The 135,274-nt window shown below is 41.2% G+C and overlaps 14 protein-coding genes across 27 annotated transcripts; 5 read left to right on the forward strand and 9 right to left on the reverse strand.

Moving 5' to 3' along the window:
- The first annotated feature begins 5,551 nt into the window (after window positions 1-5,551).
- On the forward strand, window positions 5,552-12,469 carry LOC129581366 (zinc finger protein 22-like). 2 transcript variants are annotated; one of them, XM_055472382.1, is made up of 5 exons: window positions 5,552-5,931; window positions 6,012-6,155; window positions 6,230-6,432; window positions 8,095-8,552; window positions 11,978-12,469. In XM_055472382.1, exons 2-5 carry the CDS (start codon window positions 6,022-6,024, stop codon window positions 12,239-12,241), a joined length of 1,059 nt encoding a protein of 352 aa, XP_055328357.1. In that variant the 5' UTR covers window positions 5,552-5,931; window positions 6,012-6,021; the 3' UTR covers window positions 12,242-12,469. The 2 variants fall into 2 exon arrangements, with proteins under 2 accessions (XP_055328357.1, XP_055328356.1); XM_055472381.1 differs by having other exon boundaries at window positions 5,553-5,916.
- A 2,056-nt stretch (window positions 12,470-14,525) lies between these two features.
- On the reverse strand, window positions 14,526-19,530 carry LOC129581369 (zinc finger protein rotund-like). 3 transcript variants are annotated; one of them, XM_055472384.1, is made up of 7 exons: window positions 18,986-19,530; window positions 18,798-18,834; window positions 17,438-17,662; window positions 17,178-17,367; window positions 16,316-16,524; window positions 15,881-16,203; window positions 14,526-15,647 (listed from the first exon to the last, which is right to left on the reverse strand). In XM_055472384.1, the coding sequence occupies exons 4-7, from the start codon at window positions 17,352-17,354 to the stop codon at window positions 15,373-15,375; spliced, it is 984 nt and encodes a 327-aa protein (XP_055328359.1). In that variant the 5' UTR covers window positions 17,355-17,367; window positions 17,438-17,662; window positions 18,798-18,834; window positions 18,986-19,530; the 3' UTR covers window positions 14,526-15,372. The 3 variants fall into 3 exon arrangements, with proteins under 3 accessions (XP_055328359.1, XP_055328360.1, XP_055328361.1); XM_055472385.1 differs by having other exon boundaries at window positions 18,798-18,847; XM_055472386.1 differs by lacking the exons at window positions 18,798-18,834; window positions 18,986-19,530 and adding an exon at window positions 17,977-18,085.
- A 3,965-nt stretch (window positions 19,531-23,495) lies between these two features.
- Window positions 23,496-28,142, reverse strand: LOC129581367 (zinc finger protein 112-like). The gene is made up of 4 exons (XM_055472383.1): window positions 27,906-28,142; window positions 27,715-27,839; window positions 27,438-27,640; window positions 23,496-24,422 (listed from the first exon to the last, which is right to left on the reverse strand). The coding sequence occupies exons 1-4, from the start codon at window positions 27,999-28,001 to the stop codon at window positions 23,821-23,823; spliced, it is 1,026 nt and encodes a 341-aa protein (XP_055328358.1). The 5' UTR covers window positions 28,002-28,142; the 3' UTR covers window positions 23,496-23,820.
- A 5,269-nt stretch (window positions 28,143-33,411) lies between these two features.
- On the reverse strand, window positions 33,412-38,706 carry LOC129581370 (zinc finger protein 431-like). Its single transcript, XM_055472387.1, has 5 exons — window positions 38,469-38,706; window positions 38,043-38,220; window positions 34,840-35,042; window positions 33,941-34,329; window positions 33,412-33,871 (listed from the first exon to the last, which is right to left on the reverse strand). The coding sequence occupies exons 2-5, from the start codon at window positions 38,168-38,170 to the stop codon at window positions 33,752-33,754; spliced, it is 840 nt and encodes a 279-aa protein (XP_055328362.1). The 5' UTR covers window positions 38,171-38,220; window positions 38,469-38,706; the 3' UTR covers window positions 33,412-33,751.
- A 3,867-nt stretch (window positions 38,707-42,573) lies between these two features.
- Window positions 42,574-49,692, reverse strand: LOC129581364 (calcium/calmodulin-dependent protein kinase type 1B-like). 3 transcript variants are annotated; one of them, XM_055472378.1, is made up of 5 exons: window positions 48,527-49,692; window positions 48,315-48,388; window positions 44,231-44,686; window positions 43,731-44,101; window positions 42,574-43,523 (listed from the first exon to the last, which is right to left on the reverse strand). In XM_055472378.1, exons 3-5 carry the CDS (start codon window positions 44,597-44,599, stop codon window positions 42,977-42,979), a joined length of 1,287 nt encoding a protein of 428 aa, XP_055328353.1. In that variant the 5' UTR covers window positions 44,600-44,686; window positions 48,315-48,388; window positions 48,527-49,692; the 3' UTR covers window positions 42,574-42,976. The 3 variants fall into 3 exon arrangements, with proteins under 3 accessions (XP_055328353.1, XP_055328351.1, XP_055328352.1); XM_055472376.1 differs by having other exon boundaries at window positions 48,520-49,692; XM_055472377.1 differs by having other exon boundaries at window positions 48,315-48,399; window positions 48,520-49,692.
- Window positions 49,693-51,545: 1,853 nt separating this feature from the next.
- LOC129581361 (arfGAP with SH3 domain, ANK repeat and PH domain-containing protein-like) lies at window positions 51,546-65,895 on the forward strand. 6 transcript variants are annotated; one of them, XM_055472370.1, is made up of 25 exons: window positions 51,546-52,054; window positions 52,515-52,618; window positions 52,703-52,892; window positions 58,350-58,422; window positions 58,668-58,760; window positions 59,072-59,133; window positions 59,224-59,298; window positions 59,357-59,406; window positions 59,773-59,851; window positions 59,957-60,010; window positions 60,129-60,214; window positions 60,706-60,781; window positions 60,901-60,996; window positions 61,462-61,680; window positions 61,763-61,810; window positions 61,919-61,958; window positions 62,119-62,346; window positions 62,409-62,631; window positions 63,252-63,432; window positions 63,696-63,784; window positions 63,870-64,053; window positions 64,165-64,233; window positions 64,397-65,159; window positions 65,344-65,414; window positions 65,497-65,895. In XM_055472370.1, the coding sequence occupies exons 3-25, from the start codon at window positions 52,704-52,706 to the stop codon at window positions 65,575-65,577; spliced, it is 3,129 nt and encodes a 1,042-aa protein (XP_055328345.1). In that variant the 5' UTR covers window positions 51,546-52,054; window positions 52,515-52,618; window position 52,703; the 3' UTR covers window positions 65,578-65,895. The 6 variants fall into 6 exon arrangements, with proteins under 6 accessions (XP_055328345.1, XP_055328344.1, XP_055328346.1 ...); XM_055472369.1 differs by having other exon boundaries at window positions 52,515-52,892; XM_055472371.1 differs by lacking the exons at window positions 51,546-52,054; window positions 52,515-52,618; window positions 52,703-52,892 and adding exons at window positions 54,299-54,639; window positions 55,981-56,146.
- A 3,902-nt stretch (window positions 65,896-69,797) lies between these two features.
- LOC129581497 (polyadenylate-binding protein 4-like) lies at window positions 69,798-74,953 on the reverse strand. 2 transcript variants are annotated; one of them, XM_055472618.1, is made up of 10 exons: window positions 74,801-74,953; window positions 73,524-73,757; window positions 72,941-73,134; window positions 72,718-72,836; window positions 72,406-72,640; window positions 72,094-72,330; window positions 71,370-71,913; window positions 70,791-70,951; window positions 70,500-70,700; window positions 69,798-70,142 (listed from the first exon to the last, which is right to left on the reverse strand). In XM_055472618.1, the coding sequence occupies exons 2-10, from the start codon at window positions 73,714-73,716 to the stop codon at window positions 70,056-70,058; spliced, it is 1,971 nt and encodes a 656-aa protein (XP_055328593.1). In that variant the 5' UTR covers window positions 73,717-73,757; window positions 74,801-74,953; the 3' UTR covers window positions 69,798-70,055. The 2 variants fall into 2 exon arrangements, with proteins under 2 accessions (XP_055328593.1, XP_055328594.1); XM_055472619.1 differs by lacking the exon at window positions 74,801-74,953 and adding an exon at window positions 74,517-74,672.
- A 641-nt stretch (window positions 74,954-75,594) lies between these two features.
- LOC129581498 (60S ribosomal protein L6-like) lies at window positions 75,595-76,675 on the forward strand. Its single transcript, XM_055472621.1, has 2 exons — window positions 75,595-75,759; window positions 75,819-76,675. Exon 2 carries the CDS (start codon window positions 75,827-75,829, stop codon window positions 76,604-76,606), a length of 780 nt encoding a protein of 259 aa, XP_055328596.1. The 5' UTR covers window positions 75,595-75,759; window positions 75,819-75,826; the 3' UTR covers window positions 76,607-76,675.
- An 864-nt stretch (window positions 76,676-77,539) lies between these two features.
- LOC129580822 (kinesin-like protein KIF13A) lies at window positions 77,540-102,950 on the reverse strand. Of its 3 annotated transcripts, XM_055471512.1 has the most exons (32): window positions 102,463-102,950; window positions 101,233-101,335; window positions 91,866-91,936; window positions 91,683-91,775; window positions 91,423-91,603; window positions 91,220-91,307; window positions 90,623-90,766; window positions 90,085-90,215; window positions 89,862-89,973; window positions 88,239-88,451; window positions 87,715-87,816; window positions 85,993-86,127; window positions 85,348-85,484; window positions 85,172-85,281; window positions 84,981-85,115; window positions 84,706-84,919; window positions 84,401-84,563; window positions 84,164-84,319; window positions 83,944-84,096; window positions 83,468-83,662; window positions 83,227-83,394; window positions 83,008-83,156; window positions 80,973-81,358; window positions 80,778-80,904; window positions 80,501-80,684; window positions 80,127-80,411; window positions 79,808-80,047; window positions 79,426-79,543; window positions 79,319-79,363; window positions 78,644-79,222; window positions 78,204-78,368; window positions 77,540-78,126 (listed from the first exon to the last, which is right to left on the reverse strand). In XM_055471512.1, exons 1-32 carry the CDS (start codon window positions 102,515-102,517, stop codon window positions 77,822-77,824), a joined length of 5,442 nt encoding a protein of 1,813 aa, XP_055327487.1. In that variant the 5' UTR covers window positions 102,518-102,950; the 3' UTR covers window positions 77,540-77,821. The 3 variants fall into 3 exon arrangements, with proteins under 3 accessions (XP_055327487.1, XP_055327484.1, XP_055327486.1); XM_055471509.1 differs by lacking the exons at window positions 91,423-91,603; window positions 91,683-91,775; window positions 91,866-91,936; window positions 101,233-101,335; window positions 102,463-102,950 and having other exon boundaries at window positions 90,085-90,198; window positions 90,632-90,766; XM_055471511.1 differs by lacking the exons at window positions 79,319-79,363; window positions 91,423-91,603; window positions 91,683-91,775; ... (1 more) ...; window positions 101,233-101,335; window positions 102,463-102,950 and having other exon boundaries at window positions 90,085-90,198; window positions 90,632-90,766.
- Window positions 102,951-103,238: 288 nt separating this feature from the next.
- LOC129581503 (DNA mismatch repair protein Msh6-like) lies at window positions 103,239-110,843 on the forward strand. Its single transcript, XM_055472631.1, is given in 32 exon segments — window positions 103,239-103,281; window positions 103,534-103,875; window positions 104,244-104,342; window positions 104,532-104,683; window positions 104,882-105,071; window positions 105,687-105,780; window positions 105,851-105,950; window positions 106,019-106,078; window positions 106,135-106,209; window positions 106,303-106,432; window positions 106,504-106,628; window positions 106,726-106,803; window positions 106,924-106,995; window positions 107,056-107,330; window positions 107,389-107,506; window positions 107,569-107,674; window positions 107,751-107,925; window positions 108,011-108,104; window positions 108,106-108,188; window positions 108,259-108,355; window positions 108,433-108,588; window positions 108,667-108,843; window positions 108,845-108,888; window positions 108,964-109,195; window positions 109,277-109,387; window positions 109,579-109,666; window positions 109,736-109,924; window positions 109,994-110,049; window positions 110,128-110,166; window positions 110,168-110,263; window positions 110,392-110,446; window positions 110,513-110,843. Coding segments are annotated over 31 exon segments (3,639 nt in total). The 5' UTR covers window positions 103,239-103,281; window positions 103,534-103,625; the 3' UTR covers window positions 110,536-110,843.
- A 106-nt stretch (window positions 110,844-110,949) lies between these two features.
- On the reverse strand, window positions 110,950-113,855 carry LOC129581171 (glycine N-acyltransferase-like protein 3). Its single transcript, XM_055472096.1, has 6 exons — window positions 113,624-113,855; window positions 113,455-113,524; window positions 112,996-113,048; window positions 112,519-112,639; window positions 111,795-111,924; window positions 110,950-111,617 (listed from the first exon to the last, which is right to left on the reverse strand). The coding sequence occupies exons 1-6, from the start codon at window positions 113,696-113,698 to the stop codon at window positions 111,116-111,118; spliced, it is 951 nt and encodes a 316-aa protein (XP_055328071.1). The 5' UTR covers window positions 113,699-113,855; the 3' UTR covers window positions 110,950-111,115.
- Window positions 113,856-116,420: 2,565 nt separating this feature from the next.
- Window positions 116,421-120,163, reverse strand: LOC129580885 (homeobox protein unc-4 homolog). The gene is made up of 5 exons (XM_055471632.1): window positions 119,432-120,163; window positions 118,875-119,032; window positions 117,226-117,290; window positions 116,904-117,163; window positions 116,421-116,488 (listed from the first exon to the last, which is right to left on the reverse strand). Exons 1-5 carry the CDS (start codon window positions 119,781-119,783, stop codon window positions 116,421-116,423), a joined length of 903 nt encoding a protein of 300 aa, XP_055327607.1. The 5' UTR covers window positions 119,784-120,163.
- A 4,387-nt stretch (window positions 120,164-124,550) lies between these two features.
- LOC129581248 (uncharacterized) lies at window positions 124,551-126,824 on the reverse strand. The gene is made up of 3 exons (XM_055472215.1): window positions 126,291-126,824; window positions 125,205-125,397; window positions 124,551-125,146 (listed from the first exon to the last, which is right to left on the reverse strand). Exons 1-3 carry the CDS (start codon window positions 126,453-126,455, stop codon window positions 124,866-124,868), a joined length of 639 nt encoding a protein of 212 aa, XP_055328190.1. The 5' UTR covers window positions 126,456-126,824; the 3' UTR covers window positions 124,551-124,865.
- A 2,702-nt stretch (window positions 126,825-129,526) lies between these two features.
- LOC129581197 (uncharacterized) lies at window positions 129,527-131,869 on the forward strand. The gene is given in 6 exon segments (XM_055472139.1): window positions 129,527-129,719; window positions 129,806-129,944; window positions 129,947-130,108; window positions 130,518-130,792; window positions 130,882-131,044; window positions 131,128-131,869. Coding segments are annotated over 5 exon segments (1,236 nt in total). The 5' UTR covers window positions 129,527-129,719; window positions 129,806-129,808; the 3' UTR covers window positions 131,628-131,869.
- Window positions 131,870-135,274: the final 3,405 nt, after the last annotated feature.

Genomic DNA, 135,274 nt, shown 5'->3' on the forward strand with positions numbered 1-135,274 from the left:
ACAAACGATCAAGCGCGTGTTCAGTTCATTTGCAAGCTTCTGAGGATACTATCAGCTTCTATGTTTCTCATTTTCTAGCTTCTAGTAAATGGGTTTGCATTCTAACCTTGTCACGGAGAATATTTTGAACAGTCGTATGCCAATATTCATCCGTACTCGGCTTGTTATAGCAAGCAAGCAACTTTATTCCCCCAGATTTCTTCTGGCAGGGGCACACCATGCATTGTGCCAAGTACTGTATTTAACGATAAAACAAAAAACTGAGATAAAACACAAAAAACAAAAATATATAAAATTAAAGCATTAAGGGTAGTAGACAGAAATTTGTATTTAAAACATTTATTTTAATTGTACAGAAAGAAGGTGAGAGTTTACATTTTAATATGTCTGCACGTGTATTTTAATTATGGAGGTAACAACAAAATCTCCCCGCCATATACTTTGCGGCTGTCTTTCAGAATCTGGTTAAGAAAATTGCTTATATGAAAAAACAACGTTTCCTCGTTTTCCGTTGGTCTATCTTTTCTCCGTAGTATGCTCTGCATGATTTCCAGGAGTCCGCCATCAGGTACTGCTATGCCCAACGGAGTAAGGCGCTCCTTCAGTTTTTCTCTGTGTAGGAAATATGCCGGACACTCATTCAGGGCATGCTGCTTGTCTTCCACAACTTCGCAAAAGTTGCATAGCCGCCCCTCTTGTGGCACTCCGCTCCATCGTCCTGTCTCTACAGCAAGATGATGGTTTAAGGTCAGCATCTTCATCCACTTTTCACTGATTCTTACAGGCATGGCTTTTAGCACGTGAATTTCTTCGCTTTCCGGTAGACACTGAAACATAAATAACAACTTGGCAGCATTAGCTTGGATCGACATTAGTAAATTCGTCCGGAACTTTATCTCAATTGCGGCCTCACGCCGGTCGAATTTAATTTCGATAATTGCTCTCGAATTTCATGTTCGCTGTTCTTAAAGTTTATTTCGATCTCCTCCGGTAATTCTTTAAGCGCATTTTTTAACCAACATCGCGATCTGGTTTTACTGACTATAATACTTTCATCGAATGCCGCTCGTAGAAGAGTGCCTTGATTAGCGCGACAAAGCTTTTCAAGAAAACGCATTTGTTGTCTTATCTGTCGGAAACCAAAAGGTGTCAAGTTTAAAAGGTACAAAATCGCCTCGGTACTCGTGATACTCCTCAGATTGAAAACCCGTTTGACAAAAGTCATTTGCACATTTTCTGTCTGATAGTTTCTTCCACATAATTCTGCTCCGTATACCGCTAGGCTTCCCACAACAGCCTCGAAAATCGTCTGCGCTGTTTCCCATGTGTAACCATTTTTTAACCCAACTAACTTCTGAACCGCCATGTTATGTCCCTGTTTTACTCGCTCTTCTAAATGTTTTGCTGTCTTTCTGAGGTCACACTGTTCGTTTAGTACAAGTCCCAGATATTTAAACTCTCGAACCTGTTCCAGCTTTCGCCCATCGATTTCTATATTACAGATGATTTGTTTTCGCATAGCGCCTTTATATACAAGGTATGCCTCGCGCTCCGCGCTCGGCACTACCCTCTTGGAAGGATTCAAATATCTGACTGCTCTACGATTCTTTTACTTGCTTCCTATGACCATTTACGTCTTACGGGTTGGACGGCAAAAAAACACAGCCGTACTTTGCGATCGTTTTATTCGGCTAATTCTTTCAAAATCTTACTTACATACTTATTTACTAATAAACACATATCCATGGTTACAGTACAGTACGTACTCTTTACTTATGAATGCTTAAGTATTTTTAAGTACTCCTTACGTTTTCCTATACTTAAGAACCGTTTGAAAAATTTTCTGACCAGAACGTTTAAAAAAAAGCAAAATTCAGGATGACACCCTACGAAAAATATGGAGTTTTTCAAGACCAGGCTTGACTTAAACTGACCACGCGTTGACGAATCCATAAAAAACAAAATTAATTACGTTTTGGACGGTAAGATTGTATGAATATAAAGATATGAATACTGTAGTTATATGAACACTAAACATCTCTAGCAGGTGTTCGGCTTCTCCTCGTTGTCCCGACCATTTAAGCTCCTACTAATCCGATTTTCCTGCTTCAAAATATTTTTGAATCCTCTCAGGGCGGCGGGTGTTGTGCAACAAATAACCTTTTGCTGTCTTAAGAGTCCTGTGGCTAGTGGTCACTCAAAAACTTGTTACCATGGATGCCATAAGGCTAACATGGGCTGGTCTGTTACCACGGTCACACTGTACTTACTATACTCTCTCGTACTCTCTCGTAACAAGACACAGCTTTACTGGGGTGGTAGACTGGGAGTAAACACCAAAAACACTCAAATTTGACAGTTAAGAAATTAGAAGGGCGGAAAACAATTCCTTGAGAAAGCTGCGAAATACCATTTCCGTTTAAAATTAAACTTTTCTCCAAAATCACAAATTGATCCGGCACAGAGGCACAGATGATACTACGCAATATGCATTAAATATTGCGTAGTAATATTTAATGCATAAGAAAACGCATAATAATGCATAAGAAAGCGCAAAAGCAAACCAAATGCAATAAGTACTTCTAGTCGTAAGCCAATATTCATCCGTACTCAGCTTGTTATATGAATACTAAACATCTCTTGCAGACCTTCGGCCTCTCCTGATTGTAACGCGTGATCTCCGCTTCTACTCAATCGATTTTTTTGCTTTAAATTGCATAAAAATCCTTCCAGTGCGGGGAGTGTTCTTAGACTCTTGTCCTTTCGCCATTGCGATCGCCGTAGGCCCAGTGGTCACTGAAAAGCTTGTTACCATGGATGCCATAGGGCTAAGATGGGCAGCTCTGTTGCCACGAGCTTTACAAATTTGAACAAGAAAAATTTTCGGCTTCGCCTCTGCGTTTCTTGTGCTCCCCTGGCTGAGTGAACACTTAACCAATCACTTCGCCCACTGATAAACCACTACAACAGCTTCTCAGATTCAGTAGAATTCAGCAGAATAAGCAGAAACTTAGCAGCCGAACCATGAACCAAAAAACTTTAGGGCAAAAGGTCAACACCCACAATTCTCACCGCCGGCAATTAACCATCCTGAATAAGTAGCTGTAGCCTGTCTGGCTTTGCCATTCTGACTTTGCAACACAATCCAACACACGAAGATACGACGTAATTTTAAATAGTCGTAAGCCAATTTCATCCGTGCTCAGCTTGTTATCTACATCCGTAACCACGTATACACTATTGATAATGTAGCCAATGTTTGGGCGAACGGCTAAACCGATTTCGACGCGGCCAAGTGCGTTAAATTCGTCTTAACGGCGCGAATGTTCTTAAGCTATGGCGCCATCGATACGCCCCAAAAGGGAAGGAGTAGCCCCAAAAAACAAATTGTTGCCATGGGCCCCCATAGACATACATGGTAAATACATTGTCTGTTTGCGGATCGTTCAGAAAAACCGAGACAGACCGCGGCCTTCGGCATCGGCACGTTACAAAGTATTGAAAATTTAAGAAACATGTGCAAAAAAACATGTGCAAAAATTAATCGGAGTCAATCCCACCAGCGTGATCGGTATACCTCGTATTCTTTCATATACGACATTTCTTAGATATCTTACGTTTCTTAGGTTTTCTTAAGTTTCTTAGATTTCTTAGGTTTCTTAGGTTTCTTAGGTTTCTTAGGTTTCTAAGGTTTCTTAGGTTTCTTAAGTTTCTTAGGTTTTTTAGGTATTCTCAGGTTTCTTAGGTATTCTTAGGTATTCTTAGATTTCTTGGGTTTCTTTGTTTTCTTAGGTTTCTTAGGTTTTCTTAGGCTTTCTTAGGGTTTCTCAAGTTTTCTTAGATTTTCTCTTTTTAGTTTTCGTAGTTTTCTTAGCGGCTGGGACCAATGCAATCAACCGTTGCGAAGTGTGCATTGCGTAACAAACTTGCGCCGCAAAAGTTTGTGTACGGATGTAGATCCCGTAAGCTGGTTATATGAATACTATACATCTCTTGCAGGTTTTCTGCTTCTCCTCTTTGTTCGCTATGATCTCAGCTCCCACTCATCCAATTTTCTCGCTTTAAAATGTTCTGGGAACCGCTCGGCCTGGCGGGTGATCTAAGACTAATCGTTGTTTGCTATATGCAGAACCTCAAGCCCAGTGCCCACTTGAAAGCTTGTTACCATGGATGCCATAGGGCTAACATGGGCTAGTCTGTTACCACGGTCACAGTACACTGCATGTACTACTCAATTAGCTCAAACATGAAACAGCTTTGGCTTCGCCTCTGCGTTTCTTGCAGTATTTCACTTGATCACTGTCGCACCTTGCGGCCCAATGCACTGAGCTGTATCAACAGTTCGGTCAATCTCGCAGCCCAGTTCGCTAAACACTAAACAGTAATACTACGACGTAATTCTGCGACTACTAGTTACAACAAATCCTAACTCACTTATTTACAGTACCTAGTCGTAAGCCAATATTCATCCGTGCTCAGCTTGTAACTGTACATCTCTTGCAGGGCTTCAGCCCTTCTCCTTCCTTCCTTGCCTAATCTCAAGTTCTACTCATTCGATTTGACTGCTTCAAATTACAGCTGAATCCTCTCAGTTTGCGGGGTAATCCCCTAGACAATGAGCTGGACTTTGCGAGGTCCAGTGGTCACTCAAACCATAGGGCTAACATGGGCTGGTCTGTTACCACGGGCATATTATTCTGTACTGAAGTGCTCTAATCAGCAAGAAAAAAGCTTGGGCTTCACCTAGCAGACTCAAAATGTCATAAATTTCGAGTGGTCTGTCGGCATAGAGGCACTCGTACTGAAGTAAGACTGCCCATTAATTTATTCTGCTCTATCCTCATCATTATTACTGTGTAATCCAGTGGTGCAGCTTTAATACTACTACATCAGACTTCAGCAGATATTTTTATGCAGTAAGTACGTAAGTACTTTAATTTTATTAGAACGCTGCGTGCTTATGGTCAGTGCACGACGTGCACTACACGTGCTGGCGTCTGTCCAGTGTGCAGGTGGCTGATATTATTAGCCTGATAATAATGAAAGTTATGTTCTCGTTACTTATTCTCTTTATGTTCTTACTCCTACTTCTTTAGGTTATACGGTAAAAAGTCTTTTCAACCGGCAATCCGCCTTTTTACTTACAAGTATTGTTTGCACCGAGCGCGAAGCGCGAGGTGCTGCAACAAGTCTTCGTCAAGAGCATAAAATTTGTCTGACGCCACGAAGAGCTTACGTCACGCTTTTCCAATTCCACAATCCAATACCATTTCCCAGTGGTATTGGCGCTCGCGCTCGTGCATTAATGTGGTTCGCAACCACCGCTAGTACTGTAAATGTCAGTTTTGAGTAACAGCTCACAATTAGTGTGACGCATATATACATACGTCATGGTACGTGCAGTCTGTGGGACGCCGATGCCGGTTATGAGATCATCGAAACCTATTAAATTATTGGAGTATTTGTGTATGATGTCATTCTGCCGGTTCAACTGACATCGCTCGTCGTTAGGAGTGTTACCACGGAGCACGGATAGCCTCTCTAGTCCAGATTCGTGTCTTATTACTGTACGAGTATATAGTTTACATGCAGAAATACCAGACATATCCATCCGCCCGTCGCATGTTAGCATGGTATCAAAGCACTGCTGTCGAAATCTCGTCTCAATTTATCTGCTGTGTCTGGAGTCTGCACAGTGACTGCGACATTTAATAATTTAACGTAGCCGTTTGTCTTGCAAAAAAGGCAGCGTATTCTTTCTATATTAACAGTAAGCGTTAGTTCAAATTCACGGTAAACAGTAGTGATAAAAAAATAATTTTGCTTCGAACAACTGCACACGACCTGTTTCTCGCTGCTAGCTGTGCTGCTTGTGCACATTTCTAGGATTTGCCGTTTGTCTGCAGCGATATACAGGTATGGAGTGCATGGGTAGGTTTGTTTCCGTCGGTTCTTATGTATCTGCGTTTCCTGAAAGCTAACAATTAGCGTATCTGCCTAATTTGTTGCAGTTTAACTTTAATGAGTGGTCGGAAGTCAGCGACAGAGAAGAGCAAAGCAAAGCAGAAGCAGTGCCCCGTATGCAGCAAATGGTATGCCAGCCAGAAAACTTTTAATATTCACAACAGGATTCATACAGGATTTAAACCTCACTGGTAAGTGATCGGAGTTTACGAAATGCTTTGTTAGGGTTACCCAACCCAAATGTGAGGATGTTGTTCACTGTTAGTTGTGGACTTTGTCCAAAGAAATTCGCTCAAGGAAATGCCTTAAAAGCCCACATTGATGCTCACAAGGGCAACCGCAATTGGATCTGCGACATCTGTAGCAAAGCTTTCATCCAGTCAGCTCACTTACGAACCCATCAGCGGGTACACTCAAGGATCAGAAAACATCAGTGCGGTGTTTCCCATCCAGAGTTCTCTTCGAACGGTACGCATAAACAGACGCACATTAATATTCCGCATTATTATTTATATTATACAGTGCATCATAGTAATCTGTTCCGCCGTTTCATTGGTAAATGGCAACAGGCTCAGTACTCGATACTCTACATTCTACAGTCGATACTGGTGATTCGCCTTTATTATGTAAAATCTTATGAAGGACATTTCCGAACACGTCCGCGTTATATTAGCATACACTTGCTAACATTAGAATCCTTAAATCAGAACACCCCCAGTCTGGGGGTGTTAGAACTCAGGTTTAGAAAACTCTGAAAACCAACACAGATATGATGGCTGAATTCCATCGAAACGTCAGCAGGCGCCACACGCAATGTCCAGCATAGCTGCGCCATGAATTACGAATAGTCTGGCTGCAATCTGTAGATTCTGTATTGGTGTTTTTGACAGCTGTCTCATCTATTTTGCCCTATCGCGCGCACCAGCATTTGCGGTTGCATTGATCTCTATGTAGCCTAGCCCAGTCCGCATCCGATCATTTCGGCCGCATGCGATCACTTCGGCCAACGTTCATTTCGGCCGAGGTTCACTTCGGCCAGCACCCATTTCGGCCACCGCTCATTTCGGCAACAGCGCATTTGGCCATCTTCAATTTGCCAAGCTTTCCTAGTTTTTGTTATGTTGCTTAGGTTTTCTTTGGTTTCTTACCAGGGCACCGTTAAACCATTAAATTAGCGTTTGGCCACGCCCACTGGACCATTGCCGATGAAAGTATTTTTTTAAGTGTTCCCCATACCTATTCTGTCTTCAAACAAAAAATCAATTTTTTCTGAGGATAAAGGCGGTGACCGTGCCCTGGTTAGGTTTCTTAGATTTTATTATAGTTTATTTTGTTTTCTTAAGTTATTCTTGGGTAATTCTTAGGTTTCTTAGGTTTTTCTTGAGTTACTCTTAAGTTATTCTTAGGTTATTCGAAAGGTTATGGTACCATCGAAACACTTACATCAAAAGTATCGTTTTCTTGGCCAAATTAGTCCAAAATAAGCGTCAGCCGAAATAAACTGCAGCCGAAGTAAATGGCGGCCGAAAAAGTTGGGCCGAAATGAAAACGTCCGAAGTGATCGGTAGCCCATGTACCGGTCCACTTCCCTTAGCGCAACAGCTTCGACTGGCTGAGATCTTCATGGTAATTTGCGTTTTCATGCAAATTTTGAAGGGAATCGGTTTATAATGAGACTTTTGGTAAACCTCCGCGCGTCTAAACTTTTGGAATTTTATTTCGCCGATAAATTCCCAATCGGATGTTGCGCGCACAAACTGCTTTCTCGCCAATATATACAAATCACTTGGCTAAAGAATGTCTTAAAACAATGCGAAAACGTGTTTGGGAATGCGCGAAAGCGAAAGTTTTAGCGCATGTACCCAGATTTGATACGATGTACCATGTAAGTGTATGCTGCTCTGACGCGGACGTGTTCGGGAATGTCCCTCGTTAGTTTTTCGGAAATCAGAAAAACAATCTGACCGATGTCTGCACCTGCCGCGGCCAAGTTTATAATAGAAGGATTGCAATCTCCCAGCATTGCAATCCTTCTATTGCAATCCCAGAAGAATTGCAATCTCCCAGATACAGTAGAGTCCATGATTTTTGTGGTGCACTTTTCCCACTATTTACGGCTTCCCATTACAGATATCCACGATGGTGGTTTTAAAATACCTGATGCAAAATACGATCGCCATACTTCTGCAAGTGTTGCTAGAAGGTCGCGACGCACTGAAAAGAAATATTCATGCGCGACCTGCTTATCTGGGCGGAAGACTCTGTTAGTAAATGAACATCAGCAGCGCAGCAGAAAGGTCGCTCGTGAACGGCAGCTAAACGGCACAAACCTGTTGTGTGCGGCCGCTCCGGAGCCGATTGTCACTATCAAGCGTGAACCTGGCCGGAAAATGCGCAGTAATTACCTGCTTCCGAATGGGTTGCCAGTATATTCGGCAGATGCTGTGAAAGTGCATTTGGATGAGGTTGAGAATCCGTCTGCCGCAGTAAAGGAAGAACCGGCAGAGGATATTGCAAAGGAGGCTGCGTTGTGTGAGGAGAATAACAGTTCAACGAGTTTTGGAGAATTTGCCAAGCAGATGTTTCAGGTAATTTTCAGAATTATTATCACATGTTTCAATTATATGCGCCAGGACTTATTGGAGGGGACTTATGAAAACTTTAACTGGGAATAGCTGTTGTTGCCCCTCCATCTCTTTTGAACAACAGTAAGATTCATGAGGTATTCTGTCACCTTCTTAAATTCTTTCACTGTTAATTACGAACCGTATTTACTTTTGTATGGCTGTCCAAAGGCTGTGTATTTAGCTGATAACAATAAGCTGGCCTTTTGCATTGGGAATACGTAGTATTACTACCCATTATATAAACTGTTTTTATTGATAACGACTGCAAAAGGACTCAATCTAATGGCCAAACAGTTTGGTTTCACTGGGCATTTTCTGTGGGTTTTTTGCTTGGCCGCTCCGGCCGCCAGACCGTGCTAGTGGTGGTATCACTACAAAATTGCCTTTTTGGACAATCATCCGATTATATTAGGATATCCGAGTGTCGGATAAGGATAGGGTAAGTATAAAGAAAAAGAAAAATTTCGGATAAGGATAATTTTAAAAAGCGTCGGATAAAGAAACTTTATCCGATGCCCATCTCTAATTTATGGACAAATTTCATGTTTCGAGCGGTGCAAACGACAGCTTCGCTGCACATCCAGTATTGACAGTAATCGGGGTGTCCGACACCCGGAATATGGTTTGCACTGACAACATTAGTCATTACGTTGATCGACTGGGAACCGTAAAACAGTGGTTCCGACCGGGTGGCGGACACCTACACTACCGAACACACAGGTGAGCATCAAGCCCTTATTCCAGCGCCGTAAATTTATTACGTACATACTTACCTTACATACCGGTCAGCACATAACTTTCAAACATACAGAGGGTTATTCAGCCAAGTGTGTTCACTTTCGAAAAAAAATTCTTATAAATCGGCTTTTGGTTGGAGTGTCGCCATAAACATTTTACTAAAACGACAAAATAGTTTGACTATTTTTTGCAAATTTTGGTGAGAATCCAGCTTCATATGCATTCCTTATCGGCTGTTGACCAGAAGACTTCGACTTCAAATCCTTGACCAGTCGAAATTTCGCTTTTATTTGGCTGGATTCAAAAGGCAAGTGCGTTTCTCGAATCTACACGTTTACAACTTGAAAAAACGATGATCCGGATTATTTTATGGGGATATCGATGTAATGCTTTCCCGGTTGAGTGTGTAGGAACGGTTGGAAAAAACGCGAAAAAGGGAACAAACCCGCGGGAACCATGCCCGTTGTGCGAATCCTTACACACCTAAATGCAGCAATCCTTTTCGTCCTCCCACAAACCAGAGCTGTAGCGGAGGTTTTCATTGATCGCTTTAAGGGTCTATTGTTTGCGAAAAACGTTCCGTGACTCCAGCCAGGCGGGGAAGAAACCTTCATCCCGAACCAGGATGGTGCTCCCGGGACGCAGTGCCGACCCGACCGGGGCTGCTTCCCAATCGTAAAAAAAACTAGTTGATCGAACAGAAAAATGTTTGCTGAATACCCCTGACACGTTTTCGATCGAATCGTTTATGAACCCACATTTTAAGGGATTTTTTATTCAAAGGCACGGCAGTTGCTGTACCTGAACTGGTCGACTGTTGGCAACATGTCTGTCAAGCATTTAATTTTTTCTTGTGTCAAAGGGTAATGAAATCTAAACTTAATCATATTTTTATTACGGCTGAATGTTGTGGCTTTCCGATAAAATATCTAGAAAAGCAATATGATCATGTGGGGACTAAATATAAATTTTTCAAAAAGTGAACACACTTGGCTGAATAACCCTCTGTAATTGTACAACAAACACTAACTTAGACTACCAGGTGGCGGACACCCGCTTAATCAAACAGCCGACATTCGCCGTACTAATTCTTAGTTCTGTTCAATAAATTTAGTACGACTGCAACAATCGTAGTCGTAGTTTCCAGGATGTTGTAGCAATGTTGTTCAATTTTTACTTTCTGCAACACTTCCCGGCCATACTTCAACCGCAACAAAAATTTAAGCCGACCCAGCAGAGATACGATTGGCGGAGATAATCCCGCTGTTTACATTTATTAACAAGCGGAAGCAACATTTTTATTTATTACAAAGGACACTCCAAAAGTGGGTTTCTCTATTATGTATCTCCCGACGTCTTTAGCTCTTATGAACCATGTTTTTAGAAACGTCCTTCATTAACGAACCAAAGTAAAATACAACTCTACCTGACTACAATCAAATGGAGAAGAACTGCCGAGAAAACTGTCAAAGGTTTTACGCACTTTGCCACGTGTTTTACCCAGACAGTTTTTACTAATTTTCTTAACTTTTTTCTTTTCCTTTTCCCAGTTTTTCATTGAATCTTTTGATTCTTATTTCCCTAGTTAGTTTACATAATTACTTATACAACAAAAAATATATCACATGTTTATTACTTCAAATGGCAGCGAGGCAAAATAGGGAAACTTAGTTTTTGGAGCCTCCTTTGTAATATCACACGAAAATGTACAGAAGTACAGCATGCCAATCATGGTCGCTATCATACCCAAAAAACCAGTCCAATATATACTCAGACTTATGCAGTTGCTATAGGTCGCAGGATATCGAGTTTTCTAAAAATTTGTCGGTGCAGTTATATAATACAGAGTAAGAAACATGTATTTTATGTTACTAAACAGTTTGAACTTTGAAGTATTGTGCAGTACAATGCAGTTTCTGGTTATGGTAATCAGTTCATAGGTGACATCATAATGATAACAAGTAATTAAGGAGTAGTAATGTTTTAAATAAGTATGCATGTAGAGCTGCACACATATACACATATGGTAATTCTGACAAAACTGCCCATTGGCCAGTTTGCTACGATTGTTGTAGAAAGGAAGAAAAGCCCTCCCTCCTACAACATCAATCTACAACAAATTTTTCGTCGTGCAACTTTTTTTCTGCAACTTTCGCGTCCATACTTTCGAGAATTACAACAAAAATTGATACAACAAAAGTGGCTCGCGTACATACTTTTTCTACGATTGTTGCAAGATTTCTAATGTTTTCCGAATTACAACTGAGGTATGGACCTAGCATTACAGTACTCATATCATCGCAAGAGCTAATTTACACAGAAACAAGACCTATGAACAGAAACTCTGCACCAGAGCCGGTGATTGATGTTTTAAACCGTATACGGTACTCAACCTCAACGTACTGTAACTCAAGGTGGTCGGTCTTCGAGGTCCTTATAATATTCACACATCTGCTTTGCCGTCGGTGTTCTAACTTCGAGCAGTAGAATAGGAATTCTTATTAGATATATTTTGCACTAGTTTTATACATATAATTATGCAATGATACGATTTATTCTTTCGATGTGGATCGGAATTTGGCAATAAAGTTTTTATCAGCCCGAAAACCCTACCGTCAATAAACGTTAACAGTTTATGGTCATCACAGGGAGTTCCAGGCAGCAAATATTCCCCCAACGTTGGCATGGGTGATTGGTTGGATGACGATGCAACAACAAAGTGCGCCGATGAAACTGAGCAACAAAAATCGGATCTTGTTGAAGAATTGTCTCCGGTCACGCTTGAAGCCGGTCTTGATGTGGATTCGGAAGTGCTGGTGGAGATAATGGAAGAATGCATGACTTTGTTAGACGATAGCAATTTTTTGAGTACTGTGGAAATGGTATTGGAATATTCAATTCCGATTAACTAGGGTAGGAGTTTGGTGCTTATACACAGTAAACACGATTTTCGCTGATTGATAAGTTAAAAATGCAGTTGCAAGTTACAACTGACATCTCTGAGGGAATTACACGCTGTTATCACTTTATCGCTGTTAATTGTGAGTGCACTATTTTGTGCATGATTTGATCAGTGACAGTACTTCTATGGCAGCGAAAAGTTAAGACTGTTGAGAAAAATATTAATCGGATAAACACACTAGTGCGTGACAGCGTGCCGTTTGAATCGGTTTGATTACGACCTGGATCCTCATTCCTCACACTGATCTTCACGCTAATACCTTACCATTAACTGTACCATTGTAGTGATTGTACAGTATAGTAAGTTTACGTAAGTGCATGTTGAATAGGACAGGACCGACAGGTTTCCGTCATGGCAGTATCGAGACCTGCCCATAGGCGAATTTAACTCGCTTGGGCGGGAGGGGCACTGAGAACCCAAGAACCCAAAGACTGCAAGATAACTCACTGCAAAACTTATAAAAAATTTTATATAAAGTACGAATCGAATCAAAATTGTTGGTACAGCAAGATCTGAATTCTCAAGTAAACAATTATATGATAACGGCCATTTTCGCGCGGAGCGCGAAGCCGACGAACGTTTTCACTGCAGAAATTACTAGAAATTTTATAAAAAAAAAGCAGAAATAATTTGAATTATTTTCAGCGGAATTCAAAAGGCAAAAAGCATTGCAATATTTTATGTACAGAGTCAGAAAACCAGTGAACCTTCGCGCGAAGCGCGAAGCCGGCGCACGATTTCATCGCAGAAACTGCCAGAAATTATATAAAAATTTGTAAAAATAAGTAAGATACAGATACGTCATTGAATTTTTCTGCAGCGGATGTTAAACGGAACAACAGCAATGCGGTATGATGTACAGAGTTGAGAAAAACAGTAAATTTTCGCGCGAAGCGTGAAGCCGATGCACGCTTTTAAACCTGAGATTGCTAGAAATTCGATAAAAAATTGTAAAATATTACGAGTTTCTGATAAAACTCCTTTAGGAACATGGTTTATTTCCAAAGCCGGTAAATTTTTTCAAGCAATAGTCCCCCTTTGCTTTTTTGAAGTACCCACTTTTCCAAAAATTTCGGAGGGGGCACGTGCCCCCGTGCCCCCTTCCTAAATTCGCCCCTGGACCTGCCTTGATAACATCAATTTTTTGTCATAGCTCATAAGGTCATATCAAACACCGCTGTCGGGTTCCGTTGCTTCCGTATTGCGGAAAAGAGAAAATTAATAAGGATGCGTAATTAAAAACAAAACTTCAATTTAAATCTGAAATTTCTGAGCGTAAAACAAAACGGTATTGTAGTTCCAGCGTAACTGCAATTTAATGAATTAAGATTAGTGACACCTATTTATACTGACATTAGCTTTGAACCTATTTGCATGCTATGATTCGTCTGCATTAATTTGAGACAATTCAAGTAGATCGGATCGTGAGTCTTGTGACTGATGACTGATACATTGATAGCAATCTCCACAATGTTTATAATGTTGGTAATCAACTTTTGCATTGATTGCAGAAATCCGAGCAATTGATATTCTACTGGTTCTTCCCTTAATGATGGAAAAAGCGGCACTTTAGTGTGGCGCTTTGTAAGCACTTTGTACGTTCGTATATATGTATGGTAAGGCACCGATCGCGACTGCCGGAAAAATACTTACTGCTTTCGTGGTCCTGCCTTCCAGGTACCTTATCACGCAGCAGGAGTGCCGGTACCGCTGGACTGTACTCACTTTGTTAAATGGAACAATGTACCGTATAATCGTAAGCATGCAACGATTTGTTGTTTTCGCAAAACTATCTCGACCTTGCGCTACGGACAGAGTATTGCTCCGAACGTGTGCGGAACTTAAAAGCGGATTTAATAATAAACGAATAAGCTTTTGGAGAAGTTATCCAAATAAGTAAAAAGGCACACCCTTTTTCAGTTTCGTCGTCATAGCTTCCTGTGTAAATGTAATCGCATGAAATCCATCCAGGCACTTTTACCGGGTAATTGTTTTACGGCAGTTTTTGCCGTTTACCGCACATATGGACTCGGATTGTATGCAGTTCCAGGATCGCAAATATTGACACTACTTTTTGATGGGATACCTACTTTCTCAAGTTCACTGTAGCAGATAATGTTTACGTATATACCTTCAAGTGGTATGTACTGTAAAATATTGAACTACCTTAGTCAGTAAAGGTAACCAGTTGTCCTTATTGAAGTCTCGACAACTGCCGACGGAACCACTCGACAAGGTTATGTTTTATTGCTAGGCTGGATGACTCAGACCGCCAGACAAACTAAAACAGCAGAAAAAATCAGACTATATGCATGAAAGCTGCTATTGATTATTGCACGTTCAACTATTTCCACACATCCGCGTACAAAATATCCTTCCACGCCTTACATTCCATCCGGCATTTTCCGTACATTCCGGAAGGCTTCCAAACCACGGAAAGACGCCGTTCCCACCATAAGGCCACCCTTCTAATCATTGGTTCATGCAGCGCACGTTCCCTTCCGTTCCCTCGGATCCGATCCATCAAACGTTACAAAAATCACGGTACAAATTGCGCACATGCTGGCTTTTCGATCGCCTCAAACAGGACGTACAAAGCATCACAACAGACAATTAATGGAAGCAACTCGCTAATCAACACGCGGAACACGGACAGCCGACTGCACTAACCATCCTGTTAGCGCGTCGAGCCAATCCATCACCATTCGGAGCATCACACCTTCGCTTTCCACAACAAACACTAACCTCGATCCAGTAAGCAAGCGTTAAATCAGCTAAATATACAATACGACATACAAGTTAGCGTAATATTAAGCGGGACAAATGTTACATGCGGATGCGGCTGTAAAGACAACTAAACAACTGACTTTCAACAGTATCCAGCAATTTGTAGCCGACAGGAAAGATTTGTCAACGGCTGATATCATGTGAAAAGCAGGAGACAAATTCAAATGGCAGTGAAGATATTCGAGACTGAATCGAAGTGGAAAAAACTGAATGCTCAGGACGGGAGAAATGACACCGATGTACTGTTAGTCTGTAAGGGATAACCACAACAACCATAGTAAAGCAGATGCGCGTTCAATATTTCACGTTGTAACCATGGCCGGGCATTCCGTAGCCATAGTTTGGCAGATGACTTTGCATGTTGTTGCAGTCCAGCCCGTTAAACCCATAGGGATCGTTAAAGGCGCCGAAACCGTTACGACAATTGGCATCGACATTAAACATCATGCAGGAATTGCCGTAGTACGGTCCTTGTAGCCAATTTTCTTGTTGACTGGAAGTCGGGAAAACCGGAAACGAAAAGTCTGGTTCGAATTTGGCCTCCAGCTTCGCCAAACTGAAGTCGTCACCTGCAGTTTAAGTGTCTCTTCAGCATTTGTGAGATCCAGCAGGCTCGTAATAGATCAATGTTGATAATATGAACATGGCGTAGCCTCATAATTTAGTAGTAGTTAAACCACCTAAGAACTTCGTTAATATTTTAGATATTAAAAGCTTATTAAAAGAACTGCACTGTATGCATTTGCAGCACAAAAGCTGTCGTGAAGTTGTTACTTATGGTAACGTTTTGCAGTGACGTTACCGGAGGTGCTGTGTTTGTAGTATTCGTATCGTTGCATAGCTTCCTCCGCATGCTTGGACATATGTTTCTCCAAGTAACTGGACTGTGTATACGATTTTCCACAAAAGCGACAAATATGCGTCTTCAGGTGTTTGGAATCCTTGTGCTTCGGGATATGCGCCTGCAGACTGTGCTTATCTGCGAAGCAGCGGTAGCAGCTGTTGCAACGGTACGGTTTGTCGGTCTGATGGACTCGGCTGTGGCTCTGCAGATTGCTGAGCTGGGAAAAGGCTTTAATGCAGCCTAAGTACGGGCATTTGTACGGCTTATCGCCGGTGTGAGTGCTACAAGCATTCGCAAAAGCATTAAGAGGATCAGAAGACAATTGCTCCGCGAGGAATAATTTGCGCAGTCGTCGTGGAAAATGCACTGATGCGCTAATCAAGTGGCACTTACCGAACATGTTGTTGTAAGTGTGATAGTTGCGTGAACTTTCGCTGACATATATCGCAGCGATGAGGTTTAATGCCCAAATGAATGCGCATATGTTGGGAGAGGTAGGAATTGTTGGCGAAAGTCTTTGGACACTGCGAACACCGATACGGCTTGGCTTCCCTGGCATGGACTTGTAAATGGATTTGGTGTTCCGTTTTTGTATCGAAGATCTGAGCAGGAAATATGTCTTATGTTTCAGAAAACAACCTAGAGGCTAGATGTACGTTTCTGTGACACTGATCATAAGATTAATCGAATACATACACTGAGTGCACACATAATACCTAACACTATACAGATACCTAATTTACAAAGCAGACCTTCGCTAATAATAACAATACGACATATAGCAAACTTGGAGATATATTAATATTCTTGCGTGCATAGTAAAGAGGAAAGGTTTTGCTTGTGGCATTATGCGTCAATATTTTTTTGTTTCAGAGATTTGCTAGAAAGGAAAAACTATCCGAATTTTAAATCAGTTTACTAAATATTGCTAAAAGTCCGAAAGATACCGAACAAATGAATGAAACAAAGAATAACCTCTTGTCCCACCAAAGACCGATACGATATTCAATTATTGTGAACGCGAATTGATTTAATCTGATAACTCGGCCCACATTCCGCGAGTCCTGTTGCGGCATCTTTTTGATGCGTGCGTATGCCAAAGTGAACTACGTGGCGTATCTGGTCTAGAAGTATGCTAACGTCGTTCGGTTTCATGGCAAACAAGTAATGCAATTATCAGATCATAATCAGGTTTTTGCAAGTAATCTAATTTTGAAACATACGGTACCTATCTAACAGAAAAATTGCACCGGACCTGATAGCACATTTTGCACGAAAAGTGTCGGGAATGCAGGGATTTGGGAGCGGGCAATGGCGCGGTCGGCCAGTACGTTGCTGATGTGTTCCCGCCAATCGTTGAGTACTGTGGCATTGCACAACGTCCGTACATATCCGTACCGCCCATACCAAAGAAATCATCGTCGCAATGCATTGAAGCTGACTGCCTAACAATCAAAACTAGCATATTACTACCATCGTTAATATACAAAGGAAGCAAAGAAAATATCTGCTTACCGTGACCACCGCTGTTCTTACGAGGCGCGGTCAGGATTCGTTGTGTACAATACCAGAGAAATCCAGAGGGCCAGAGTAGAGTTACGGAAAATGGCACACATACAACGGCTGGCACGCACCGGAAGTATGCAGCTATGCTTAGGGCACCGGGTGGTCGGGTTCCGTTTAGGTGATCACCTTCCCTTCTGCTCTAATCCCGTATTGTCATAGCGTCGTCAAAGACTCCTAAACGACCAGAAAATTGGGCTCATTTTATGCTAGTTTGGGCGGTAAGTAGAAAGACTCCCTGAGAGGTTTTTCTTATACCGAAAAACGGACGGTATGTCTATCAATGAGTTGCAGCTACCTAACAATAACATTCATTAATTTTTAACGCTGTACAGAATGTTTTTCTTCCTTCGAAGAAACTGTATCATGTACAGCAGACGTAGCATTATTTGTTTAATTTTTTTGCGCGTAAAGTGTCAAACGAAAATTTTACTTATACTTTGGTATTTCTACAAAGTGCAACTGAAATATGCGTCGGAAGTTTGCTTAACTGATCCAATGAAGTTTTTCTGCGTCGGGGATGAAATTTTCATAGTTTCTATTATCGTTCGTAACACCAAAAGCACCCAGCAGAAAACTAGAGCAGAAGTCGGGAACAACGGGTACAACAACACTATAATGTCGGAAACAACAACCCTATAATGTCCGTTTTTTGTGTACGTGCAAATGCTCATTATCATTAAAGTACCTTAAACGCGTTGCCGGTAATCGAAATTAAAACCTGCCAAGTGCCGATTGCATTGTCGTATATTGTACGAATCTGATTGGTCGGTATCATCGTTTTAGAGTGCGGGGTGGCTATAACTAACTCATAGTCATTGATCAAGTTGTTCTTCCCGGCATTAATATTGTTGTTATTCGTAAACTTTTAGCCTTAAAAATTAAATACTAATGGTTACGATTATTTTCGAATTGACGTGATCTGGACACAACCCTGTGCTTATCAATCACAGCGCTATCTGATCCTCCTGCATCTTTGCATCTTAACAGCAAGCCCTTTTCATTTCGAACTGCATGCAGTGTGGGTCAAATCGAGCGAAGAAATGCTTATGATTGTGCCACAAAGACACCTTTCCTTGTTATAAATATCTAATCATTACACTGTTGTTGTGACAAATCCTTTGAATATTAACGCAAGCCAGCTGCCAACAATTGGTATTCGCTGTTTGAGCTTGCAGAAAAAACTATTGTGAAATTTTTACTTAATGTTAAAGTGGCAAGCATTAAAAAAATCATTATTTACAAGAATTTGTAATCTCATACATCTACGAAACAGAGTCTACAGTTATCACTGATCGAACTGACGACTTACCGCAACCACGTTGTACACGCTAACTGATACGATGGACCTGGAAAAACAGACTATATCCCACGCTCACCACGCATGAACATCGGTTATTTAGTTAAGAAAAGGTGAATCTTGCAACCATGAACAACTGTACATACAGTATCTGACGTTAATAGTAAAAATGCCGCTATTTGTACCAAAACATTGCTTACCTAATTTGATCAATAGCCAGCGCCAGGATTGACGCAGCGGCCGGCGGGAATTGATCTAATCTGCTCCCGTTTTACATTGTATTGTCTGGATATTGATATACTGTCTCGTGAAATATAACCACAATGTTATGAAGAAAAGTTTCTCCGTGCCGCTGTTCTTCCAGGCATATACCAATACTGCAGGGCGAACCAATAGGGATAGGGATGCGGATACGACGTAACTGGATTTGTACGAAGTATGTAGTATGTACTAACAACTACCCGCGGTATAATTGCACCAGATTACGGATTGCTGCCCATTTCTCCCTGAAACGTTGACGACAGATGGGTACAAGTACTTACACATCTTATCCGTTTATGTATACACCACACATAGATTCTACAATGCTAATGTTGGAGTGTCACTAATCCACGTATAAGTACTCTGTAGAATAGACCCCCGTCTCCCGACCTTATGAACCGGTGTTAGGATGGTTTGCTACCCGGAAGTCCAAGGTCAAAATACCAAATCAAACATTTGATAGTTTTAAAAGAACTAAGAATCAGCATTAGGCAAATTCTCAAAAATGGTAAAGTAGCACCTGAGTACGGTGTCTTCATAAATTTCTGCAGCATTATTTTTAGTTTACTTAATTAGTGAATCAGAATTAATACTGTCAGAAATTTCAGTTTTTTAGGGTTCGCTGGTTTATGTGTGGATTAATTATAACGTTCTAATCAGAACAAGCCTATTCAAAAAAAGTATAATGATTAATGCGACACAGCCTATAAGAGTACTGGAGCATTCATTTTTACTATATTATTAGCGTAAGCCTAATAACAAAAATCCTTACGTATCTCCCTTTTTCAAACGACACACAGAACCAAATTGGTGTCTACAGATCATTCAATAGCGCCGAGATCACAATTTGCAGAAACCGGTTAGTTTTTTCAAAAAATTTATTACTCAAAAGAAAATTTCAGAAAGCTTAACATGCTACAAAACCAGCGCCACGCCACCGCTTATTATACTATCTCCAATTCGACGGGACGACACATGGCCTTTCCGCCGGATACGCTCAGCCTGATGCCGCAATCGACGGTTAGCTTTGGAAACAACTTCCGGTGTTCGAACATCACGCTGGACTGTACCTGCTGTGCGGCGTTCGGATGATCGGCTGGGCGTACGAGATGGCGCGGCGAGTGGAGCACGGCAAGCTTTGGCTGCGCTTCAGCTGCGGGACGGTACCGTTCGGCCATGAGTGGTCTGTTGGCGGTCCGGGAAGACCAAGAGACTATGATTCTAAATAATGATGGCAGATGTGTTCATGCCTAAAAACCTCCTCCAGGTAGTAGGTAATCTACAAGAAAGTCATACAGTAATTGTAGACATATATACGGGTGCATCGTGATCACCGTATCGTTGGAATCACACAATCCCTTTGACGATCAACCACAAGTACAACCGGTCCAACCGGAAGCGGCGTACGCAGCGCGGTGAACCATGCTGCGCTCGTACTTTCTATCTTGCAATTTTTCCATACACTCCTTATTTCTGCTAAACCTTGAAAGCAGCTGCTACAAACCAGCGGTTTTCGCGGTACCAGCGGTTTTTTTAGTACTTGCAGTAACGCCGTTAAAGAACAAATGATACAAACAGCCAAAACTTCTTCCCCAAATGCGGTCCACAGATATGCCGCTTGGTCCGAATCTGGTTCAGGTAACGCAGCCGTGTGCATACTGCGGGATAAATCGCGCACAAAATATTCACCGCTGCCGCGTAATTGCCGGCGATTCTTTTTCGTTTCCAGTAGCGCCGCTTGTTTTCTCGATTGAATGGTAGTAGTGCCTGTTGCTTGGGTTAGAAGACTACCAAAGCATCAAGAGCTAGAACCACAAGCTGCAAGAGCAACCAGGAATGCCAGCACTCATCTCCAGGCTAAAGAAGGCGGTCGGATTGATTCCAGCCTAACATGTTCCGCATCCCCTTGGAATCGGAGTGCGCAAACTCCTCTGGCATAATAAATTTTTTTTCATCATTGCGCAGGTTTGCCTGTCGCCGCTGCAAAGCTTCTCAACGTACCAATGCAGTGCCAGTGCCAGTGGCAGTTTCGGGAAGATTGCGGGAAACTCAACGATTAATCATCATTACTGCACCCTAGCACCGCGTTAGCGGCCGTAATGACTAAAAGACACGATTCACCATCTCACGACGATGAATTGGCTAGAATGTCTCCAGTCTCCAGGTGCTGCCGTGCACTAATAACTCCGCTACAATGTGCCGAGACGCAGTATCACAAACACAGCTCCAACTTCTTCCAGATGACAGACGAATTCTTCGTTATATACGACAGTATGAGAGGCTTAACACAGCTAACGTACATTCCTACGATCTGATGGTGATGCGGTAAAGAAACGTCTCTCCGAGACAGTCTACTTGTAACTTGGTTTACAAGCCCAAAGCCGTTAAAGTGGGAAACGGAAAGGACGCCAAATGACGGGGTTTAGATTAATTTTACTGAGTGAAACATTGACAACTCGGATCAAACCCACGGGCCTCCTCAACGTTCATCATACAACCGCTACTCTGAATGAACGTTAACGCAACAAGGAATCGGTCCCTTTGACAATTTATGGAGTGCTTTATGGACTGCGCGACGCTACGCCGCTGAGCTGGGGCACTGGCGTCAGGCAGTAAGTGGGCGTTGCCAGCCCAAAAGGCGTCTGCAGATCGGTGAACCGTGCCGCGTTCATACTTCCGGACAAGCGCTGAACGCTTTACATCCTTTTTCGGCGATTGACAGTGGCGTCGATCCTAACTGTGGTCGTCATAACGTGGACATCTTAAAGGTCATATCGATTTGGAAAGCATGATGTCCAACAATATGAAACTTCATTTTATTTTTTAAAATTAGTGACATCCAGAAATAATTGGGTATCCTTAACCGACTTAATAAGATACAGGCTAAGATACCTTCAGTATACCTCTGACTGTTGACACTCAGGCCACAGAGGTATTTGTATAAACTGATAATTATTCTGTAGATATAAAATCACATTGCATCAGTATCGTACTTATAGCAAGTGACGTTTTTCTAACCATAAGTGATCGTGAGCATTACAAAATACAAACTTCTACGTCGTCGTCTGCAGAAATTCATTTTCGGTTATTTTGTTTCCATCCACCATTTTAGTCTTTCGAAATCAGGTCAAATGCCTTCCTGGCTCTAGTAGCCAGGAAGTAGCCTGCAGATCAAGTCGAACAGCAGAATGACGGGTGCCGTGAAACAATAGCGGCACTTTGTTAGTTCCGGATGTTTCTGGCATATCCGGGAAATTTAGAGCGGTGAGGACATCTGGAATTGGCGCCTGCGTTCGAAATAATGTATATCCTTGACTGCAAAGTGCAAGGTAATTGTGACAATCAAATTCGAGGTCACCGAAAAGGCAAAGGTACGCTTGGCCCGTTGGCCGACCCAGCAGTGTGATGCTGAGCGTAAAAACGTGCGGCTTACATGTTAGGTGGAGCTGCTCTCACTTTTAAATAACTATGATAATACTTATCAATACAATGTCATACTTCTAAATTCTTTCAAAAATGTTATTTTCTGCTCTGTGAGGAGAGAAGCGGCTCACGTTCAGCGACAAAATCTTTCAAATGATTTCAACGTATTGCGCCGTGGTGCAGTGGTACTGCCTACGCGGATCTAACGACGTAGCCGGGGTTCGATTCCCCCATCGGCGCCTTTTTCAGCCGTTTCTCAGTTTCCAGTGGATAGCGCCCTGCTTATTTGGTAGCAGAGCGTGGTTGAGTTGGGCCTAGTGCGTTAGTGTGCCTCTACATCCCTGCGGACGAAAGCCGCACTGGAAACGAGGAACGAGCCGGGAGCGGTTATCGGGAAGCCGCCTAAACGAATAAAAGAAAAAACGAATAAAAGGATGCGGTAATTGCAACCGCTTAGGAGGATGCGGTGAGCCGGAGCCGCCGCTTAAAAGGATCGCTTAGTCTCGCTACGAGGACGTAGCGAAAGCTGCAAAGGGGGTGTGAGGAGAGAAGCGGCTCACGTTCAGCGACAAAATCTTTCAAATGATTTCAACGTATTGCGCCGTGGTGCAGTGGTACTGCCTACGCGGATCTAACGACGTAGCCGGGGTTCGATTCCCCCATCGGCGCCTTTTTCAGCCGTTTCTCAGTTTCCAGTGGATAGCGCCCTGCTTATTGCTCGCATGCAGTCAGTAGCTAAGTACTTAGTTAATAGCTTGGTACAATGTACCATTTCCCTTCGTCAATTTTATGTACAGATATGGTTGTTACCGTTTCGTTCATGCAACAGAACCAGAAAACGTAATATCTGTATTTGATATACAACTGTTATTTGCTAACCAGAAATAAGGGCTACTCCTGAACGCTTCCATCTTCTGACGTGGTACGCGCTACTGCCTATAAATACCGGCACTGACAATGAAGTATGTGTCGGCATTTACCGATTACCTACTAGTACTTAATTTCTAACTGCATGTATTTTTAGAATTTAATGCTGCTCGTAGCGTTTAAAAACAAAGCCACTAGTAAAGTTAAGAAGTATTCCACAAAAACAGATCAGCTTTAAACCACAGAAAGCACAGAAAGCCAAATACATAACTACCGAATATCAGATCCAACGTTCCCATCACAGTGCATTTCCAGTGAGATAATCACAGAATGTAATTAATTCACCAATCCTTCTCTGACTCCTTCCCACTAACTTCTGAACTATCGTTTCATAAGGTCAAGAGCATTAAAAGGAAAACAGTCACACAATAATTAGGTAAATATTAATCGAAGTACTCAAACATGCAGCACCCGGCATAATGCATTACTCACGCCTCACGAACTGCATTGAATTCCACGCCTCAACGCCATAAGTTCCAAACTCCGCGAACGGATCCTGCACGTAAATTCTGTCTTGTCCGCTGGTGTACGAGGCCCAGGCCTCCGGTTTGGTGCACATCATTCTATATCTTTGGCAGTCGATGGGTGCAGGTAACGTTTCCATACGATGTGCCATGTCACTACCGCCCAGGTAGCCGTAATAGCCAGGAAAATATTCCGGCTCAAATTCCTCCATCTTTGGTGCTATCTCTGCGTGCACGTGCGGAATGTGGCAAGTAACAGCAGCACTTGACGAAGCCCCTAGACCTGGCAGTCGAATGGCAAAATCCGCACTTAGCTGAACTCCCGGCGGCCGCTCTGCTGCCACAGAGGAAGTTGAATGGCAAGTAGTAACATGGCGTTTTAAACTGGACTGTTTTGTAAAGGTAGACTGACATCCAGTGTGCTGACAGTGATAAGGACGAATGCCTTTGTGAGCATTCTCGTGGAACTTCAAGGATTCCCCCCTTGTAAACGATTTTGGGCATTGGCTACACTTATATGGCTTTTCGCCTGTGTGCTGACGAATATGACGGTCGCGGACACCTGTAAAAAGCCGAATTAACAACCTGAAAAATCCAATTGTCAAAAATAATAAAATGCGAATAGTGGTATCGAGCAGTATTGCAGTGAGTACTAACCCATTTACAGGTACAGTGAAGTAAGTATCACGTACACATGATAACACATCTAACGCTATTACGGCAATCACAAGTTGTAATGATTTCAGTAGTTTCAAAAAAATAATTTATAAGATCATGATTAGGGCTCTCGCCTATGTGCATTCGTAATTTATAAAGAATTAAAGACACACTGGCAGTCGGATATTACCTAGCCTGGGTCCCTCCGGAAATTTGTTTCCATTTTCCATTTAATCCGCTTAAACATTTTGTGCGAAAATTTAGAAAATGGTAAACCTACGAACCACCGCTTCCGGCGAATGGCAGCCTCCCGAGGGTGGCAGCGTGTTTTGGCTTTGGCACAAATCTGTCTACTTTTTACTTTATAAAATTCGTTTTCCCAAACAGAAGCAACTCTTTCTGCTTGATTTTTAAATTTTAATGAAAAGCAGTAAAGTGAAAAAATCGTTTTTTTATCGTAAGCAATCAGACCGTTTTGTTGGGTAAACGAAGCGAACCTGTGGAAGCTGCCTCGCGGTGCGCGGTAAGTGGCAAACTCCTCGTAAATATTAATTATAAACCCCGTGCGAGTGTTATAGTCGTATTATGTGCCTTAAACACGGGTTACACCGGTTCTAATAATTATTGTAAGTAGCCTGCTTGAAGTCAAGTAAATGCAACCCTTATACTTTGTAATTACTGAATTCAAAATCGCCAGTAAACAATGAATTGCTATTTTACGCGATCATGATGTTGACTGACTGCAGGGTGTTGTTTCTGTTAGCTTTCATGCTGGTGTTAGCAAATTGTTAAAATTTTTTTAGTTATCCATCGTGCCCTTCACCGTGTAATTCTTGGTCATTGTCCACTGCCTTGAAACGGGCGCGGTTCCGTTGCACGAAGACAATAAATTCACCATTATTGTTATTGCGAAAATTATGTTTAGAAAAGTGATAATAAAATCATGGTACTGACTTGTGAGTACAGAGTTCGGATGCTGAGTCGTAGACTAAAGGTAATAATTGTTGTATAATTTTTCGAAATGGCTGTGCGCCCCGACAATCGGGGTGCAAAGTAAAATGGCTGTGCGCCCGGTCAGGACGCGAAGTAATTTGGCTGTGCGCCCCGAATTTTATGTGGAAACGAAACCTTCCAGGCCCCGAATTTAATGGGTTTGCAAAATACAGGTAGATACTAATTACACAATTTACTGAAATCTTCTAATAAGGTACTAAAATGGTACACCGTCCTAACCGGGCGCATAGCCAATTTACTTCGCGCCCCGATCGGGGCGCACAGCCGTTTTGCTTTGCGCCCCGATTGTCGGGGCGCATAGCACTGACCATAATTTTTATCATTTACTTGCGATTTTAATTTCAGATTATTTTATTAGCGTTTCGCTTAATGTACAATATGTGCGTGTATGTGCGTGTTCCCTCTATGTAGGGATTTGCACATACACGTAACTGTAACGAGTTGACAATGGGCTAAACGAACAGTTTGCCATAAACATTAATTATTTTGTCGAAGGTGTAGAGTACGACCGCGCTCGACATGAAAGGACGATTATTAATTTCATATTATGGAACATGAGCTATGAAATTAATAGTCGTCCTAACTATAATTCTATACCGTATTATTAATTCTATAGAAGTACCGTAAAAAATTATAATGCGTAAGACACTACATGTTAACATGTTACTTACATGTCACAGATGTCAGTGCTTCGTGTAGCAAAATCAGTGCGTTTATTGTTTTGTTGCCCCTTAGAATGAAGATTCTTTCGTCGCCTTTTGTTGCTGTTGCACGTTGTATGTTTTTGAAGTCGATTATTATTTAAAATTTCAGAGGTTCGCCTGCAGTAGCAGGTTCATGACTCTCGGCAGATTTTCGCTTTTCGGTTTATGTTCAATAAGAGGCAGACTAGCTGCACATTTACCTCGTGACTCGTTCGGATTTGAATAAACTACCGAGTATAGTTCATAAAAATTTTTAGGTTTATAGGTAGTCGCTAGTTTCTTGTGCCGGTAGCTAGGTATATAAAAATTTTAGGTAAAGGCTCAGCATATCATTTCTCGTTTCATAACCGTTGGCTCCTTGTGCCACCCTTGACTTCTAATCTAACCCTTGATTGCAAAACCTCCTTCGGCTTCGTACATCACCATAAATTACGCTCTTCTATTTGAGTTCAGTTTAAAGAAGCTGCTATGATATATTGAAAAATAACTAAACTAAAAAATAAAAACTTTATTAAGTTTAATCACTTACGTAATAGTGCTACAAGTTAAAATTTCCGGTAATCAATTTTGAGCAATTAATCAATCAATTTATTAATTTTGAGCGTTCAAATTTCCATCTATTTACTTAAGTATTCGCCGCGAAAAGATGAGATACAGAGTACATATGCCGGCGATCGCAACGCGTGAGAAAACATTTGTTAACGCACCAAATTAGCACGTTTGCCACGTTCCGCATGTTGCATGAAGCGCTCACACGCTACCAGAAAGAATCCAATCCAACAGAGACTATTAAATATTACGAATTTAATTATAGCATACAAACATTATAAAATTCAAAAAATTATAAATTTTAGAATTAATAAGTTATGAAATTTATAAAAAATTGTAATATAAAATAGAAGAAGTGTGTGGAAACTTAACCAGTTATATATACATATGCGGAGCTTTCATCAAAATTAATCCAGTTCGGCTTTTCTTGGTGATTTTTAAAACATAATAGGAAGTTGTGAACACCGGTTAACAACATCCAAAGAAAAATGGCTGTGGTTGAATGAATGTGGTTTCAACTTACTGACAGTTGCCAATGGAGTGCATGTATCACTGGCTGTATGGCTGTGCGGTCTGTGCATGATCCGGCGGCGGCACAAGCACTTTTAAGCAGACGTTCGGCTCTTACATTTTCGTAGCAAAGAGAAACTTACCTTTGGAACCAAAACTTTGTTGGCAGTAACTGCAGTAGTAATCCCTTCTATGAAGATGGATTTTCTCGTGGGTGCGAAGATGAGCAGACTGTGTAAACGCTTTGCTGCAGTATTTGCATATCCAGTCACGGCGGCCAGTGTGTGCATTGATATGCGCTTTCAAAACATTTGTTTGGGCGAACCGCTTGGGACACATGTGACACCTATACGAAAGGTGTTTTCCAGGGATAACTGGGCAGTTTAATTGTTTTTAAATCAGTGTACGGGTCAGACTTACGCATAAGGCTTGTATCCGGTATGCGTGCGCATGTGGATCTTCAGACTCTTCTTACTTGCGTACGTTTTAAAACAGGTATCGCAGGTGACCTTCTCGGAAAGGCGCCCATTTCGGGATCCCGTGTACTACATTTACAGGAACCAGGAAAATAAGACCACTTTAAAAGAGATTTGGCATTGTTAACTTCTTACCAAACAACCAGTGGCAGTAACCCCAGGGCCGACTTCTTTCTCATCCGTCAAGCGGTCATCGCACTGGGCGTCAACAGGCTCGTATCCATGCATCATTTTTCCATCCAGATGGTGATCCGGTAGCGTGAATTATGTAATAAAAACCTGCATTCTATGTATTTGATCCTTCGGCGGTCACTCAGCAATTCTCTGAGACTGAATTTTCAACCACGATTTTGCAGCTTCCAAATGACGAGCAGTATGTCAACGGCAACGCTGGGCGAGTAAGACCCGGGCATCTTTGGTATGAACTAATCAAGTAGCAATCAGTACAACCATTGTTTGGGAAGACTATGGGCATTTAAACTCAAAGAGCGCGAATTACCATTTCCCCATATCGTCATATATACATTTTTCAGCTGAACACTTATCGTTCCAAATACAACAAAAACATTCTTTATCTCATAACTCAGATCCTTACTCACACCGATTATAGACACGCTGCGATTTTCTACATTGATAAATTAGGACATTAGCGCTGCTTATGGTGTGCAATCCTGATCACGGCAGAAATTATGACAGAACCCGAACAAGGAACTTCCTGTGCAGCCGGTAGCAGTCGACGGCTAATGCACCTAGTCAACTAATGGTCACATCCCCATGCAAATGGACTTGCAGCGATAAACTGTCGTTTTTTTCCTGTATTTGAAAATGTGCATATTCAAAAACGGCGCGCTCAGATTGTGTTCCGCATCAGCGGTAGTCTAATAAAAATAAATTGCGGGTCATATATTTGGCCTTGTTATTATTTATGCAGTGGCACAACCGTATACGTAGAAGTTTGCGTAATGGCTTAATGGAATCGGGATAGAAGAACACAATATTCTACAAAGTGAACGAAGTTACCATTGTTGCTTATAGACGCAGCTACCGGGTATACCTGAGCTGGTAATGCCGTAACGTTACGATTTGTACTTAACTACAGCGATAACTCCATTTTTCAACCAAAATTACACAAAATGACACTGTTTTTCGATGTTTATCACACTTAGCATCAATTTAATATTTTCTAAAGATAAATTCCTTCAGGAAAAACTTCACGTGAAATTATCACTGGTCAGTATATCCCTACAATGAATGCATCCAAGCCTGATGTTACGGGGTAAAGCTGTACATGCGTAGCATGAATGAGAGCTTTCCTCAATAAAGAATAATTTGCAGTTTTCAAACTTATTTTATAATTTGATGCTCTGTAGGTTTGAATTTACTAGAGCAATTGATTTATTCAACAGCTGTTTAGTAATATTACATTGAGTAATTTTGTTATCTGTCCAAAACGGAAGATGCGGCCAAGTAATCTGGTAATGACTGTTCGCGTGTTTTGTCTTCTAAAACCCGTCCTTAGCCAGTCACCTTCCGCACTGATCTTCCATGAGATGTTATCTATTAGAACTTGTTAGCATACCATGACAGGCTGCGACAGAGCTATATTTTGATTTCCGGTACCGGCCGGCGCTCACAATCTGTGCTGCAGTTGGGAAGAGACAGCTGTAAGAAAGTACTCGCACTGACCATGGGTACAAGCATCAAACGTGATTACGTACTGCTTGCTAACTCATACATGTATGCTGCAGTCGTTTAAAAAAACAGTCATCAATAAAGTTTATCAATAAAAAGACACCATTAATATTACGCACAGAAACCACATGTGCATTGCATGCTCCCCGAAGATGACACAACATTCTAAATCGAAAAATGCAGAAACCTACTGCTGTTTATAATTCTTTGATATATAGATATATATACGAGTACCCAACTTATCTAGTATACACAGCACTGTGCCGTTGTACTAAAATGGCCTTTATTGTATCGTGCTAACCCCTAGAGTAGAGTACTATAGTACTAGAGTACTTGTAGGCCTTTCCCAATTCGCGTGGGATCTGTATACGCCATAACTGTATGTCCCAATAAAAAACCATAAGGCTAACTTTATGTTGTACTGACGCTTGAAAGCGAAATTTCCTTTCCAAATCGAATGATTGTAAGATTGCGTAACAATACTAGACTACTAGAACTTTTACCTTTCAAATCAACCGACAACCCTAATTCCTTGCAGTAGCTTAAGTTTTTTCTTGACTTTGAACGCTTTTTTATGATAATCGTAAGGAATTTAATGTTTTCGTGTTACGCGTACGGGTTTTCCCCTTTACAGCAGTGAACACTGGACAATACACCAACTAATGAATACTGACAAGCATGGTGGAGAAGCGAACTGAAATTTTAATGAAATTTGCTAGTTATTAGAAATGGACATCAGTTAAAGACACTAAAAACCAAGGACAGAATCCGAAGTCAAGTTGGATCGTTTTGGCGGGCTACCACAACAGCACGCTTTTAAGCAGCTTCAACTGAAACGAAACGATATTATCAGTTACTGTCCCGTACAACGTAATATTCTGTTAAATCGCTGTATACTTACCTTCTGGCCAGGTCAAAAATCGTAGAATATCCGTGCTTACCAATGGGCCGCCGTATGACAATTCTCTCGTACCGAGATGGCTGTTCCGCGGTCCACCAGACGACAGTTCTGTCCGTCCGGGTGGTATGTAATCTAGTTCACTTTCAAAACACTTGCCGCCAAGTCAAGTTCATAATTATTTCATCAACAAAATTCATGCATCAACAAAATTCTTTTACTTCAAAATTAATAATAATTAACAATTTAATTAGTTCATGCACGATTACGGTGACTTAGTGATAGATTATATACTGGTCGTATTGACTACGAGCGCGGACCACACCAGGGATTACTTAGATCGAAAGGGTTCATGACCTTAAAATTCCGTACGATATACGGTAAGCTAGTATGTTTGAGCGTTTGTTATTACCGCTGTTGTTACACCTAGTATCGACCGCACAGTGAACAACCTAGCTCCAGTGTTTTAGGTCTTTGATGCGAAATTGATGGCGCCCTATCGAACGTGATTATAAATAGTATTTTTGTCCCCCGCTCTGTTTTCATTGCATTCCCGTATAAGTTCTGGTTGAATCGGTAGCACACAATTTTTAATTATCATACAAATTTAGCAGAACGGTGTCGGCATACTAGATCTAGAGAGGATTCGAATTCTATTTAGGTATAGAAGCATATAAAAAGAAATCATCAAGTATAAACAACAAAAATCCTTGCTAAATAAATCCATTCCTCGGGTTATAGTTACACAGTAACAAAACTTTTAATAGAAGTAGTCAACTCTCCTTGATGCGCTACGGCTCCAGCATACCAAGAAATTTAATGAGTTCTGCAAACATGAAACAGAGCTTAGCGGTAGCTGGCAGCACTCAGTCACTACTGATATCAAATAAACCAAACCAACTGACACCGCACGCGACAATTAGGATCAAGTGATTTAACAAACAGAATCCAACAAACCTACTTAACTATCCTGCACCACACAGGTCGAGTGAAATCCAATAAGGCATTGAAAACCAGGTTCCACATTCTCCTTTGCGCACTTCATGAACTTATTAACCTTACCGTTTAATTTCATGCACACAAGTATATATCGAAATCAGCGGTGACCTTCGTTGTTGGGTATGCAGCTGTATACTTAACAACAGAGGTCAAAAACGGCAGATAGATGTATGATAACGCGTGGTGGAATGAAAATGCGTTCCCATTACGGCTAGTCATTAAGATGCAGGCCAGAATTGCCTTCATCAAACTTCTTGGAGAATTCCACCGGACGTGGTTTGGGCATGCCCAGATGAGCATCATATTTCCATTTTCTGTTGTGGCGTTGGGCATTGTACATCCTTGATGCGGCGATAAAATGAACGTTTGGAAGGCGTTAAGGCTTTCCGGTTTGCTTGCGAGGTTGCTCATCGGCAAGTGAACGGACAGTTACAGACTGGACAAAATACGTATTCCGTCGAGTGAGGACACAACCACAAAACAGTAGCGTGCTGTGCCTAATCATTAATATTATAATGAGCATTAATATATACGGTATGTCAGTACATCTCGTCCCCCTACAAAAACGAATATTTATTGTAATAAATAATTTTAGTGCAATATAAAGTACATAAGTACTGAAAAGCTGTCCTATTATTCATTAAAAGGCATATCGAATTGTTTCGCTTCCTTCGTACATGATAAACATCGACTTACAAATAAAAAAATTAATACAGCTCAAACTTTTATTTGTCAAAGCAAAAGCGTTAAAATTACAGATTGGGTTTTCAAGTGCATTTGTGCAGTAATCATACGTGTAAGTTATTTCGCAAGGCATGCACCACCGCTTTCACTGATGTACATACCTTTCATCATTTAACTTTCGGTATGCAATTATTACTGGTGACTTGGTTTCTTTACTTTGAAGATGCGCTTGATATTAATTTATTATGCAGTGCCTGTATTATTGCCTGGATTGGAGCTGAAACAATAAAAATATGTATCTTTTGCTGCTTACATTATTCTTTCTGGGTGACCTTTGCATACAGTGAGCTTTGCAAAACGTTTCCCTTGCTGATTTCCATTTAAGCTACAACATGTTTTCTGGGAACTACACTGAGTAATTGTAATTTTCGGTTCTAATTTTTTTATAAATGTTTTATTATTATTTTAATTTTGGGTATTAAGTACAGCAGTTCTTAATTTTTTAAATCCATAGCTAGCACCACTTTTTGCTGCATGTTGAAACAAAGAGAGCTGCAAAAGCTTTTATAAAGGCTATAAAAAAACCGAGTATCCGAAGAAATTCCATAGTACACGGAGGTGAAAACGCGCGGTAAAGCGTGAGGTGAAAACGGCAGAAAACCGTAAAAATGCAGACTGAGGTCACGGAACTGGTGTTTCTTCCTACATACTTAATACGGGTTTCTTTGGGCTGAAATAATGTACTTTATCGATATAAAATTGAACAGAAGGTGAAAAATAAAACGATTTGAGCCGTTTCTGTTCGGCACGGCAACTCCGTGTTGGATAAATTGGAACTGGGAAGGTTCCAGCCTAAAATCAGACGCACCGCGGATGCTTATTTCCGTATTTTGATTCCGTAATACTTTGATAACTATGTAAATTATACTTTAATACTTCCTCGACTGTGCCCAGTTTCCGTTGTGCATGAGTATAAGTTGATGCAGTGCACAGTGGTAATATGCAGCCAAAAACCAATTCCGCCATGTTAAGTGAGAATATTTTAGGGATCACCTGTAGTCATCCAAGTCTGACGGATGTCCAGCTATGCAGCAGTGCATGCACCCTTTTTCAGAGTAATAGTGCTCTTCCAAGTCACAACTACAGTTACTGTAATGAGTGGTTTTGGACGCAAAATATCGCTTTGACAACTGACGAACAAGAACCGATGTTAAATCCTGATTGAAAGCCACTGCACATCGAAAGGCGATCGGGCTTTTCTACTATCCGTACACTGATACCCGTACTTTCTTCGAAGATTATAAGGAATTTGGACACAAAAGTACGGCAGCAGTTCAAGATAAACAAATCATGTAATGTAGTCCTCCGTCGACGTGTCATAACTGTTTACCACGGATTTTGCAATCATTGGTACATACAGTACTGGAGAAAAACCAATTCCGTGCAGCACAACAAAAAAATGCAAAGCCAACAAGTAAAAGTTTCTACCGTAGAAAAGGGAGCAACGTATAACAAAATCAAATAATACCATCAACTGCGTACAAAAAGCAAAACCTTTCTCTATCACATTCCTCGAATCATAATTACAACCACCTTCAGCATTGTGCGAACAACACTTCCGGCGTTGTGATTCCAACATTTCAGTCACTCCATTGCGATCCGCAAACAATGCACGTGCACAACAACGCACAAGCGCAACTGACCATGCCTAATACAGCAGGTCCAGCATGTTCAAAAAGCCTTGCTCATCCCAAACAAAATCCATTGGATCGCCAGCCTCAAACGGCTCGAAATCATTCTGCTCCTGCTTAATCAGGCCATTTAGAACCTACAGTAGAAAACCAGGAAATCGTGTAATATTAATTTTGCTAATTGCACCGAAATTATCGGCCAGCACCTGTTCGGTGACATTCTCGTCGTATTCAGTGGTTACCTCTTCCTCTTCCTGTTTCACAGGATTTGCAATAACCGCCTCGTTGGCCTGATCATCTTCAGGCGGACAAACCACCGGAAGTGGTCCGGGCATTTCGGGGTCGCCGGGCTCAATTTCAGTTTTAATTTGGCATCCAACTGCAGCTGTGTGGCAACGCACCCCTCCACTATTAGATTGCAAAAAGCTTCGCCTATTCTTCGATTTCGTACGCTTACGCGCAGTACTCCCAATATTTCGGCGTTGCAGACATCTGTGTTGTATTTGACTTTCCCGACGGGAGAAAGACTTCTGACAGAACTGACAAGGATACGGTTTGACGCCGGTATGCCTATGCTCATGACGATCCCGAGCAGCTATGCAAAATAAAATATTTTCTAATTTCGACAACCAACTTAATGGTATACGTGACGGCCGTTTATAATGTATGCCAGTTTCGTTATTATATGACTGCTACAGCAATAGTATTGTTTTGGTTGTTAAAAAATTGAAGTAAGTACGCTAAGAGCTCTGGTTCTGTTTGAATACAAGATATCTCCATTCGATATTCAAAAACGTCGGCTACAGACTCTAAACAAGAATTAGCCTCTAATTCACGAATTCTATATCAAAATTTACGCATGCAAAGCCGCGCAAACCGCAAAGCATTCTGTAATAAATCCAAAAATTTGATTGTGCGGAACCTTGATTTCTTCGACTATTCAAGAAAAGGCATTTTTTATCTTGATAATACCACTGATGTTATTAATTTATTAATGTAAACAAATAGTGTTAGAGACCGGTCATACTAGGTACGACGACTCTCTTCTACGTAGATCTTTCGTCATCACACACTAATTATTAAATGTATTCGCGTGTCATCTCACCTTTCGAGGAAAACTTGCTCAAGCATTGTGAGCATTGGTGATTTTTGTTCTTCAAATGCGTATTTTGATGAGTCCGCAAATGGGCGGACTGAACGAACGCTTTTGAGCAGACCGGACAGACGTAATCGCGGCGTCCAAGATGCGCGTTTATGTGGGCCTTCAGGACGTTAGCCTGGGAAAATTTCTTGGGGCATAAAAAACAACTGCAAGACAACGCCTTATAAAGCATCCTTAACTGACACCCGGTTGTTTGAAAACACTACATGCAATATCGGCCGCTTCTTGCTTTACTGACCAGTGTGGCTTATAGCCAGTGTGGATACGATCATGAATCTTTAATGACTTCTTGCTGGAATACATTTTGAGACACGTTGGACACTGTACTGCACGTCGGGCCGACGAGGCCGTTTCCTTGTGCCTTTTATTTTTTCGTCCAGTCATTGGTTCTAAAAGTACTTTGTATTTAGTGCAACTAGTAGCAAACTGAAAGTTAACACGAAGGATTAATTTGGGTTCGGCAGTACTGCCCGATACTAGCGCGGGAAAGTAAAATGCTGACAAATTCTTTACATTTTTGCAACATTATAATATTGTTGCTGCGCTTATCGGGAAGGGATAGAATTTCCATTGTGGTTTATGTTCTGTTCACAATTACATGTAGACTATTGCGAAGTTGTTCGCTGATTTCAGTAATAAGAACAGATGCTGTGATCTGATGCTATCATACGGATGTTTACTTGCACGTGGGTGTTTTCAATTATACACTATCACTTTTGGTCGTGCGTCATATTACGTATTTTATTAAAAAGGATTTATATTCCATAAATATCACTTTTCTAAATTGGGAGCAACCGGGCTCTTGGCAATGGAGGAGTATGATGGGAAACTGCGTCAGTTAATACCTAGGTATGTATAGAACTATATAACATATGTGCTTCTGCTATATATTACTATATATAATAAGTATTATACGAACCTATATCCCTATATATAAAACGGATGCGGACCTCAGACGCCGATCAGAAGGAATGCCGCAGCAGCAGGGAAAAACTCATAAATCATATTCCTCGAAGCTACGAGTAATTATGTACCTGTGTGTGCATCCTTAATTGTTGGATAAGTTCAAATTAGACACTCGTAAAATACCGGAAATCATAGCTCCCTAGTCAGGCTACGCATAATTGCCGAATAGGGATGGTAAAAAAACTTCCGCTAGGTATCTCAGATAATATGTAGATTGGGATATATAGATATAACTACATATAGTGGTTTTCCCGTTAATTTACGTGAATGTTTTACTGTGTTTTTCCAATTCTTTCTTATTGCACGCATTACTGTACAGCATACAGACTGTTGTGGACACCAAATAGTACTCGTAATACATTTACGAATTGCTGTAATGGTCTGTATACAGTCCTTAAACTTGGAATCTCTAATTTGCGTATTCCAAGTCTGGGTAAGCTTCCGATAATAAGAATATCATAAAGGCAATGTGATCAGGTGGTAAAGCGGCATGTGTGAACAGTACTGTAAGGCTTGGAATTAGCGGATATAATACTGCTTTAAGCGTGTCCTAATTTTATTAAAACGTTTTCAAAGGCTTTGTTTAAGGAATTCCCGCTAGGTCTGCCGTGATGCAGATCCAAAGACATCCAGCCAATCTATAGCCGGCACACAAACGCAACATCCATAGGGAGGTCTAAAAACTTTGCAAGCAGGTAATCTTATAATAGAGGCAAGTGCTGTAAACGAGTGTACCCCCACATCAAACGTGTCAAATGGATTAAACCACCAATTTTCCGGTATGAAATCAATTCCCACAGGCCAGGTAATGAAGCAGACTTGCAAAGGTCCATTTCAAAAACCGCTTGTGCATAAAACCCAATTTCACAATTTCAATTGTATTATACAGCTTCCGAAAGAGTGCAGCTGACCAATTGCAAATTTATGAATTTTATGGAGATGATTTGTGAAAATGCTCTCAAAAACAGTCGTTCGCATGGCGGCAACTTTCGCTGCCCTGAAGTAGTTTTTTTCATTAAACACCTGCTTTGCACGCTTTAGTAGCTGGCGAACGACACCTTTATCGTTCCCACATGAGACATTTTGGCTCGTCAACGATAACTATAGAGTCCAGTTGCAACTGCCATAAATATGACTGCAGTGAATCTTTCGAATAGTTTGGAGACCACTCTGACATGGGTCAGTCAAATTATGAAGCAGGTGAAATGAAAGATAACATTATCCTGATGAATATCTATAAGATGTGCGGCGTCGCTTGATCTATATTGTGAACACATTATCTTAAGACTTAATGGCAAAATTTTATGATTAAATAATTGTTATACTGAAAAAGTATTGTATCATTAATACTAGTACGAGTAAATGTAAGTATGTAACAAACGAGTAGCTAGCTGTACTACTACGGGAAATCCATGATGATTTGTTCAATGGTCCGACATTGTTGTGTAAACGCAGTAATGCACAGCAGTCAGCAGTAGGTGTTTTGTGGGAACATGCACCGCTGCTCCAGTTTTAGAATGACACGACTTAGGTCTAAACTCTGGAAAACTACCACTGCCGTTCTGATCAGTGCCAACAAATACAGTAGCATAAAATCACAGTGTCTCGATCAATTAACATTTATGTATTTGTAACAACGCTGAGTTTGCATTATTAATTTTCCAGTTTTGTCTTACCAGCGACGGTTAGCGGTATATGGTGCTTACTTCAAGTCTCAAGGTGATATCGTATTACAATTACATTGGAATATAACACTTTAACTTGGCTGATACAGTAAATAAACATATGCATAGTTAGCATTTTAATTGCACGATTTATCTCCACTAGAGCGCTACCGAGTATGCGGTGCAGGTACATAAGTATGTATAGTACACGTAGCGCACAAGTCATCGGTATTGTACCGGGCACGTGTTAACGTATGCAGAGACTTGTAGATGGTGCAATAACATGCATGAGATTTGCACCAAGTTCCTAATTTCTGTCACATATTTAGAAACAATTTTAATAATTTTATAGCCTAAACTTAAAAGTATGCTATTAACCTGCTTTCAGCGCCTTAAGGACAGATTCCGTGATATTTTGCTGATAGATTGATAATTTCAGATATCGCCGCAAGTCGTTTTATACATCCTCGCAGCAACGCAACAAATTTGTTCAAAGTGTTTTTATGTTACACTTACGCGCAAGATAGGTCCCACAATCTTTTTAAGCTAGCAGCGCCGGTCGTCCAACGTTCGCACAACACTCTCCGTCCAGACGACAGCTCTATCACATCAGGCCACTTGAGTCGGCCGGTGGACGTCGGCATTCGAAGTGTGAATACTCGTATCCCAGTCAATCCCAGATTCCCCAAGCGTGCTACAACACAGTTTCCTCTTATTTAAGTCACGGGATAAACAACAAATCATGAGTGAGAGTAAATAACTTTGATAAAATAACACTGTTACAGCGCTTATGTTGTACTACAAAACTGTTTCTGATATGACACCATGTTAAGGTAGCGAAATGGTACAAAAAAACATGATCACACAATTGTATGAGTATAATAATTGTTATAGCTGCTCGACGCACATTAAACGGTTAAAGTGTAAATTCTCAAAGCTTACTAGAAAACGCACGCGGCTGTTGATTCCTGAGGAGCTGCCAGCAACAGCGGATGCCGGCGAAATGGTATACTGAACGGCCAATGCGCACAATAAATACAACTGCCGCTAGTAAATGGGAATTGGTGCGGCCGCGTACAACCAAGGACCCAATGATTACAGCACTGTTTTTTACTGGCTGGAATCGTAGCCGGCTTTTCTGATCGTTATTGGCGCGTAATATGCCGCATGTATACCAGTGCATGCGTTAGTCTAGACAGAGTGGCTTTGGATGACAGTAAGGTCAATTGAATTTTCCGTGTGTTCGCATTTTCATCGATTTTCGTGGTTTCTACGCACTTGCAAGTTGCAGCTAGCACTTGCTAATACGATTGCATGGATTGAATCAGTTCAAAAATCGCTACACCTACCTTTATATATATACACAGTCTACAAGAAAAAAGCCCATATTTTTTACAGCTGTTAATTTGCTTCTATACTAGTATTACAGTGCGTATTTCTATGGAATGATCGGGATCGACGCAAACGTGATTTTGCATCTCACAGTCAAAGTTACATAAATTAAATGTAGCGGGTATAAAGGTGTTTTCCTGCACCAGGCAAGTATATTTAAATTTCTAGCATACATCGTAAATCCTTAGCAGTTTATACTATTTAAATTTTTTAGTTTCGTTCACAGTTTTTCGAGGTGCAATTTGTTCCACCGTTTTATGTTTGTGAAATCGTTTGGTTAAACCGCATAAAAATCTTAGTTTATGCAACTGCTATAGATTATATCAGATTCTGTAGTATGCAAATTTACTGTACGAATACATTCTTTTGTTGCGTATTGCGTATTTTTGTACGAACACTACGGGTAAGCAGCAACTACAGTATAAGCTGTCAGTAGGGCATTTTTCCCTAAGTTTGATATTGGTGTGGCAGTTTATTTGTTTCAACTCACTTCCAAGGCCTCGGTACCTGTACTTGCACATGCTGGCGAGCAAACTCCGGCTCTGTGTTTTTCGATATCTATAGAAAAGGTGATCACAGAATTTTCTGGAGCTACTTTAGACTTTGGGTATTGATGTTTGTCTATGATCGCCGGAGCCGAGTGCTTGTCAAATGCTTACTTACCAAATCAAAACAAGCACCAAGCCATTTGGTGTCAATTACTTAACAAAACTACAGTATCTATGTCAGTCTTATGATACCATGGTAACAAGCTTATGATTGACCACTGGATCTCACAAAATCAAGTTGGCAAAAAGTCAACCAACAGCTGCAGATCACCGGTAACATTGATAGCATTAAGTTACTATTAAAACATCAAAACTGGGTAGTTAGAAGTTGAGATCATCGGCCGGGAAGGAGAGGGACCGAAATCCTGGCACCGATATTTAGTACCAGCATTTATATTACTACCCTAGTACTTACTACAGTACATGGAATATCACGTTGTTTAGTAGTGGCGGTACGTTGTTAACCAGTATTATGAACATTTTCTTGAATTGTTTCTGTCCTTTCTGTGTTTTCTCTTCAATGTTTAAACCATAATATCTCTTCTTTAAACCAATAACATTCCGTATGTTCTGAGATAATGTCATCTTCAAACTTCTTGGAAGGTTTGTACGCGTAGTAGGTAGCGATCTACAAACTGTCTGCCACCTGTGTTTATGTTATTACGAATCTCGTGAAAGAGTTGTACTCGATGTCCGCAGACAGCAGTCAGTTAGACTCCTGACTCCTTACTGTCAGTTCACATCGTTACACTATTGTCAGGATAGGTCAAAGAGGCTTAATACAGATACAATAAGCTAATTGGTCTTGTTTGTTATTTTTGCAGTAATTTGCTTCGACTGCTAGATATTACACTGACATTGGAAGAAAATATATGCGACAGGTTGAGTAATGCGATTCTGAAGGTCAACAGAGATGATTGCATTGATGGGGCGCCCGGCGCGGGTATGAATGAGATAAGCATTCGACCCACACCACGTGCATACCTCCAAGGGATCGAAGCTAACCACAGCAACACGGGACCATCAGAAAAACGTCCTGCTACAATCCTCGGGTTGGATGATCAGGTGAATCGGCTGAAGATGAGAATCAGGACATCCCAGGTGGATGGTGGTGATCTATATGTTCTTGCAATCTTTGCAACGCTATGAAGCGCAGCTGAGCTGTGTTCTGGATTCTACTTTGTCACAGTCTCGTGATACCTATATGAAATTCTACATTGTCAATCTAATGCGTTAGGCGTGGATTATTAAGTGCAGTCGGTATGGCTTTACCACTGCCGCAAACGAAACCATTATGTCCACAATAAAAAGCTAACCCGTGGCACGATCTCGATTACAACCGTCTGGCGAGCGTTATCTAACAATTAAATGCACCGATATATCGGATTTCGCACACCATACTAACATCAGATTTGGTAATGTTAGCAACGACGACATTTGGAAATATAGTGCAGGACACACAAAAACATCACAATATACAGTAATGAAACAATTGCAAATTTCTGAATTTTGGCAGGCTATGTTCTGTTTTCGATATCATCCATAATTGAGCTGATCATCCTACAGTAATAATAATTACAGTACTTTTGCAGATTTTAGTGCCAGTTTATCTCTTCACAAAAAATTTCACAACAGCTTCGGAAACAATCACTCATTAAGCATCAATCGACAGAGGCGGCGAATAAAATTATTGTATATAGTACTTAATCGAGTGCACCTCATCAGAAGTCAGTAGTCTCGGTACGTAGATATCAGTATGAGTAGTGCGAAATAGATACATATTTGTATTATATTTACAGAATGGTCATAAGAAGATAAATTTATATTCAGAAACACAGACTTTGGGTTTTGATTCTTGTAGTTTTTTGTCTGTCGCAACATAATACGCGAATCGATACTAACCATGTTGAGTTATTGTTGGTCTTGGATGCTCGGTTTCCTAAACAATGGTAGCGAACAAAAACAACAAACAAACAACTTCTCTGCACTTCCTGTCGCTCTGCTCTTTTAGTCATTTAGTGCGCCGCAGGTGATTTGACATTAATATTGTGTCTGTTTCGTGCTCACGCTTGCAACAAAGTGGCGCATTTGACATTCCTACATTGATTCAATCCGAAGCTATTCGGTGACTAAACAGCACAGAGATGTACAAATTTTATTAAAATAAAAGTGGTTTATACAATATGTACATAGCTCATAGCTGTATTGTACGGAGGGCGTCGATGTCGGGATGGGTCATAATGAACTACGAATAGGTACTTATTGTGACGTCATTGTACTTTGAAATTTCAATGAAATTACTGTAGTAGTATGCAAGTGACGCGTTTCGAAGGATGATGGATTAAATGGCTTTGTCACTTTGTCGATATTCTAGTAGATTGTGACTTTGTCGAAAATAGGGCTTTCTCAGGAAAATAGGAATTGTTTGGGCCTTGGTGCAAGAAACCGAATGCAGTGCAGCATACGGACCGTGAAAAAGTGAAAAATTCTTGAAAATAATTAATTTTATTGTCGTCGGTGTATTTAGAAGTTATTCGGTTTCTACGGTGGGCAGCAATTGTCATAGAAAGTGTTTTTTATGGGCGCAACGGATACCGCGCGCATTCACAGATTCGGAAAGACTGGTAAAGGAAGAAATCAGTGTTTTGTAAACGAATCAAGTTTTCATAAATCTGTTAGCTTTTCGAAATGTTTTGCAATCACTGTAAGTAATATTACGGACACTATTTGCAGTTGACACTAGCGACAAAAGCAATTCCGGAGTGGAAGTGAGAAAAAAACCATGTTAAAAAAAGGCTACGAGTAGTGTAAGCTCTGCAAAAGTGGCACAGCCATTCCATTTTTCGGTTATTCTCTTCCTCATCGAAACTTATGATTCTTTTTTTTCCTGATTAGTTTACATAATGCCTAACAATAAAAAATAGTTCACATGTGTGTTAGTTCAAATGGTCGGGAGGCAAAGCAGGAAAACTTACTTATGGAATGTCCTTTGTATATCTGTAAAAGTCAAACACCTATTCTGTTTTCACGATATTGGAGTCTAACGCTTGTAACTAGTGAATCTGAATCTAGATTAAAATTCATTTGTACGAAATACTGCGAATCTCTGTCACGTCATTTTGTTAAGGAACTTACAAATCTTGTGCAGACACACAACGGAAATCAACATTTTATGCACATTTTCATCGCCATAATACTGTACAGAAACCACAAAGGTAAGTCTAATAATCACAATGCACAAAGAAGGCAACATGAGGCCGAAAACCAACAACACCAACTTGCATAAATCTCCCACACCCAACGATCTATAACCCAAGCCAAAGCGGTACCAATATTAAACGCAACAAGCGCTACTCCGTGTTAGCAGATGGCAAACTTACAAACACGAATGTGCAATGTGCATTATCACATTAAAAACAAAACTGTGCAAAAAAATTAAAAGCAGTACCTCTGGTACAAAAAATAATGTCAGAAGAAAACATAAACTAGAAGAATACATACAACGCATCTCTATGATCCAGGCACGCTACGCGACGTGACGTTGCGCAGCGCGCTTCTGGTGGCAGTTGCTTGTCGCTCGTCGCTTTTATCCAGTCTGCGCTCTATCTCTGATAGACAGAGCACAGACTGGATAAAAGCGACGAGCGACCAGCAACTGCCACCAGAAGCGCGTTTGCGCAACGTCACTAATAATGTGTCTGCACGATCGCTCTCGATAACGTTCGTCATATTCAACCACTGGTGCTCCAGGATCATGGCACACGTTGGTCGACGAGCTGCTTTGACATGCAACAGAACTCGCAGTAAATTCTTCAGATCTGACGAAAAACTACTTGGTAATGGTCCAAAATCTGCCGAATTAACGCGCTGTATCAAACGTCGTACATCCGTGTCATAGAACGGATACCGTCCGGCCACCATGGCAAACAAAATTATTCCTAGCGCCCAAATATCCTTCTTGAGAACATTCGTGTTTCGGCTGGCACGCCCTGTGTCTGTTTGATCACCACTGGGAAGCACCATACAATTGTCCAAGCTCATCAGGAATATCTGAGTACTATAAGGAAAGCCACAAATTACTGGATGTGGTTCACCTTAATACATAGTACATACTCGAGCAGTTTAGCAAAGCGTCAAACAGAAAATGCGACTAAAGCAATATTCCACTTCTTCTTGATCATCCCTTTTACTTGAATGCATCCATATGGGATGCAACAAAAGCAGGAAGAATGCGAACCATAATATCATTTCCTTCGTAACCTACTTATCACGCATAGGATCCACAAAAACCCGCCGCAGTTTCATATCCTTAAGGAAAATACCCTTATTGTGACACTGAAGCAGCAGATTGACCACTTGACGGAAAAGATGCCGTGCTTCCGGTTCACTCAAGTGTGCCTTGGACTGAATGTAATCCTGAAGACGCATCCGATCAACATCACGATAGATAAAGCAATCCAGGAGCACAGAGCTCGAATAATCGGCGGGCACGGGCGAGCATAATTTGGCTGCTGGGAGTGCGCTTGATAGCGCAACGCGGACCACATCAACGATACCATTAATACTGCTAACATCCCTCATGAGGGTGTGCGCTAACATTAAATCCCCACTGCGAGATGATCCACTGGGCATGATCTGCAAAAGGAACAGGTGTCCTCGATACCTGACCGATGTTCAGAATAAACCGCGCGGTACAGTAATAAAACAGCATCAATACAGCAAGGTTCCATACATTAGTGAATAAATCACAGCATGCCATCTCACCTTGCAGATAATTCTCCGGTTATTTTCGGTATCTTTCCCCGCAAACCAATCCGTCTCGTTTAGGAGCACATCTGTGAACACGTATTTACCGACTGTCCACGGTAGAACGACCTGATCTCTGTCCAGGCAGGATGCCGGGCCAGTCGACATGGACAGATCTACCGCTGCATGAGCGCCCGATGCGCCGAGATGAGCTTGCAGGAGCTGTCGCATACCAGGATCCCGACGAGCCGGATACGGCTGAAATCGAGTGGGGATGGGAGAGGCTGGTGCATTTGAGGCTATCTGATTCTGATTAACTTCGGACAAAGGTACGACGCCGCTACGAGATCGCTGTTGCAGAGATGACAGTTCCAGTTGAGGAGTCATACTGGTATGCGTTTAGGCTGTGCGTTTACTGGGAACACCAACTGTAATCGACAATTTCTCAAGCAAATCGGTGCCTTGAGAATGAACCTGTAAAAACAGCCTCTGTAGCACGAGTACAGTGAATTTCAAAGCATTTATTAGCGCAAAAAATCATCTGGAGAGCCGGTGAGAAATAATGCAAATTCCGTCAAAATTGAAAAGTGGAGGTAACAAAGTAAATAGTTGCATCATTTTAGCACGGGAATCTAAAGTACGGTGTGAGCGATTCCATGTGATTGATAATATCATTGATTAGTCAAGTGATAAGACAGAATATCAGCGGTTAGCGGGTTAGGTATGCATTGTAGTACGAGTATTTGGACCAGAAAATTTACAAAGTAGCCGTATTTCATTTAATTTAGCCCGTACCGTACACGGTACTGGTTGTACAACAGTATCACATTATTTGTATACTATAAGTCTATAATTAAACAGTATATTGAGTATCACTAAACACTAGTGTTGGGTAGTAAAAGTCCCTGCCAATATATTTACTATTTTTACTATCTGCTTTTGGAGATTTACTTACTTTTACTAACTAATGACAATTTTTCAGGACTTTTACTTACTTTTACTTACTATTTTAATTTTTCAAAGGACATTTACTTACTAAATTAAAGTAAATTTAATAAATTTAATTTAGCGTTAAATTTTTTAACTACATTAGTTTGGAGGTGCAACAGAACACTGCAGACGAATTTGTTATGCACCGAAAATGGTTGCATTTATCGAGTTTATTTATCATTATTTTTTATGCACTTACTGTACTATTTGCTAAACTTTTAATATTAGGCGGACTTTTACTAAGTAAATGGCCGTTATTTAATTTTATTTAGTAGCACAACACTACTAAACACGGTAAAACACCTAATAAAGTAGGAGCGCGGCACTCAGTGCACTGGCATTTTACATCAACGCCAGATCTAATGGAAAAAAACAAGATCAACAGAAACTGCACGTTATTCTTCAGAAATGGTGCATCGAATGGAAACTTCAATTTTGAACATATTGTTCACAGTCAGTAGTGGAGACATTTCGTGAAAAACATGGTACAGTATGTCCTAATGCCACGGGTACCGTGTCACGTGTGCGTTCTGTTACATATACTGCATCCATATTTTTGTAAAAAGTAAAAGCATGCCAGCCGAGTCTGCAGCCGACTAATTATAATCCCAACATTAAAACAGAATTGTTCGTACGATGTGAAATAAGTGTCGAATGATAAGTTCGTATGATGTGTATAAGTGTCGAATCGGTTACTGCTTTTAAATCGTAAAAAAAAACATTTCTCATTATTTTCATGGTGTTTGTCAGAATTTGACATACTGTATTCAGCATACTGATGGTGAGCTTACAAGTTAGCTTACGGGCAGTTGTACTAGTACCGGCTACTAGTACTGTACAACACAGATTAACAGTGCGGCGAAACTGGCTGCATTATTAATTTTCATCATTCATCCAGAATATACTGCAGTATCCTGTATCGTGTATGCACAGATAAACACTTTTCCAAGCAGTGGAAAGTGCCGAAAAAGACTAAGTACTAGTACTGTAATGAAACATGAAAATACACCTATTAAATTTTGCTTCTTGAATCACTATTACGTGTACAGTACTTTCAATTCAAGAGGCAAAATCTGAGTTAACTAGTGCGACAACGAATGCGAGTGGAAACTGGAAACCGAACAACGAATGCAAAAGAAATTTAACAAATACGAACTTCATTAACCGTAAGCCTAATTCTCGGAAGATAAACGAAAAATACGGAGACAAGCTACTGCGTGACCGATGCTTCGCGATGAATTGAAGAATAAGAAATCGAATTCGAATATTCTGATCGCAGCAATATGCTGCGATTTGCGATACGAGTACTGAGAGCTGGAGCAGAAACTACTGTACACAGTACACGCAAAGAGAAAATTAATAAAGAAAAATCAACACGCGTGACGAGAGCTGAATATAGCGCCAACACGACTTGAAAAAGTGATAAAAAATGCAGCCATTCGATACGGATCCTTCGCAGCTTGTTGCATGATGAAAAACACTCAAATTCTCTGATCGGTGCGCTGTTCTAGATACAGATAACTGAAGTACTCTTACAGTACGGCGTACAGTAAAATCTGTGAGATTGAACATCTGCGAACATTGAACACAACACGGCTTTACATTGAACGCTCGCGCCTAGGAACCGGCGCGTCTCGTAGACTACTCGTATAACATAGGGGGGCCACCGCGAATATTGAACATCTGTGTAAACTATAAAGTGAACATTGAACGCTTTACTCGGAACCGCACTAATAAAATGACGCTGTTCAGTTTGAACAAAGGCAAAAAATCCGGCTCCGGTATGTGAGAAAGACGGCAGAGAGAGAATAACTTTGAACAATACCGTTTTAAAATGCGCATTTTTCGCTTGTTTTCACACAACATTGCAGTTTGTCATCTAAACAGCTGTGAGGAGGAGTTGCCTCCCCGCACACCCGCACTGGTGCGGGTGCTAAGTTGTTTTGCTGTTTTTCGATAGTGATTTTCTCCATCTGCCAGATCTTCGGTCTGGTAGATTCTTCAGTTGCTAGCCATCGTCGTCTGAGTAACTTGCTGTTCTTTTTAGCCCCGCAGCATTCTGCTGCGGGAGCCGGGAGCATCTGTAGTGCTATGTGAATGGGATATAAAGTGTGCAGTTGATTGTCGGGTGTCTTGCGTTTCCGCATAACTCGTAGTATACAACACTGCTCACTCTGCAGGATAGATTCCGTTTCTGTCTCTGTCCGTGGATTCTTCCTAGATCCACCATCATACAGCTGACTCTGTTTCGTTGATCTACAATGTTTTCGCATCGAGATGGCGTTAAAGGTTTCAATAGTTGGGCGCAACTGGGCGCAATTGCTTTGAGATTACTGTACTTATTTACTTTGCAGTATAAGCTTATCCTTTGAAAAGACTATGCACAACAGGGGGATGTACCCCCGATAGCTGCCTTTGGGGGTCTGTCTTGCTGCCCCTGGGGGGCCCCCCAAGTTGGTTCACCCGGGGGCAGCTACTGCGAATATTGAACACTCGTCTACTTTGAACACTTTTGAAGGAACCGTAGGTGTTCAATGTACACAGATTTTACTGTATTTCGCTTTGCAGTGCGTACAGCAGCGAGTAATTCGGATAAACATGATTAGAGAACGGTTTTGAAGTCCATAAGAAAAAATAATACTGCTAAACGGTAAACTTACTTCCGACGTTCTGAGTGAGTTTATAAGAAACTGTACGGTTTTGCCACAGATAAGACTAGAAAGTAATTATAAGGATGTACTAGTAATACTTCTATCTATATAATATATGTTATTAGTTAAGTACCTGTTATTTTTAACGTTTTGTTAAAAAAAGTGCCCAAGTTACCAAGTACAATACATAACCGTCTTGTTACAAGACGGTTATGTATTGTAGTTGGTAACTTGGGCACTTTTTTTAATAAAACGTTAGAAAAATTACAGGTACTCTTATATTCTTATTTGAATAACTCAATAATGGTTACGAATCCATTTATTATATCGTAAACCTTTCCATGTAGAATATTGTACAACTGATTAATTAATTTAAAAGCGTGCGAAACCAAACTAATGAAGGTTAAAAAACATTTTACTGTTGTAATCGTCGCCAGTGGTCGAATCTGCTTAGTGCTTACTTGAGTAAGGCCTTAGGGTCCCGAAACCCGTTCCGTGTTCTAGCCTTCGCCTGCGGCTGCTTCAGTGTTCGAGCCTATGAGGAACCTCAAAATAACATATCCGTGAACCCAGAAATTTACTATTTCAGCCGATGTGATGAAATTTTTAGCGAAATCTGGCAGGTACTGTAGTTACTGTAAGGTTGTATACCTTACTACAGCTTACCAGTTACCAAGTTGTGATTTCCTGACGCAACTAGTCCAGGACAAAAAATAAAGTATAAAGGATCGCTGATGGGCCCAATCATGAAACAATAGCTCAATTCAGCAACAGTACAAGTACAGTGAAGTACGATGATAGCACGACAAAGACAACGTGTAACATTCGTAAATCTACCGAACAATAAAGACAGTCAGACAAAACAATATCAGCATAAAACTCAGAATCTCCACACGCCACACCAACTAGATCACTGGTTGAATGGCGAAAACGCGCCGAAGCGCTTTGGGGTAATACTCGCCCCAGATCCCATCGGGCATGACACACAGAGACTCCGAATTTACACCTCCACGTCCCATCCACCCATCCAGAGGGTTCGGGAGATCCACTCCACGGTCCAATGTGAGCGAAACGACAGCTTCCAGAATGAACATCCATGCGTTCCCGAAAACAGAAAACACAGAGCCCCCGAACGCTGCACCAACTAGGTCACTGGTTGAACGGCGAAAACGCGCCGAAGCGCTTTGGGTTAATACTCGCCCCAGATCACATCGAGCACAACATCCAGAAACTCCAGGCTCCCCACCCTCAGGCCGCATGAATCCGGAATGCGAAAATGACGTATGCAAGCGACGGCAGGTCTCGGAGTCAGCGCGGCTCCCGAGCGCACATCCATGGTTTCCAACCTCACCGTTCCCAAAAGCAAAAACAGCAGAATCCCCGAACGCTGCACCAACTAGGTCACTGGTTGAATGGCGAAAATGCGCCGAAGCGCCTGGGGTTAATACTCGCCCCAGATCACATCGAGCACAACGTTCAGAAATACCGAGCTTCCCGCCAACAGGGCCGACGAAGTCTTCTCCGCGGGATGAATTCAGGAACCGATTCAACTCCATGATATGAGAGACGGATGAACAAAGCGAATCAGATCCACCAGATGAGTATGGCGAAGTGAGATGTTACACGGGTGCTAGAGAGCCTCCAGTGGCGGATGCTGGCAGAACCCGACCGTGAAAGCGCTCAGGACTTGTCCCTGCCAATCTGGCGTTAACCAGAATGGCAGGGCTCAGTTTACCACACAAAAATATCCGCAAAAACAAAATGACAACACAGGAAATTCAAAACTCTAGACAAAGACTCGATAGAATATTATATTGTATAGCAGTGACTATAACTAACTCGTACAACACAGATAGCTCAATATTACAGGGAAAAACATCAATATTACAGGGAAAAACATCGTGCCACCACCAGTTTCACAACGGCATTTACGCTGTCAAACATAATTACGTCGCGTCCGGTAGGCTTACTGTACTTTGGCTTAACTGTCTGACAGCATTTTCTTTTCTCTGACCCTATGTTTAGGCCTCATCTCAATTTGTGCTGTTTCAAGATTTGAAAACACAAAGGTTAACACGGTTACGCGACCGTTTCGCTTTCGCCGTTCTGCGCAAGCACGCAGTGCAACTTAATACGTAATTGTAAACTAGTGGTGGTTGTCAACCACATTGCACCGGACGCGAGCGCCAGTGCTACTGGAAAATGGTATTACTATTGGACTTGTGGAATTGGAAAAGCGTGACAGACGGTCTTTTTCGGTTTTGGCTCTGCTGTGGAAAATGCATGCTCTGCTATGGAGCGTGCATCACTTGACGAAGGCTTATCGCAGCACATCGGGTGTATAGATAGATATTACAGCGTAACAGGCTTCGTAAAGTTTAAATTTAAATACCAGTGGTGGACCGGTGGTTAATAACCACATCGTTGCACCGAGCGCGAGCGATACTTACCGACAAAATAATGTTTGAAGTAGAATAATAAAGTTGAATTAGTGAATTGTACACAGCACATGTGTTTTTTGAACTTTTTGTTCAGATACCGCTTTCATATATTGAGAAAATCCGTCATAAATTATACACAGATATGTGTGACAGAATTTTCAGAGTTGACTGACTGTTGATACACGACACCTAAAATAGTTTTAAGTCAATTTCAAGTTAAGTCTTGACCCCGGCGGTACGACCGTAATTCATTCATTCATTCATTCATGTATCAGGAGCAGACAACCCGTTTAACAGGACTTCAATGTCTGGTCGGTGAAAAATGCATCAAAAAATTACAGAAGAGATTATTTAGACAGATCAACAGTTTTCAGAGCAAACTTGGAGAATCTAACACCGCTAACACTGAGTATCTGTGAATTAACTTTTTGAATCCGCCCAAAAACGTTCTTTAACCGCATGGCCAGCGTGCTTTCTTCGATTTTCTGTTTCGCTCTGGCTTGGATTCGTTTCGGCTTCCGGAGATTGTACTGCGATGCTCGAAGTCGATCAGTTCAACCAGGTAGGGCGGAAGTTTGTACACTTCATGGTTGTAGATCTTATACAACCAAACGGCTTCCGACTGCTGCCAACGGTCAAATACCGTATCTTGCTCGGAAAATCGAATCTTGCTCGGACACGGTCATGTCGCCAAATATAGAACTAAGCCAACCCACCTTCCGTACGAACTGAGACGCGCCTTTTCTCATCTCCAAAAGTCAGCGTGGCGGCGTGCGTAGGCTGCGGCGGGCGCAGCCCTTGCAGTTTTGTCATCTCACGAATGTTTTGATTTTCACTCCGTTCGTTATAATGCAATAAATGTACGCAGTGGTATTGACTCGTATATGAAAACATGATAACATCTTCTAAGAGTAAAAATTAAAAGTAATAAATAAAAATTCCTGGGAAAAACAAGATCTTGACGATTTAAATTTTTTTTGCATTTAGTCTAGGACTCTAGGTGTACGAGTACAGCTAGAGTGAAATGTGAATAATGGAATTTGATGGTTTGACTTTGCATCACTTTGCAGTATAAACTTTGCATGAAACAAAAATCCTCGTGAAATGGCAAACCTCAACCTGCAGGGGTTGCCCAGTACACACGCCGACTCTCGAGGAGTTCTTTTCGTTAGTATGTAGTATGTACTGTACTCCAATTCTCCAAAGTACTTTAACACTTCTACCAAGGTATAAAATAATAATAAGTATTATTAATTTTTGTACCGTTCTTTGTATTGCTCGTAAAATTACTGTAGTTAAACTTAATTTTAACATTTAGTTTAATGTTGCTGACTAACAGTTAGTCACTAACTGTTGTGGACAGTGGACTGTTTAGTGTTATTAAATTACAACACTGTTTTAACGTTCAGTGTTTGCTTATGGTTAGACCGTTAGTGTTTACCTTTGCTGGCTTTGCAGTTTGCACTACTGTATTTTTTGGACGAAGATTTTCACGGTCGACACAGGACTTAGTCGTGCAGAATTATTTGTGGAATGCATTGACAGTGTCTGTCTACCGTGGAAAAATAAAAGCATTTGAATGGGCGAACATACGATATACAGTGTTCAAAAGACGTACTTTTTCAGACAGTACGTCAGTAGCCACCTGCGGATTTGCAGTTATCAAACCTCTTTTTTTCCGATACACCTGACAGTTGTTGTGGTTTCCTCGTGAGGTGAAAAAAATTTGCAGTTTTGGCCGTTTGAGCCTCCCGAGCTCGGTAAGTCTGATTCTACGAGTACTTTCGTACTCGTAGATCCTAGATCATAATATCTGGAATTCGAACGTTGCAGAATTTAGCCTTATAAATATATAAATAACACAAATATATAAAGTATATATAAGTATCGTATTTTCGTATATAAAACTTTAGGCTTTTGCAGTTTGTGGTTGAAATTTTTAACACTTGTACAGTGAGCGCTTCTCGCTTATGCTCTTAGTTATGCGACTTATCATTTATGCCTTTATAATTTTATGTACTGGTAACATTTTGTAGGGTCGCAGCATAACGTACTTTCTCATGTTAAGTAGTGTGAAGTTGAAATTACTACTTTAATACGAGTACTCGACTACTCGTTACTTATAGAATTGAATGCTTTTCGGGGCATTTTGATTTTGTGCGAATAAAGAAATTTAAATAAGAGCTTGTGTGATCATGGCGCCCAAAGCCCCTGATTTAGGTTCCCATAAGTCATAAGTGACTGGAATGTCACCGGATGGATAGCTCACCATCCAAAGACTGATCTTTGATTTTTTTGACCGGGTTATTGATTCCACCATCGAGGTATCCGTTTTGAATGACTTTTGCTCCCCTGGTTCAGAAACAGACATTGTGAACTGCCGCTATGTTCCGATCGTGAATGCGCAGAATGCCACTGTCGTCCGAAAAATCCATCTCGGCCTACACTAGCCCGATCAGTGTGACGCGCTTCCTGAATGCTGCGCGAGAGGACCATGAAGGGCCGGGAGGAATCTCGCGGGGATCGTCGACGATGGGCCATGTGGGTTTCGCGGATCTCATGCCTGCTTGTCGAGCGCGCGTCCACAGCATGGAAGAAGTTAGTGTTACTGATTGGCATCTTTTTGTTTCATTTTTAAGTCCTTTAGCTTTGTATCGTAGTGACATGGTCTAACACCCTGACGCATCGACGGCATCGTGTATCTGATATTCGCTCCGAGATTTAAAACAAAGTGGGAAATCGAAGAATTTAAATTCCTTATTGGTGTTGCCGTTTGTAATGGTTACTTTAGTTGTAATTCAACCTTCCAGTCTGCCTAAAAAATTTGCGGCTGTTTATTCTAATCTACAGTGCCCAAAACGAACTTTACATAGCTACCCTCAACGTTTATATGACGCAATTTTTCTGCGACGAGAACTTGTGCATATCGTACTCGTATAATTTGAATTTTTTCAGTAGTTGCTTGCTTTGCTATATTCAGATTAGTTATTGTCAGAGTTCTTTTCAAAAAGTTTTATTTTCTATGCAGTTTTCCGTATTTTTTCGTGTTCAGCTTGAATGAAAATTGTTTGTTTTTGAATATTTGTTTCGCATTTCGAAGTGCTGTGCGTTTCACTGTGACACTCAGGGTCGACGGCAATATCTTGGCGTGACTAATTTAAGCGGAACTGCATACCGCACACATGTTCTTATGGCTTGCATTCTCTGTTTCGCGTTCAATACACGGAATAATTTTGGTGTGCGTTACTAATTATTCTCCTACTTGTCCCTTTTTCACAAGTCAGTATAGATAGTTTTGTTTGCTTCTATATAAATTGTGCAGTTGGGCTGATAATAGGGTAAAGCGAATTGGATTTAACCATGGAAAGAACAGTTTTATGATCTGAAAAACCTGTGTCCGTTGACTACGTAATTGTGGGCATTGAGCACAAGTACAGTTCAGTACCGCGTGTATGTGCGCGAAGCATCTCTCCCTACTGTACATACGTAGATTAAGTGGGTTGCCAATTTTTAATTGCAGTCTTTTTGCAAAAAACTGCTCATATTTCCCTTGTGGATCACTGTGAACAGCTGGCATATTCATGCAACCCACTCGTGATCCGCAATATTTATTATTAGCAAGGTAATCTTTGGGGCAAGATTGGTTGCAAGAATACGGGGGGCGCGTAAGGTACGTAAAGTAATGGACTGAATCGCATAGCCTGCCCTGCAGGAAGGTGCGTCATCGGCACAATCGATCCGGCATCCTCTGTAGTACCGGAAGTTGCCAGAGATCGTCCACCCCGTCCATCTGTCAAAGTGTACGGCCTTTGATGTAATCATTAGGCATCCATTTCCAGTGCGAATGGCGGTGGGTAAAATCGATAACTGCGAAGACTCAGCACCTTTCACCAGAGAGCACCGCTGTTTTTGCTACCGTGTAGCCATCACTGCCGCTAATCTCATGAATGAGTCATTAATTTTAAAACGCGCACCCCGTTTGGCTTGGCGAAAAGTTGAATGGCAAGATCGATGAGAGAGTGGTGTTCAGATTATACAACATATTAAGCGCAATTGCCGTGTCTTGTTTTTGCTCAACATTTTGCAACTCACACAGAATTTCGTTTTTAACACACGTTTGGCAGGTTGCTTGCGACAACGCGAGTCTGCCACTATGGAGCAGTGGCAGCACGCTAATTGTCACCTGTTTTGGTGTCCTAATTTTTATTTGGGACCTTATATGTTTTAACTTGACATATTTTTGGACCGACATGTAAAGGAGTTACTTTATTCCGGATCTAACCTGCACATCTAAACCGAATTGGTTGGGTAGGGCAACATGTCGTGTACCGCCAGGAAACAGTCGGTATGTACTGCATAGTATCAGTTTGAAAATTTAGAGTGATTTTATGATGGTTTTCTTTAGCAAAGGCATCTGTTTTACCATCTCTGACAACGTGAGCCGCGATCGAAGTTTCTAACAGTCACGATAAAACGGTCACGATGCTCATGATGCGGTGACAAGTGTTGTGTGGCAGATAGTACATAGTACTTATCGTTAGATAGTACTTTTTAAGTTACTAATTTTATTAGTAAACGGATCATGAACACAGGTGGTCATTGTTGCAAACAAGATTTGGTTGCTTTTCATGTAACCAATGCGCTGAACCCAAGGCGTACAGCCGGAAGTGATTGTTTTTATGTTCCCGACGAAGATCAAAATCCGCGTCATCACTGACTGATTGCGATTGGCTTGAATTCCTCGATATGGTTGAGAACAAGAACTATAGAACATGTTTCTCTAAAGGAAAGTGACTCGGGCGAGCTACTTGTTATGTTCCCAAAAGATTTTTAAGTTTTGGCAACATTTTTCGGGGAAATGGAAACGCCATGCAACCGCCGTTGTTTTATGCAGCATGCACGACGGTTTCGTGTCATTTTGTCTGATTTGCAACAAAATTAACAATAAGTTTCTTCTAAAACAGTTGGCAGATATAGGATACCTTTAATTTACTCTACTCGTAACAGTTCTCCGGCTTTTTGAAATCCTTTATTCTGCGGGCGGCGTGCCTATAAGTACATCTGTAGGGACTAGGGAGTGGAGTTGGACTAGGTACCTAATATGGAGGAACTCCTGTAGCTTGGTTTTCCTGGTTGACCGTTCATACCGTAGACAGATACATCTAACTGCAAACACGTTGTGCAGTTATAGTGTGGAAGGCATAGGGAAATTATTAACGATACAGTTTAAAGTTTAACGATACAATTTTGAAGTTTTGCTGACTTTAATACTGTTATGGACAGCAGGATTTAGAATTTTACTCGGTCACGTTGAAACCGGTCTACTTCTGCCTGTTTGTTTATGCGAGATCGCACTCGCTTATCTCTCTGGTTACTTTACACGAAGCGATAAAACTCTAAACGTGTCAGTTCCGTCGTCATTTTCGAAAATTTTGTAACGTGCTTATAACTTTTTGTGTGCAGCTGCATAGCTGAATGCTACTCATAATCGTCTATAGATATATTGTTCTCACAACCAGTTCAAATTCGAAATTACCTTTGTCACCTGTTGGTGATCACTGAATTCATGCTGAATTCGGTATGAATTTGAGAAAATGTTAATTAAACCTTCGTTCACCGTTTTTTTTTTTAAAAATAAACATTTTGTGTCTGCTCTGTTGGATTTTTTAGTGTTTCTGTTATACAGATAGTTATTGCGGTGTATCCAGTTTGCTGCTGTTGGTTAAGCCGTAATGGACGGAAAACAGCGGCGACGCTCAGGATGTTTTTCTGTGTACGGGCAGTTGCCACTTGAGTGGTCCAAATCGCCGATTTTTATGGATGGTATTCAGTTCATTCCTTCAAAAAATAATGTAAGAGTGCTCACTTCTATGTATATTGTGCTGTACATTTTTGCCGTACTTTTCTCGTTTTTATTTTTGCCAATATTTTGCCATGCTCCTGCAATAAGCCAGTTTTTTTCTTTGTTTATGCTTTATTAAAACGTATTTCAAATTTGTTAAAAAATATATCGGCAATAAAGTAACACGTAACTGTACTGAAACCACATAATTATTAACAATTGTCATGTCAGTGTAGTACGCAGTCAACATGGTCGTACTCGTAAATAGTACTCGTAAATATGACCGCATAAATTATATTTTATTACCCAAAAACCAAATCGAATTTTCTTTATTTTACTGTTTGATTTTAGCAAATTAAATATAGATTAAATCAGTCTATATTTGATTGTGCTAAATTCACTTACTAGTATGCTAAAGCTCGATACATTTAAAAATCCATTTATCGTCGAGGTGGTCAAGTACACGTGATGTAGAGTGTGGACTGATAGAATTCTTGCTATCAGAGATTCAGAATGATCGAAGAACTATCCCACTTGTGCACATGTAACCGTACGAGCATCTGAAATACTTAACGCAGTTTCTTCTGGCAGTAAATGCTTGATATACGATGATGATTACGATCCCAGTTTCGTTTCCAGTTGCATCGCCTCAGGTTCTTGAAAAGACAACAAGTCATTGAGTTTTCGCAAAATATTACTGGAGCAGTTTCATAGATATGTTGATGAATATGGAGTGCTGGGTGATTCTTGCTACGGTTTTGATTTACTCAGTCGCTGGCATAAATCCAACTGTCTCATTGCGAAAATTGTAAACTTGAAATCGCCAAGGATCCAGTCATAATGTCATACATACATAGTAATATCGTTTTATTATGGATTAGCTGCATCTTTCAACTGCAGAAACATATGCACGTAAGTAAAGTAATAAATTTTGACATTTTGATGATAACGTTAATACAGAATTTGGATACTAAAGTATATTGGAGACTGTTGAATCGGTTATCGATGGGGTAAAAAAGCTTGGATGTTAAGTAAGCAAACAACGGTATCTCTGAGCTGCGCACTTTACATAAACGGTTAGCATTGGCAGAGACGTAAATAATCCGTTTTGCTCGGCCGAAGCGCATCAGCTCGTGGTTCTCGTCCGGAATATTCACGATTAGCGATCGCCGGGTTCCACACTGCTCACCTTGACGTGTGGCCGGTTTAGATTTTAATGTACGCCGCCGCTGAGAACAAGAGAACAAGCTCCGCCCCCAGCTCGTATACCGTTTTCAGCGGAGGAAGTAATGTTTTTGCGATGCTTATGTCGAAGTGCTTAAGCGATGAAAATGCCATTTTATGATGACTGACAACCAGTTTGGTTAGTAAGTAATTTTTCTGTGCTTTACGGTACATATATCTGCAACAACGGGAAATATGAGTTTTTAGCTGGCCTTGAGTTTATTGGATCTGTTATTGGTTTTGGAATTCTTACTGTTGTATGCTGGGTTTAAAAAATGGGACGTTCCATTAAAGTGAGTACTTGGGTTTATTGAAATCCGCTCTTAATATTATCTGTATTTGATTTAAAAGTTTGATTTTCTTGGTACAATCGGGGAAATGAAGGCAATATGGCCTGGAACGATCGTCGCTCCATGCTGCCATGCAGTGGAACTGAAATTTATTTTGTCTGTCCCTTTGGTTGTTTAATGTAACGTGTTGCATGTAAAAACGCAGAAAACATTCGATTTGAAATTTTGAAGGGAATTTAAATTTTAGAATAAGATTTCCGTACAAAGTTTGAGATAGAGGAGGTTTTTTTTAGTTGGTGCAATCTGAATATAAGCAACATTAAAAATTTCATGATTACGAGCACTGTATCAAAGGTACTAAATCAGTTTCACAAAACTAACTCCAGTTATTTTGGCAAGTCATGCTCGTTGCAACTGTCCTTTATAACATTTGCAGTCATGATTGATTCACAATCGTTTGCCGACTCTTTTTCTCCCTGAGATGTTTATCTCTAACTTTTAAAAAAGCTTTGAAGTGGGTATACCGGTGGAACAATTGCAGTTTAATTGTTTAAACAGGCAGCGCACAACGTAATCATTAATGTCCGCTTAAAAAGCAGAACAAGTGGCTAATTTGTAACCGCGATGTTTTTGGCGTATTGGACTGTAGTACTTTGCATACAGCTCATCTCATTTGAGTAACATGTTGTGCTTATGTAGGCACTTGATTCGGAGAGGGAAAGCTTGAATAAACTAAAGAAAGCCGTCAAAGCCATCAACAACTCTGCTACCGGTATGTTTCTGGTTCTGTTTTATGGAGATTAAGTGCAGTTTAAAATTCAAGAGGCATTTGTGTAGTTATGAAAATGTATCTTTAGGGAATATTTTTAAAAAAATGGTTAATGTCTGTACAAAACTGGAGCTTTGCCTGATTTGGGATAGTAAAATATAATGAGTAATAATGTCGTTCCTTGTTTTGTGAATGACTTTTGAAACCAGTTTTGGTAGCATGTTTATGCATCGTAATATTTATTTTAGCACTGGGCACAAGCGAAGCAGAGTTCGGGCAGTGTCTTAGAAATCTCGGGGAAATGGCACTGCAAAATGAGGATTATCAGCCGGAAGCGTTGGGTAAGAGCTCGGTGATCTGGTTTGTTGCTGTTATTCTTAATAATCTACGCTATATAAGTGCACTGGGCTTACTTGTTGGTATAGTTGACAATTAATGCGGATTAACGATTTTGTCCCTAATTAAGTTCTTTATCTTTCGGTTATTTGTAGTTAGAATGTGACATACTTTATGTTTTGTGATCTCACTCATTCCGTGATTATTTCCGTGTACTGCAAGCTTGTAGGCAATAATGTTTCGGCAAGAAAGAAAAAGAACATTGGTATAGATGATGGATCTCAGTGTGATATACGCTAATAATTGCATCGCGTAGGTAAAGGCTTCATGAATTTCGCCGGCTTAATGGACGCAGTAACGAAACATTCCCGAGCTATGGTATGTGGCGTAGCCGCTAGCCAGAACGCTGTACATACATTTGTCGTTGCTTCCAACGCTTGTCAGCTAAATAACAATCTGATTTTGCAGTATCAGGCCTTTACGGATTTGTTTCTCTATCCCTTGGAAACCCTGCTCAAGAACGAGTCCATTGCCTCGAAAGGCGTACGTGGTTGGCTTGCATGTGCCATTGTGTTTTTGTGACCGGTGTTGTGGAATGTAGGACCTGAAGAAAGCCATTGACAAAGCGTGGAAGGATTATGAAATCAAATCGTAAGAAATCTCGCTGTGAAGCTGCTTGATTGTGTTCATACCGATATTTTTGCTCTGTTCTCTTCGTCTTCTGTCGAAATTTACCTATACAACTTACTTCATTCCCTTGTGTCGGGAAACTTGAATTTGCAGTGTAATTTTTGAACAACGAACGAAGATAGTATGCATGATTTTGGACAGAAAACTGCAAATCCGGCATGTACGCATAGCTTGGTCATACTTATTAACTATTATACTTATTTGCGCGTGGGACTAATGCTTAATACTTGCATGAAAATTTTAATTTTGAGCCTCATTTTTGCTTTTCTGCTTGGCTCTCCTGATAGTTTTGCTATAGTATTGTTTTCAAACGGATATAATTTGCAGAAGTAAAGTAGAAAAAGAGAAAAAACAAAGTTCCAAAGAGAGCGGTGGATCAAAGAGCGACTACGTCACTCCGGCTGAGGTCAGTCATTGCTTACCAGCGGGCTGCAATGACCGCAAAAGAATAGTTGTTACTGCAAAAAAATGCATTTCCGTTCATGTAATTTGGTATTATGTTATGGTTTAGCTGGCCGATGAATTATTGGAGGAGCGACGAATGTTTCAGTTGCAAATGTGTGAGGTACGCGGTGCATGTTGACAATGCAGTGCATCTTCATTGCAAATGGCCCACTTGCCGTGCGATGGGGAAAAAATGTCATGATAACCTAAAGAGTGACCGGTGTGTTTTGCCTGGACAGTGCCTCATCAAGGAAAACGATATTCGTTCGCGTAAAGGCGTCGATCTACTCAGTCAACTGATTCAGTACTACTATTATTTACTGGGGTACGTTTTGTATGCAAAAAAGTAAACATTGTGCTCGTTCGCGGTAGGGTGCCGGTGTTTTAGATTTGGTTTTCGTTATCAGAACTGGTTCTTCCAAATGCTTCCCAGGGTCTTTTGTTGTTCAATTTTCAACCGGTTTTTTCTTCAGTCTGAACGGCAGTCTTTTACCTCTTACTGAGTTTTCTTGACTTGTTTTTTTCGTTCTGGTAAATTTTATGGGCCCATAAAATGTGACAGCAAAACGAATATAGTTTTGCCGTAAGTTTTACTTGGCTACTGGTATTGCGTTAATTTGCTACTGCTGTTGCATTTTTGATTATCGATAATAATATGATTAACTTCAGTTTAAGGTTTAGTACTGTTTGTGATGGACTTCTTGTGTGGTTCGATTTTGACGAAGGTTTGGTATTTCCGTTAAGACGCCTAGGCGGAAGTTCTTAACGTTCATTACTTATGTTAATTGAATTCCTGATGAAGTTGTTGATTTGTAGATATTTCGAAGACGGAATGAAAACATTAAAGGACTATCAATCGTTCATTCACGATATTGCCAATAAAGCCCAAGAGGTAGATTGTGCTGGCATTGTGAAGATGATAAACGAGCCCTATTTATTCGGCGTGACCGTGCACACCGCATTGTTGATTTTGTTCATGTTTATTTATTTCGTCCTTTGCGATTAATGCAGATTAAAAGCAAGCAAGATGAAGAGAAGAAGCAATTGTTGGAGATGCGAGCGCTGTTGAAAGGCGGTTCCAACGCGCATATTTTACGCGAGAAAACGGTGAGCCATCATCTTTGCATGGTAAAGGCCAGCGATAAATGCAAGAGATCTAGTTGGTTAAAAACGTTACTGGCCTTGGAAATGAAATGTTCTTGCATCAAGCCACCGCGTTTTCATTTCATTTAATACCGTTGTCTTTTATAAAAATAGGTTCTATAAATAATTTCTTTTACACAAAACACTACAGTTACCAGTTTAAAATCATAAAACCTTGTATAAAAATCAAGTTCGTATTTTCTGACTGTGGACATTGCTGTACTTCCTACTTGCTTATTAACGTCTTATGCAATCCCTATTAAGAAACAACCGATGCTTACAGAATGTGAATTATGATGAAATAGTGTGGATTCTTCGCCAGAGAAGTAACCGAATATGGCACGCACGTTCATGAATAGTTTTTCGATTGAGACAAATCCAGATTAGTAAAATCAGAACTGCAAAATACGTATTGTTTTGCACATTTAGACGTCGTATTCAAATATCCCGAACGCGGCCGCCACTCCTGCCACCAACGGTACTTCGCACACCGGCTACAATCTCCATCAGCTGCAGGGCAACCACGTCCACGGGACGAATAAAAAGGGCGTCCTGTACAAAAAGTGCGAAAGTAAAATGCGGCGGAAACAATGGCAGAAGCGAAAGTGTGAAGTGAAAGATGGCTATTTGTCGGTGGCCCATAACGATGTAGGTCGTGTTCTGTGATTACCTCCCCGTAGCTTATAATCGTCCGCTAATTTGACCGTCTCTCGTCAATTGCTACTTGTAGGAAAGTAAATCGCCTGTCAAATTAAACCTTCTTACTTGTCAAGCCAAAGTAAGTGGAACGACTTTTTACCTGGTCTTTAATTGGCGTTTGTTACCGTTTTTAATCTGGTTCAGTGCTTCCGAAGCCAGTCGGTGTTCACGTTGGTTCTGTGTATAGGTGGTAGTCGATGACAAGCGATGTTTCGACCTGGTGTCAAGTAGGTTTACTGCCTGCTCCTTTTAAAAACATAATGAATGCTTTACTTCATAATTTTTAAGAAGTCAAAAAGTTACTCTAATTGTAATAATTTATTCTCGCGTTATGAATCTTGTTGCATGCTTTTGTGTGAGAGTGATACATCAGTTCTTATCTTCTAGAATTCCGAACGTACCACTTCCAAGCGGAAGACGAAAACGAAAAAGAAGTCTGGTTAAGCGTCATTCTGAACAGTAAAGAACAAGTACTGCAACAAGCCTTTGGTCGGGACGCCACGGACGGTGGACGACGCTTCTCGACAAACATTAGTGAAATTCGAGATACGCTGATCAAGCAGGTTCAGAAGCTGCCGGGAAATAATCGTTGTTGCGATTGTGATGCAGAGAAAGGTGTGTAAGCGGTTTTTAAGCGTGGGAAGTGATTATTGAATTTCGTGTGGTGGTGATTGTAGATCCGACGTGGCTAAGTACGAATTTCGGCGTGCTGACGTGTATTGAGTGCTCGGGTGTACATCGTGAGATGGGAGTCCATATTTCACGGATACAATCGCTGACGTTGGACAATTTGGGCACGGCGCAGCTACTTCTGGCACGCACCATGACCAATCTGCTCTTTAACCAAATTTTTGAAGGCAGCTTAAATAACGTACGCAAGCCAACGGCAGCTAGTACAATGTAAGTTCTTATTATGCGAGGAATTGAATTGATGGCCGAAATCAACAGTTTAGGGTGTTAGTGAATACATGACGACGACTTATTTACTGATCCTTATGTGATATTTAAAAGAATGTAGGATATAGAGTTTTCTCGGGTACGATGCCGTGTCAAGTTACTTTTCTTCTAAAACTAATTTTAAATTAGAATTATTAGATTATCAATCTGATCACTTTGTAATGCAGGAATTGTGAATAAATTAATTATGGTGCACATGCAGGGCTCCAACTGCGACGGGTGTCTGAATTATTTTGGAATATATGCATGTGTTTAAAGTCACTGCCGTTCACGAAGCGGCAGGTATATTAGACAGGATTCGTGTGTGATGCGAGTTATGCATGTGTCACAAGTAGTAGTTTAGCCTAAAACAGTGTTCTCAGATTTAGATTTCCGTTCGGTTACAAAATTTGTTATCATAAGTTTTCCGTTTTGTATAAAAACGGGCGGCTAAATTAGATGCGCTGTGCCTTTATAGCGTAATTAAATAAAATATTAAATTAAGTGTCTCATAGCGTTTGCGAACCATGAATGGGATTTTTTAAGCTAGATATCACATACTCATTGTGCATGCTTGACTGCAGGGACGATCGGATGCAATTTATCCGCGCCAAATATATTGACAAGCGCTTTGTTACGCCATCCTGTCAGTCGGATGAGCAGCGTCAAGAGAATTTGATGAACGCATTACACAATCGCTACCTGCATGGACTAGTCCAGTTGTTTGCCGAAGGTCAAGATTTGGCGTCCCCGCTTGCGCAGTCGGTAAGTAGTGCTTGCGATCTTTACAATATAACTTGGAATAAAAATAAATTGTCGACTTCTGTAAAAGTGCTTTTATTTGGTTGTGCTTTAGCTTTTATTTGTTTCACAAAATCTTCCAGAATTCTGTTGTATGCTAACTTGAGTTTTTATAGCTTTGCTGATTGTAGTGTACTTAAAATATTAACGTTGAGAAGTTTGAAATTACCTTTTCGAGTGATATTAAAGTAACCAGCGTTACCTATACATTGATCCTGTGATCGTAGGTTATTGATGAGACGCCTCTGCATTTTTTGATTCGCGCTGGTGACGATAGTCTGACGTTACCGTGTGCCGATTTCATAATTCAGAGCAGGTAGGTTGGCGGTTGCTGCGGCGAGTGTTTTCGATACTTCTATGAATAGTTAATATTGCATGTGCATATTACGCCGTGATTGCAGCCGAAGCATTAACCGGGTGGATAGAAACGGTAATACTCCTCTGCACATTTGTGCTGATCTCAACCGCACCGAATCCATGAAATTACTACTGAAAGCCGCCGCTGAGCTGGATGTTAGAAATCATGTCGGTGAAACCCCGCTGGATATTGCCCATCGGAAGAGACACTCTCGCTGCATCGATCTGGTGAGTGACCCTGCAAGACCTAATCCTTACTGTCCTCCTACCTGTAAATGTTCTGTAAATAATCAGTGTTGATTGCTTAATTCTTTCTCACTTGGATCGTTCATTTTGCAGTTGCAGTACGCGCAAAGCGGTAAAAAGGACAAGTTTGAGAACGTGGAAATCGATTGGTCACTCCTTGATGTAAGTTTATGTTGGGAAATCGAATTCCTGTTTTATAAAACACTGTAAGTATTTCCAGTACGCGGAGCTTTGCATAAACATACTGTACTCATGGTTTGTAATCTAGCGCAGCCACAGTAACCGCTGCAATTGGAAACATTATGGAATTTGATTGTTGTTTTAGGATGAAATGGCATTTGACAGCGGCGATTATAGCGACGATGAGGGAGAAAACGGTGACTTGTCCAGTCATGCTGCCAGCCAGCGTCGTTCCTTTCGCCTACCCCGTCCCGGCAATACCTTCACGCCACTCCCGCCCATGTCCGTCCACCCGGTCTCGCCGCTCAAACCCAATCCACCGCCCAATCTGCACAATTACTTCTCGGGTCTCTACCAGAAGCCAGTCCTCAACACCTCCCAATCCATGACCGGATCCTCCTCCAAGAACAGCTCTGTGACCTCCTTCACCACCTTTCTGCCGCCGGCCGTGCCGCCGCAGCCTCGCAAAGAGACGGCGCTGAACAGCAGCCAATCGCACTATGCTCCCGTCCCTAAACCCGTGGAGACTGGTCTCAAACTCCGCACGCAGTCGACACCCAAGGAAGACAGTGAGTACAAAGCCATGGGGCATCGCCGCTCGATGGTGCTGGATCAACGGCATTCCCGAGCGACGAGTGACCCGAAAACGGTGCAGGAAATGGTACGGGTGGGCTCCGTGTCGGAGATGCCGAATCTGCCGCCCAAAAATAAGTTTGTCGGGATGCATCCAACCAGTGCAGCGACACCACCGGCGGTTGCTCAGAAGCCGTTAGCGTTAACCGAAAGCTTTGGGAGTGCGGAGTTTCGGAATAACGGGGCCGCATCCAAACCCAAAGTGGCGCCTAGAAGGCGAAATGAGCGCGGGAAGCGGTGCAAAGCACTGTTTGACTGCGACGCGGACCATCCAGGTGAATATCTTAACTTGATTGCAGTTTTCCAGTGTGGGATATGTCTTTTCCGGAATTTGCGACATTGTGTAATCAGTAATTTATCAGATGAAAGCGTAGAAAACTTTGTGGAATGTGAACACTGGAACTGAACACAGCTGGTGGCTGGTGATTTTTTTCATTTACATACTCGCGATCTTTTTAGATGAATTAACTTTTGAAGCCGGTGAAATCATCACCATTGTTAATGACCAAACGGATGACGAGAATTGGATGGTATGCGTAAACTTTTGTGCTGGTTATAATCGAATTATATCAGAATGCGGAGTAATGCTTTTTGCTTTCCTTATGATTATAGGAAGGTATTATTGAAAGTGCGGTTCCTCCTCGACGTGGTCTGTTCCCGGTATCCTTTGTGCATATGCTCCCCGATTCCTGAAAGAGATTCTCTTGATTTGTTTTTAGCAATTCCTTAAAGAGTCAGAGATATGACCAGTGTATTTAAATTGTATCTGTCTGAGGCCGAAATGAGAAATGGATTTTTTGTTAGCCGCTTGTTGGCTGTTCTGGTTATAATCGCCAGATGACGAGTCAGATACACGATTATTTGTTCTGTTTTATGTTTTGAAACGGTTTGAAATTTTGCCGGTTTTTATGATTTTGTATATGGCTCTGCCTTTTGGTTGGTATGAGTTGAGTCACTCTTAGATCAGGAATATTGTCGGATTTGTTGATAACAGTAAAACAGTGGATCACACTTGCTTCCGTATTGATGGCGATGAGTTTTCATGTCAGTATTGCTTACAAGTCATGTCAAATACAAACCCAACGTCAGCAACACACAAGTACTAATTTCACCACGCGTAAACGTACGAGATCCCGAAAAAAGATAATATGCCATCGAATAGGCGAAGCGTGCGTTGCCATATTGGGCGCCAACACCGTAATTAAATGTGACCCCGAACCGGTTATGCCCGGCCCACTTCCGGTGGACAGCCTGACGAAGCGCCTGATCGTTGGCGTGATCGTCGAAAGCCCTATGACAAAAAAGAAGAGGTGCTGGCCGCTAATTTCCGTGCAATGATAAAAATTAATATTATGTGATTTTCTGGTTTTCTAGGTTCTAAATGGGATTAAACAAGAACTGGAGCCTTTTGATAATTACGATCCTGAAGATGGATTTGAGTTCGCAATCTCTAACTTCCCGCTCCCTGAGAAGGAATATGGAAATAATTTTTTAAACATGTTTGACCTGCTGTATTAAAGACCGTTACAGCTGCACTTCCAATCCGACCAGTGGTTGCGTGCGGGGCAGTTGCGGTGCGTTACGTTTGATAGCCTGCTACTGTTGTGCATTGTTTGCGGATCGCAATGGAGTGCTGGTTAATGGTGAAATCACAACGCCGGAAGTGTTGTTTGCACGATGCTGAAGGTGGTTGTAATTATGTTGTGGTTGTAAGGTGGTTGATTCGAGGAATGTGATAGAGAAAGGTTTTGCTTTTTGTACGCAGTTTGATGGTATTATTTTATTTTGTTATACGTGGCTCTCTCCAACATGTATAAATCGGTTTCTGACTGTAAATTATCGCTGTACACTGCATCACCATATACTCCTGCACAACGGAGACTGGGCACAGTGACACAGTCGAGGAAGTATTCAACTATAATTTACATAGTTATCGAAGTGTTACGGAATCAAAGTTCGGGAATAGCATCTGCGGTGCGTCTGATTTTAGGCTGGAACCTTCGCAGAAACAATCAATCAGTCCCAATTTATCCAACACGCAGCTGCCGTGCCGAACAGAAACCGCTCAAATCGTTTTATTTTCTGCCTTCTATTCCATATTTTTATATCGATAAAGTACATTATTCCAAACCAAAGAAAACGCGTATTAAATATATAGGAAAAAACACCAGTTCGGTAATCTCAATTTGCATTTTTACGGTTTTCTGCCGTTTTCACCTCGTGCATTACCGCGCGTTTTCACCTCCGTGTACTTTGAATTCCTTCGGATACTCGGTTTTTTCATAGCCTTTGTAAAAGCTTTTGCAGCTCTCTTTGTTTCAACATGCAGCAAAAAGGTGTGCTATGGATTTAAAAAATTAAGAACCGCTGTACCTAATACCGAAAATTATATAATAATAAAACATTCATAAAAAAATTAGAACCGAAAGTTGCAATTACTCAGTGTAGTTTCCAGAAAACATGTATAGTTTAAATCGAAATCAGCAGGGGAAATGTTTTTCAAAGCTCACTGTATACAAACTACAAAGGTCACCCAGAAAGAATAAGGTAAGCAGCAAAACATACATATTTTTATTGTTTCAGCACCAATCCAGGCACTAATACAGGCACTGCATAATAAATTAATACAAGCGCATCTTCAAAGTGAACAAATCAAGTCACCAGTAGTAATTGCATACCGAAAGTTACAGGATGAAAGATGAACTGTATGTGCTTAAGTGAAATCGGTGGTGCATGCCTTGCGAAATAACCTACACACAGCACGCTACTGTTTTGTGGTTGTGTCCTCACTCGACGGAATACGTATTTTGTCCAGTCTGTAACTGTCCGTTCACTTGCCGATGAGCAACCTCGCAAGCAAACCGGAAAGCCTTAACGCCTTCCAAACGTTCATTTTATCGCCGCATCAAGGATGTACAATGCCCAACGCCACAACAGAAAATGGAAATATGATGCTCATCTGGGCATGCCCAAACCACGTCCGGTGGAATTCTCCAAGAAGTTTGATGAAGGCAATTCTGGCCTGCATCTTAATGACTAGCCGTAATGGGAACGCATTTTCATTCCACCACGCGTTATCATACATCTATCTGCCGTTTTTGACCTCTGTTGTTATATGAATACTAAACATCTCTTGCAGACCTTCGGCTTCTCTTGAATGTAACGGGTGATCTCCGTTTCTACTCAGTCGATTTTTCTGCTTCAAATTGCACAAGAATCCCCCCAGTGTGGGGAGTGTTCTTAGACTCTTGACCTTTCGCCATCGCGATCGCGGTAGGCCCACTGGTCACTTGAAAGCTTGTTACCATGGATGCCATAGGGCTAACATGGGCTAGTCTGTTACCACGGTCACAGTACACTGTATGTACTACTCAATTAGCTCAAACATGAAACAGCTTTGGCTTCGCCTCTGCGTTTCTTGCAGTATTTCACTTGATCACTGTGACACTGTCGCACCTTGCGGCCCAGTGCACTGAGCTGTATCAACAGTTCGGTCAATCTTGCAGCCCAGTTCACTAAACAGTAATACTACGACGTTATTCTGCGACTGCTAGTAACAACAAATCCTAACTCACTTATTCACAGTACCTAGTCGTAAGCCAATATTCATCCGTGCTCAGCTTGTTAAGTATACAGCTGCATACCCAACAACGAAGGTCACCGCTGATTTCGATATATACTTGTGTGCATGAAATTAAACGGTAAGGTTAATAAGTTCATGAAGTGCGCAAAGGAGAATGTGGAACCTGGTTTTCAATGCCTTATTGGATTTCACTCGACCTGTGTGGTGCAGGATAGTTAAGTAGGTTGTTGGATTCTGTTTGTTAAATCACTTGATCCTAATTGTCGCGTGCGGTGTCAGTTGGTTTGGTTTATTTGATATCAGTAGTGACTGAGTGCTGCCAGCTACCGCTAAGCTCTGTTTCATGTTTGCAGAACTCATTAAATTTCTTGGTATGCCGAAGCCGTAGCGCAGAAAGGAGAGTTTGTGGCTGCTTCTACGAAAAGTTTTGTTACAATGCAACTGCAAGTCTGCAACCCGACGAATGATTTCAGATATGTAGCAAGAATTTTTCGTTGCCAATACGCAGTTGATGATTTCATCCTCGCATTTGCAGGATTTGCGATGAAAATCAAGTCCTGCCGGTATGAGAGTGAAACAGGAAGAGGAAGCCACTGAAAACGACGAGAATGTCACCGCCCTCACCGAACAGGTGGTGGCCGATAATTTCGGTGCGATTAGAAAAATTAATATTATTATGTACGCAATTTCCTGGTTTTTCAAGTTCTAAATGGCTTGATTAAGCAAGAATCGAACGAAATGTGAGCCGTTTCCTCTGATATCGTCAAATCCACCGCCAGCCTCATAATTATTATCATGATAATTATGAGGCTGACGATGGATTTGTGGGTGTGATGGCTATAAGCGAGCATGTTTAGGAAACCATGATCATCCCATATAATATGGGATGAGCAAGGTTTCCTAAACATGCTCGATCTGTTTATTAAAAATAAATACCGGTACAATTGCGATTCCAACCTGACCAGTGGTTGCATGCGGGCGTCGCAGATTCGCAGTCACATTGCACATCACCGAACATGTTCGATGGTTAAAAAACAAAGTGGAGTTACACTGCACATTGCACTAACAATTGCAAATTCAACAAAAAATCCCTGATGAGTGATGGCTAGGGTCTGGTTAACGTTTTCTTTTTATCTACAAAGGTACCGTATTGAAAACCTCAATGGTGCAACTGAACGATACAATTTCGATTCAGCGGGTACCGATTTACGATTAAATCGAGCGATGAATAGTATGAAACTGGTCAACTTGCAGGGCCTGCACTCAAGGGAACGCTAAGTGGAATTGCAACAGCTGTTACTATGCTGAAAACTATTAATCCAATCAAACATTCTAGAAGCGAGTCAGTTTTTTTTCGAAGAAGATCGTAATTCGAGCACGCAGCAGTGTTCGTAAGCATTACAGATGTTAAAGTGGGTCGAGGCGTCGGCAGAATAGTAGCAGACTAACAGTACCAGTACATATGTAAGCAAGCAAACAAATTCAAGAATGCAAATTTTTTTCAGCTGGGTTTTGAATTAAAGCGAAAAGAAATGACAGAGAAATTTTTTTTAAATACTTCCATCAAACAACCAATGTTCCGTCGTCACTACTTAGCGACTTCTTGTTTCACTGCTGGAGTGGATCCTGGAGCAGCCATCAGATGTGTTTTCAGCACGGCCACCGCCTCGTCAACCTGCAAACGGCGCACTCGATCAACTGGTAACAAAAGATCTGCGACAAGCCAGTAACTAATTAACAAAGCAATGTGCCTCCCATGGTCTTTCTCAATGGTCACTGTCCCATAAGGACTACAGAAAGAAACAGGAATATGGGTTGCACCAGTCCACACCGTCAGACCCTTGCGAGTCACAACGGGGACACGGTTGATCTCCGACACTCGGTAAGGAATATCCCGCACTGCTGACGGGTCCTAACGACCGATTTCTCCGCGCCACGTCAAACCTTGCGGCAACATGGCCGGAACTGATGTCGCTCGTTCTAGTAAAGGACACACTAACTGGATGCAATCTACAGTCAACGAGCAGTGTACCTTGTTCTTCAACTGGTCTGGATTGTCCAAGAGCATCAACAGCTCGGCGTTGTCAATTTCTAGTAACATTCCGGTGACTTTACCCGCCATTTCCGGATGGATTTTCTGAATAACCGGGAACAGCTTCTCGCCCAGCATTTGTTTCTGATCACTAACACTGGCCTTGGCCAAAACCGATGGATCGATCACCGTGTTGGCATTCTGCAGAGAGGAAAAAATCCATAATTTACTGTTCTTTCCCAAATTTTCAAGTCACTAATTACAATACAACTGATTACTGCGTAGACTTACCGGAGCAGCAATCTGCTGAGCAGGCCCTGGTCCACGTGCTCCCATCGGCTGGCCACCTGCGCGAACAAACGCCGGGGCTCCCGTCCGCATCTGTTGTGGCATGCCAGGTTGTTGCGGCAAACCGTTCTGTGGTCGCTGGGCTCCCTGCTGCATGACCGCGCCTACAAAAAATCCATAATTATTAGCATGACAGAACTTTGTAACTTCCATGGTCTTTCTTAGTGGTCATTGCGCCGCAAGCGAGACAAAAACAAACAGGAATATGGATTTTTCCTATCCACGCCCTAGCTACTGATTCAGCAACAAAGGGGACAAGATCGATCTTTGACGCTCAGCCAAGGAATGCACTGCACTGATTCACAGCTCCTAATGCTGATAATCCACGACGCATCAAACCTTTCGGCAACGCGGAGGATAGTCGTCATTATTCTCAAGTTACGATGTATGAAGAAACGCCCAAAAATTAGATAGTTTTTATAAACACTGTTTCTATAACAGTCTTCACAACTTCGTAGAACACCACAAACATCGAAAAGGTTCCGTCACTACGGATATTCGACGGCGAATACCTAATCTTACCTGGCACACGTTGTGGCTGTTGTTGCATACCGGCAGCTGGGCCAAGCGAACGCGGTGCCGAAGGCATACCGGGTGCAGGTCCTCGCATCCCGGCACGCGGTCGGAACTGGCCACCTTGTCCACCCTGCAGCTGTTGCCCGAAAGCCGCCTGTCCACCTTGCTGCGGACGGGGATTACTCATCCAGCGGGGCTGCGGAGGACGCTGACCCATAATGGGACCCATGGCGCCCATCTGCGCCGCTGGGAAGTAACCGCGCTGCGGAGGGATGTTCTGGTACATGAATGCCTGTGGTCCGATGCCGGGAATGCCGGCCTGGGGGAACATCTGCGGGCCGGGTGGGCGGAACTGTTGAGGAACGAACCGTGACATCATCTGGTTGGCCATAGCACTGCGACGGTCCTCCTTGCGCTGGGCCATGGCGACATACAGTGGCTTACTGCCCACTACTTTTCCGTTCATTTCCTGCACGGCCTTGTTGGCTTCATCAGGACTAGTAAAGCAAACGAAACCGAAACCCTTCGAGCGACCACCCTCTTTCATGACCTGAAACGAAAAAATTAAAGGTTATAATAACGAATCAAATCAAAGCCGTAATCAGTTTCCGCTACGACTTGTAAATAGAAACTATACCAAAGCAATGAGATGGATTAATCCATAAAAATTTCAACACAAATGGCACCGTAAAGCATGAAAATCACTGCACAAAAACTTAAACACACCGACCTTGGCGCTGCTGATGGTGCCCAAATGCGCGAATTCCTTGCGTAAACCATCATCGTCAATATTCTCATCCAGATTCTTAACATACAGATTGACGCCCTGCACATAGTTGCGTTGGCGTTCCTGACGTTTAGCCTCGAACTGTCGGCGCAGCTCCTGCTGTCGTTCGGCACGTTTCTGAGCACGACCAACATACAATGATTTGCCGCTCATTTCAGTAGCATTCAGCTCCTTGACAGCCTACAGTTAACAAATTACGTGAAAAACCAAACATAAAACTACAAAACTTTATATCCAGATTTCAGGCTGCGTTACCTGCTCGGCACTTTCAGCCGACTCGTAACTGACAAATCCGAAGCCGCGCGACTTGCCATTGTCGTCCTTCATCACGACATGACTAGTCACTTTGCCATACTTCTCAAACAGCGCCAACAGTTTGTTGTCGTCCATTTCTTCACCGAAGTTCTTTACGAACACGTTTGTGAATTTTCGCGGATGGTCGCCCAGGGCACGCTCCCGTTCAGCACGCGGTATAAATCGTCCCACAAACCTATCCAACATAAAACAGCCAATGAGAAAACATCTACATTGATATCTATGATATTTTCTCAACTTGAAGGCCCTTACACTTTTTTTCCGTTAAGCAACATGCCATTAACCTTTTCGATGGCGCTCGTGGCGGCGGCGTCGGTTTCGAAGTGTACAAAGGCATAGCCTTTACTCTGTCCCAGCTCGTCCTGGGCCACCTGAAAACGTCATATTTTTTGTAGAAAATGCTCCACACACAGTACGGTCACCGTCAAGAGATAATTAATATTACAAGTACAACAGCGATTATCAGCGTGATTACCTTGCAGGATAGGATGGCTCCAAAACCGGAGAAAGTATCGTACATGGATTTATTGTCAATGCTCTTGTCCAAATTCTTGATGAAGATATTCCCGAATCCCGATCGGCGCAACGACGGGTCACGCTGCGACCACATGATGCGAATGGGCCGGCCCTTCATCGGATCGTAGTTCATGGTGTCCATCGCGCGCTCGGCTATACACAAACACACATGTCATTCTAGCGTTGCGTAAGACAACTCGATATATAGATATACAACAAAACAAATTTGGGTCATCTCACTGAGTCTGCGCTGACAACGGCAATACAAAACACGGACTGATGAACAGAGAGTCTACACAATATGGTAACAACGGCTCATTCACAACCGCTACACTATCAGCTTAAGAGTAAGGTACTGTACCATAAAGCTTAAATGATCCGTCAATTTTACCAGTTATGTACTAGTACCACTGAAATGATTATTTTGTAAGCGATGATAATACATGCAAATATTCTTTCGTGTAAACAACCTACGACAAACACCGAAAAACATACCAGATCGCCAATCCCAGTGCTGGGTATTCAGCATGTCTACTGCTTACCATCGGCGGGCTGCTGGAAATTAACGTAGGCATAACCCAGGGAGCGGCGGGTCATCATATCACGACAGACTCGAATGGAGAGGACTGCGCCAGCTGCTGAAAATTTTTCAAACAGCATCGCTTCGGTGACATCTGGATGCAGATCCCCAACGTACAGGGAAGCCAAAGGGTAGTTCGGTCCGGAAGTATTCATTTTTTCTGCTCGCTGCTTTTTCTATTTTTTAATTTTTTTATCTGCAAATAATTCAAAGAAATTTACTTGAGCTGTCAACATATGTGATGTCATTATTATTTCCCCGTAGGTTGCAGTTGAAAACCACAACGTTTTATTTGCTCTGAATACATTACAATAGCATATCGACAGAGCAGTTAGTGCCAACAATATGAACAATGTTACAATACATTCAAAATATCACGAGAACCTCGGGAGCTCGAAATTAAGGATCTCTGCGAGAAAGAAACCGAAGAAACAACAAGATACTTTTAGTGCTTGTGCCAGTGCCCAGGTTTCCCTGTACCGGGTGTCACAAACTGACCGAGAATCTGCGGTTTAAAATTAAATAGTACATTTGAAATTTTTTCGGCAAAACGTAATTTCGAAACCTCTTTAATTTAAAAAATAACAAAAATTGTCGAAGTAAACATATTCCAACCATTAAAGACCAAAAATTCAAATCTGAATGACTCAATCTGCATCTAAGATTATGGGAGTGAAAGTAAGAAAGTTCCTAATTTGAATGGTTCTTTTCGATCGAATCATAAACTTTCAGTTTCATAACTTTATCAAAAAATGCTTCGCCAACGAAAAACTTTTGCAAAAAAACTGTTTTAGTTATCCTAAAGCTGCCATGGAAACCCTGACAGAAAGGCAGAAATTTCTCAACAGGACAGGAAATCTCTCCTGCTGTTGCAACAAGTTCCGCGTTATGACGCAACAGCACGTGCCTCTCAGACAAACTGCTGAACGAAAATCCGAACATACTGCTCACTTACTTTCGGGAATAATAGTCCTGGGATTTTAGTCTGTCATGAAGAAGCTGAGATACGCCCGACGTTCTTCTAAGAACGTCGCAAATATAAAAACAGACAAACTACTGCGACAACGAAATTACTGCTACCTATGTACTGCACCTGCTAACGCGTACTACTGCCGAAAAGAGAGAGCTGCAGCGAGCTCCTGCAACCTACGCTACCAGATGCTGCCATAACAACCATTCCTGCAGTGCAGTAAGTCAAGTAACCACTAGTTATTTCACGCGATTATTTACGACACTTACCCAAAAGATTCGAGAATGGGTCTTTTTATGGATTTTTTGAGTGAAATAAAATTTTTTTGGGATTTTTTTGTAAAAATTACGCAAATCTATGGAAAGGAAAATTTACGCCTGTACTCGAACCCGTGCCACGAGAACACTGATCGGCTGCAAAAAGATCTCTCTCACGGTCGGTCAGTGCGCCGCCTATACGCGGGCTTTGTACCGCCTACAGGTTCACGAACAGAATTTTGCCCCCTTAACAGCAATTCTCGTTGAATAGAATAAATCAAATCTTTTCTTGCCTAGCCGAACACATAAAACTTTTCCGAAATTTTTTTGCTGCAGTTATTAATATTATGCTTGCTGAAATCTTGAACAGATTTTTGTAACTTTTGATGAAGCGCTGTACTTAAACATTTTCATGAATGAGCGCGGCAGTGCGTATTATGGTGCGCAAAAAGCATGGAACTTGTATTGTATGGTATTGGTAGCAGACTAGTACTGTAATGCCGGTTACAGGTCGATTGGTATTCACCTTTGATAATACCCGGTTTCTCGGTTTACAGATTCCCGAATGTGACACGCTTATTCATATTGTTGTAAGATTTATTCTATTATGCCTGAGATGGCAAAAATTTTTAAAGCCATTTTTAAAAATTTGGAAGAGGATCGAAGCGGATTGAATGCGATTGCTAGATACCGTATAGTAACGTATATAAAACCATCAGATACTAATTACTGCGCACGAGCTCAAATGCCAGTATATTTAGCACCAGTATGCTGTTGCGCGCAGAGCGGTATGTTCCGTCGCTCTGCCATGTGCTAAACCGGAGAACCAGAAACTTAGGCTGCAAAGTGAAAATACTTAATACAGGAAAAAGAAGTTCCTGCGTTTGTTGGGTTCTTTAGTTCTGATCTGGTTCCATCGAAACCAAATCTGACTTGGGATATTTAAATACTTTTATATCTTTTCTGAAAAGGTAAGAGCAGTTCATACCGTATCAAATACTTCAGCATAACACAGTGCGATGCGTTTCAGACGACACCATGCCAGCGACTAAGGAGAAGAAAACGCAGAAGCCCCGCAATTTCCAGCTCTCCGCGGGTATTATGCGCTTCTCGAAATCAGCCATGTACAAGAAGCGCGGTATCTGGAAGAAGAAGAAGGCCGGCCAGAAGCCCAAGGAGGCCGCGCCGCGTCAGGCCAACACCGTGGAGAAGACCATCGGCGGCGACAAGAACGGAGGCAAACGCAAGGTCCTCAGCCGCAAAGCACCGCGCTTCTACCCCACCGAAGACCGTCGGGGTAAGCGTAATCAGCGCAAATCCCACCGCATTGACACCCGCGAACGCATCACCGGCCACAGCAAAAAGCTACGCAAATCCATCCAGCCGGGAAGTGTGCTGATCCTGCTGGCGGGTCGCCATAAAGGTAAGCACGTTGTGTGCCTGAAACAGCTGCAGAGCGGACTGCTCCTCATCACCGGACCCTGGAAGATCAACGGTGTTCCGCTGCGGCGTGTCAATCAGCGCTACGTCATCGCCACACGCACCCGTGTCAACATTGAGAAGGTGAAACTGGCGGAAAACCTCAACGATAATTACTTTCGGCGAGTGAAGGCCAAAGCGCCGAAAGATGCTGGCATCTTCGATCAGAAGGCCGAGGCCTACAAGCCGTCGGAGCAGCGTGTCAAAGACCAGGTGGATGTGGATAACCAAGTGCTTTCCGCCATTAAAGCCGAGAAAGATGGTAAATTGCTGCGGGATTATTTATCGTCGTTGTTCCAGTTGAAAAATAAGCAGTATCCCCATCAAATGGTTTTTTAATTGCTGTTTTTCTTTACTGGTCGGTTCGATAAATTCTGCATAAAGTTAAAAAAAAATTCATCTTGATTACTGGTTGCTCGACTTCGTTTGCGTAGCAGTAGCGGCATTGTAGTATAGTAAGGTACAATTTATGAAAATACACCTCGCTTTTGACATATTAGTTAGTTCGTGAAGCTACCTTCTTCGGATCCATGCTTCCGTATGCAAAATGAAAAAACGCATTTTGATTTGAGTGTTCGACTGTTCGTGGTTAGGCTTACGCAGAGCATCTCGAGCAGGATGAAGCTTACACCCAAAAGGAAGAGACGATCTGTGAGGGATTCGTTTTACTTTTTAGTTTGAACTTTCTTGGTTAGCGAATTTAGGGCAGTTCTTATTCAGCAAAATGCTGGATCAACAGATTCGTCAGACTAGCGACAAAACGCTAGTCTGGTGAAGTAGGCTGTGAAGGTCTTTCTGTTCAATTTTTCCAAACATTTATATTTAATGCAAAACAGTAAACAAATATGGGTATGATTTTCTTTATTTATTAGTTTTATTTATTTGCGAATTGTCGTAATAATTTTGTATAGATGTCGTCTTTTGCAAATCGGTTACTGGTTAGCTCTTGTATACTTACTTCTCTATGAGCAGCGTGTTGAGAAATTGTTGCGTAAATTAATTAAATGGTTGATAATGATACAGTTGTTTTACTGTAATTAGCTGTTACAGCCTATTGTTAGTTTTGAGCTGCCTCAATGTGGAATTCATCGTCAGTATCGTGATTCGTGAGATAAGCAGTAGTCACTAGTCGGCATTTCCGACTCTATATGTTTTCAGGCTGCAAAAATATTTTCGCTCTATTAATTTCTACACAACAATCGAAGCTGTTCTGTGCTGAAATTTGCAGTTCTAGGACTGAAGCCGACAAGACGCATAATTATGAAAGTTTCTTTGGAACTTTGCTTTGGGATTGTGAGGCAATACTAGCACGTCAACAGTGCGAAACCATTATCTGTAGTCTGTACGTCACAAACCAGGAAACGCAAACAGGAATACAAACACCAACTCCATAAAATCAAAATTAAAGGAAGACATAAATAAAAATTCTGTGTAACCGTAAAAAAAGAAAAGCAGCCGCGACTCAGGTATCGAGTGTCTGACCAGAAACTAGGATCATATCACATCTCAGTTGAATCAAAAAGGGCGCAAGGATACAGTATACTGTAAACAGGGTCACTCTTTAGCAGCATTTTTGCGACGACCATTAGGGACTTTGGCACTGTTCGACGTCTGATTTTTCTGCGTGCGGCTGGCGGGAGGGTTTTTACTGGATGTAGGCGTTTTAGGCGTTCCATTCTGTACCGGTTTCATGGGGGCTTTCCGGTTAGAAGCTGACGGAGGCTGTGAAGGCGGGAGACTGCGGCTAGGGGTAGTGATTTTTGGATGAAAGGGAATGATGTGGGCAGGACGAACAAAGACGCCGTGCTTGGGTGAACAAGTGAAATATCGCTTTCCTTCCAAACTCCCGTCGTTTTTACCTAAAATCGCAGTATAATTTGCACATCGTCGAATGATATTCTGACTTGCAACTTAAATGTGAGTAATTAGTGATTACCATGAGCTCCGTCAAGAGCCACGCCGATCCATTGCCCATCGCCTAAACTCGTTGGTCCAATGAATCGAACTACGCCCAAGTGGTTACCCCGGACCAGCGTAACTTTCTTTCCCACAATTATCCAATCCGTATCTGACGAAATTAGCGAGGGCTCATTTAGCGATTCTGGAATAAAAAAAGATGTAACATTTTCCACAACAACATATTTTACCAATATAAAAATATACAACTGGCCAGTGGCCGTTAGTATAACAAAATATACACCTATGTACTGTAGATGTACGGTATAAATTGAACGCCTACACGTCTATAAATTACTCGATCACTATCGCACAAGACACGACACCTGTACTTGTACAGGTGTGCTGGGATGCATAAACTACACGGAAGTTGGACATAAGAAACAATATCTGGGTATATATAAGAACTGCTTTGCCTACCTTTGGATGTTTCCATCTCAGCGGTATAATGCGGCAAGGATGCCTCCACATCCATTCTCTCTCCGTCATCTTGCTCAACAGAATCATCCTTAACCGCTTCTTCCAGACTTTCTTCCGGCGCCCCGTTTTCTTTTTCCCCCTGAATTTCTTCCGATTCCTCTACCTTTCCCTCCACAAAATCACTCTTCACCATTGTGTCTGCTGGCTCGCGATATCCCGAATCGATGTCTGGGGATACGTTGGAACTGCGGATGCTTCCATCGTCCGACACCGACGACTGCGTATTGGTCTGGGAGCCCACGCCGCTAGAGATACCGCTTAAACTTGAACTGTTCTGCATCGTGCTCTTGATCAGCGGTGAGTCATGTGAGGAATTGTTCCCGCCATCTATTTCCAGCGAAGTATGCGAATGTAGGCTGTGATTGCTGTCAAAGAGCTTCTCAGGAATGGTCCGAATGGGCGACATTAAGCATTCACGTTCCGGAATGTCTTCATTCTGCTGCTCTTCCACCAGCGGCATCATTTTTGAAGCGAATTTCGAAGGAGTTGGAGTGTAGATTTCATGGGGTGAAGTTGGTGCTAGATTACGAAATAGTGATTTGCAAAACAAACTTTCAAGACAAACGAAGAAATCTCCATAGACACAACGCTCAAGAAAGTAAAGGTCACACATACATAGACTGCCCACCACCGGTCGTATATTAAGGAATGTTGGACGCCCTGTCACAATTTAGCAAGTTCAGACGCACCATCAAAACCACACAAACAACTTAATCTCCCACCTCGGAAAGTTTTGCGTTCTTTTACTTCCGACTGTCCGTCGGTTATATCCGATATGCTGGCATCCAACGACGGCCGTAGCTCTCTGATACTGGATATGACGTCATGGGAGCGTGAGAACTAAGCGGGCAGGTAAAATAATAATTATGACAGGGTCGATACATTCGACGTACTGCTACTGAAAACTCAAATACTGCATAATATTATACGTAACCATGTCTTTCATAAGTACTGTAGTCACCTAATCTTCCTCACAGCAATAAACGTAATACATACTGCCAATCTGCCCGCCGTGTTATAGAGCAAAGAATTCACTGCTTGAACTCTACGTAACATAAACAATTTTGGGAACTCTTGCGTCGGCAATGAACACTCTGAACTTACATGGCCGCCGATGCTAGTGGGTACGCTGGCGGTTTTCCTCAGCGGTTTACCCATTCTCTGCAAGAGTTCTTTAATCTTGAGCTCCTGCCGATCACGCTCTCGCTTCAATAGCATCTCCACACTAAGCACATTTCGCAGGTAAAGATCAATATACGACTCTCCCTCAATTGTACCGCTTCCGGGATCGGCCGCAGCTGCCAGAAGCGCTAGTTGTTCACGGTTTTCCGATTCCTCGGATGCCTAATGTAACAAAGTGTCACTAGTATTCACTACCATCGTAAGCAGTAGACTAACAGTATGGTATAAGTTTATAACCTACCTTTGGTAAACTGGACACGATATGATACGTCACGCCAGTGAATGTTAACATTTTCCCACCGGATGCGATGGCGTTTAGCACGGATTTGGCGAACCACATCACCGAAGTGCGCTTCTTGACGATGCGGACACAGATGCGTTTGCGAAGCACTAGATCGAGAGGGGCAGGATGGGTGAGGCGTAATACCGCTCGCACAATCAGGTAGATGCAGTTAAACGGTGGGGTTTGACAATTAAGTGCCGGAGAATCGTGGCGGGAAGAATCCCAAGAAAATGTCGCTTCAGCCTGCAAATCACAGCATCGAGACAATCAGCCAGTTGCGCGCCTTTGGCAGAGGTGCCGAAATGGAAAAATCTTTGCACTGGAGACCCTACCCGAGCGCTGTCGCCCTTTACGAGATGCATTTCTAACATCGTGTCACTGTTTTCCCTTGGCAATTTCGTAAATGCTCCCACCACTAAAAACTCATCGTTCAATGGTGCGAAAGCTCGAACATCGTCCGGATGGAGATCCATGTACAAAACAGGAAAATGCATTTCCATTCCCTCAATCCCTGGGCTTAAGTCCAGATAACAAAATTTATTAATCAAAATACAAGCGGCAACTAATTACGATTTAGTAAGGCAAAATCCAGCCATATCGCAAACTTACCCTTGAGCCGTCGCTCCCGGTATACCGCTATCCGGCGATGGAACATGCATGGAGCTTAGTTCCTGAGTGTAAGTCAGAAACTGATCGTGCAGATTCTTTTCCCTTTCGACATCGCTTTCGGATTTGGCTAAATTACAGAGTACTAAAATTATCAGCAAATAAAAAAGCCCGTCACTGTTTAAATGTTCAGCATACCTCGCTTATCTGCTAACTTCTCCAACTCTTCGGTCAAATGCTGCCGGCGTTTCTGCAGCGCCACTTCCCATTTACTGCGAAGCGTTCGTAAGTCGTCTTCCTGATAGGAATCTAATCCTTTCTGTTGCCGCAGATCCCGCTCCTCCACGTTACCAATGGAAGCGCTGACAATGGAGAAGACATCCACCGGCAGAAAACCGCCCTTGAGCGCCGGTGTGACCTTTATGTGAACATGGCGCTGCTGCCCTTGACGCAGCTGGTACACGCCACCCGTCAGTACTTTCCGGCTGTCTCCGGTATCCACATCCACGGGAGAGTACACGCCCTGATCGTTTAGTTCACGGATTTCCACCAACATGTCTAGTTTGCGACTAACTTCACTCCAGCTGAAGAAAATAAAAGTCCGTTTATTAAAACATTTGCAACTTGGAGAGAATGATAATCTTGCCGAACATGACGCAAAATGTGGAAACGGCTTAAAATTTTAGTGCGTTTTATTACGATCAATCCTGTATATTAATTCTCTAAGCCTTAGCGAATTCCATTCTGTCTCCCTTTTGTGAGCGAGCCATTGAACCAATCTTGGATGTCTATATGTCATTTAATAGCGGCGAGTTTGCAGATTTGCAGAAACCAGTCAGTTTTTTGAAAGTATGTAAAATTTCAGAGAAAATCTTAAAAGAACAGAACATACAAAGTCTACGGAAAGAGTGGAGAACCCACCACTGCAAACCCGCCCACTCCACCACTGTCACGAACAGTATAGGAAACGCATCCATCTGTTGTACACTTGGTGGCATTTTGGCGTCCAAGTTATCCGACCGCCTTTAGTTCATAAGATTTTTACTAAGGGTTAATTTTTAAAAAACGTAGGCTTTGAAAGCAATACTTCTTAAAGACTGAACACGCGAAATCTCTTGGGAAGTGATGGGAGCAACTCCAAGTATCAAGTATTGTAGTTCCCGTCCGCAACGGGTTGTATTGAAACTGCTTCCACGGGGCGGTTGGCTTTGGGAATATTGTACTAGCTCATGTGAAACTTGCCAATAAACATTATTTTGTGAGAGACTGAAAGTCGATTTTTGGAAATTTTGGTGTTCGACTGGAAATGTTGTGGACTGTTTAAGCAAAACAACGAGTCCTAACTCATAGTCCGGACGCACGGATTTGAGTCTGAACACCGCCCGGAGGAAGGCGTCCGCACTTCGCACGGGAGGGGAGGTTAAGATATTTTTCCGAAAGAAAACTCAAAGGAACGTAGAAGAAACGGTTTTATGAAAATTTAAAACGCATATTCAGTTTTGAAAAATCTAAAATACAGAAGATTCAAAAAGCCAAACATATCCGCTTTCTGATTTATCTTTGTAAGTGGTCAAAAGGGTTACATAGGTGGTCGTACCGTCCGCCGTCGTATCACTGGATCATTATTGTATCGGTCACAACGGACAGACTAAAATTTAACGAAGCTCCGAATGGTATCTTAACCAGCAGAAGTAATACGGCTATGAAAATTCCAGTAATTATTGAGGTGTTTCTTATTTGTAGTTCTGGGCAACCGACCGGCATTTGCTGCTGATTGGTTTGGGAAAAGCTTGAAAAGTTTGGTTTATAACTGCAAATAAAAAGGGCATGTTTCTGGAAAATTTCTAATTTTCGGGTTTCATTTAAGGTTATTACTTAAGTCAGCGGGACGGGACAATGTTTTTTCAAAACTTTTTTTAATTAGTAAACTGGATACCGGCTAACTGTTACTAATCTGTCAGTGAACTATGGGCAAAATTAAAAGAATAGTTTACAGTAATCAACCAAATAGATATATTTTGGCAAATATGTACTATGCGTACCCGGCAGTGAAACTACAGTATATTATTATTGTTATACGTTCCACTCAATAAATCTAAATTTGTAGTCGGGTTTGTGGTTTTCTTAAATAGCATTTTATCGCCGATTTATTCCGCGCAGTTTGCGCGGGGTCTACTAGTTCATTTTAATCGCACTAAATCTAGAGTCTGCTGCTTCAACAATAAACACTTACTGATCGGCAATGCTCTTTGTCTTGAAATCAAGTTTGTTGACTTCCCACTCGGAATCATTCCCTGACTGCTTATGTCCCCATACCTGGATAGACAACGAGCCATCCTGACAGAAATCAAGGAAGTCTTCGTTCATAGAAACGGTGTGGTCCTGATAAAAATGCAACATTCAGTTAGTTTGCACCATACTCCAAAGAAAACTGTTGACAGGAGTGGCATACATAGGTAAAGTTAAACAGAAGTCGGGCGCCTTCTTTAGCTTTCGTTTGTTGTCGACGGATGCTAAGTGTAGGTACCATTACCGGATCGCGTTCACCCCAGAAGACATACTGACAGAAGACAAAGTTGGCGAACGTCGGCGGCAGTCCTGTAGCTTCGATTATGGAGATCTAATTCAGAGTTAAATAGTCAATTGGTGACACCGTACAACGGCAAACTGTGGCAAAAACAGCTGTTTCATACTCGGCAGACCACTTCATTACGACGGTAGCACCGTCGCTCATCGGATTCGGCCTCCGATTCATCGTCTTCGTCCCAGTCCTCATTTTCACTCTCCTCCTCATCCTCATCAGTTTCCTCACCGGCATCGCCCTCGCGGTCTTCCATACTCAGATCGCCACCGACGCGAGAGATTTGTACATGCAGCCGCCCCACAATCTGCGTCCAAAGGAGGTGAATTACTGCCAAGCGCATTTTAAAAATTTCCCTATCGTTCTGTTTAGTTTCTTTCTATTCGGGAAACACTTGCTGCAGATACAATTATATTGCGTTTGCAGTTAACATCTTTTCGCACCGCTGTTTTCACCAAAATACACTAAAGATATACACCAAAAAATAATAAATGACTCATGAACCTTGAAAAAGAAGTTGTTCTCACTTTGTGAACTGTATGTTTTCTGTCAATGTATGATCGTTCAAGTCAAGTTCAGTTTTTATACCTCTCCCTGCTGTGAAATGATGGGAACATGGCAGTCCAAGGTCACATTGTGAAACAACACTGTCATGAAGACATTCGCCACTCCAATCAGATTGTGATTTTCTTCATGTTCATAAAACGGATCAACATCCACGGCCGTTAACAGTTGATCATCCTGCATAAAAAGACCATTTCCCTCAAACACAATTTCCCTTCATTGTCTAGCAATCACGCCAAGTTACAGGATATCCTACGCTGGGGATTTCCGGTCCCTTCCATAAATTATACAGCTCGCGCATGTCGATCAGCTTATTCTGCAGCTTCTCCACTGACCAGATTTGATTTGGCTGGTGTTTGCGTTTAACGACAATGGCTGCCTCACTCAGGCTGGAATAGATCTATGGTCCCAATAAAAAACAGGCCGTTAAATGGTGCTTTACGACTGGGTTGGGAAATGCGATTGATCAGGCAACACATACTTTGCGATTGGGTGTCAGATTGCTGACCGGAATCTGCAGTGTCACTTGATAATCGGTTTCTTTGCCCAGTTCCTTTGCCAAGTAGCGTGCTTCTTGGACAAATGTATTGGCGCGAATCACCTCGGATTTCAACTGCGCTAAACACTTATTGAACCACTCTTCCCTAAAAATGCACAAATCATGTCAATAAAATAGTTAAAAATATCCAGTTCTTATGGAAGTCAAATGAAATCTGCACAAACGTTTAACTGCAGGGCAGTGTAAAAAAAAGCAAAAGGTCGGAAATCACAATAAAATGCGGTTACCGCTCATGATTCCACACTTCGTATCTCGGCGTCCCGGGGTAGGAAGGCGTAGTTGCGCCAGCGAAGTTCCAACTGGACCGATACAAAAGATCCCTGGATGAGCCGTATACTCCAGGAGTACTGACCGGCGTCCCGGCCATGGAAAGGTTACTCCGGTATTGTTCCTGTTGTCTCAGCTGTTTCTCATACTTTTGACTCTGAGCCAACAGTGCACCTGCAAATAAAAAAGTCGTATGTAAATTCTAATATGCACTAGCAAAGATCTCATTTCTTACGCTGTTTTTCCTCGTGATACTGTGACTCTAAAGCATGAAACAGTGAGGCGGTGGCGGGATCGCTCATTTTGTTACGGAACAGTTCCTCCCGTGCTGATTCGAAATTTACCGGTTCTTCCGGTGTCGAACCCGAATCTACAGCATTCGTAAAACTGTACACAAGAAAAACAGGATATGATAAAAAAGCTCACTTTCGGTTTTTGGACAGTTGACACGGAAGAAGTGATTATTCCCGAAAATCAAACGATCGCGATTATACAAACGTGTCTTGCAAGCAATCTCCACTCCATTAACACACGTTCTGAAGCACGAATGGATTATACAAAGACCTTAGCACAGCTAGGGAGACAACGCACTAATAACGCACTTGGCATCGTCGATGGGGATCACATGCAGTTCCTGGGCTTCGATCAAGAGGACGGCGTGGTTTGGTCGGATGCCGATGCCACTCAGCTGAATGTCAGGCTGCTCGTCCGCTTCCGGTCGGCCAACTGAATTCACGTCCTATGAAAACGTGCAACACATTTTAAAAATCTACAAGAGGATTTGGCCACAATTTGTTTTGGACAAGATTTAATTCACTATGGCACGAACCACCCAGACAGCAGACACATCCCAGGCTTACCATTTTTTACGACTGTACGTATTTGTACAAAACAAAAATCAGACTATCCATCTCGAAATAGCATTCCGTTTAAAAGGATCAAACTGGAGCTGATCAATTTATAAATAAAACCGTACACAATCACTTGCAATATTATACAAGTAAGTACCAAAAGCGAGTTAACGTAATTAAAATTATTAGCGAGAACCGCATTTACCTATGTATAAACATACTTTCTTAAAACATTTATGCAAGATTTACCGCAGTACTAGTAGTAAGGTTCGGACACATGACTTCTTCATATACTTGTACTTTGTGCTGAACATGTAGACGAAATTACTAATCAAAAATTACTCTCACACAAGCCGAAACAACTAAATAAAGACAAATGTTGACACTTTCACTTACCTTGAGGTAGTAAACCAAATTCTCATTAAGGGACGGGTCATCGTTGAGGTTGACAAGATAATAGCGGCCCTGTTCAACTTTGATACCAGACGACTGAACTGAAATGCCCATCTGCTCCAGCGCGTGCTTGCGGTCCTTTAATAAGAAAACCGACCCGAATGAGTCGACAAATCGGAAGGGAATCAACGGGATAGATACATGTACAAATAAGATGAATGAGCAAGACAATCAAATTGAATTCGCTGCGATTTGGTTGGGTAGAGATCAGAATTGATTGCTTTTTTATACACGCATTTAATGTTCTTCCGCTGACGTCGATAGCCATACAAATCCTAACTCAGCCCTCCCGGCAAAAACATCCGTAATTCAAGGACCATCAAATATTCATAATAAGCGTAATTCTACGTGGCATTTTTGAAATCGAAACCTCAGATTATTTTTAAGCTTAAAGCAATGACAAAAACAGGAGCAAAACTGACGGTCGCAGAATGTGGAAAGGCAAAAGATGTATGACTGGTCATTGTACACAATTTGACAACAGACACAAAATGATGTGACAACAGACCCATATGATCCATTTTTGTACTGTACAAAATTTATTAATTTTATTGACCAACTGCCACATCACAATTTGCAAACTTATTAGAAGGAAATAAGCAAACTTTCCGCATTCTGGATACTGCTTTGAACCAATTATTTTGGTGAAGTTGTGGGCTTACCAAAATAATTATTAATTAATTACAGAAAACATTTCATGGCTAGTGGTCAAAAGGCGATTTTGCAGGTAACGTTTTCCGAACTATAGTAAATATCGCATGTAAAGCGGTTGCAGAGGTTCAGATTTAAAGCATGAAGTGCCCGAAGAACGTTACAAAATCAAGCAAGGAAGAGCAATGTTAACACAATTTCATTCCGCTCCCCTTCCCGCTCAACGATGCATGGCCAGAAATGGGACGATAATCATCCAGTCAAAAAAGTCATTGGTTCTTTAACAAATCATCCAACAAAGTGTAAAACATTTTCCCGAAATCAAAATAGCACAGCTAATCAGTGAGAAGAGATAGCCAGCTTGTCACTTAGCGCTTCAATACACCAATCGATTTTTCAAAAAATGTATACTTAGTCAAAACTCTTTCTATAAGGACGGAATCTCTCCAAGACGCCGTTATTTTTGGGAACAGCTCCAATAGTCGCAAAAATTAACCCCAGACCTGATTTTCTCAAGTAATGAAAGAAAACGTTTTGAGATATCATCGGTAGACAAATATAGTTTAATTGCAAACTGGATAGATACAAGTACGTACAGAGTACATGCGGGCAATTTGAGCCTAAAATTTTTATATTTAAAGATACTGAATGTTAAAATTCAGTATGATTGTCGCTCTGTACAACACAAAACTTCAAGCACTAACTTAGAAAACGTTGTACTTGTACTACTGAAAGAAGAAAGATTGCAAACATGATAAATAATGATAATCCCGTCAGTTGAACATGCATGGTAAAAGCTGAATTTCAGATTACGCAAGTCGCAGCACGCAACGAGATGATCCGCTACCGCTTTCCAGTGTCAGCACCACATCTCATAATTAGCTGGTTGAACAAGAGAAGACCCTTACATAAGTTCCGTTGCTGATCATCCCGTTTCATTTTTCTCAGCGCCCATAAGCAGTATTAATGATGCATCTCTGACGACCTTTTCGTCTACCACACGGGTTGACTTACCTCATGTAGCTGCTCGGCTTCCTTCAGCTTGACCTCCCATGGTTTGTTCATGTTGTCCAGAATTGACTTGGATTCTGCGTAGCGCTCCTCGATTTCTTTGCCCTGAATTAACAACACATCACTAGCTCATGGAATTAGGTCGCATTGGCACGCACCAATGAATGTAAAGTGTTCTGAACATCCTCACAGGCACACTTATCGGCTTCGTGTTACCATCTTTATCAATAATTCTTTGGCAACAAAATTTGCATGCAAATTTTTCGAGTTTCGACCACGAGTAGGACAATGCTTGGTGCCGTCTGCCTTCCACATTTTCCGGCAAATATACACCGGTAAACCGTCACCAAATTTTCGCCTTCTCTTTTTTTTGTTAAATTTTGCAAACAGTTTTGCTTTTAATTTTGAAATTCGACTCATAAGCTACAGGGAGGTACTGGTAGCAATCAAGCCGGTAATAATTTCAACTGTTTCAATCCAAAAGTCGAAACCGTAATTTCCCCGGTGAATTCACGAGAAATCCCCACCTTAGTCAGCAGCAACTGTTTTCGCAGCATCTCTACTTCTTCCCGCAGTTCCCGAATAATCTTCGCATTGGGATCTTCGTTGATGACTGCATGGTTGACAATGCGTTTTGTCCGATCAGCATAGCGCAGTGTCGAGAGCGTCTCTTCATACTCGTCAGCAGCGGCACTTATTGTGGCAATCATCACCGTTCTACTGTTGCCACCAAGGTTATCCTAAAACAAAACCCACAAATAAATACCGCACACTATTGTATTACATTAAATTTAATTTAAATATTTTCATTAATATGCAAATGTTATTATTCATTACAAAAAACTGGTTTCAAAGTGTTGTTTAAAGGTCACAGCAGCACATTAGGGTATCATACAAAAAAATTGTATTCACGATTCAATTTCATTGACATACGAACGAGTTGTACGTACGTAATCTTACAATGCATACGTAGCAATTGGAATGATTATGAAACTGGTTGTACTAGAATTTGCAATTACTACTAAAATTTAGTACAAGGTAATAATTCAGTAATATTTATTGGTAAATTATTACTAACTGAATTTAATAATACTGATAAATTAATACGCAACCACCTCAAACTCTGGTAAAAAGACAAACTGCATATTTGTTTATGAAAGGGACCTACAAGGGCCAAAATTATAAGGAGACAAATCTCGTGCTACACCTAAACTCGTGCACTCGTGCTACACCTAAACCTGGTTATAAAAAATTCAGTTTCAGTTTTCGTTCGCCTTTAACCGGTGACTTCAAATTGGCTCACGTCATTTACATTTTTTATTACCCAGGTCAGCAGCTGTACAGAACAAACTATTGAAAAATTTAATTACTTCGTCCGTTTGAAAGGAAAATCGCAGTCAGCGAATTAATCCCTGAAAAATAATCCTCATTTTTACACCATTCCGAATTATTTCCCGAGAGTAAAATTGATCCCCGTCGTCAAAGATTATTCCTCAGAATAAAAGCTGCCATGCGCAGAAAATCACATTAGCGATGCTGCAGCAATATTATCGATACACTCTACACACACTCCCTCGAGAACGCACCAAGATACGTTTTCCCCGTAAATGCTCACTTTTCCGGTTTTGCCACATACAATAAGCAAAGCTAGAAGCCTGAGAGTCGCTCAGATACGTTAACAAGTTCCATCGTAAGAGAACATGAGTACTGAAAGCGCCAAAAACGATAATGATCCAAGAGGCACAGATCCGTCAATGTTGGATCATTGAATTAAAAATCTTATTTTCGCAAAATCGTGAATATTTTTCGCATACAGACGCAATACTGCGACCGCAGCACAATGTCTCCCATTCTCGGTTTTCTGAGCTTTTCTAGTTAAGGATCCATTTGTATCCTTTCAATACACAATTCTCAAAAAACCTAATTAAAATTATGTTCATTCTGTGGAGCTAATCGCAATCAGCAAAACTCAGCTTCACTTCACTTCTCAGAATCTACACTTCAATACTTTGCTACCCCAATTTTATTACCCCAATTTTCGCCACATTTTTATCAAACTTCCTATTTTGCGTACCAAAAAAATGATTGTACAGAAAAGCCAGATAACAAAACAAAAATATTCCCGAAGTTTCTGCGCTAGAATTCAGTACCTTTAGCAGCCATGTCAGCACGGAATCACGGTAAGGAATAAACGCATTTTTTCCTCTGTTGCTGGACTGATCGGCCAACGCAGAAATAACCAAACCAAGTGTTGACAATGACCTGCAATATCCAGTTAAAGTTCAAATTTGAACAATAAAAATAATGTTGCAGAACAGATACAGAAGAACAAATCGTTCATAATCCTTTTCTATTATTTTGATATGAACCAACTTGTTAATGTTGCTTCCTTCCTTAAGACGTTCGCCTTCTGCGCCCGTTTTCGAAGCTCTTTCGCTTCCGGCCAGATCCACCAAACTAATACGACTAACTTTTCTCCCCGCGAACCTACAATCAGGTAAAGTCTTTAATCGCATAACGTCGTACACGATTAAAAACATGATAATTTATTCTCCAGTACGTAATTTTTAATTTCTTTACGCTTTACGATAAGCTGCAAACCAGCAACACATACTCCACGTTCTGAAAGACGCAGACAAAAAAACCTTTTTGTCGAAAATAAGTTTTTAATTACAGTATATTTTAAAAATAGTTTTCATAAGATGCCGTTTCCAGTTTTAAAAATTTCTCAACCTGCTAAAAATGTTTCCTAAAAGCATACCTTCTTAAGTTAAGTTTGAACAAATTAAAAATAAGTAACGAGAACAGATAAATTAAACATTTCGAAATGAATGAAATAATCCTTCCAGTTCGTCTGAAATAGTTTTATTTCGCGGCAGTACTGGAATAAACGGATCCTTCGGAAAAGAACTATTCTTACACCAGATGCCACATCCTCCATGACCTGCGTCAGTACAATTGTGAAAACCGCGTGTGAACGGCTGCTTTCGCTGTTCATGTTCGTGGCTGCAACCGTTCGCGCCTTGTTCCCTTCTGCCATCAAAACATCGATATCCTAAAAAAGCAGATTTACGTATCAAAACCCCCGCAGTCCATACTGCAATGCTGCAGTGCACACTATAAAAGCGCTGACCTAGTAAATAAGTACTAGTAATCGAAAAATCTACTGGCAACACAAAGCAGATGTTTCCATATTTTTCAAGCCGCAATTACAAATACATTCGTTTCAAAACTCTCAGTGATGATTGTGCCATAACAGGTGACTAGTCACAAAAGCATTACGCTTCACAATTCACAGGTAAGGGTTAATCATATGGAACTACCACAAATTACATTAGTTTATCTATTGCACTTTTAGAATACCATTAATCGGCATTTCTAGCGATAATAATTCTACTGTTAACCATTTCCAACCGCTTCGTCCACGTGGCATTAATAACCATAATACACACTGCGTGATGCAAAAATTCCGAGACCCACGCCCAGCAAAAATAATTAATTTACCAACCTCAAACGATTCAACCGCTGCTATAGTCAAGCCGTCCACGTAAGGGCCCAAAATGTTGTGTTCCCTTACACGCAAACTCTGTTTGGTTCTACAAAAGTCGTACTAGATGAGTATTACAATGCATGAGGACAATAAATCCTGCATGTGGTCAAGGTAATATGAAGTAGATCTTTGCATCCACCCAAATCCTAATGTTATTTTACCCTCTCGGACTAAGCAGGTCGTAGACCTTCTCGTTGTAGATTTCGATGTACGATACTTCCACTTTGTACAGTACATTCTTCCTGACATCATCCTCCACTCGCAGAAATAAATCACTACATAACCGCGGGATTATACCCGGCTGTTCCAGTGAGCCCATCATCGTGTAAGACTTCCCGGAACCTACAAATATTCACGAAGCCGAATTTAAAACGACAGCCCTGACCATTCTCTTCTTCCCTAAATCAATTGTTACACATACCGGTTTGTCCATACGCGAAGATGCAGGCGTTGTATCCTTGAAAGGCATTCTCCAGAACACTGCTTCCCACAGCACTGTACACATCGTCCTGATCTGTAGCGTTGAAATCCAATTACGTGTATGCACCCAGAACGGTGAATTACGAAAACACGCAAAAAATTACAGCGCCAATTTTTCTCTTACCCGCATAATGGGGATCGTCGTGACGGCATGACCAAAAACAGTGATCAAAGGTGAATGGTTTCTGATGCTTCCTGCAAGAACGCATCTACGTTTACTAAACATTTTTATCTAAAGAACCAAGTGCAATTATTTTCCAGTCACAACAGCATGGAATATAATATTAGTGTACTATGCATCCTTTATTCTAGATTTATTGTCGGTTCTACTGACGTTATTTTTATATTATACCAACAGTATTGGTACCAAACTATGGTAAGAAGAGCATGAAAATGAGAATTCACGCTGCGTGCAGCTGCGATGATCTGGTTTCAATTTAATCACACAGTGTTTATTTTGCAGGCTGCAGACTTATAAATGTTGAAGAAATCAAGGCTCCAGATTAACTGTGAATACACACTAATGCCTAAACCATAAAACAAACAAGATAGATTCAAATCCCTAATAAACAGGAGAGGTCAAGTGCATCAGACGAATGCGTGAATGCTTCTAAAGCGACCATTAAAATTCGCCCACGCTCACAAAAACAGCCGCCACTGACCAACGGTAATCGGCTATTTACGGAGATGGTCTCACAGAATGGATATATTAAATATTTTGTTACGATCCATCAAATTTCATTATCCAACCCATTACGACGATGCAACTAACAGTACCGTCTACACTTATAATCATCTATCACCAATCTCCGTAGTATTTGTTCAGTATAAAGCCATTTTTCATCTTTTTCTTTATGATATGGGCCATTCCCATAAAGCTATGTCGAAACGCATTTCAATCAAACTGCCGGTCATCGAGCAATGGTCTAACTCAATCTGCAATACAATTACAACGGAAGTATCTCCCGCCGGCGTAAGTGGACGCGTCCCACATGTGACCTTGCATATTTTATGAGCGAGTGAGTGTCATATGTGTGTATGCTGCACCAGCTCCCTTTTCTCCAACGCCCCCGCTCCAGCGGCACAGGCGCATCAAATCGATTAAAATGCAATCATGTGTCCGCTGAATGATTCATGCTCGCACTCAAATTATAACTCTTCAGTTCCGCTTTGCGCTCCATAAATTTACAAAGAGGCCCCCCTCCTGGGCGAAACGGGGTTTGTTTCTTCTTCGGAGTTCTCACTGAAACTTGCTGATTCGCTCCGCACAGATAATCATGTCGACCTTAAAGCTACCATTAATTTCTTATTGTTTGGCGGGGGTGAATATGACCATAAAAAACAACGAGAACGCTCCCGCACGCTCCTCCCGGACGCGTTTCCGGTACGCCTCTCAGGGGAATTGTGTCGGTGGAGATGCGTGTCAGCATGGCGTGCGATTGTTACACAGTCAGCTTTGCATAATAGAAACATCTATTTTTTATCTACTACGCCGTCAACGATTAGTGCCGGCACGAAACGACTATCTATGAAAAATTAGGAGTAATTTGCAATGTAAACTACAAGCGAGTTTCGAGAAACACAGGTTATTCAACATCCATCAGGGAGGCTGAACGGATCACAGTCTATCGCGAAAGGTGGACGAAAATTACTGAAATTTGCACAAGAAAACTGTAAATGCGGCGAACAAACAGAATCATGATGTTTTCTTTGAATTTATGGAGATTGTCACGGCCTTTCGATGCCATACTACAGGCGCTGCAATCGAACAAGGAAAAGTGTGTTGTATTGTACACATTTCAAAAACTAATGTTGCAAATTCCCCGACATACAGTAATATGCGTTCACATCTGCCCTCTGCAATTGTGTACACCCATTTGTTGGTTTCATTTTGATTTGTGAGTACCATCACGAAAACATAATGGCAATAATCCCAGTAAAATAAAAAATGTATATTTTCAGGAAATGTACTTGGAACACAGCAAAACAGCATAAAAGAATGGCCATAGTATTTTACCACAGTAAAGTGTCTGTACAACTGCATGGACGTTTCGTTCGCTGAAAAACCACTATTTATTCATCTCAACCATTACGCTTTCGTTTCCGGGTAGTCGATCACTGGAAAGAAAATCTTTTACCAAGCTGATGATGCCATTTAATTTCTCATGAACAGCATACGCACTTTCCTGTCCTTGATATTTTCTGCCTCCTCCTCAAAGCAAGGGATGTGTAACCCGGAAAACGAAGGAAAAGTCCCTATTGCATCGATCTGTTTGATAATTTATATTGGGAAAAAACGTCCGCTCAATTCAATACTGCATAATAGCTTGAACGATACATCACCTTATTTTCCTAACCTAACATTTATTTTGCACTAACATGCCTCTGCCAAACTGCTTTTCTTGCTAAGACTCTTTTGAATAAAAGCAAACATTTGCATAAGGGTTTTTCAACCGCTTTTTTACAGCTTTCAACCGACAGCACTGTGTGCAGATGTTTCAGTGCTCACTTTTTTTGCTTAAAACAGGCACCCAATCATGGACGCTTACTTTTTCAGTAGTACCTTACGAACTTCGTCAACTTATTTAAGTTCTTTTACCTATGCAGTCATGTAGGTCACCCGCGTTAATTTGCTACTAGCATCTCGCAAAAAAACACAGTTTGTGCGCTAGAAGTACGAAAGAACTCAACTGTACATACTCGTTATCGGCACAATACGCAATGACAGCAAAGGTCACCCGACTTCTTTCAAAACTCTTTACATATTCTGTTAAACGGAAATCTGATGTTCTGTAGTGCACTTAGGAATTAAGTGGTCACTGCTCTCTGCGGTAATGATTTTGGCAAATTCATGCATTTTTACAACATGTTCTCCAGTGGATATTACTCGTTTCATTTAAAAATTTAATATTTACCCCATTCCATCCAATGGAACAAGATTTATTCAACCTTAAGTACTATGTTAGCCAACGTGTTATCCCAGCAAAATGCCCATACAATCAGTTGTTCAGCACATCGTCGAAGGGGGCGAACATGATGGAACATATGCGGCACACTCCCAGGGGAGTGCAGAGCATACTGCGCATCCCTATCCTGGTCCATAACGCAAGTGTAGCGTCGAGCGTCACAGCTATACCAAACATCGCCGTTTCGATCGCTCCAAGTAACCATAGAACTAATTCAATTTCATCCTCAATATCTTTTCCTTTCCAATTCAGTGATAGCAAATTCTTAAGCAAAATAACCGGCACTCGCTAGTCGCTACTCGCTACGACAGCAGCCCACCCCAGTAGCAGACGAACAAGTAGCCAACGCACTTCGTCACAGATTGCTGCTGACTTAATTAAAGTGCGTAGCCCCTTTACAGCAGCAGCTGTCCAGAGTTTTTTCTGTCCGACTTCAAGAGCACTTAGCATTACAGATACTACCAGAAATCAATGCCAACGTTGACGCATCCTAAAAAAATTTATTAGTTCCATTTCCCAACTAGTAATATCTTAACGTGAGTTTAATTCAAGTAGATGTCAACCTGAATCTACTGCATGTTTCAATCTGGACTTTCCGACGATTTTTCCAAAAGAAATGTTTACGAATCATTTTATACAATAAACTGAATCACGAAATCTGATAGTACTAATAAACAATTTATTATGGCACTAAAACTCATAATTACAAACAAAACGGGAACGTGTTCACAGTTCACTTGTGTTGTTGTTTAATTTAAAGGCCACACATTCCATCCAACATATCTCATTGTCAGCAACTTTTTTGAAACTTTATCACAGTTTTCAGTTAACGAGTAACAGGCATGTGGTAGCAACGATTAATCGCTTCATAATAGCAGGGTGTCATATGCGGTCATATACATACTGTATTGTGTAGAGTGTAGACCGTAGGCGCACTATTGTACTTATACGTATGTTAATGTGGGTCTTTCAGATGCTGCTGACGTCTGTCTGGTGCGGCTGTCATCGCAGCGCATCAGGAATTATTTGATCATTTCCAGTTTCCGCTAACTAGTTTCCCGTTTGGCCAGTCACGGTCAAAAATGCTCAAAGTACAGTGTCACACATTTCATAAATCCCGTCGGCGTCAGTGCCTGCCACACAGGGGGCAAGACATGCAGAGAATGTACTGTTATTATTATGTTATGCGCCAGCATCGCTTTCCTTCCGATCCCATCATTCGCCATCCTACGAGCGGGCTTCTCAATACAAATCAGTTTCAACATAAACAGACTACGACAGAATTTATCCACAGGCATTTATCATTCTCCGCTACTGAAAAGAACTGCTATCTTAATCTAAAGCAAAATCCACAGCAGAAAAACTTACGCTGATACTCCAAACATAAAGTTTCAAACTGTTACTTAATTTAAGTGGATGGGAAAAAATTCAAAAAAACTGTCAACCCACAAACACAAAAAATGCGCGAAGGCTCAAAATTACCATAACATGCCAAACGTTTTTTCAAAGGAAAACTTCAGCGTTAAGTGGCAAACACAATTACAGAACGATCTTTGTGAATTGATTGCAGCTCTTTACCATAAGGACAGACAATAATAGTAAAGTTGATATTCCTGTACTGTTGTTATAATGCAACCATTCGCTTAAAAATAAAATTAACAGCGATTTCTTTGATTCCGTACATATGCAGGTCCTACCAACTAAAATTACTGACCCAGAACAAATCTATGGAAAGTCTAAAGAAAATTGTGAAGTGATTTATCTTCATTTGTAGCCGAATGAATGCTTCCACGTCTGAGACTATTTGCTACTCTGCAAGTATTTAGCAAATCAGCAGCGCTCAAGCTGGAAAAAAGAGATAAAACTCCAAAAGGCGATGAAGCATGTTTGCATGAAGGCAAATGTAACCAAACCAAACAAAACTATCCCGCGATGGCCAACGCTACTTATTCAGATATCCAAGACGGACAGCAGCCATTAAACCAGATCGCGGTATTTGCTCCCACACGAAATTGGGAATTCCGTCTCTGTCTTGGACAGATAAATACCAGTTTAACCTCAGTCAGTTGTCCATACGGTTGAATAGAGAAAACAGCGGATTTTCTAACCGGTAACCCGATACCGAAAAGTGCAGCTCAATTTCCAGTTTGAATCTAATGTTATTCCGGCTGTATTGAGTCGCGATACTGCATATTATGGTAACGAACGATCACATATTCACCAACATCTTCAAGTCATGCATCTGATACCTATTCGTACAGCCAAAAAGTTTCCAGTCGTGCAATTGTGAAGTGAACTCTTCGACGGTTTTCATGCTCCACTTGCACTCTTATAATAAATAGCATATAGCCCATGCGATCAATTCGTTCACAATTTTATAAAATTAATGCTTTGCCGGCTTCTTAATGGGACAATAACTTGAAAAGTAAAAAACATGCAATGCACTCATTTCCGTACCAAAATGACGCACGGGTACTCTTGTGTCCTATTCCATTCATACATAAAGCCACCTGTGCAATAAGTTTGCACCGCCATGTAGCCAGACAAATTGTTTTACATAAAATATGCAAAGATTTCTCACAATGAGTTTCCACATCGGGATCATAAATATAAAATAAGCTTCAGCCGATTTGAATTAAGTAAATTTTAACAAGAAAATTTCTCTACATTAAAGTGCCTCGTCGTGTGCAGCTACGGTATGCAGGTAAATTACTCCTTATAGCTAAAAGCTAAAACAGTCAGTAACCCAACTGGAAATAATAGTACTGAAATGCAACTCCATACGAATTTGTTATTACGCTCCATTTAACGCACGAAATCTTTACAAAATATGAGTGCGAAGCTGACCGTTTTCGTGTGCGGAAACTTATGCATGCTTGATTAAACCCATTCAGCGTAATTTAACCGCAAAAAATTACCCTACATTACATTTTGGTTCGATTACACCTCGCGGCACTACAGGCTTCGATCACTACGAAATGTGCACAGCTAGTCCGGGCATGCCAGGTAATGTATGCTTAAATCCTTTTTTACAAGGATAAGCAGCGGTACGGGGGCAAACCAAAGCTTGTACGCCGCTACGGATCAGCCAGCAGCAGTCACTAAAAACAGCGCGAAATAAACTTCGACAGCCGGTGTCAAAAATAATTTCCTAGCCACTTTTTCATAGCACCAAGTTGTGAACATTCTGCTTCGATAGATACCGACTGGAACTAATAATGGAAGATTGATGCCCGCAGTATTACATTATCCAAAGGGTTGGACACGCACGCGGAATAACTACCGGGAAGGTCTGCCGTTCTCTTCCGCGATTATTACACGAATTGAACAATATACAGTATGTATGCGTATCGCGGAGATGCGGTTTTTTTAAACACAGCCAGTCATTCCCGCTAGGAGAGCGATATCCTCGCTTTCGAGAAGTTGCCTAAGTGGACGCACTTGGACCATCATGTCTCTCCCTTCCCATGAATATTATTTGTGTATCGATATTTCGCTAAGATAAAAGTGCTAGACTTATCCGTGCACTCCATTTTTCTAGTGGACGAAATATTGATTTGATGGGCGCACTCCCAGTTAGCTACACTTCTATACCAAGTATCAAAGCTGTGATTGAACCGCTTAAACAATTCCCACCGACCAAACCCATTTACTGTTGCCGTTTCCGGCATCAATTTTTGATATTTCTTATTTTAACAAAAAAAGCAAAGCAACGACTGAAGGTATAGCGGCACGTTAAAGCATCCACCAATTCCAAACTCGTTGTCAGCATTATGCTGGATGCACGGAAGCGAACTGGAAGGCACGGTGGGAGTCGGTTGAGCAAGTGGCCAGCACAGAAGCCCTTTCCAAGTGGCTGTTACATCGTATCTAGCGTATCTCGTTGTCCATGTAGCCCTGCGGCAAACTGCATCCCAGCCTGCGCATTTCCCGGTGCAATTAAAGCTGGATTAACTAGAAGCTTGGCCAGTGTTCACTCCCGGAGATACTGATCCCTGTCATCTCCTGTACCGCCACAAGCTGATTACAACCGATCGCAAATTCATATTAAATAGAGCAAAAAACTCACAAACCCCCACCAAACGTGCCAGATACAGCCTTCCATCGACAAGTCTGCAACTTTTCACATCTAAGTAGAAGCTCTTTCAGTGTGTATGTAGTTTTAAAAAATGAAAGAGCTACAGTAAATTTCCCCTGCTTAAACACGCGTGGAGGGGAACCAGGATGTTTGACTGAAAAGATGATACCAGTTAGGTAAGAAATTAAATGCATTCGTTTTTACAATTCCATTTACGAAATGCAAACCGACCAACATAGAATAAATAAAAGTTTCACCATGGTCAGACAGGCACATATTTTTAAAGGAAATGATACAAAATCGCGGCAAAGGCTTTTCAGTCCACAATAAACTACCTATGATTTTTACGAAACGAAGAGCATTTGTGTAAATTAAACACGTGGATCACGCAGACAAAGCACCTTCTAACGAAAATTCGACAAAATTAGCTCTAAATTTAATATCCTCACAAAGCGTACGAAACATTCGGCCTCCCCAAACAACAGAGACAAGGAACGTTATCCATCGATACAGACTATTGTACATATACTTCTATCAAAGAACGCGACCGAACAGGCCATGCAGCCAGTAGTGTATTGTACATAGCAGAGTACAACAACAGAAAGGGTAGCCAAAAACTTTCTGGAATGAAACAGACGCAGGAAACAATAAAGTCATCAACAAATTGACGGATATTATCCTAGCACGGGATTCCCCACTGAGCCAACCGTGAGCACACATGTAACAATCCCGGCATCGCAACAGGCGACGAGAGGCTAGAGCAACAAAATCACTGTACTACAGTAATTTGTATCAAATAGAGTATGTAGTCAGTACCAGGCATAAAATCAATATTACAATAATTAAACAAGTGCCGGTTCTCCGTTACATATGTGCAGCCCGTTAAGATCACATCCAATCGCTTTTTGTCGTGCTAACAATAATCCATATTTACATAACCACTGACAAATAATCACCGTATGTCGTTTCGACACACCATACGTGCACGCGCCACGCAGCATCCACATTATCCCTACGAGTCTGTAAAAGGCCAGCCTAGTGCCTACATAAGGATTAAGGAATAAGAAACCTTTTTTTAAAAAAATTCATTTTTACACTCTAACTGCTGAAATTATGTGAATGGCTAATAATATTAAAACTTTTTCAATTTTCAAATACAGAAACCTCCATAAAAGCGGGAAATACGTAAGAAAACGTTTTAAGATAACTGCAAAATAATTCTTTTCGGCCATAATACAGCAATGAGTAACCTCTGCAATTTTTTGCAATGTAAGAATGTCCGGTGTCGCTTGACTTGTCGATAATTGTACAGTCATGAGCTGATAGCCCGATCGACAAAGATTAGACGGAAATTAGAATTCTGCGTTAGATCGATCATCACTAATCAGGATGATGCAGTCCAATGGCATCTGCCACCGACAACACATTAACAATCTCGACCATAACGCTCTTTGCTCGAATTAAGCATTCTATCTACAAGTAGTCATACAATGCCTACGGGTAAAAGCAGCAGGTTTTTAATATCAGAAGCCAGAATCTGATCTCAGCAGTCAACTAGCTGAGACTGTATTGTCTGACGGCAAATCAACCGGTACGGTAGCGTGACCACTGACTGATTTTTTTACGAGCGCTGGTCAAGGCCTCTTGCTATCTTACCCACTTATTAACACCAGCTTTTATTGAAAATACCATATCTGCCACCGGTAAAATATAAATTTAAATTTGACTTCACACCAAAACGTGGAAGAACGCCCATAAAGCCTCAAAGACTTAATTACATCATATTAATAATTCTAATCCTAAAATACGCAAGTCAAGAATTAGTAAACAAGCCGAGAGTAGGGTAATTGTCACCCTTTGAATATTCAAGAAACAGATACGTGACTCTCGTTACTTCAGGCTAGTCCAGACATTTGTAAATCCATAACCAGTGTCCACTGTCATTCAAAACATTTCTATACAAATTTTGATATAAACTCTATACTACAAATAAGTACCTACAATCTGCCAAGCCTACTGAAATTCGCTTACAAGGCAAAACAGAAAAAAACAAGCTTGCAGAACATAATGTCAATCAAAAAACATGTAAGAAAAACTTCAAATTATGTACTCTGCCATCTATCATCCCAGAAAATCTTACGTTATGAAACCATAAACATAACGCCAAAGCGTATACGTTATTCAAATTTATTCCATATTTGAATCGTAAATGGCTAAAAGACTAGCACAAGTGCACAACAGCACAACGACGTTACCAAAACATTAAAACTGTCAAATATATTGGGGAAATATGCAATCCAAACCACTGCAATTTTTGTCCACTAAATTGGAGGAAAAGGTGCAGACTGCCCGACAATACCGTTTGTTTACCGCTATCCCAATGGGTGTTTAATAAGGTCAAAACGCTATCTATATGCATCCTTAACAAATATTGGCCGGCCACTTACTTGTGATCCTGTCCACCGGAAGTCTGGATAGAATAGCGAGGGTCGTGCAAAATGGTCTGGTCATTGCGCATCTCCACGACGCATTTTGAAGATAAGGCAATTTCTATCAAAATAAATTATCGTGGAATATGTAAGTAGCGTAAGTATTTAGAGTTTTGCAGAAAAGTGGATGTGCACTGATGAGCGTAAAGTATAATTACGGGAGCACTGGAACGGAACGATAAGCACCTGATACCGCGGCATAAGTTCATAACCGGTATCGTCGACGAGACGCATAGTTCAGTTATAAAGTAGTGTTTTTTACGTATAACTGTTTGATAATAAAAATAATCCCATTCTTTACAGATCATCAAATCAACAGAATACACTATGATATTTCACAATTCATTCCATTCATTTAATAAATTTTAACCATGCAGTTGTAGAAGAGTTGGAAAAAGTTTATTTTGGTTAAAGCCTCGAAGTCTGAAAAAGTAAAGGGTATTTTGATTTTGTTTGATTTCTTTTTCTTTTGCTTTACTATGAAAACGTATTTGGTATTGGTTAGGGTGTAACTGTTAATTGCATCGTTGGTTCGCTTTAAACCGAGACTGGAGAACATGAGTAATAAACAATTTCTATGCGAACTTTGCACCTAATTGGGAATGGTGGCTTTTTTGGAAAGCACGGCGTTTGAATGATTAATCAACAATTCAAGTGGCGTGCGCATATTGAGTGAACAACAATATCGTTTTTCCAAAACTAAACAACCTATTCATGAGAGACCACATCCGACACCGCCGAGTAAATTCATGCATAGTCAACATGTTAAACATTTGTTTTTATTAACAACACCGGTAATTTCATACAGCTGGGAAGACCATTTCATTAAGTACACAAAACAATCTTGAAAGGATAATTCTGACAACGAAAATTACACAAGATAGAGGTAACAAAATTACTTTGATAAAAATTTCAAAATAAAACATTGCACTTATGTAACTTGTTAAAAAACAAATGAACAAATGAAATGAACCAATGAAAAGTTACAAATTAAACAATTAGCTATCGAATCGAAGGTCAACTTCTATTGTGTCAGAAATTACAAACTACAGTAACTGTTTTTCGTGTCATAATTATACGAAACTTGCCACCCTGTCACCCGAAATCAATCACACTTTTAATGGGGTTTTTTAAGACCTTTTCGTGATAAAAAACTGTTCTGTGCGCGTTTTATGAATGTTCACTCACCCCGGCTGTTCAGTGGCCGAACACGCACCGCCACACGAACTTTATCTTCTGACATTTCCTATTATAATAAAATGGACAAACTGGAAGCAAAATGTGGATTTGGTGCTTCTTAGCGATTATTGACGAGATCAAATACACTCCATAAAAATGGTTGTAGGAATGCCAGTAAAACCGGTGTAACGACGCTGGCCCAACACTCGAAAGTTCATGTTTTCTCAGTTTAAATCATAGAGGAATGTACCAATTCCGCATCATACAGTCATCCGAAAATATGCAATTTATCCATCCATAAACCTATTGGGGCTATTATAATAACAGCTACATGAACAAGTCCACTTGCGACGGCGATGTATCGCCGTGATATCGGAATCTCTACACCTGTTTTCAAAGGCGCAATCATTTGGAAATGCGAGAAACAATCGCGCTATCGCTTTGCCAATACGGCTCTGATTCCAAAGCTAACTCAACTGCCCAGAAGGCCATTTAACTCGCTCCATGGGCCTGTGCAGTTATCAGTTATCACCACATCGATAAACAAACAAGAGCGCAAGACCCGAGCAGCGGGCGGTTCTCGTCAGATTCTGAATAAATTGTACGCAAATCCCCATGTATCTCTCACATATTTCGCAAATTTTATTCGCCAATAGGCTAGAGGCGTATCTTAGAATTAATCCAACCACTCAGGCATGCTTGCAGAGCTAAAGTAGTGCGCGTTCGTTGGGTGGTAGTCATGTACAATGGTCAGTGTGCTCCTTAATCCAACTTCCCATACGTGAATTCCCCGTAAAGCTTTTTCTCGACAGGAGTTTGACCGTACAGGTATCTAATGAATTCAAGTCGGATAAACCAATTTTTTCGCGCCCTAACATTCGCAACACTTCTCTGACATTCACGGTGTAAAGTGTAGAGCTGTGTAAAGTAAGTAGTTTTTTTTGAATGCTTATTAGGGACCTTCCCTAAACACCGATGAATTTTCGTGATATTATATCGGACAACCTGAGGTTGAACGAAATCCTTTAAGCATATTAATATGAGTTTTGTAGTAATGTTAAACGAGGCAAATGTTTGCAGATTCCATAGCTCGAAGTGTCAGTGATCCAGAGTTTCGCATCTTTTGATCAGCTGTTTTCTTTTCTGTACTGGAACAGTGGAACGGCTTATCAATGCCACGAGCGCAACCTACACCTTCTACGCCTTCCAGCGGAAGTAAAACGCAGTCGAAATTAACATCATTTTTCACTAAGACGCCGGAAACGACAAGCAGAAAGAAGAGCGATGTCCAAGTTTCGCTCACAAAAAGTGCCGCCACGGTCTCAACGGAATCTCCTGCACACCGCACAGCACCAGTTCCTCGTTCTCCACTGCAGCTTCCTTCGACCAATCGTTCGTTCACTGCAAACGTTGATGCGAAAGGTAAATGGGCTCGCTATCTGTGTATCGCGCTCTTTGTCTATGTATAATGTATCTCATCGGTGAAGCAAGCGCAGTTTGTAGTCTTGATATTCTGGCTGGTTAAGTTGTCAGCCGGCGCAACATTACTTAAACGGCATTTAGTATAGTATTGCTTGTAATCGAAGAAAAGCAAAACCTCAGTTTTCATGGATAAAATGTTTTTGGAATGCTATCCATGTTTGTAGCCGCTCAGTATTCTGCCGTCACTGTTTGGATTGTGCCTTTGTGAAGAGTTTCCGCAACATTCTTTTGAATATTTGGATCGTTGTGGTTATTTAATTTTCTTTCGAAACGATTTAAATAAAATGAACCGATTCTTTGTTTTATAGAGGACAGAGATGTAGAAGATGATTCGGATGGCGAACCAACAACATCTCGGCGCGCCAGGACCAAGACTGCTAGACCAGTAATCGACGACAGCGAGTCTGGTACGTTTGTAGGTATTATAAAAATATGCTGATATTCAGCAACCGACGGACTTCACGTACTTCAGCCAACGTATACGTCGCTCGTGTCTGATAATACCTGGAGATTGGAAATTTCGGGATTAGAAATTTTTCGTTGTGTGCCACAACGCATGTTTTCCGTTGATTTTGTGTGCTTTTCGGTGTTTTTAGAAGTGGAGAATGCTGTCGAAAAGGATCCTGATTTTTCCGCAGATGATTTTGATCTGCAGTCCGAAAGCAGCGCTTCCGAAGGAGAACCCGAAGAGCAGGCAGTGACAGAGTCAGAGAATGAAGACGCTTTGGGTGAAGCAAACGCTTTTAAGGTATTAGTATCAGTCTATCAGAAACTACCATTTAAGCATTAACTGAAATCTATACTTCTAGCTGCAATAAATATTTATGCTTATGCATGACTTTTCCCCTAATTTGTAATAGGGGTTTTTTGCTGTATAACAGCAAACGGAACTCAGTAAAGGTTGATATATATTTTGATGGGAAGTAAGCCTTACGATTGCTTTTAGACACCTAAGAAGCGAAAGAAAAATGATTCCAAAAAAGATGTGAAGAGACAGGCGGTACAATCTTCCCGTGGCAAAGTAGTTTCTCGGTCAAAACAAACCACAGCCATTTCTGCTAAAGCGGCAAATGGGAAAACCAAGAAACAGAAGAATGATTCCGCGATGGATATTGATGAGACTGCCAATTCAGAAGGTACAGAGCGTGTATTCAGTACGAGCGTGCCCAGGTACATTCTTATAGTTCAAGTACTGTAAATAGTGAATTGTTATAGTGCGTAACAGAGCTGGTCCGATAAGTCATCGGAGGCCTCCGCTTTGTACGATAATTCCGATGTTTTCATCGGAAAAAGCGGTAAATTTTGATTTTTCCAACGGACTTTTGAAGAAAAAAAGTGAGTCCGAAGGTGAATTTCTATGCCGGCGCCTCCCTAAAAGACGTCACGAATTTACTAAAACGCCTTTTCAGCAAAAAGTCAACAGCTTATTTTTCAAAATTGTAAATTCAGTTCCGAGGAACGCACCGGTGAATGTCGGCCAGTGCGAATTTTCACGTAAAAATTTTCGTTTTTTAATCGGTTTATCGTGTCGGAAATTTTGAGCAAAATCGTAGCGGTATCGGAATCGTATCGGACAGTTTAGTTATCGGATCGGTATCGTAGCGGAGGCGAAAAATTCATATCGGACCAGCTCTGGTGCGTAATGTGTTGTTTTTGAGTGCGATATGTTTATTGGTGGTCTTAATATGCTAATCAGAATAGTTACGGTAGTTCTGGTGACGTACTTCTGTAGTTTTTCTTTTTCTTCTTAGACAACGGGGACGATGTTCAGGACGACGGAGAAGGAGAAATAGTTACGAAGCACACTCATGAATCACTGTCATGGTTGCAGCCAAATGTCGCAAAGTAATGAAAGCCTAGTCACATGGCTTACATATAAATTTTCAGTCAGGTGTTGCTGTTACACATACTTTAGGGATAAAGAGGGAAAATTACACAGAGATCTGTTGGAAAACGGAATCGTTCCACGAACACTGTCCATTCCTCCAAATTTTCTCGCCAAAGACTGCACGCCGGTATTCCGGATTGTCCCTGTACAGTTTCGTTTTTTGGTGCATTGGTCTTGCGTTATTCTGAATTGCAGGGTCTACGACATTGGTGGGAAATCAAGTCGGACAACTTTGACTGCGTATTATTTTTTAAAGTGAGCTGCAAGTTTTCCGCATTCTTTGTAATTTATGTTGAGATTTCTGTTTTTAGATGGGAAAATTCTATGAAATGTGGCACATGGACGCTGATGTGGGTGTGAACGAGCTGCAACTCACTTATATGCGGGTGAATCAATCGGCATTGATTTTTGCCTAGTTGCCCCTTGATTACGTATTTTGGGACTCGCCTCAGAATATCACTTATTGTTGTTATTGCTAGGGTGATCATGCACATTGTGGATTTCCGGAAAGATCAATGCCTCGGTACTTAAATTTGGCTGTGTCGAAAGGGTATAAGGTAGTTAGAGTGGAGCAGATGATGACTGCACAACAGCTGAAGGAAACGAAAAGTACATCGTTCTTTGGAATTGCCCACCTGGATTGTAGTTGTCTCTTATATGAGCATCGTTCGGCATTGTAGACAAGCAAATGCCACGAGAAGTTGTTCGGATCCTGACACCCGGCACCCAAAGCGTTAACACTTTGGACTGCGAAAGCGAAAAGCAGGGAACGAATGCTTCGTGCCTGCTCGTGATAGCGGAAAAGGTTCGTTCCGCATTGCTGTTCAGTATTGTACCACGTATGTTCCGTATACTGTAGCTTTTGTTAATACTCAAATTGTTAAACGGAAAATTCATTGTAGGTCCGTGCAGACAGCAGCGGCTCACAAGAGCACGAGTACGGCATATGCGTTGTGTATCCTGGCCCGGGGAATTTTTGGGTACGGACACTCTTTTCTTCCAGCAAAATTTATCGTTCAGATTGCATTCATTATTGTTTGGGCATGAAGAATTATTTGAAGTATGAAGCATTTAGAGGGTATCAGGGTTCGATGTTACAGGTTGGACAGTTTCAGGACGACCGCTATCATTCGCGTTTGCGAACTCTTCTTGCCATCCACTCTCCGACTGAAGTATATCTGATTGTTGTTTCAGATGAAAGACTCTGAGCTAAAAGTGATGTTTATTTCCAGATTATCTTGGAACGAAACAATGTTTCACCTGCTTTGATGGAGTTACTACGTACCAACACAGAGACAGTGTGTCGAGAATATTTGGCTCCGAATAAAGAGTTTCTTTCGGTTAAAGAGGCCGTGAAATTCTTGTTGGAACGAGAATATTTTGGTCCTGTGATGAATCCCTCATGGCCGGAAGTTATACGTAGCATGTTGGACTTGGAAGGTAGTAGCTTGCCTACACCGAAAGCTTCATACGATTTAGCCATTCGATCACTTGGAAGCTGTGCTTGGTAAGCCAAAGCCGTTTTCTTATACTTCGAGGAAATGTTGTAGCTGTTTGGTTTACAGGTATCTTCACAGATGCAAAATCGATTACGATATCATTTCCTTGAAGAACTTCGAGTTATACGCGCCGGCTGATGGTAGCAGTGCCAATGTTGTGAAGAAAAATAAACAAAAGCAGATGGTATAGTCCCAGGAAATGAATTAATTATTAATCAGCTTAATGACGGTTAAACATTGGTTTAGATACTGGATGGAATGACGCTAATTAATTTGGATATTGTTCCTGGCCCCAGAAGTGATCCATCTTCTTGTCTGTTGAGGAAGATTGACAAATGTAAAACCAGATTTGGTATGATAATCATGACGTTCTTTAGTTTTCATGCATTACATTATTTGCATTGATCACAGGACTGTTTGCTTATTAGGAAGGCGCCTGTTGAAAGAATGGCTGGTTGCGCCTTTGTTTCGTGTTGAAGAAATTGAAGATCGGCAAAAGGCTATGGAAGAAATTGCGACATTCAGGCAGGATCATAACAACATTTACGCCAGTGTCAAAAAAATGTTACAGGAGTTGCCGGACTTGGAACGGTTGCTGAGCAAGTACGCTTGTTTTTTCTTAATAAATTTTCATGGTTCTCAGTTTTTTTATGCTCTTTCAATCGCAAATGTGATCGTATTTTCTCAGAATCCACATTGTTGGATCTTTGAAGCGTCATAAAGAGCATCCCGAAACACGTGCAGTGATGTTTGATGACACTCATTATGGAATTAATAAAATAAAAGGATCTGATCGCCGCCATTAAAGGATTTGATTCAGTTATGAATATCAGCAGACAGCTCAGTAAATGTTTTACAAATGCACGGTATGGAGTTATGCACGATATATTCTGAAGCTTGGTTCGAGTATTATCACCATTGCTTTCCTTTTTGCAGCTCTTTGGTTCTTCGCCAGGTGATTGGGTGTTGCACTGATAGCATTTTTCCCGAAGGTCAAATTCCAGATTTAACCAAAGTATTACGGCATTTCGATGTAAGAAATCTTCGTGTCCCTGTGTTCATTAAGTTTTGCTTTATTTGACAGAAGCTGAAAAGCAGTAACTTTTTTAGAAAGCGTTTGACAAAACGGAGGCAGCGAAAGCGGGTAAGATCGTGCCGTTACCTGGAGTGGATACACAGTTTGACGACGCTTTAAAAGAAGAGCTAGCAATAGCCGATCAACTAGAAATACATCGCATGGACGTTAGCAAGAAATTGAAATGCAGAGTAAGAATGATTAATATTCTTATTTTTATGAGCACAAGTTTTTGATTTTGACGCTTGAATTGCATTTGCTGCTTGCAGACTGCCTACTTCCATCAGGCTCGAAATCGTTTCCAGTTGGAAGTACCGGAAGATGTTAAAGTCCCTGGTAATTTTGAACGGAAATCTGGGAAGAAAGGCTTTATTAGATATTGGACAGACGAAATAAAAGAACTACTTCCCTCACTGGTGTCTGCGGAGGAGCGTAGGGAAGAGGCCGGAAAAGGATTGCACGCGGAGGGTATTCGAAAAGTTTGACCTGCAGTAAGACAGTTGCTTCTGTCCCATTTGTTTTGCAACGTATTGCATCCACCAGGTTCTAATTTTCACTCTTTTTAGTTACGCGGACTGGATGTGTGCAGTTAAATGCACGGGAAAACTGGATATCTTATTCAGCCTTGAGGAATACTCCAGTAATCTTTTGCCAAACAGCTGCATGCCAAAGTTCAGAGAAGCTGTAGCGGAGCAGCAGTCGTTCATCGCTGTTCGTGACGGTCGGCATCCATTGGTAATGACAACATTTTCCAAAGGGGAATTTATTCCTAATGATACCTACATTGGTACTGGCGAGGTAATCACGACTACACGTTTAGATGAAATTTAGAAAAAAGCCTTAAATGGGTAATAAAAGAACATTTTTAATTATGTGCAGCCAGATCAGCCATCAAGGACGGGGACTGTAGTTCTGGTAACTGGACCGAACATGGGCGGGAAAAGCACTTTGATGAGACAAGTTGGAATTATTGCTGTTTTGGCGCAGCTCGTAAGTTGGGGACTAAACATGAGCTGAACCTTTTATTTGTGTTTGTGGAAACAGAAGTGAACGACAATTAGTAAAATGTTCATCACATAACATACATAAGTTTCCATCCGGCCTAGTATAATAGGCAGCGCAAAAAGTGGATAGCTTGGTATGTGGAAATTACTGCTTACCCCTTTTTTGTTTTCGCGCAGGGTTCGAGAGTACCGGCAACTTTCTGTGAACTGACACCAGTGGATCGTATTTTCACTCGGATCGGAGCTTCTGACAACCTCCTTGCCGGTTTGTCTGTGTTCTGAGCATTTGGTCAGCTCAGTTAAGTGTTTTGTTTTCTAACTTTTCTTCTCTTAGGTGAAAGTACATTTTTTGTGGAACTGAGCGAAACTAGCAGCATCCTTCAGCATGCCACGACCAACTCCTTGGTGCTGATTGATGAGTTAGGCCGAGGTACAGCCACATTCGATGGCACCGCCATTGCGGCAGCCGTTCTCAAGGCCCTGGCTACTCGTGTGAAATGCCGAACTTTGTTTTCCACACATTGTACGTGGCTTCTTTTCACGAATCCAGTAAGTAAAATGATCCACCTAACATAAAACTACTTATTTATAGATCACTCTTTGGTGGACCGTTTCGGAAGCTGTCCGGATGTTAAACTCGGCCATATGGTAGGATGTGTTTTCCAGAAACTAGTTCTTTCCCCAAAATCAGAAAATATTTTTGCATGTGTACGTTTGTGGTTTCAGGCCTGTTTAGTTGAAAACGAAGACGAAAACAATCCTACAAAAGGAGACTGTAACGCTGCTGTACAAGTTTATGGCCGGGGACTGTCCCAAGAGTTATGGTTTTAATGCGGCCCGTTTAGCTGGCATTCCTGATGAGGTACGAGGTTGTCGTTTTTATATTTTGACCTCTCGTTCTAATCGTGCCTTGTATGCATGCTTGAAATTATTTTGTTGGAGTACGGGAGCGTTCCGTTATATCGAGCCTACATTTTAATCATCTTATAGATTGTGACACGTGCTCGTATTAAAGCCGTGGAAATGGAAAAAATTATGCAGATAGGTAAGTTACAGTAATTTCCTCTGGAAGGCGCTATGGACTTGCGAAGAATGAAGTTATGGTTTCTAGGAAAAGTAAAACTGGATGCCTGAACTTTGGGGTTGTGATATAGTGTTGGACTGCCTTTTCGTTGATACTGGTCCGTTTATCTCAGATTGAGCTGTGAAAAAACGCGCTTGATGTCGTTAGTGACCGCTGTGCAAAATTTGAACTGGTCATTAGAAAGTGTGCAGTTGATGGTACATCTTCTCCTTTGTGTGAATAGTTTCTAATTTTGAAATATCTGTACATCTTATCACTGTACATATAATTTTGAAATATCTGTACATCTTTTGAAATATCTGTACATAATTATACTGTGTTTCGTTTCGAAATCATTCATCATGAATGAAGACTGATAAATTTCGATCTTTCATAATATGCGTGCGTATACGGTCTTTTAAATCGGACGAAAAATCAGTTCCGAACGACCGATAGGGTACTTTAAGCTTAAGTACTGTAACTGTAGTCAGCGAAATGTGTTACGTATGTGAGTTTAATTAACCACTATAGACCTATGCCGCATAGCTATTGTATGTACAATATGTACGCATAGCCTATGCGTACTGTACACAGTACAGCTAGACAAAAGCTCTGTTTTCTTCACATCATGATATTTACCATTAGATCTGGTTAAACTTTTAATAATTCCTGTCCTGTAAAACGCAGATAATCATTGAACCATTTAATCATTCCATCGTCGGCGGCCACCACCTTCGGTTTGTACAGCACGTACACCAGTTTCCAGGTATCGTCTTTCATGGCGCCCCCCTTTGTGGCGGACTTCTGGGATGCTGTGTTGCCCTCGTAGACAAAGGCAAATACCGTTTCCTGTCCAATATCCATCATCTGTCGACAGATACCGGCCCCGACAAGATTATGCAGTCCGCGTCCGCGATATTCCGGTAGCATGTAGCCAGCGCCCAGCGACATATCATCGCCGGTAATGTTGAAGCCAATCAGTTTGTTATCATCCGTATATATACCGGTGGATGGGAAGTGGTGATCATACAGGTAATACAAGTATTTCAGGGTTTCCGGTGAGCGACCACCATAATCCCACAAATCATGTACCACTTTCATCTCTTCGCGAGCTAGCGGCCGAACTGTGAATCCTGGTGGCATTCTCTTCAACCTGGAAATCATGAAAATACGTAACTGGACAACATATTATATGTGTTTACAACTTCTTGATCGCAGCAAAACACGAGTACAGTACATATTATTGTAACGATGCGTTATGCGCGCAGTTCATATAGATATTCTATTCAAATATGCATTGCTGTAGTAACGTATTACTCGTGAAACATACGCTGCGACTACGTCAGCCGGTTTGGCAGTCCATCCTGTGGTGGTCAGATCCGCCCGCTGTTTCGGTCCAATGGTTTCGCCATGTCTGTCGAAAACTTCTTCTAATATTTCAAGAAGATTTGCCGGTATCTCTGAAAATATTTATTATATGAACGCCAATATAAACATATATAAACACATATCGCCGGTATAAACAACGCATACGGCTACATAGAACCTGTAAACATATTCGTAATTCGTATGCAGTGATTACCTAATACAATTATTCGTATCCGGTGATTTTGTAGCTCTACCGCGACCAGGTTTTACAGATCATTTGCATTGTTGTCGTTTAGGTTGTACGGGCTGTTCTGGATATCATTGTTTGGTCTTTATCAAGTTGGACTGCTCAGTAGCCCAGTATAATAACTGATAGTTGATACTATTATATCTATATCATCTATATGATGATCATAAAATTAGGTACGAGTATTGTACTTGTAGAACCGTATGTAGCATTAATACGGTATTCCATCAATTTAATTACGAAGTACCGAAGTCAGTTTACATTAGAGTTCTTATCAGAACTTGGTATTACGTAACATTATATTTATATACATCTCCTGTCAAGTTCGATCAAGAGATTCTAAAAGAGGTATTTATCAATATTTATGTGCACCAATAGTTATTGTGATAATTAATTGGAAAATTAATTTATCTTGTAAAGAGCATTATATACAACAAACCCTCAAAATAGCAAGCGCGATCCCAGTTAATAAATCCTGGTTCTTCTATCAGTTGTTTGAAATTATCCAGGTTCGTAGCTAAAGCATTGTAGACATAATGTTCCCACCGCGGCACGTAATCCTGAAATACAACAACCCCATGGTTGACTATCTTCATACTAGTTTGATAAACTGCTAAATATGCTCCGATGTAGTTTGTAAGCAACTAGCACAGCATTAGCAGTTAAAAGTAAAATGTGCATCCATTTCTATTTTGTGGTAGTGCTGTACATACTGGTATTGGTGCTGTACATACTGGTATTTTAATAGGAATTACAGCTACACTTTGGTAGAACTATACCGCTGCTTGGGTGACGTAATTACGTTTTGCAAAAGATTATAACGACGAACATGGTTTTATCATTATGTGAAATATGCAAGCACAATAAATACAAATTTTAAAATAATTAATTTGAGTAACCCACAAATTTTACTTACCTCTGTGTCAGGTTTCGGGCCTACTATACATGCCGTGAAATTTGGAAATCGATCTAAGAAAATCAGTCTGATTAAGCCGTACTCCAAATGAAAAACGCCGCTGATTGATGGATTTGACAATTCTTATATACTCCAGATCTAACTGTACTGATTGGTAAATGAATTACCGAAATATTCTCAATACACTGCATGGATATAGGTAACGATGTAATACAGTTATACAGTATATGGATTGAGTCCTATGACCACATATCCGTACAATGTGATTTATTGGAATGTCTGATTCCGTTTTTGGCGGTTTACAACGTTCGCATTGAAAGTAAAAAATATTGTTTCCTATAAAAGTCAGTAGATCAAAATTGCAATAAAAGCATACGAGTACGGCATAATGGGGCGTTCGACTCCAGTACTTGTATCTCTACATTTAATTTTCAGCTAACCAGAACTATGTGGTCTTACCAACAACAAACTGAATTCCGGGCCAGGCAAACGAATTTTTTAGTAAATGGTTTTCGGCAAGCTTGAAAATCTGAAATAAACTTTCTGGTACTGTACCGAAACTACTATGTATGTAAAGTTACAGTACATACCACATACAACCAGAATTTTTGAAAGGGCATATTCTTACCGGAAACGACTGCGGTTTCAGCGCATCAAGTTCTTTTACGAACTGCTCCAGCTGACCTTCTTCTATGATAATCATAGCGAAATGTTTGCAATGGTTATACAATACTAAAGGGAAAAAAGTTAAAGACCAACGTTTTCCTATTCTTAAAAGAGTTATTTAAGGAACAACATTATCAATAACTGTTGCAACCAAGGCAGAGGAGCCATGCATAGAGCGCTTGATAATAATGAGTTTTGTGTAACGTGCGCGGTTACCGCTTGATCGAATTGTCAAGGTTGCATTTCTGAGCTGATAATTTTATTATCCACAGGAAAACAATCATATCAGTAACAATTAAATACCGATACACTTACATGTGTATTTAACCCGTAAATTGCTTACACAACCCGTATATAAATTGTTACAGAACCTAAAACGCAACACCGGAACATGCGATTTCTATGACGTTTCTAACGATAAAAAATTCGAAGACATATACAGCCCTGCTCAGCCAAGTTGGGGCAGTTTTTTCAAAAAATTAGCACAGGTCAGCCGTCACAGAATACTTCCTCATTTAATTTTTTCTTAGTTGCCGTGTGTGTCCGACATCTTTATCACTTGGAGATTCTACGCTGAGACCGCTTTCCGAATAACCGTGAGGTCAAAATTAGGGTAGACCAGAGGAAAAAGCGGCTTGACCCACTCAGCGTGGTAGCAGTAGTCCTGTTTGAAATTTGCTTAAAATTTGATGACGTCATTGTTCAAAAGCACTACCTCTGAGGTGTTGGTCGTTCAATGCTCTTGCGAACGATACCATACATCAGCCGATTTCGGCTAAGCCTGGGTGACCTTTGCAGAGTGACTGCAAGCACCTTTGAATCGGGGAGTGACCTCCCTCGCACGCTTCCGGTGCAGCCACGGGATGCGACGGGTAATTATTTTCGACGAAATCGTATTTCGAAGCCTTGAGCGTCAATAAAAAGTCTTTCACTTGTACAATATGCCTGAAACACTCCATTTCGAGACACTGTAAGAGAAAGCATACGTATTTTTTGCAGCCGCTTTGCTGATTTTTTATTCTGTTCATCCGGCCACTGCATTTCTCCGCCTGGACAGTTTATGTCTGTTCAAACCTCAAAATCGTTTCAGGTGGTCCATGCTTTATTCATGGCAAATATCAAATTGAAGTTACTTTGGTCTGTGCGCTAGGCAACCGCATTCTTTGGCAGGTAGGTCTTAGCATACAATCCTATGGGAAGTGCACATTGTTTCACGGCCAGCCCGAGCACTGATCGCGCTAGATTTTTTTGCGAACCCATAACGGACAGGCTTCGGTTCGCTTACGACTTTCCAGAAAAGCTCACGTAAAAATATCTGTTGGTGTATTCTTCAGAGGGGCCGTTATAAGCATCCTAAAAATGACCACCACACCATCCCCTTAACCAGTGCTCGGCTCCCTACTGGCACACCAAGGGGTACCGGTTTTAAAACTCCTAGATTTGCCGTAAAAAGTTACACTAGATAACTGCAAATTCAAAAACGAAACAATGTATACAATTATTTTATAATTATTTAACAAAACTGCCCCAACTTGGCTGAGCAGGGCTGTACATTAATAAAGTACATACAGTATTGTTATACCGTGAACTATTCATGGTTCAGATCCTTATACTGTACTTGTAATTTGATGCTTAATCACTAAATCTAATAAAAATGCACCTACAGCCGGGCCGGTATTCAGATACTTCTACCGCCTAATTTTGGTAACAGGCGCTATAAAATGTCGAAGTCCTGCACTTGAAAGAAACTAACGGTGACGAAACCGACACAAAAATTCTATTTGCATTTGCAAGAAAGTAGCATCTGTTATTTATTTAGGCTATGTTCTTTTTCCACCTCGGGAGTGACTGGGCCAACACTGCCATAGTGTGATAAGAAGTACATAGCCGAGCAAATGCACAACTACTTTTGTGCTGGCTATTTTCCTGAAGAAAAATATTATTTTATGTTTTGTCTGAGATGATATGATTTGCTAGCCATACAAAACCAGCACTCTTTTCTGCCGTGATTCGAAAATTTAGATCCGTAGAGCTTGCGTTCCTGGTTCTAATGTGATCACGAACGTCTTGAATTCCCGCACGGTATATTTCAGAAACTGATAGTATGAGGTACCGCACCTTAAAAACGAACTGCTGCACTTTGAGAGAGCGTTACAGAAAAAAAGGTCATGGGTTATTATTTACACATGCGCAGCGTAAAAGAAACTAATTACCACAGCTAATACAGTGCTTTCATACAAGTAGCACGATTCCAAAACTTAAGATTAGTCTGAAATCCTTTTTTTAGCGCAGTATTTTGCTTTTCTTGTTCTAATTAGTAAACGCATCTTTTCCAATAAAATCGTCCTCACGGCAGGGCGCCCTGATGATATTTCCTCTGCAGCTAGTTATCTTGTCACCCAACAATGCGTCTATACTAAATTTTGTAAAAGGCGTTGACTTTTTTTCCGGTACGAATGGGTCGATTCCTGGGGAGGTAGAAGGGGGAGAACTGTCGGAGCACAGGGATATGGGGGCTTTGTGGGCGGGGCGTCCGCCGGCGGGAACACTGCTGGCACGAAGAGCAGCCGCCGCATTATGTCGGTTACGTTTCAGCTCCCTTTGGGCCTGCTTGTGCCGCTTCTTTTCCAACCGTTCGCTCACGACGCTCTCGCTCTGAATCGGTTCCCCACTGCACGTCTGTGGGTGTGCATTATGCGGGCCTATAATACAAGAAACTAATAATAAATTATAGCTGTCGGAGTATGTTACGGCTGCATTCACCTGCCCGGTCCTTTCCTCGTATTCTCTTTTTTCGCCACTTTGCCCGCCGATTCTGAAACCATACCTGCGAAAGACGAAAATTAGTTGATTTGAGAGCACGCGTTCTTCAACGCTAAAGGCGTAAGTGTCCGTTGGCGAAGCTGTTAGAACATGACCTTTATATTTTTATAAGCAGATAGGAATTAATCATTAATGAGCATAAAATCCTTCGCGCCACTTGACGAACAATACACAGCAGCTAGTGACCTTTTGCCAACGCCCCGTCTGAAACGGCCATAGCGCATTATTGTCCACTGCTACACATCGCCCGCTGATATTGCACCACATGTTTATACACGCAACACGCCGGTATTGCCCGATATGGCTTGAAGGACTGAGTATGAGTTTCCTCTGCAGGTGAGAATTGTAACGAATTCAGCGTAATGCGGTGCAACGGATTCTATGTAAAGGGTAAAAGGCGTGTGACTTCGGCTTGGTACCGTTGCGGTCGAATTCCTGGGAGGTAGAAGGGGGAGAACTGTCGGAGCACAGGGATGTGGGGGCTTTGTGGACGGGGCGTCCGCCGGCGGGAACACTGCTGGCACGAAGAGCAGCCGCCGCATTATGCCGGTTACGTTTCAGCTCCCTTTGGGCCTGCTTGTGCCGCTTCTTTTCCAACCGTTCCCGCTCACGACGCTCTCGCTCTTCGGGGGAAATCGGTTCCCCACTGCACGTCTGTGGGTGTGCATTATGTGCGGGCCTATAATACAAGAAAACTAATAATAAATTATAGCTGTCGGAGTATGTTACGGCTGCATTCACCTGCCCGGTCCTTTCCTCGTATTCTCTTTTTTTCGCCACTTTGCCCGCCGATTCTGAAACCATACCTGCAAGAAAGATCAAGCAAAATTAGTTGATTTGAGAGCATGCGTTCTCAACGCTAAAGGCGTAAGTGTCCGTGTTGGCGAAGCTGTTAGAACATGACCTTTATATTTTTATAAGCAGATAGGAATTAATCATTAATGAGCATAAAATCCTTCGCGCCACTTGACGAACAATGTGCCACACGCCACACAGCAGCTAGTGACCTTTTGCCAACGCCCCGTCTGAAACGGCCATAGCGCATTATTGTCCACTGCTACACATCGCCCGCTGATATTGCACCACATGTTTATACGCGCAACACGGGCCGGTATTCCCTACGGAAGCGGCCAACCGATATGGCTTGAAGGACACATTACAGTCTGATTAGCATAATCGGACAGTTCGGATTCTGAATGGAATCTATTCCCATTAATTACTCCTTGGTCAACATTACGACCAGGAGAAATCGATCGTTTCAATGCAAGTTAATTGCTAATTTCCTTCAATTCAAATGGTCATGTTACGTATGTATATGTAACGAATTGTATGGCGTAATGCGGTGCAGGCTTTAAACTCCGATATCGGATTGCCGACTAATTCGATCTGTGTTGGTATTGTATCCAAACTCTATGAATAGTAATTCAAGTGTTATTTGGATTAGTGTAACAAAACGTTTCAGCTCGTTGGATCGATGGAGGCTAATCGGATATTGCGCGTGGCAGTGGTGTGTGTGGGTAATGTGTATAACTGTAGTTAAACGGTGTGCTTTGTATCCTGTTCCAGTGGGACGGATAAAATGGGAAATACGAGATGATTAGCTTCTTGATTTCCAGGGATATATTGCTTCGATTAATATCAATCAAATTCCACTCCAAACCCATTCTATTGTACGGGTTTAATAGGATCATTTCAAAGTTAATTTAACTTTTTCAACAGATGACACTGCATCTACATGCGATGTAATTAGGTGTTTGTGGATTCATACACTGAGATCCTTCGCAGTCCACAAATAAATATGTGCAGTTTACCACAGCCTCCTCGTTTTGCTAAAGTATAACTGCCGTAATCGCATCTGCGAAACTTTCTGGATTGGTGTTTTTTGATTTCTTTCATACACAGTGACAACGCTGCAAATCTCGGTTACGAAACCGACAAATCTCTGTAAGGGAAACATATTGCCTTTCGGCGGGCGAAGACAATCATCATCGGCCGCAGTTTGTTGAGGCAGTAAGTACCTACTCATATTTGCTGAGGATAATAGAATTAGCGCAGCCCTAGGTGTATCGTTTACGGCCGTTTGTGACAATATTCGACTAGGTCGGTCGTGGTGATGACCTGTGATTTACAGTGCTCGCTAATTGCGCCTGCAACGGTCTCGCACACTACAACATAGAATTAATTTAATTGGCGGTATGGTGCAATTAATCAAAGCCTTCCGCTGCTGGAAGCGAGCGGCAAGTTGTGCTGCAAGTGTCGAAACCACGTTGGCGATTAACCAGTCAACAAATCAATACAAACGACAATAGAATGGATTTTTATGTAATCACAATGTGCCGGTTTCAAAAATGCTTTAACCAACTTAATAATTAAAATTCCTTGTTCTGTACCTGAACCCGACTTTCAGCCAAATCTAGCCGCAATGCTAAAGCTTCTCTCATAAAAACATCTGGATAATGGGAACCCTCAAAAGCACGCTCCAGTTCCTGCAGCTGCCAACCGGTGAAATTCGTCCTTGTCCGCCGGCGCTTAGCAGCATCTTGTCCATCTGGAGAGAACAATAATATGAGTAATAATTCAACTGGTTTAAAATTTGCATTATTTTTAGTTTATTAACTTATGTTGTTTGATGCTTTTTTACTTATTACGAGCGCCTTACTGTACTACTTATAAGCGAGCGTGTGCAATATGCGCATCGGCACGATCTCACATCTGCTACAAAACCCACCCGTAGAGCATCGCAACCTAGTCGTGACCTTTCGGAAAGTATGTTGTTGTAATGTGATATTAAGCTTATCCGAAGAGGTTTTGTTTGTAACGTTGCCCAACTTTGCTTATTCGAAAATTAGGGTAATGCAGCTTGCAAGTCGTTGGTAATGCCGTGATATTTTTAATTAAAATTACCTAGTACGACAAGGTCGATATATTATGTGCTAAAGATTCTTACCGTCATCGGCTAGTGAATCCGTGTCCATCCGACTACAACTCTTGCCCCCAACAAAATTCTCCATGTTGTCGGCGTTATGCGACGAGATCAATGAGGCGCAGTGTTGGTGATGGTCGCCGCTGGCCAGGGCGATCAATCCCGGATCACGCAGTCCAGCAAAAGGCGAACACAAAGTGGACATTGGACTAGTGATTTCCTTCCGCTGGCTAAGTGCCGCGATCCGCGTCGCCAAATTAGCCGTGTTTTGTAGATGCATCATCCACTGATTTCCCGGCTCTGCTCCCATGTTCTGAAGGCCGTACAACGATAAAAATGGAAATCCCGGTGCAAACAGAAAGTTGGGGGCAGCCATAATAATGGCGTTCAGTTACAGGTAGTATTTTAAATATAATAATCAAAATCGCCGTTTCAAAACAATTATGGAGTAGTCGTTAAGGAAATATAGATAGTAGCCGGGCAGCTGGAATGGAGCTTGTAAAGCCGCAACACATTAAATGTCACCCGCGCGGTCGTTGTGTGTGCCACCGAGTGACATTCCGATATAGCTGGGCTAATTCACGGCAAACGTGTAATTGATAAGCTGGATCCGTCGCGTTCTTCAATAAACCAACCGAGACACAACCGTCGTGGCATGCCACTATAATATGACAAAATGCCTACCGAATATGTACTTGACATTAATTTGTATTGGCCGATGATCAAGCGAGAGTATTTAGGATGTGAATTGAATTATTTGGCTGACTGTGACAGGGTAACATTAAATCTTTGAGAAATACCATTAAAATGATAATGTGGGGCGGGCGCTGATCGGCCATAGCGTCTGCGCGCATGTGTAAAGCGCGAGCGTTTGGAGGCGGCGCCTGCAACTATCAATATTTGTCAGTGGTTAATTAACTTTTCAGCTTTTGCCTATAGAGATGTTCTGTAATACGCTGTCAAACATGACTATTCCCCAAAATGTGTGCAATTTTGTTGCTCTGGTACGTTTTGCTTATTAATGTCGTTGGGTAAAACGCAAAGAAAATAATCCATTTGCGACAGTGTGTTGGTTAAAGTGTACTGTATGGTGGCTGATTACAATAATTATACAACGCATTCTTGATGCCGGTACATATACCGTACTGTTTGTGAATGGCGATGGCGCACGCTCAGCTCGTTGGCATTGTTTTCTTTTGGAGCAACAACATCCTCATAAATGCTCACCTATGACCGCTTCCTTCTGAATAACTACTGGGAACTGAGAAATCTGTAGTCATCTACCTGTTAAATCTATTTTAATTCAGAAATCTGTCAACTTAATATGTACCTTTCACATTTTATAAAATTCACCGGTATTGCGAAGAATCAATAATAAATCTAATATCTCGTGTAAATATAAGCAAGGGTATAAGTATCTTATACTATCTTATACGTGGTATAAGTATAAGAGTTATACAAGAATAAAATTATGAAGTTAGCATAAAAGGATAATTATAGTAATACCATACCTTGGTTAGGCCTAAACAAATGTTTGCAGAATGCAGAATGAACTAAATGCCGACTACATGTTACCGCTATTAATAACAATAAAAGCGGTACACGAGCAAGCAAATAGAAACACAAATACATTATTACCGATAATACCGGCTGTTCGAAGAAGGTCAGTGTACGATCGCTAAAGAAGCAATTCGAGAGAATAAAACATTATTTAATGATTGGGGGAAATGTTTCCTGTCATATACATAGCAAAAAGCATAACATGTTTTGTTGTTAATCAGATGACAGTTTAGCACACGGCGCAAAGACAGAGTCGCCGCTTGATTTCATTACGCTTCAACTTGAGCAAAGACCATAAACTGGATTAACACTGGACAATTGCAAACAGGATATCATGTTATAGCAGCAAATGTGCTATGAAAGCTATAAAATATCAGAAAATAAATGTACAAAGGGCAGCGCAAATTAGGCGTTCAATAAAGATTATGAGAGGCTAAGATTCGTGTAAAGCATGCCGCTTGGATGTTGACGCGTCTCCCGCGTAGATGTGCGCTTCGTGATTGGAAGTATGGACGTAACGATTAGCAGGAAGAATCCTACCGCATACAGAAGAATATATAAGCTTGGACGTTTTACCAGTGATTTTTAAAATAAAAACGAAGAAAGGACGAGATGAAGCATGCTCAAGGGATTTTTGTTGTTAGATTGATAATGCCGTAGCGACACCATATTAGTGAACGTGCGAATATCAATATAAACATCTGGCTTGTGCTTGTGTACAACCAAGAACTCTAAATCGGTAGGTATCTAGTGGTCTTGGTACAACGTACAACGTTACTCCGTTCAATTATTTACACTAATATTATGTGAGATTATTTTTGTAATTTTTTACCCGTATAGCTTTACAAGCGCAGTTGAGGCCTCTTAATAATATTATTATATTATATATCCTGGTAAATTGTGATAGCTAATCAATATCCGTTAACGGGACTATCTGTAATGGCAAATAAAAATGTTCCGTATGAATTTGCTCGTATAATATAACCTTGTAATTATCATCTGTTCCTGCTCGCAATCGAAATTTCGGTGCAGGAATTTGGGAGGACGAGATGAGTATGAGCGTGACCCGGAAACATATCCCAGATATAAATCAATGTTGCGCACTTATGACAGATTTTAATAATTTTGCTTGACGGTCCGTAGCGAAACTGTAATGAAGAACGGGGAGCAATATCTATCTGACTCTGATTTCGAATGCAAGCGCCATTAATTAACTGCAACAATCTGGTCACTCGTGCCAGCTGGGTTCCGCAATACGTCATTAAAATGACTGACATACCATGCTTCGTAATATCTAATTGTTTATTAATATTTAGTAATATGAATACGGATTAATGGATGAAAGCTTAAGTAAACTAAATAAATGTTCTTAATAAGTACAAAAAAGTCTTGAACGCCATGAGCTAATGTCTGCTTAACAATAATTTCTTGTGTGTGTGTGTATATATATAAATTCATATATTGTTACGAGAGTGCCTAACATGCGCACTTACATTTACACCCAGTGATAATTGGCGATTAATTGGATAGTTATTTTTTAAGTTCGTTAACAAGCATTGTATCAATTATTAAGCGTTAGATTGAAATTTTAGCAGTGTTCTTATAGAACCTTTCGCATACATTATTTCTCGCACTGTTTGTGGTAGCTAGCTCTAAATAACCATGGTTCTATACCAGGAAACAAGCAATTTTCAGTATGATTACCCGTCGAGTTCAATAATCTTGATAATTATAATTTTTTGCGATAGCAGGCTTTATAAAATTAAATCTGCTGAATTACTACCCGAGCTTAACCGACATATCAAGTAAATCAGTTTCATAAGAAATGGTTAGTCAAGCCGGTTAAACACAAGGGTACTAAAACACAAGGGTACTAACAAAATACAGATTTTATGGAAGGAAAATTATGGAAATTGTAATAATTATAACAGTACTAGTATTACAAGATCCAAAAGCGATAGACGAGCACCCGCATATATTGTAAATTTAGCGACGTGATATGCGCACAAACATGTGTAATTGTGTATAATGAGCGATAATATCTCTAAACATCTGTTGACTGAATTAATAAAAATAGCTAATCGTTATTTGAGCACCCGAAGCAAAATTTATAGCGCAAAATACTGATTAGAGGGCGATTAAATTTTCCATTTTAGTCCTCGTACATAATTCTCAGGAACTTAGCTCGATTATTAAAATTGAAAATAATCCAATAAATGACGATGACTGATCAGGAAGTTCCGGAGGCGCCGATAATATGATTTCTTGATCACGTTTTATGTACTGCAGTGACAGGTTACCATGCTAATCTGCATAATTATGGCAAATGATGTTACAGACATTTTGAGTTGGTCTCTGGGGATTCAACAAAATCCATTCATGTGTGTCCGATTAAGGATAAGCCGTAAATCATTGCGATTGAATAAAAAGTAAATTAAAAGTCGAGTCAACATGCAGAGAAAGCGCGAGTTCAGGCGGTCTATTTCTTATGATTCTGTTAATAGAACTGACTTAAAAAATTATTTGTAACAAACGGTAAATCTTTTTCTTCCTTGACTTTTTCTTTCTCTGTGATGTTCGTATTGTCCACTATCTCGGACAGAATACTGTAATTTGCAGTTTATTTTATAGAAGGTCCTGGTTCGACTGTACATGTGTTTAGCAAACCCGCTAAATATAATATAGGTACTTCGAAGTATACGAAGAGACGACATATCGTATGTCCTTTCGTGTACCGGTACTGCGGTACACGCTGCAGATCTACAACCATAGAACACAACAATACACACGTATAACTATTCGCATAACTACGAAATAATTGTTATGAAAAAAGTACAGCTACACTTTTATTCTGATCGCATTTCCTACTATACTATAGTCACGACGTATCCGCAAATTGACCGGCACCGCATACAGCAATATCCCGCAAGTGCTTTCCTCAAATTATTACAGATCAATGATAAAACTGCTTTGAACAACGAACAAGATATCGTGTTGCTTGATCATTCTTTTCTGACTGTGAGATGGGCGTGATAATTGATACCTGGGATAACCAGGTAGTCTACAAGACCATTATGATAATATGAGGTTTAGACTTTAGATGACTTGATTTTGTATGAAATAACACTATCAACTGGCGAACTATTTGATTACCCTTTAGCGTTTCTTGACTCTTGTGCATATGCAGTGTACAGCACTATACAGCATATGCTAATAAAATTATAACAAAATTTTACTCATAGCTCACAGGCCCGCTCCATGATGCACCACTGCAATACCTGTACTATGGGAAACAGACAACGGCAGTTTTCGTAAAATAATCTTAGAGTATGTAAACTTTATCAACTGGCTTCACGACCGCAATGACGAAACGTAATAACAGAGGTTTGCAAACTTATAAGAAGTCCTTAATATGAATATGTACAACATATGTACATGCACAGATTCCGACAGATCTCGAGCAGCGTATGCTCCAGAATTTTGCGCATTGGAATTTGGGTAAACATACATTACAATAGCATCTTTCTGCGAAGTGAAAATTGCAACTGTAAAGTTCAGAAAATGGTTCAAAAGATTTCCAATATCATTCTGTCCAACCGCGCTTTATTATACAGGCCAACCATTTAAACTGACCGGAAGTGATGTTGCCTCGACATAGTTAAAACCTCAAAAGCATCTGCTTATAGGTTCACTACATTATACATATATGGATGGCGCGTAGTGTAATAACACACATACAATTTGGAATAATTTTAGCACACATTTAATCGAATGCATAACGGAACCAGCTTACAGGTGTGCCATAGAAGTGCGCCTGCATACACTGCATAAGAAAACACCAGTCAAAAATACGTATTAATTAAAATTGTTATAACAGAATAGAAAAAATGTAGATTTGCTAGCGTCGACGACGACCAACCAGTTGGCCCGTAATATTCCTGGTGTCCCTGAAGCTCTGTCCCCATACATCAACAATCTGGTGTCCAGCGTTGGCCACATTACCAGTAATCTGGACGGTCTTATTGACCACCCGCCCCCCAAAATCCACTACGGGCCGCACCGCATTAGCAACACCTTCCTCGACGGCGTTCACGGCGCCGACGACGCCTTCCTTGACGTTGTGCACGGCATTCGACACCCCCGACGCAACAGTGCCCACAGTCAGCCCGATGAGACGACCTGCAATTTAATGAGAAATGTATTTTTGTATGAGAAATGTATTTTTTTTTATATATACCTGCCGAATCACGGATCGCCCCCACACCACCGACAAACTCGTCACGGATACCGGAGAATGTGTTGGGATTGCCTGCTGCATTGGGAGCCGCTGCTGGGGCGGGATTGACCGCTGCCTGTCCGTCCGATCCGCCGCTCGAATCGTCAGAACTGGTTTGCACGGCGGGTTTAGAAGCTGATCCGCTCGCAGTAGCCTATAATATAAAATAATTCATAAATGATTTAAAGTTGCAAAGTGATAATTCAAACAAAAATTAGAATAAATATGTTGAGTCATACAAATTGTAGTACATTAGTGTACTTTAACGCTTCATGAAACTACGAAATCACATCCACAAAGTTGGAAGATTAGCGAAATGCGCTAAGCTAAGCGTTATTTTAGAAATACATTTAGTCCACGAGAAGCAGATGGTACACGCTGATATGACTGTTAAACTATTATAATTATAAATTTACAATAGGTGAGCGTTGCTTACGGTATTCCAGTACAGATATGCTGTTTGTACAATATGTTATAGTTTGTCGTAACAAATTCAAATCAAATTTTAATCATTTTTTAATTCAAATTTTAGCTTACAACAGGATACAACATCAAAAGTCATCACTCTCAGGCACCACTACTTCGTACCTAGCTACTCCACTCGTAGTACAGAGGTAGATTTCTATACTCTCGCAAAGAAAATACTTAAATATAAAGTTCCAAGCTGTTTAGTACATACAGCGCGGCAAACTGGCAATGCAGCCAGTATTCTTGACACAGTTGAGTACAGCACTTCTTGTGCAAAGTGGAAATTAATATTCCTTAAGCACATCTATATTACACCGCAAATCAAAATGTGCAATATACCCTAAAAGTTATACAACTGAAGTATTATATCGGAAATTTGTGGTACACTAGTATGCGTAGTGCACCTACTAAATATGGTTACAATTTTCGATTTTTGAAACGGGTACAGATAGCGTCTTTACTATTAAAACAAGCAATTAGTAACCATTATTAAAGCAGAAACCCTAACAAGTGGATCTGGATGCAACATGCGCGGTTTGCTCATTTTGACAAGTGAGTAGCAATTTCTAAAATATTTACCTGATTAGTAGTGGCTGAACTGGGTTGCGCTGCTGCCTGGACATCCGTTCCGGATCTCACAGCATTTTGGGACTTTGAGGCAGGCGGTCCAGCACGTACCCCGTCACAATGGGCGTAGGAGATCATCACAGACAAAAACAACAGCAAAGATAGTTTTTGCATCATTTTCGGCAACTTAATATTTCCTGGCCGAACTGACAGAACGTAAAATAATCATGAATGGGATAAAAACCTCAAATCAGACGCTGACAACCCCAGAACCAGCAAATGCAACAAAATCAAGACTATACGCAACAACTATTCTCACGATTAAAAAATGAAGGCCAATCTACAAGTACACAACACTGACGCACTAGAATAAAACGTGAGGTTTAAAACAGGAAGTACTGTAAGCGGTGACGAACTCCAGCCAAAATTTATCTGAAAAATGCAAGTCTCGCCTAAGCAAATAGGAAATTAGCTGGTATACATGAAAGATTTTTTTCTAACAACCGACAAAAAAACCAGTTTAGCATGATGATTCACCATTTTCATCAGAAAAGAGTTAGGTGACTGTGGGAGCAATTGACAACGGCACAATCAGGCGTGCCGAGGGTATACGAGGCGTAGCGTGCCTAGCCATTGTCATTTCAGATGAGACAATATCGCGAGACATATAGGACTTCTGAACAACCATATGCAAAACTCCATTCCGAATCCGATCTAACAACTTGCTTCAACGCCATTTTTCTTTGAATATCTTTTTTATAACAATGGTTAATTAAATAAAGTTATAATTGACACTAACATGGTGCAAATCTGTTTGAGAGTTTATTGTTGAAGTTATGATATCTGCTCTCTGTAGTTGTGTGATGCTATGCAGAATTTGAAAGTGAATACGAGTATATTTTGTTTTTGAATTGTGCTAACGGTAAGTATTCCCCAGTAAATGGTTTTAACTTATGGAATGGTTGCATCAGCAAATGTTAATAATGACTGAGATTATCTAAAAACGCGCGCTAAATAAAAGTTTATTTTGGATCTCATAGGGCGGGCATGCGTCGATCGTCTGGGATATCTTCAGGATATACTGGATATAAATAATTCATCGTCAGATACTTTGTAATATTACAGAGTAGCAGTAGACTGCCAGTAGTTAGTGCTAGTTACTACTATTAGTTGTACTTAATAACTACTTATAATAATTTTATAATTTAAACGAAACATCATGCACCGAAATCGCTGATATTAGATTTAGATCGCGGTTTGAACATTTCACAATACGTGATAATATGAGCTGAAGTTTATACAAAATCGACAACGTTACTGTTTTGCGACACTCCAACGTTCCGCTTAAACTTGTCAACATTAATTCATTTTTGTATAAAAGTTGAAAAGTGGGTAATAAATTGTAGAAAGTGCTGATCTGTAATATATACAGTATACTTTGTAAGTCGTTGATAAAAACTTGTCAAAATCGCTTTTCACAATCGAGTAACAACTAGTAAACGACGCTCGCACTTCACAAGTTCTGTACAAGAGTAAATCAAAATCCATGCAAGTACAGAGAAGTCGCCGCCCTGGTTACGTGTATATGGCAAGAGCTATAACTTGGGACATAATTTACTTACGCATAAAACCGAGTGTGACATTTTGCTGGGATAGCTCAAATTGTTAAGATTAGTTTAGTTTTATAGTAATTTTTGTGCTGAATAACTTCTCTTTGATTGTACTTGAAAAAAACAAGTAGAAGAGTGTATACACGTTGAAATGTGGACTGCACTGGTGTTTTTCCCATAGACGCATATGCTTAACCTTGCGAAGCGTCTCATCTGAAATGACACAATAGAGCCGAAATCACACCTCATTAGCGATTGTGCCGTTGTCAATTGTCAACGAAGCGCAATGCTGAATTGCTTACGTCCGTAGGTATGTAAGTAAAGTAACCTACTGGGTAGGGTAGGTGTGCATCATACTGTATAAATATTGTAATGTTTCACGCCGTAGTCCGTACCTAACCAGTATTAAAAGTGCATTTAAATTTTATAGTTACTTGCCATGGTTAGTTTAAACTGCCCGTCCATAAACAATACATTTTACTAAATCTATATTAAGTATAACATTAAGTATTTTAGCTGCAGATTAATATATTGTATATTCTTTTGGACACTGTTAACTGTACGGAAAATGAGCTAGCGCGGAAGCAAGCACTTCGAAGCCAAGGCTTATATAGATATTTATATTCAATTGTGTTATAACTTTACAAAACATAACGATAAAAAGTTGTGTATCGTATATAAAAACCTATTCGGCTTACTCGTAGTAAGGACTGATTGCATTTAATCAATAATCATGACATCATTACAGTTAAAAATGATTTAATATTCTTTAATATTAATCATTTTCATTAATAAGCTGAAAAATTTCCGTAAGACTATTCGTGCCTAGATCGATATCTGAAAGACACACTTCAGTTTAGTAGAAGGTAGAAGTAGAACCTCGTAGAAGAATATTACATACAAGTAGTGCGTGGTACCGGTATACTATGGCCCCTTGATGTACAATACACACAGACATCAATGGACCATACATAACCACTATCTATATTCTTCCATTTGGGTACTCCGACGGCCTGAAAAACGCCATTCGTACGTACGTACCTTAAGCTTGAAGACTTGACTGGTTAGTTCATGGTAGTCCGGTACAGGCAATTCGTTTTCATTTCTTTATCAAAAGTCCTTGAACTTTTAAATTTACTTTAAAGTCGGTACAAGTAAAGCTATAACCTGCTTGACTTTTACCTGAAATGCGCCCAAGCGCCTTTAAATAAATTTCAGCATAAGTTCCAGTTTTATTTCCAATACCAAAAGGTCACAAAGCGTAGTTCAAAGCTTCACGCGCGCAAGCGATGCGGTGTAAGTGTGGAGTGCACGCTTGCTGAGCAAACTGTACAAAAACTGTGTCTATACGAGTATGTTTAGCATTTTAACCACAGAAAGTTTGAAGCTTTATATTTTATTTATATAATCTACATGTGCAGTATATAACAAGATAGAGTACAAATAACGCCATACAATTCAATTCAGCTGCCGTCTACGTTTTGTATAAATTTTATTTATCAAAATTTTGAGTGTATGTTGTATCGTACTGTGCAGTGTGCACGCTTGTGCCGCTTGTCTTACATAGATGAATGTGGTGGGAATTTTCCGTCTTCGTGTAAATTATTATGTGACTGCGAAGATGCAGTACAAAACCACTGCGGCAGGAGTGTGGCAGGCCTATAGGTAGCCGGCACTACAATCAGACTGAATCAGTAGTGTTTTGTTCTGCTAGAAGATTTGTATGTTTAACGGTTTCGATTTACATTGTATTGCGTGTCGACTAAATTATTAAATCTGTCTGTAATCTTCTAAGTGGCTTCCAGAATTACCAGTAGATACCACCGTACCGGTACGGCAAGCGCTAAACGTGAACGCAACATCTGTATAAATTGTTGTTTATTCCCACGTGAAACGTAAAACTGGAAAATATTGTAGAAAATGAATGCAGCAGTGGCATTAGCAGAGGATATTTTGGGCCACAAGCCCGTCAGCACGGGCACCGTCCAGCCAGTGACCAGTTCAACGGAGACGATGCACGCCATCGTTTGGCGCGGCGCCAAGGATATGCGCTACGAAAAGTCCCCAAACCAATGATCAGCGAAAAGCATGACGTGCTCCTGCGCGTCACTGCCACCACCATCTGCGGGAGTGATCTGCATCTGTACAGTGGAGACTTGCCTGGGATGCGGTCAGGGGACATTGTCGGACATGAATTTATGGGGGTAGTGGAGCAAAAAGGTAAGCTTCAAATTTATTATGAAAAGCTTCTGCCCTACGGGAATTATATTACAAATTGTCAAATTCTTACGCCGTATTAACTGGAAAATGTAGAACAAAATGTACGATATCAACTTTAATACTGAACTTTATGGCTTACCGGATAAATAAGAAAATTGTACCATTGAAATTTTGTTAGCTTTTTTTATTTAATACATAACAGATACACCGGACTCGGCCAAAGCCATTGATACAGCATCAAGGTGCAGCGCGGTAATACTACGTATTAAATAATATTATTGTACCAGCTGATACAATATGGATACCGTAGTAACCGTAATACACGGACATACTTCTAGTTGTAGCACGGTAATTGAAAAGCGGCAGAATTGTCGTTCTCATGTGTAATGGAGTTCGGGTAAATTCTCAGGTGAGAATGTGCAGCTGCCGATCGGCGCGCGTGTCGTTGTGGCTTTTGGCATCGCCTGTGGGAAATGTCCCTGGTGTAAGCGTGAAGAATACACCGGCTGTGCGACTACCAACCCCAGTGTGCTGACGCAGAAGCTCTACGGGCATGCACTGACTGGAGTGTTCGGATACGGCCATCTGGTTGGCGGATACTGGGGTGGTCAAGCCGAGTACGTCCGCGTGCCGTTCGCCGACATCAACTGCCTCCCCATTCCCGATGATGTGCCGGATGAGAAGGTAATGTGTTCGTTTCTGTTGTTTTGTTGCGCTCTTATATAATCGATCGCAAGGCTGGCTTTTTGTGGACGAACTGAATTTTCGTTTAGGCCCTGTATTTGTCGGATGTGATTTGTACGTCGTTCCACGCTTGCGAGATGGGAGGCGTGAAAGAGGGCGACACTGTGGGAATTTGGGGGCTGGGTCCGATTGGACTGGCGACTGCCCGTTGGTGCCAGATCCTGGGTGCAAAGCAGATTATTGGTATTGCAGGTATGCACATACCTGTAAATTCAAACCCTGTCTACGATTTGGTTAGAATTTGTTAAATTTATTTTTCTCTTCACGTTTTGAAGGAACGGAAGATCGTCTGGACATTGCCAGCAAGCTGGGCATTGGTGTGATTAACTACCACGAGAAGGACGTGGTTAAAACCATTCAAGGGATGGTTCCTGATGGCCTGGACGTGGCCATTGACTGTGCCGGCTTCCGCTTTGCTAAGGGCATCTTTCATAAAATGCAGCGTGCACTCCTGCTGGAAACCGACACTCCCGAGATTATTACCGAATGCTGCCAGTGCGTCCGTCAGTTCGGGAAGGTTTCCGTCATTGCTGACTACGGTGGATTCGCCAATCAGTTTCCCATTGGGATGATTGGCATGAAGCATCTAACTCTAAGTTCCGGACAGTCGCCGACTCAGCGTATCTGGAATATGGCCTTGGACAAGATTCGCAGTGGGGAATATGACCCATCGTTCTTTGTTACTCACCATATGCGCTTAGCGGATGTTCCGGATGCGTACAAGAAGTTTTTCAATCGTGAAGATGGGATGGTCAAGATTTTTGTGCGGCCATAGACTGCATTGTACGGATAGTCTCCTTGTAAAAACTTCTGTTGTGCCTTCTTGATTGGAACACTCATGAGTCATGACTCTTGTCGTTTTTTCCAGTACTGTAAGTGCTGTACTCAACGCGTACAATTACATATCGCAACTGAATTTCACTTGCCTAATTCCATGTCGGTGTTAATTTTTTAAATCAATTAAAATGTTTTGGTAAATGGTATCATATCATGTCTTTTAACTAGTATAGAAGGTCGTAACCGCCCTTAGTGCAAGCGAGCGAGCGTGTAAAATTTTTTTGGACAAAAAATTCGTTGGATAAAAGTATCATAAAACACCAACATCAGTTTTTTTAATTTTCTCACAAAAACCACCGAAATCTCCTGACACCACTAAGAGCAGAGTGCACACCACCACAGTCTCTGGACCTCACTATTTTTAAAAACAATTATTTATGGTTATCATGGGCGAAAATAAGAAATTTTGTACACGCTAAGCTTCGAATGATGTTATTCTTTTACACACTCTCTCAAGGTTTCTCCAGAAAAGAACTCTGCTGTGGGTCAGTTCCACTTATCACTACGAAAGCAAACGCTGCAGCAAAAGGGGCATAGTCGCTTCCGTTTTCTTGGTTTAGGACGGTATTATAGCTAACTGTGATCCGCTTTTATGGCACTAACGTCCCGTAAAGCAGCGAAGCGTCCCGTAAGCGTACCTGTGCTTACTTACTTGCATTACGTACGGTGTATAGTCAGGACTTGCCATGCGCTATATTGACGATACTACAACATTAATTTTAAGTAATATCCAACGTATTTTACGTAAAGTACTACTTCCTGCAGGCCAACAACCGACATGGCTCATATTAGTAGTCACATACACTCGTATAATTATACAACCGACCACTGTGTGTCTTTAAAACCGCGCGTATAAGGTGGAGTCCTGATACTGCTGGCAATTTTTTTACACATGGTGGTGTCGCAAAAATGGTGGCCCAAGACAAAATGTGGTTCAAACAGTGGTGTGCGGAGCCTGGAGGTGGTGAAAGGTAGTGTGCAGAGACTTTGATGGTAAAACGTGTTGTGCAGAGGTTTCTCCATAAATGAATGCAAAAGCAACTTTCCTTGCACTCTTTCGAGTCAAAGATTGTGGGATGCTACAGCTTAGGACAAAATGGTTGCGTACCCAACATCTCCACATTCAGTACGAATGCAGTGCAGTTCACTGTACGGCTAAGTTCAAAATATCCGGTTCGTGCATGTGCACTGCACCCCATGCGTACAAAATGCTGGATATGAGGCTATGCGACCATTTCGCCCTACATTGTAGAGCGACTGCAGCCAATAGTGCCCTGCAACGGAGTACAAAATTGCGTCCAGTCCGATCCGAACTTAAAAAATTTTATCCGAACCCAGTCCGACTCCGAATTCTAAAAATCGTACTCCGACCAATCCGATCCGAAAATATTTTTGGCCAATCCGAACCCACTCCGATCCAATCCGAAAAATTTTCCGAAAGAATATTGCTTAATTTTATTACACATCCCCAGATTAAAAAAAATTTAATGCCGAAGCAGTTAAAAATTTTAATGCCGAAGTACCGTAACATGGCATTCAAAAAAATTTTAGCCATGTTGTCGGTAGCCAAAAGACTTCAGAATTCACAGGTACAAGTTTCTTGGGCATAATAAAGGTTAAGCTAGAGGATTTATATATACAAGATTTTTTAGGTGAATTTAGTTCTTTAGCACTACAGTGTTGAAGCAATTGGAGAGGTTAGTTATCTATCCTCACTGTCAGATATCTGTATCAGATCTTTTTGTTGTATACGCTGCAGGCCACGGATTACCCACGTATTAGTTAGGTTCAAAAATAGGGACAGAAATTTAGAGGGAGGGATGTTTCTAAACGTCCGGAACTAAAAATAAATGGTAGTTTCGTGCATTCCTTAGTGTAAGTTTATATTATTATATATAATGTTAGTATATATAATTAGAATATATTATTATTGTTATCTTAATCTCAAGTATTAATCGAATTACAAGTGCTGCAAATAAAATTGGGAAGTCGGTGCCTAGCGAAACTGACTGAGCTGCACAACACATGTGGTCCGTTTAAACTTTAACCGTACTGTAATAGTTATACTAAAATTATTTGATAAGACAATAACAAATAACGACATCATAACAATCGTAAAACACTCAAAATAATAAAAAGTGTCAGGAGAATTAATAAAAGGAAGTGAAAGAGAATTAACAACAGTCAACTAAACAAAAGCAGGTACTTCGATGAAAATTAATTAAACGCAAATGGAAGTATTTCGCGCGAAGCTGACGAAAATTTTTGTTTTGAAGGCCGGTGAAATTTAATAAAAATTAATTAATAAAATTTATTTAATTACGGATTATTCGGAGTCTTGATTGCATCCGAACCCGATCCGATCAGGTGCATATAAACTCCGAAACCACTCCGACTCCGAATTTTCCAGATTGAAATCCGTCCAATCCGGTCCGAAAATCGGAGTGGGTTCGGAGTGGATCGGATTTCCCAGTCCGTTGCAGGGCTCTAGCAGCCAAACCTAAGTTGGTCTTGATTGTCTTGCGCGTACTGGAATACGAAAGATCCAAAACAGCAGAATTCGTTTCCGTTGATGAAGTAAAGTAAAAACCATATCCCCGTGGATTTGTTTTAAAATGGCAGTTTGCGTTTGACAGCGCATATATTGCATATTTGACATCAGTTTTTGGCGTTTAGTGGCGGGGCCATCTGGTTCCAGTTGTCGCTAAGTGTAGTACTTGGTGGCACGGGGGCTTTGCAAGCCGTAATCGATCGCCCGTCCGCAGTTGGTAAAAAACGGCTTTTGTCAGCAGTTATTTGCAGCTGGTCTGCTTCAACTTGAGACAACAGTAGTGTCCTTATGCGGCGCTTGTGAGCCGTCCCTGGATTTTAAATCATGAATTTCAAGTCATAATTACACAGGTGTTGCACTTTTCAGCGGGTGGCTTTTTGCTGCCATGTGCTGCGACCACGTTTTTCTGAGAGATATGATCTTTTTGTACAGCTCCAGTTAATAGTATCGGTCTAACTACAGGTTGCAGGGTTTAGTATTGGCTCGTGCCATTTGGCAGGGATCTGCATGCTGCGGCTTGATAGTAAAAACGATGCGGCTGCTTCCAAAAATTTGTGACTGGTCTCTCCAAGTTTTGTTCGGCCAAATCTTCTGTTTTTTGCTACGAGAAACTCCGCTTACGCGGATGCCGTAAGTGTTTGGAATTTAGTTCTCGAACACTTGGTAAGCGTAGCGTGACGTCTCATTTTACCCCGAGATCCGTATTCCTTGTAACGTTAATGGAAAAAACGGTCCCGACGGTACCGTGGCGTTAAATGCATCTACCATTTTCGTTAAAGACAAAGACCACACTGTCCTGTCGTTTTTGCAGTTCCAAATAATATGGTTGCTGTTCAGCTACCAAGATTTTGGTTGAAGTTCCCTGGTCGAGGTTAGATTCACCGCCTCCTTCATGGGATGCTAGTTAGGAAATTGCTGCGAAAGTTCTTTCGGCTAACTTAGACAACGATTCTGCGGACACCTGCAACGTTTTAGTCAAGGGTATATTATCCAGAGTTTCTAAAGCTGGTCCAGAATAGTATTGATCAAATGAC

This window comes from Paramacrobiotus metropolitanus, unplaced genomic scaffold (genome assembly GCF_019649055.1).
Source record: "Paramacrobiotus metropolitanus isolate TYO unplaced genomic scaffold, Prichtersi_v1.0 Parri_scaffold0000005, whole genome shotgun sequence".
NCBI lineage: Eukaryota > Metazoa > Tardigrada > Eutardigrada > Parachela > Macrobiotidae > Paramacrobiotus > Paramacrobiotus metropolitanus.

Coding starts and splice junctions, on each gene's coding strand:
- LOC129581498 (XM_055472621.1), top strand. CDS start 75,827: ATGCCAGCGACTAAGGAGAAGAAAACGCAGAAGCCCCGCAATTTCCAG.
- LOC129581248 (XM_055472215.1), bottom strand. CDS start 126,455: ATGATGCAAAAACTATCTTTGCTGTTGTTTTTGTCTGTGATGATCTCC. Junction 125,398..126,290: donor GTTCAGCCACTACTAATCAG/GTAAATATTTTA, acceptor TTTATATTATAG/GCTACTGCGAGCGGATCAGC. Junction 125,147..125,204: donor GGCGATCCGTGATTCGGCAG/GTATATATAAAA, acceptor ATTAAATTGCAG/GTCGTCTCATCGGGCTGACT.
- LOC129581497 (XM_055472618.1), bottom strand. CDS start 73,716: ATGAATACTTCCGGACCGAACTACCCTTTGGCTTCCCTGTACGTTGGG. Junction 72,837..72,940: donor GAGCCATCCTATCCTGCAAG/GTAATCACGCTG, acceptor TGACGTTTTCAG/GTGGCCCAGGACGAGCTGGG. Junction 72,641..72,717: donor TTGCTTAACGGAAAAAAAGT/GTAAGGGCCTTC, acceptor TATGTTGGATAG/GTTTGTGGGACGATTTATAC.
- LOC129580822 (XM_055471512.1), bottom strand. CDS start 102,517: ATGTCAGAAGATAAAGTTCGTGTGGCGGTGCGTGTTCGGCCACTGAAC. Junction 84,564..84,705: donor GAAGTGTGGAATCATGAGCG/GTAACCGCATTT, acceptor GTGCATTTTTAG/GGAAGAGTGGTTCAATAAGT. Junction 80,905..80,972: donor GAAGTTAGCAGATAAGCGAG/GTATGCTGAACA, acceptor TCTGTAATTTAG/CCAAATCCGAAAGCGATGTC.
- LOC129581361 (XM_055472369.1), top strand. CDS start 52,695: ATGCGCAGAATGCCACTGTCGTCCGAAAAATCCATCTCGGCCTACACT. Junction 58,761..59,071: donor TTATCAGCCGGAAGCGTTGG/GTAAGAGCTCGG, acceptor TGCATCGCGTAG/GTAAAGGCTTCATGAATTTC. Junction 61,811..61,918: donor TTCTTACTTGTCAAGCCAAA/GTAAGTGGAACG, acceptor TTCTGTGTATAG/GTGGTAGTCGATGACAAGCG.
- LOC129581364 (XM_055472378.1), bottom strand. CDS start 44,599: ATGACTCCTCAACTGGAACTGTCATCTCTGCAACAGCGATCTCGTAGC. Junction 44,102..44,230: donor ACCGGAGAATTATCTGCAAG/GTGAGATGGCAT, acceptor TTCCTTTTGCAG/ATCATGCCCAGTGGATCATC. Junction 43,524..43,730: donor GTGGATCCTATGCGTGATAA/GTAGGTTACGAA, acceptor CTTTCCTTATAG/TACTCAGATATTCCTGATGA.
- LOC129580885 (XM_055471632.1), bottom strand. CDS start 119,783: ATGGCTGCCCCCAACTTTCTGTTTGCACCGGGATTTCCATTTTTATCG. Junction 119,033..119,431: donor GGATTCACTAGCCGATGACG/GTAAGAATCTTT, acceptor TGTTCTCTCCAG/ATGGACAAGATGCTGCTAAG. Junction 116,489..116,903: donor CCAGGAATTCGACCGCAACG/GTACCAAGCCGA, acceptor CGTCTTTCGCAG/GTATGGTTTCAGAATCGGCG.
- LOC129581367 (XM_055472383.1), bottom strand. CDS start 28,001: ATGATGCATGGATACGAGCCTGTTGACGCCCAGTGCGATGACCGCTTG. Junction 27,840..27,905: donor TTACTGCCACTGGTTGTTTG/GTAAGAAGTTAA, acceptor CTGTAAATGTAG/TACACGGGATCCCGAAATGG. Junction 27,641..27,714: donor ACCGGATACAAGCCTTATGC/GTAAGTCTGACC, acceptor CCTTTCGTATAG/GTGTCACATGTGTCCCAAGC.
- LOC129581366 (XM_055472382.1), top strand. CDS start 6,022: ATGAGTGGTCGGAAGTCAGCGACAGAGAAGAGCAAAGCAAAGCAGAAG. Junction 6,156..6,229: donor ACAGGATTTAAACCTCACTG/GTAAGTGATCGG, acceptor GTTCACTGTTAG/TTGTGGACTTTGTCCAAAGA. Junction 8,553..11,977: donor TTGCCAAGCAGATGTTTCAG/GTAATTTTCAGA, acceptor TGGTCATCACAG/GGAGTTCCAGGCAGCAAATA.
- LOC129581370 (XM_055472387.1), bottom strand. CDS start 38,170: ATGCCGACGTCCACCGGCCGACTCAAGTGGCCTGATGTGATAGAGCTG. Junction 35,043..38,042: donor TTGTGGGACCTATCTTGCGC/GTAAGTGTAACA, acceptor GTTGTCTTGCAG/TTGTTTTTTATGCCCCAAGA. Junction 34,330..34,839: donor GAGCAAGTTTTCCTCGAAAG/GTGAGATGACAC, acceptor TATTTTGCATAG/CTGCTCGGGATCGTCATGAG.
- LOC129581171 (XM_055472096.1), bottom strand. CDS start 113,698: ATGATTATCATAGAAGAAGGTCAGCTGGAGCAGTTCGTAAAAGAACTT. Junction 113,525..113,623: donor TGAAACCGCAGTCGTTTCCG/GTAAGAATATGC, acceptor AGTTTATTTCAG/ATTTTCAAGCTTGCCGAAAA. Junction 112,640..112,995: donor GCCCGAAACCTGACACAGAG/GTAAGTAAAATT, acceptor GTTGTATTTCAG/GATTACGTGCCGCGGTGGGA.
- LOC129581369 (XM_055472384.1), bottom strand. CDS start 17,354: ATGCATTGCGACGATGATTTCTTTGGTATGGGCGGTACGGATATGTAC. Junction 16,525..17,177: donor CGTGCAAAATGTGCTATCAG/GTCCGGTGCAAT, acceptor TTTCCTGCTCAG/ATCTTCGATACAAAAACGGA. Junction 15,648..15,880: donor CTACAAACACAGCACCTCCG/GTAACGTCACTG, acceptor CTTAAACTGCAG/GTGACGACTTCAGTTTGGCG.